We start from the raw sequence: 144,179 nt of genomic DNA, 5'->3' as shown, positions 1-144,179 counted from the left end.
TTTGCGACAATGGCACCAACCTCCTCTCCGCCCTCCGACAGGGACAACTGACCCATGTGCCCTGTGTAGCTCACGTCCTTAACCTGGTGGTGCAGCGGTTCTTGGGCAGGTAGCCCGGCTTACAGGATGTCCTGAAACAGGCCAGGAGAGTCTGTGTGCATTTCCGCCGATCATTTAATGCCTGTGCTCGGCTGGCTGAGCTCCAAAAGGAGTTGAACCTGCCCAAGAACCGCCTTATATGTGACATGCCCACCAGATGGAACTCAACATTGGCCATGCTGCAGCGGCTGCACACGCAGCAGAGGGCCATCAATGAGTACCTGTGCGACTACGGCACCAGGACAGGGTCAGGAGAGCTTGGTTTTTTCTCACCACGCCAGTGGGGCATGATCAGGGATGCATGCACTGTCCTGTCACCGTTTGAGGAGGCCACAAGGATGGTGAGCAGTGACAGTGCATGCATCAGTGACACTATACCTCTTGTCCACCTCTTGGAGCATACGCTGCGTGGAATAATGGACAGGGCACTTGAGGCAGAACAGAGGCAGGAAGAGGAGGACTTCCTTGCCTCTCGAGGCCCCCTTTATCCAGACAGTGTTCCTGCTGTGCCACCCATCACACAGGAAGAGGGTGAGGAGGAGGAAGAGGAGGAGGAGGATGATTGTGTCAGCATGGAGGTGGAGGCTGGCACTCAGCATCAGCAGCAGCAGTCTTATAGGGATGATTTACAGTCCCAAGAAACACGTGGACTTGTACGTGGCTGGGAGGAGGTAGCTGCGGATCATGTTGTCCTTAGTGACCCAGAGGACTCCGGACCGAATGCCTCAGCTAACCTACGCTGCATGGCCTCCCTGATCCTGCAAAGCCTGCGGAAGGATCCTCGTATTCTTCGGATCAAGGAGAGGGACCATTACTGGCTGGCCACTCTCCTTGATCCACGGTACAAGGGTAAGGTTGCCGACCTTATCTTGCCATCGCAGAGGGAGCAGAGGATGAGACATCTCCGGGAGGCCTTGCAGAAAGCTCTGTGCAACGCGTTCCCAGAGACTGGGAGGTCACAAACTCCTGGTCCTGGACAACGTGTTGCTGAGGCATCAGTCAGAAGGAGCGGTGGAGAAGGTGGCCGTCTGACTGATGCGTTCAGACAATTTTTTAGTCCGCAGCCCCAAGGTATGATTGGTTCCAGCACCCATCGCCAGCGTCTAATTTACATGGTGCAGGAATACCTAGGGGCAAGGTCAGACTTGGACACCTTTCCCACTGAAAATCCTCTGGCTTACTGGGTCTTGAGGATGGATCACTGGCCAGAGCTTGCACAGTATGCAATTGAGCTCCTGGCCTGTCCTGCATCCAGCGTTCTTTCGGAACGCACCTTCAGTGCTGCTGGTGGCTTCGTTACCGATCACAGGGTGCGCCTGTCCACCGAATCAGTTGATCGACTGACCTTCATCAAGATGAATCAGTCTTGGATCACCCACAGCTACCAAGCACCTGAAGCTGATGTAACCGAATAATTTTTTTTGAAATACCACATCCCTTCAAGACTGCCTATGCTGATGCTGAGTGACTGTCCTGTTATGTTGATTGTCTATCCTCTTCCTCCTCCGCTGATATGTTGGAAGAACATTTTTGGTTCTGGGTGATGCCAGCAGCCCAATTTTTCTGCCCCTGTTTAACAGGGGTGTTTAAGTACAATTTTTGATGCAATGCTTTGCAGCAGGGCTAATTCCTGCAAAAAAAACTAGAGTGTATGGCAGAGGTTGCAGTGTGATGGCACCAGTGCCTAAGGCCCAATTTTTCTGCCCCTGTTTAACAGGGGCGTTTAAGTACAATTTTTGATGCAATGCTTTGCAGCAGGGCTAATTCCTGCAATAAAACTAGAGTGTATGGCAGAGGTTGCAGTGTGATGGCACCAGTGCCTAAGGCCCAATTTTTCTGCCCCTGTTTAACAGGGACATGTAATTACAATTCTTGATATAATATTTCACAGGAGGGCCCCTTCCTGTGCCCACCCAGAGTAACTGTGAGGACTTATAGTGTTGTGGCACCAGCACCACAACCACCAAAGGTCAATTTTTCTACCACTGTTCAACAATGGCATGTAATTACAATTCTTGATATAATCGTTCACAGCAGGGCGCTCCAGCGGCCACCAAGAGTCACTTTGAGGGCTTACAATTTTGTTGCAAAACCAACACCTTGTTCCGCCATTTCTGCAGAGCATATAGGGCAGGCCCCTACTTTCAAACATCCAATTTACAAACATCTCCTACTTGCAAACGGAAGGAGACAACAGCAAGTGAGATGAAAAAAGATGGACGACAAAACAAATTATACAGGGGTGATAACCCTTCCCTATGTTTTCCAAAAAGCTTAAAGATATTTTTTTTGACTGGAGCTACACTTTAAAAATGTACCGCTTGAAAATGACAAACAGATTCAACTTAACACAACAAACCTACACAGTCCCTGTCTTGTTTGCACCGCCTGTATACTGCTGTTCTGAGTATATAGGGCCTGGGGGCCACACGCATTTCCTTTTTTTAATATGGGTACGGGGTTCCCCTTAATATGCGTACAAGACCCAAATAGGCTGGTAATGGGCAGGGAGGGCTACCCATGCCATTTTTCTGAATGATTTTCAACCATATTACAGGAACCAGATATAACATTAAAACCGCAAGCAGTTTTAAATGGTGTTATTTCCGTTTAATGTCATTTTGTGCAGGGACTGTTCTAAACACGGGAAACACGTGGCACTTCACAGGCATACTATAGACACCCCCCAGGCACCATATTTAAAGGAATATTTCACTTTTTTTTTTTCACTTTAATCGTCATTAAAATCAGTGCTCCCGCCAAAACGGTAGTTTTTAAAACTTTTTTTTGCAGTGACCCATGTCCCCTGAGGCAGGAGGCAGATCGCCAAACCCTTTTTAGCACACTATCTTGCATATTAGCCGTTAAAATTAGCACTTTCCAATTCGAACGTTCGAGTCCCATAGACTTCAATGGGGTTCTAACGTTCGTGCCGAACGCGGGGGTCGTTCGCAAGTTCTGGTGCGAACCAAACCGGGGGGTGTTCGGCTCATCCCTACTCAGAAGCCTGCATAGAGCTGGAAGCAAAATTTCAAGTATATCTAGCACCATCGTTAGATGTACAACAGGGAGCCTTTTTCTCAAGAAACAAAAACTTTTTTTTGGGGGTTTTGGATAGAGTGGGGAAGGGTTAGGCCTTCCTTCAAGTTTTTATTGCTGTCTGTGTCCCCTTTAGAGAGATTCACCCTGGTGACCATTGTTCTCAAGACAGAAAAAAAAAGAGGGGAAATCCAAAATATTAAGTCTGTCCCCAGAAAATAAGTTAAGAGCACATCTTCCCATTGGAAACGTGTTTCAAGGGCAACTTTCTAAGAGGGTAATTCTTCTCAGTTTAGGACATTTTATTTACCAACCTTCTACTGCTGTAGGTCTAAAAACAGTGAAGTGGTTGTATTCGGCGACCCATCACAGTTTGCTACGGAAGTGACGTTCCATCGCCACCATCTTGCTACACCCCAAACTCGACCACAGTAAGGATACACTAAGAAGGGGGAAAGCGGACGTGTTGTTACACCCACTGGAGTTTTGCTTTTTAGACGTATTTATAACAGTAAAGTGAGTTTCTATAGTGAAATACAGGACTTAGAACTCCGTCTGACTGCTTAGATGTTGAATTTTAAAATCAGCGAACTTCTGTCAGATTAGCAAACCTGTGAGATGAGCAGGGTTGCCTCTGCTTTTAAAATTCAACATCTAACTAGTCAAATGGAGTTGTAAGTACTGTATTTCACTATATAAACTGACTTTACTGTTATAAATACGTGTAAAAAGGAACGTGGGTGTAAGAACATATCTGCTTTCCCCCTTCTTAGTGTATCCTTACTGTGGACGAGTGTGGGGTGTAGCAAGATGGCGGCGAAGGAACGTCACTTCCGTAGAAAACTGTGACGGGTCGCCGAATATGTTGTTACACCGGCACATATTTCTGCAGCAATGTTTATAAATGGCAGAAGCGGCAGAGATAACCGCCAGGCAGCTGCCTCACCTGGTAATGACCGTGAACTGCACCATCCTCAGACACCGTTTACAGAGTGTATCCGAGTGGCTCTGTACTTCGAGATCGCTGTGATGATCAATCAGTGCAGTGAAGCTGGTAGCATCTTTGCAACCAGTGAAGCTGTGAAGCCCAGGGGAAAGAACGGCGCAGGCACTAAGGGTGAAGTCGCAAACAAACAAAAGATTTCCCAGCGCACTTAACTGGCCAGCCTGCAAAACAACCAAATTATCTGGTCTAACATTTCGCGTTAAAAAAGTGGCAGTGCCCACCCCAAGAGACCTCTGTATACACTGTTGTCTTAACTGTAAAAGAAGGGGCACATACTGTGTACCAATTAATAGGTTAAGGGCAGGTATGCCTGGCGGGAGCCCACCCCTCCTTAATGGCACAGGGACGGCATTCCTGCACCTAATTTGACCAATTGGGAAAAAAAAATAGCAATCACGCCAACCTATAATTAGCCTTTGCAGCAAGGGGTACACGGAAGGGCAATGAAGATCTGCCGTTCGTTCAAGATATTTGGAACAATCTACCTGCTGAGTTCCTTCAAAAACAAGTGCAAGTGTACCTAGAAGAACTGATGCCGTTTTGAAGGCAAAGGGTGGTCACACCAAATATTGGCTTGATTTGGATTTCTCTTCTGTTCATTTAGTTTCCATTTTGTTAATTTGATAAAAAAAAAAAAAGCGATTAGGCTCGTTTCACACTTGTGCAATGCGGGAACCCTGCAAATCCACTGCGGGTTCCCGCATCACACCCGACTCGCACATCAGTTCACAATGCCATATGTGAACTGCTAGGAATGGCAATACATTGTTAATGGAGACATTGTAGAAGTAAATGCCCCAGGGATTGTACGGGCAAAGGGGGAGTCAACCAGACTTTAAAGGAGTGTTTGAGATCAAATGGAGTGTGTGGTCACAAAAGGTCCCAACGTGTTTCGGAAAATGGGTGTAAATACTCAATTCCTTTCTCAGAGGTTGAATTTGAAGCAAGCTGTTTGTTCTATTAACAAAAAAATATAAGAAATACAAGAAATAATGAATAATAAACAGATAAATGTGTGTTTATGTGTTTATCTGTTTATTATTCATTATTTCTTGTATTTCTTATACATATTTTTTTGTTAATAGAACAAACAGCTTCAAATTCAACCCCTGAGGAAGGAATTTTGTATTTACATCCATATTCCGAAACATGTTGGGAACTTTTGTGACCACAAACTCCATTTGATCTTGATTGGAGATCATTCTTGTGCTCCAGAATGTAGGTTCTGTTTTTGTTTTTATTCAATAATTGTTTTTAGGTGTATATATTTATGTATCAACTTTTTGTCTACTAAGTTTTGTACTTTTGTGAACACCCATGCGATCCGATTCTGGTGCGGACCAAAAAAAAGGGTCCTGCGTGAGTTTGGTCCAAATGCGATGCAATATCACCCATACTCTCTGTATGGCTGAAATTGTATTGCAGGGACATCGCATGTCATTTGCACTGTAGAGCAGTGCGAGCCACATGCGATCTCGCAGAGCACGCTGGTGTGAACCGGCACTTAACAATTCTATTTCTGAAAGCATTCTTCATTTACAGCTTTTTTCACACCTGCCTAAAACTCCTGCACAGTACTGTATATACATTATATTGTCAAAAGTATTGGGACATCTGCCTTTATACACACACACACACACACACACACACACACGAAATTTAATGACATCCCAATCTTAGTTCGTAGGGTTCAATATTGAGTTGGCCCACCCTTTGCAGCTATAACGGCTTCAACTCTTCTGGGAAGGCTGTCCACAAGGTTTAGGAGTGTGTCTATGGGAATGTCTGACCGTTCTTCCAGAATCGCATTTGTGAGGTCAGGCACTGATGTTGGAGAGAAATCTCCGCTCTAATTCATCCCAAAGATGTTTTATCAGGACTCTGTGCAGGCCAGTCAAGTTCCTCCGCCCCAGACTTGCTCATCCATGTCTTTATGGACCTTGCTTTGTGCACTGGTGTGCGGTAATGTTGGAACAGGAATAGCCAAACTGTTGTAAGTTAGGAGCATGAAATTGTCCAAAATGTTCTGGTATGCTGACACCTTAAAGTGATTGTAAAGTCTCGTTTTTTTTCCTCTAAAAATAACAAACATGTTATACTCACCTGCTTTGTTGCAGTGGATTTGCACAGAGCAGCCCAAGACCTCCTCTTCTCGGGTCCCTCGCCGGAGCTCCTGGCTCCCCCCTCCTGTCGAGTGCCCCCACAGCAATCAGCATGCTATGGGGGCACCCGAGCTGAGTCACAGCTCCCTGTGTCCATTCAGACACGGACCCCTGGTTAGGCCCCGCCCCCTCCCTCTCCCGATTGGCTGGCTGACTTTGATTGACAGCAGCGGTAGCCGTAGGTGTCGCTGCTGTGTCTTAAGCTGAGGAACTCATGAACATCGCTGGAGAGAGATGGGGCTCAGGTAAGTATTAGGGGGTGCTGGGGCAGCTGCTGCACACAGAAAGCTTCTGACTTTGCAACCACTAAGAGTTCCCTTCACTGGTACTAAGGGGCCAAGGCCAACCCCTGAAAAAACCCCGCACCATAACCCCCCCCCCCCACAAATAATTTGGACCAGTGCACAAAGCAAGGTCCATAGACATGGACGAGAGAGTCTGGGGTGGAGGCAGGGCCGGATTAACATAGGGGCTTTTGGAGCTGCAGCTCCAGGCCCCCCATAATAATATAGGCCCAAACTCTCTAGATACATACAATCACTGTCAGCCGCTATATAACGTGACATCGTCAAGGCAGCTGCATTATTTAGGCCCACATATATGAGTCTGTCAGGTCCAATGTAATTGTGGCTATATATTATGCAGAGAGAGAGCAGATTCTGCAGTGCGGGCAGTACCAGTGCAGTGTGCCGCCAAGGCTGAGCATGCTCACTGTAGGCGGAGCTTGATGTCCTGGCCCACGTGACATCATCTGGAGGCCTTCCTTGGTGTCCCAGGAGGCTTGATTGGGAAAGCACTGAGTGCTGTGTGCGGTCGGTGCTGAGAGCCAGAAGGAGGATCTGCATTCAGCCTTCTGCATCGGCACAAAATAAGCCACGGGCTCTGGGCTGGCCCACTGGGGAAGTGAATGTGAGACTCAGGCAGATGAGTTCTATTTGTGAAATTGTGCAGCAGTGTGTAGGTGTACTAGTACTGTGTGTACTGGCTGAAGTGAAGTGGTTAACTTACTTTTTTTTCTTTTTTTCTTGGGGGGGGGGGGGGCTATATCAGTGCAACTCATCCCATCAGTGACCATTAAGTGCATCTTGTCAGTGCCACCTATCAGTGCCACCTATCAGTGCAGCTTATCAGTGCAGCTTATCAGTGCAGCTTATCAGTGCCATCCAATAAATGCCAGAGCCCCCTATGCCAGTGCCACCTATCAGTGCCCATTAGTGCAGCCCATCAGTGCCTCCTATCAGTGCTGCCTATCAGTGCCATCCAATCAATGCCAGTGCCACTTCTCAGTGCCAATTAGTGCAGCTCATCAGTGCCAGTGCCACCTATCAGTGATGCCTAACAGTGCAGCTCATCAGCGCCGCCTATCAGTGAAGGCCATCAGTGCCGCATAATAGTGCTGCCTTATCAGTGCCACCTTGTCAGTGCCCATAAGTGGTCCCTGTCAGTGCCACCTATCAGAGCCCATCAGTGCTGTCCATCAGTGCTGTCCATCAGTGCAGCTCATCAGTGCCACCTATCATTGATCATCAGTGCTGACTGTCAGTGCCGCCTATCAGAGCCCATGAGTGCTGCCCATCAGTGCCCATTAGTGCTGCCTATCAGTGCCACCTATCATTGACCATCAGTGCCACCTATTATTGCCCATCAGTGCTGCCTATCAGTGCAGCTCATCAGAGCCCATCAGGTCTGTCTATAAATTCTGCATATAAGTGCAAATCATCAGTGCTACCTTATCAATGCCCATCAGTGCTGCCTCATTGGTGCCCATCAGTGCACATCAGTGAAGAAGAATTAAGTATGGCAAACTATTATAACAAACTTTTTTAAATGTCTTAGCAAAAAATAAAAACCCCAGTGGTGTTTAAATACCACCAAAAAAAAAAAATTTGAAAAATTTCATTTGGGTACAGTGTTGCAAAACCGTGCAATTGTCATTCAAAGTGTGACAGCGCTAAAAGCTGAAAATTAGCCTGGGCAGGAAGGGGTTGAAAGTGCAAGGAGGAAAGTGGTTAAAGGATAAGTTCACCTTTGGGAACATGAAACATGTTCCAACTTCCCACTGCAGCATCTCCCCTATCCACTGGATCTAGTGACAAGAGGAGAATCTTCTCCCTCAACTCGCTGTCACGATTTAAAAAAAAAATACATTGCGGAAATAAATAGTGGAAATAATTGGATATAAGGGAATGTTAATCTATGATGCTGGGGGTTATTATGGCTGCTACCGACACCAATGATGTGGGTTGTTATTGTGTAAACTGCCACTGATTTCATGCTGGGGGGTTATTATTGCTGCTACTGATACGAATGGTTTAGGTTGTTATTCTGTAAATTGGTGCTGATGTTTTTGGTTATTATTATGGAAATTGCCATTTAGGATGGGGGTTATTATTTCCTTAACTGGCACTGATGCTGGGTGGATATAACTACAGAAACTGGTACTAATGTGGTGGGTTATTATTGTGTAGACTGGCACTGATGCTGATGGTCCATCATTAAAGGATCACTAAAGAATTTTTTTTTAAATAACAAACATGTTATACTTACCTCCACTGTGCAGCTCGTTTTGCACAGAGTGGCCCCGAACCTGCTCTTCTGGGGTCCCTCTGCGGCTGTCTCGGCTCCCCCCCCCCGCAAGAACTCCACACCTTCATGCAAGCTCCCTCAAATGGTGTGGAGTGCTTGCAGGTGCGCTCCCGTGATACAGCTGGTGGCCATAGTCGCTCACTGTATCACTCGGCCCAGCCCCCCGGCGCGCTGCGTCACTGGATGTGATTGACAGCAGCGTGAGCCAATGGCTGCGCTGCTTTCAATCCATCCACTCCAGCCAATCAACGGAAAGGCTGAGCGACAAAGAGGATGTTGAGGGCGAGCGGGGGACTTTCGAGGGGTCAGGTAAGTAAAACGGGGGTGGGGGCTGGTATTGTTAGAAGTTTTTTCACCTTAATGCATAGAATGCATTGAGGTGAAAAAAACGTTTACCTTTACAACCCCTTTAATTATAGGTGATGTGTCAAAAAATTTGATTATGGCAACCATATGAACTGTGCAGTGCTTATACAAAGGGTAACATAAGTATTTTTCGGTAAAAATCCATGTAATCCATAAATACAAAGAAACCAAAACAAATCGGTTCAGAAATGAAGTTCTGTGTAATAAAATGGAAGGACATGGGGAAAAAGTATTGATTCCGCTAACTGAAATGCATGTAATACTTGGTACAAAATCCTTTTTTGGTAATGAAAGCTTCAAGATGCGGGCTCCTGTATGGAGAAACTAGCCGCATTTGTGTTGCTCAGATCTTCAATTCTTGTCTTCAAACCTTGAAGGCTCTGTGGACCTCTTCTATGAACTCTGATCTTTAGTTCTTTCCATAGATTTTCTATTGAGTCAAGTCAGGTGATTGGCTTGGTCATTCTAACAGCTTTATTTTCTTTCTTTGAAACCAACTGAGTTTTTTTGGCTTTGTGTTTGGGATCATTGTCCTTCTGAAATGTCCACCCTCGTTTCATCTTCATCATCCTGGTAGATGGCAGCAGATTTTTATCAAGAATGTCTTGGTACATTTTTCCATTCATACTTCCTTCAATGATATGAAGTTTCCCAGTACCATATGCTGAAAAAAAGCCCCACACCATGATCTTCTCATCTCCAAACCTCACTGTTGGTATGGGGGTGTTTTTAGGGTGAAGTGACCCCAAACATGGTGTGTATTATGGCATCCAAAGAGCTCCATTTTGGGCTCCTCTGACCAGACCAGACTATATTCCCCCCAGTATTTCACAGGCTTGTCTAAATGTTGTGGAGCAAATGTTAACCGAGCTTCAACAAGTTATTTTTTATTCAGCAATGGAGCATGCATACAGGCCACGGCGAAGAGTGCATTACTTATTGTTTTCTTTGAAACAATTGATCCTGCTAATTTCAGGTACAATTTTTCATCTTCATTTTATTTATTTCCATAAAAAGGCCCACCGAAAACCTCAGCCCCAGGCCCATGATGCTCTTAATCTGGCCCTGGGTGGAGGAACTTGACTGGCCTGCACAGAATCCTGACCTCAACATGACAGAACACCTTTGGGATGAATTAGAGTGGAGACTGCGAGCCAGGCCTTCTCACCCAACATCAATGCCTGACTTTACAAATGCGCTTCTGGAAGAATGGTCAAACATTCCCATAGACACGCTCCGAAACCTTGTGGACAGCCTTCCCAGAAGAGTTGAAGCTGTTATAGTTGCAAAGGGTGGGCCAACTCAACATTGAGCCCTACAGACTAAGACTGGGATTCCAGTAAAGTTATTGTGTGTGTAAAGGCAGGTGTCCCAATACTTTTGACAATATAGTATATATACATAATATATTTACACACACACATATATATATATATATATATATATAAAAATGTTCTCTTTGTTGTATATTTTTATTGATTAAGGACAATTCATTTTTTGTAGTCTAACATTTTACAGTTAATTGGATACAGCCAGATAGGACCTTTACATGTAGATTCTACAGGTTTAGAATGATAGACAAACTGAAGATCTCCCTTGTGGCTATTTGCTACAATTAATGCGGAGGTCCATCCTAAAGTGGACCTTCCGCTCATCGGAACCCTCCCCCCCTCCGGCGCCACAATTGGCACCTTTCAGGGGGGAGGGGGGTGCAGATACCTGTACAGTACAGGTATCTGCACCCACTTCCGGGATAGCTCTCTGCGGAAAGGGGCGTATATTACGCCCCTTTCCGCAAGTGCCCGTCCCTTTCCGCAAGTGCCCTGCTGCCTGCTGGGAAAACACACAGATCCCAGAGGCAGCGGGGACCGTCCTTATTGCGCAGCGCGGCTCACGCATGCGCAGTAGGGAACCGGGAAATGAAGCCGAAAGGCTCCATTTCCTGATTCCCATTCCCAAGATGGCGGCGGCAGCACCCGAGAAACGATCTACAGATCGGCTTCGGGTGCCGACATCGCGGGTGCGCTGGACAGGTAAGTGTCACTATTTTAAAAGTCAGCAGCTGCAGTATTTGTAGCTGCTGGCTTTTAAAAAAATAAAAAATAAAACGCGGAGTCCCGGCGGACTCCCGCTTTAAGCACACATGTGCCCTCTAGTGGACATTGCCTTTACTTTTTCAAATTTAATCCAGGTTAGAGATTTTTAAAGTGGTATTAAACCCAAAACCCAAAATGAAATATATTGCAGTTTACCAATCCTTAGATGTGGAGGTTTCATTGGATTTCTTTTTTTAGGCTTTTTTTTACTAATTTTCACCAGGCGATCTGGCTAATAACACTTGTCTTAGGGTGATCGTTTTGATCAGATGCTTTTGCATCTAATGGGCACTGGTGAGGCTGAATCTGATGGGCATTGGCGAGGCTGCGTCTGATGGGCACTGGGGAGGCTGCATCTGATGCCTATCAACGCAGCCTCACCTATGCCCATCATTGCAACCTCACTAGTGCCCATCAATGCAGCTTCACCTGTGCCCATCAATGCAGCCTCACATGTGCCCATCAATGCAGCCTCACATGTGCCCATCAATGTAACATGACCTGTGCACATCAATGCAGCCTGACCTGTGCATATATATGCAGCCTGACCTGTGCATATATATGCAGCCTGACCTGTGCATATATATGCAGCCTGACCTGTGCATATATATGCAGCCTGACCTGTGCATATATATGCAGCCTGACTTGTGCCCCTATATGCAGCCTGACTTGTGCCCCTATATGCAGCCTGACTTGTGCCCCTATATGCAGCCTCACCTGTGCACATCATTGCAGAGTGACCTGTGCCCATCAGTGCAGTGTGACCAGTGCCCATCAGTGCAGTGTGACCAGTGCCCATCAGTGCAGTGTGACCAGTGCCCATCAGTGCAGTGTGACCAGTGCCCATCAGTGCAGCCTCACCAGTGCCCATCAGTGCAGCCTCACCAGTGCCCATCAGTGCAGCCTCACCAGTGCCCATCAGTGCAGCCTCACCAGTGCCCATCAGTGCAGCCTCACCAGTGCCCTTTAATGCACCCTGACCTGTGCCAATCAATGCAGCCTGACCAGTGCCAATCAATGCAGCCTGACCAGTGCCAATCAATGCAGCCTGACCAGTGCCAATCCATGCAGACTGACCAGTGCCAATCCATGCAGACTGACCAGTGCCAATCCATGCAGACTGACCAGTGCCAATCCATGCAGACTGACCAGTGCCAATCCATGCAGACTGACCAGTGCCAATCCATGCAGACTGACCAGTGCCAATCCATGCAGACTGACCAGTGCCAATCCATGCAGACTGACCAGTGCCAATCCATGCAGCGTGACCTGTGCCCATCAATGCAGCCTGACCTGTGCCCATCAATGCAGCCTGACCTGTGCCCATCAATGCAGCCTGACCTGTGCCCATCAATGCAGCCTGACCTGTGCCCATCAATGCAGCCTGACCTGTGCCCATCAATGCAGCCTGACCTGGGCTCATCAATGCAGCCTGACCTGTGCCCATCAATGTAGCCTGACCTGTACCCACCAGTGCAGCATGATCAGTGTCCACCAATGAAGCCTCACCTGTGCCCATCATTGCAGTGTAACCTGTGCCCACCAATGCAGCCTCGCCCATGCTCTTTATTTCAGCGTGACCAGTGCCCAATAATGCAGCCTCGCCTGTGCCCATCACTGCAGCCTCGCCTGTGCCCATCATCACGGCATTACCTGTGCCCATCACTGCAGCCTCACCAGTGCCCATCAATGCAGCCTCACCAGTGCCCATCAATGCAGCCTCACCAGTGCCCATCAATGCAGCCTCACCTGTGCCCATCATTGCAGCCTCTCCTGTGTCCATAAACATAGCCTCAGTGCCCATCAAGGCAGCCTCACCTGTGCCCATCAACGCAGCCTTACCTGTGGGTACAGAGAGTAAACTTTGCTATTGAAAAAGCCCTCCCTAAAAGCAGCAACTCTAATCGTAATACTCCAATAATATAAACTGTGTGTGGTGGTGAGCTGCGCTAAAAAACAAAACAAAAAGATATAAAGAAATAAAGTAACAATGTGCTAGAATAATACCTATGTGTGTAAAATTATGAAATAAAAAACCCAAATAGCCTAAGCTAGATGAGAAATAGGTAAATCCCCATCAATTCATACAGTGAGGGATCAATAACAAAAATTGGATGAATGTGGACATTGAAAAATATATATAATGAAATAAATAATATAATAAATATTATGAATAAATTATATCATTAACCACTTGCTTACTGGGCACTTAAACACCCTTCCTGCCCAGACCAATTTTTAGCTTTCGGTGCTCTCACATTTTGAATGACAATTACTCAGTCATGCAACACTGTACCCAAATGAATTTTTTGTCCTTTTTTCCCCACAAATGGAGCTTTCTTTTGGTGGTATTTGATTAACTCTGGGGTTTTTATTTTTTGCGCTATAAATGAAAAAAGACCAAAAATTTTGAAAAAAAACGTCCAGTGTGGTTCCTGTGACGGTTCATCCAGACTATTATTTATACACATGCCCTTTTGATCTCACAGAACACTGAGATATCAAGTTCTGGTAAGCGGCCCCCTTTTTTCACTGGTGGAGGTGGCTTTTTGGATTCCTGTTTACACAAAGTGATGTGGGTGTCAGTTTTCCATTCTCACTCTGGACGAATCATCACTACTTGCTGATTGACATTATTTCCTTGGGACTTTAATTGATTAAATCTTTTTCTTTTCTTTTCCTTGTTTATTTTCACATTTATTGTAATTCAATTTCGTTTGTATTTATAATGGATATACACATTTTTTGCCATTTACCTCTTTTCATTTGAGGATTTGTGATCGGTCCAATTAGGTTGGGTCTTTTTATGTGATTTGACACTGCTGTTTACTATTTGTGTTTTTGCTCTTTTCACGTATGTATTAATGATATAATTTATTCATAATATTTATTATATTATTTATTTCATTATATATATTTTTCAATGTCCACATTCATCTAATTTTTGTTATTGATCCCTCATCGTATGAATTAACTCAGATGGGGATTTACCTATTTCTCATCTAGCTTAGTCTATTTGGGTTTTTTATTTCATAATTTTACTCACATATGTATTATTCTAGCACATTTTTACTTTATTTCTTTAGATCTTTTTGTTTTGTTTTTTAGCGCAGCTCACCACCACACGCAGCCTTACCTGTGCCCATCACTGCAGCCTTACCCGTGTCCATCATCACAGCATGACCTGTGCCTATCACTGCAGCCTTGCCTGTGTCCATCATCGCAGTGTACCCTGTGCCCATCAACACAGCCTCACCTATGCCCATCATTACAACCTCACCAGTGCCCATCAACGCAGCCTCACCTGTGCCCATCATTGCAGGCTCACATGTGCCCATCATTGCAGCCTCACATGTGCCCATCATTGCAGCCTCACATGTGCCCATCATTGCAGCCTCACATGTGCCCATCATTGCAGCCTCACATGTGCCCAACAACGCAGCCTCACCTGTGCACATCATGCAGCATGACCTGTGCCCATATATGCAGCCTCACCTGTGCCCACCAATTCAGCCTCACCTGTGCTCATAAATGCAGCATGACCAGTGCCCATAAATGCATTATTAGTGCCCACCATTGTAGCCTCCTCTATGCCCAACAATGCAGACTGACCATTGCCCATCAATGCAGCATGACCAGTGCCCATCAATTCAGCCTGACCCACGCACACCAATGCAGCCTGACCTGTGCCCACCAATGCAGCGTGACCTGTGCCCACCAATACAGCGTGACCTGTGCCCACCAATACAGCGTGATCAGTGTCCACCAATGCAGCTTCACCTGTGCTCATCATTGCAGCATGACCTGTGCCCCCCATTGCAGCCTCACCAGTGCCCATCAATGCAGCCTGACCAGTGCCCACCAATGCAGCGTGAACAGTGTCCACCAATGCAACCTCACCTGCCCCCATCATTGCAGCATGACCTGTGCCCATAAATGCAGCCTGACCAGTGCCCACGAATGAAGCGTGATCAGTGTCCACCAACGCAGCCTCACCTATGCCCATCATTGCAGCGTGACCTGTGCTCATTGCAGCGTGATATGTGCCCATCATTGCAGCCTCGCCTGTGCCCATCACTGCAGCCTCGCCTGTGCCCATCACTGCAGCCTCGCCTGTGCCCATCACTGCAGCCTCGCCTGTGCCCATCATCGCAGCATGAGCAGTGCCTACCAATGCAGCCTCACCTGTGCCCATCATTGGCCTGAGTCCAGAATAAAGGCAGATTTGGCTTTGATCGAGTCTCAGATGTAAAAACCTGGAAGCGACATCACGCCAAAAGGTGCAGATTTTAAAGAAAAAAATTACAGTATTTAGAAACGCTGATCTTAGCCTTTTGAATACTTTTAAGTGTAGTGGAGGGGTTTTAGACCCTAGATCCCTCCACAAAGAGTACATGTCCATGCCTATTACTGTCACAAGGGATGTTTACATTCCTTGTAGCAGCAATAGAAGTGATCAGAATATTTTTTTTGTAAAGGGACAGTGTAAAAAATAAATAAAATAAAATAAATAAGAAAAAAAAATGGAAGGCGCCCCATCCCTCCATGCTCACTAGCAAAGAAAATCACACATGTAAAGTATCACCCTGATCGTTCGAGGGCAATAATTCTAGCACAAGACCTCCTCTGTAAATCTAAACAGGTAACTGTTAAACATTTTTAAAGCATCACCTATAGAGATTTTAAAGTACCATAGTTTGTCGCCATTCCGCAAGCGTGTGCAATTTTAAAGTGCTAGTTATCTATTTACTCGGTGTAACATCATCTTTCACATTATATTAAAAATTGGGCTAACTTCACTGTTTAGTCTTTTAATTAATTGAAATGTATTTTTTCCAAAGAAATTGCGTTTGAAAGACCGCTATGCAAATACAGTGCGACATAAAATATTGTAACGACTGCCATTTTATTCTCTAGAGTCTCTGCCAAAAAAATATATATAATGTTTGGGAGTTCTAAGTAGTTTTCTAGCAAAAAAATACTGATTTTAACTTGTGAACAACAAATGTTAGAAATAGGCCTGGTCTTGAAGTGGTTAAACATTGTAAAGCATGAGGGCAAAATTTGCACCAGCACCTTCTTTAGGCCTATGGAAAAGGAATGGGTATATTCCAGTTGGCATCATCCTAGATGGATTGGAAGCATTCCAAATCGACAGATGATCAGGATGAGAAGGAATTGTGATTATTATTATACTGGATTATGTGGAGCATAAAGAATTGCTAGCCAATAAACTTAAAAGGGTTGCAAACCCTCATGTTTTTTCACCTTAATGCATCCCATGCATTAAGATGAAAGAAAGACGTCAACGGCCCCCCAATTTTACTTAGCCCCGTAATTCCCACGCTAGAGTTGCACTGACCCTCTCTGCTCAGGGTCCTGGCTCTTGATTGGATAGATTTATAGCAACGCAGCCATTGGCTCCCGCTGCTGTCAATCAAATCCAATGACGGGGGTGCCGGGCAGAGTCTGGCATTCCTGTCTATCTATGCCAAATGCTGGACTCGGGAGTGAGCTCGCAAGTTAATCCCCCCCACCCCGGGAGAGCGCTTCTCCTAGGGGGTTATCTGAAGTGAGGAAACGCAAGAGCCGCCGGGGGCCGGGGCCACTCTGTGCAAAACGAGCTGCACATTGGAGGTATGAAATGTTTGTTATTTTAAAGTAAAAAAAAAAACACAAGCCTTTACAATCACTTTAAGGAAAAGGAGTGCAGAGTTGACTTACTGGAAAAGATCAGTCAAGATGTAGAGCAGGGGTGCCCAACCAGTGGCCCGGGGGCCACATATGGCCCGCGGAGCCCTCTGTTGTGGCTCGCAACCTCATGTTCTGGGATGGCGAGTTGGCAAGTCCAGATCGCAGGTTGTTGACCCACCATTCCAGAGCATCAGTGTCTTCTAAATGAAGTTGGCGGTAGAGTAAGCAAGTAGCTGCTGTTGTGAATTCATGAAGAAATACATTTAATATGCAGTGGCAGAGATGAGAGATTTCAGTAGGCCTCAAAAAGTGGATGAACTATAATTTTGATATTATTGAACTGTTACCCTTTAAAACAAAATACATGATCTCACACTTTTTGTTTTTCCAAATGTGCAGGGGATTAGTTATCTGTAACTTTTACAAACCCTGTGTTGAAACAAGAGACTGGAACAATGGTAGCTTTTGTCACCAAACAAAAAGATGTGTACTTATTTTGTTGGTTAGATTGAGAAGACCAAACTTGCATAGGAGATGATCACATGGAAATAGCCCTCAACATGAAAACCCCATTGTGCGCAAGTGAAGACTGTTTGGACAATATACAACCAAGAAGACCAGTGGGCGGCTAGTGAAGTTTTAGGATGGGGGGGGGGGCGCAAGACACCGCCCCTTCAGATTTGGCCCCTCTCACTTCTCACAAGCCACACCCCTTATCGAATCAACATCATATACCAGGCTGCACATTATACACTGGGCTCTGTACATCATATACCAGGCTGCACATTATACACCGTGCTCTGCACTTCATATACCAGGCTGCACATTATACACAGGGCTCTAGTAAAGCAACCTGTAAATCACACATATCTGCATTCTGCAACCCGTAAATCGCACATAACTGCATTCTGCAAACTGTAAATCGCACATAACTGCATTCAGCAACCTGTATTTGCACATATCTGCAACCTGTAAATCGCACATATCTGCAACCTGTAAATCGCACATATCTGCATTCTGCAATCTGTAAATTGAACATATCTGCATTCTGCAACCTGTAAATTGCACATATCTACATTCTGCAACCTGTAAATTGAACATATCTGCATTGTGTAAGTCACACATAACTGCATTCTGCAACATGTAAATTGCACATATCTGTAACCTATAAATCGCACATATCTGCATTCTGTAAATCGCACATATCTGTAACCTGTAAAACGCACATATCTGCATTCTGTAAATCGCACATATCTGTAACCTGTCAATCGCACATATCTGTAACCTGTAAATGGCACATCTCTGCATTCTGTAAATCGCACATATCTGTAACCTGTAAATTGCACATATCTGTAACTTGTAAATCGCACATATCTGCATTTTGCAACCTGTAAATTGCACATATCTACATATCTGGGTGCTTCATCACACTTGCCTGGGCTTACAGTACTGATCTGCAGAACAGCATTCACATGTCACTATATGAGCACTGTTCATCAAGAACCACCAACCACTGTCTAAGCAGAAGAGAATGACCAGCGACCCTTGTTACTGCTAGGTGAGAGTGCTAACCACTACACCACTGTGCTGCCCAATAAAAATAAAAATATTAACTAAAAGAGATCAAACACATGTGAGACACCTGGTGATTGAAGTTGCTATTACCTTAAAATCATTAGGCCCCTTTCACACTGACGATCCGTTCAGGCCCACCTGTCAGTTTTTCAGGCGGACCTGAACGGATGCTCCATAGAGCTCTATGAAGCTTCGGATGTCAGCAGTGACACTCCCATTTTGTGGGTGTTTCCATTAACTGTCAAGGTGTTCATGTGAAGCAATCGATATTTTAATTTCATGTACCGTATATACTCGAGTATAAGCCGAGATTTTCAGCCCCTTTTTTTAGGCTGAAAGTGCCCCCCTCGGCTTATACTCGAGTCACCGCCGTCTGTCTACCCGATCAGCGTGTCGTGCAGACAGACGGCGGCCATTCCACTATTCAAAAGCCACGCCTCCCTGTCTGTGATAGGCGGAACACTCAATTTCCCAGCAGTCAGTGGTCCGCCTATCACGGATATCCGCTTATCCTCATACTACGGACGAGGATGAGAGGATGTCCGTGATAGGCGGAACACAGACTGCAGGGAAATTGAGTGTTCCGCCTATCACAGACGGAGGCGCGGCTTTTGAACAGTGGAATGGCCGCTGTCTGTCACAGACGAGAAGAGGTGCGGCGATCCTGGCATGGCCGCCGTATGTGCAGAAGGACACAGGCTCAGGACAAAGGTAGGCTGGACACACAGGGCGGCTGGACACACAGGGATGGACGGACACACAGGGATGGACGGACACACAGGGATGGACAGGCATGTCTCACCCTCGGCTTATACACGAGTCAATAAGTTTTCCCATTTTTTTTGTGGTAAATTGGGGGCCTCGGCTTAAATTCGGATCGACCTATACTCGAGTATATACGGTAAATATTTGTCTTTTGTCAACCAATAAATGTAACTATTTTGTATGATCACTTGTCTCCGTGAATAAGTTTCACATGTATAGACTGTGTCATATAGATTGATTTTGTATCTTAAAAATATCTTCGTTAAAAATTACTTAATAAATATTGTGCGGGAAACTGTCCTTAAAAAGCACAACACTGCAGAGCAGAGCTGCATAATCGAAAGCTTCCTGTATAGCGCCGGCTCCTGTCACAGGTGGAGTGATGAATGATGGTGTGACCAAATGCATTCACCTGGGACAGCAACAGCCAGCAAAACCTAAATGAAAGACTGTTATTAAAGGCAAGTTTATTACTAAAATGACAATGTATTTATGGGCATATCTGTCTGCAGTGGTTATTACTGGGCTGCTTTCAAACTGATCCACAGGTGCAGCACAGTGCGCCTGCGGTAGACCTGCACCGAGCCATAGACTTCTGTTATTACCTGCAGGTTTGGTGCGCTTTCAGAAAGTGCACCATACCTGCAGGATATAAAGTGCAGCTAACCCACAGGAAAGTTACAGTTGCACTACGCTGCACCCGCGGTGCTGATAAACTGCAGCAAATCAATGTGAAAGCAGCCTTGATCGGTCCGACCCAATCGAACCCTCCATTCACCTCTATGGAGCGGCAGATGTAAATGAACTTGTATTCATTTACACTCGCCTACCTCCAATCCGATCCGCTAAAAAAAGAAAAACAGATGGGGACCTGTCCCCATCTGTCTATTCGGATCGGAGGGCTCAAAGAGTAGAGCAGACTGTGTCCATTCTGCATATGCAGAGTGAACATAGATCTGTCAAACGCCCGCTCCGCTCGTTGTGGCCAGCGACCAGTTACCATGTTGCTTAACCAGTTCCCGACCAGCACACGACGATGTACGTCGACAGAATGGCACGGGCAGGCATATTGGCGTACAGGTACGTCCAATCTTCAATGCCGCCCTGCCATCGGGAGTGCGCCGCCGGCGGCGTGCTCCCGCGCTGGTCGGGACCCCCGTCAGTCCAGTCGCGGGACCCGTGGACTCGATCGACGCGGGCATCCCTGCGATCGTCTCACGGGACGGCCGAATGGAGGAATTGCCGTGTAAACAGCATTTCTCCATTCTGCCTAGCAACTAGTGGCGCTGATCTCTGCTCCATGTGATTGGAGCAGAGATCAGTGTCACTAAATGAAAGCCCAACCCCCCCACAGTTAGTAACACACCCCTAGGAACACTTAACCCCTACACTGCCACCCACTGGTTAACCCCTTCACTGCCAGTGTCATTTACACAGGAATCACTGCATTTATATAGCAGTGATTACTGTATAAATGACAATGGTCCTAAAAATGTGTCAAAAATGTCCGATGGGTCCCCCACAATGTCGCAGTCACAATAAAAATTGCTGATCGCCGCCATTACTAGTAAAAAAAAAAAAAAAAATTATTCATAAAAATGCTGTAAAACTATCCCTATTTTGTAAACGCTATAACTTTTGCGCAAACCAATCAATAATTGCTTATTGCGATTTTTTTTACCAAAAATATGTAAGAAATAAGAATACGTAAGAATAAGAAGAAATAAGAATACGTATCGGCCTAAACTGAGGGAAATTTTTTTTTTTATATATATTTTTGGGGGATATTTATTATAACAAAAAGTAAAAAATAATGCGTTTTTTTCAAAATTGTCGCTCTATTTTTGTTTATAGCGCAAAAAATAAAAACTGCAGGGGTGATCAAATACCACCAAAATAAAGCTCTATTTGTGGGAAAAAAAGGACGTCAATTTTGTTTGGGAGCCACGTCGCACGACCGTGCAATTGTCAGTTAAAGCGATGCAGTGCCGAATCGCAAAAAGTGGTCTGGTCTTTGACCAGCAAAATGGTCCGGTCTGTAAGTGGTTAAGTGGCCCTCTCTCTTAAATCCCCCTAATATAGTGTTACATTGTTTAATGGGGTAAGGTATTTCCCCCAAAAAAATCGAATTTTATTTTAAAGCCCCACGCTACAGGAAGAGGGTATGATAAAAAAAAAAGGAAACGTATTCAATGCCACACAATACATGTGTCTACAGTATATTTGAAGAACTTCCCAAAAACTGCATGTTAGGGTCACTGAACATATTAAAATTATCAAAAAGGTCATAGGATACACAGTGTGTCTAAGCAATTCAAGGTGGTACATAATAGAGAGATCACAAAATGTACCCGTTTTGGGATTGATAGGCAAACCAGACAAAGGCAAGTTCTAATTTGAAATGATACATTTATAAAAACGAGACCAAGTGGATCCATTTCTTCACCGTTGTACACTACATTATAGTGATATAGAGATATAAACAGAATTGTTATATAGCAAAGTATTAATTATTATAAAATTTGTAACTTTTGCTGCAACATTTTAAAGAGAATTTTGGTCTTTATACTAGTTTCTATCTTTTACTTGATCCTTTTATAGTAATTCTTAGTCTGTTTTTTATATTAGCAGTGTTTTACATCTAGTGACATCTAGTGTTCAGAGTAGGGTACTGCATGTCAGGTAGGAATGTACTGTTGAGATGATCTAGAAGGAATTTTAACTACTACAATACATGGCACTTTCGCCCCCTTCCTTCCCAGCCTAATTTTCAGCTTTCATCGCTCTCGCACTTTCAAGGACGATTGCGCGGTCATGCTACACTGTACCCAAATGAAATTTTTATCATTTTGTTTGCACAAATAGAGCTTTATTTTGGTGGTATTTATTCACGACTATGTTTTTTTATTTTTTTCGAAATAAGCGCAAAAAAAAGAAGAGGAAATTTGGAAAAAAAAAACAATATTTTCTTTTTTCTATTTTAAAAGAAATCCAATAAAATCTAATTTGGTCAAAATTAAACCAAAATGTATTCTGCTACATGTTTTTGGTAAAAAAAATTCCGTTAAGTGTATAATAATTGGTTTGTGTGATCACGGACATATGTACGCAAATGATCATGTACATATGTGTGCAGATAATCATTGGAACATATGTGGGGGGGACATGTGTTTTTTTATTTGGGGACATGTGTGGTGACATGTGTATTGTGGTGACGTGTGTTTACACTGTAGGTTTACACTAGACTGGTGATCAGTTAGTAAAAAGCTGTAAAAACAGCTCATACTTACTGATCACCAGCCGGCTGCAGCGATCTGCAGTCATGTGATCAGGAGGGCCAATCACAGAGTCCTCCTGCCGATCCGAGATGCGCCGTGTCCGGGTGACAGGAGTGCATCGGGATCGCACCACTGCGCGGGCACGCGCGCGATCCCCCTCCCTCTGAAGGGCGTTCCTGAACGTCCAGTCAGAAGGAGGCGGCTCCCACCCAACCGTATTTGTACATTGGCCGGGTGGGAAGTGGTTAAAGTAGAACTGAAGGCAACATTTTTTTCATCTTGGATAGAGTATGGGAGGGTTATAACCACTGTCAGCTTCCCCCCCCCCCCATCCGTGCTCCATACGGGAGATACTCTTCACTTCTTGTCCCATAAGCCAAAACAGGAACCAAAGTGAGGGAATCTCTGGCTGTCACCAGAACTAGTGTCTCCATTGGAACATTTCCCTTCTATTTCTGTACTGACAACTCAAAATTTGGGATTTTCTTTCACTTTCTCTCTAAGTGAAAACAGTAAACAGTACAAATAGAGAAACTCCTTAACAGGACACAGACAGCAATAAAAACCTAACAGGGGCTATATTCATGCTTCACTTGATCAAAAAAAAAAGGAAAAGAAAAAAAGCTGTGCCTAGCTTTGGTGAGTGCATTTCTTTGAGGGGAATACCTTTTGCGGTGGTACACTGATTTGATATGGTTTTGCACAGAATAGCCCTGATCCTCCTCTTCTAGGGTCCCCTGCGGCGCACTTGGCTCCTCCTCTTACATAGTTACATATTACATAGTAGGTGAGGTCGAAAAAATACACAAGTCCAACCTATGTGTGTGATTATATGTTAGTATTACATTGTATATCCCTGTATGTTGTGGTTGTTCAGGTGCTTATCTAATAGTTTCTTGAAACGATCAATGCCCCCTGCTGAAACCACCACCTGTGGAAGGGAATTCCACATCCTTGTAGCTCTTACAGTAAAGAACCCTCTATGCAGTTTAAGGTTAAACCTCTTTTCTTCTAATTTTAATGAGTGGCCATGAGTTTTGTTAAACTCCCTCCTGTGAAAAAGTTTTATCCCTATTGTGGGGTCACCAGTACGGTATTTGTATATTGAAATCATATCCCCTTCTCAAGCGTCTCTTCTCCAGAGAGAATAAGTTCAGTGCTCGCAACCTTTCCTCATAACTAATATCTTCCAGACCCTTTATTAGCTTTGTTGCCCTTCTTTGTACTCGCTCCATTTCCAGTACATCCTTCCTGAGGTCTGGTGCCCAGAACTGGACAGCATACTCCAGGTGCGGCCGGACCAGAGTCTTGTAGAGCGGGAGGATTATCATTTTATCTCTGGAGTTAATCCCCTTTTTAATGCCAATATTCTGTTTGCTTTGTTAGCAGCAGCTTGGCATTGCATGTCATTGCTGAGTCTACTCATTGCTGAGTCATCTACTAGGACCCCCAGGTCCTTTTCCATCCTAGATTCCCCCAGAGGTTCTCCCCCCAGTGTATAAATTGCATTCATATTTTTGCCACCCAAATGCATTTTACAACATTGAACCTCATTTGCCATATAGTTGCCCATACCATTAATTTGTTCAGATCTTTTTGCAAGGTTTCCACATCCAGCGGAGAAGTTATTGCCCTGCTTAGCTTAGTAGAGATTGAACTGTTTACCCCATCCTCAATGTCGTTTATGAACAAATTAAACAGGATTGGTCCCAGCACAGAACCCTGGGGGGACCCCACTGCCCACCGCTGACCATTCCGAGTATTCCCCATTTATCACCACCCTCTGAACTCGCCCTTGTAGCCAGTTTTCAATCCATGTACTCACCTTTGGTCCATGCCAATGGACCTTATTTTGTACAGTAAACATTTATGGGGAACTGTGTCAAATGCTTTTGCAAAATCCAGATACACCATGTCTACAGGCCTTCCTTTATCTAGATGGCAACTCATCTACTCATAGAAGGTTAATAGATTGGTTTGGCAAGAATGATTCTTCATGAATCCATGCTGATTACTTCTAATGATACCATTCTCATTACTAAAATCTTGTATATAGTTCCTTATCTTCCCTTCCAAGAGTTTACATACTATTGATGTTAGGCTAACTGGTCTGTAATTCCCAGGGATGTATTTTGGGCCCTTTTTAAATATTGGTGCTACATTGGCTTTTCTCCAATCTGCTGGTATCATTCCAGTCAGTAGATTGTCAGTAAAACTTAGGAACAATGGTCTGGCAATTACTTGAGTTCCTTAATTATCCTAGTGTGCAAGCTATCTGGTCCCGGTGATTTATTAATGTTAAGTTTCCCAGGTCTAATTTTAATTCTGTCCTCTGTTAGCCAAGGGGGTGCTTCCTGTGATGTGTCATGAGGATACACACTGCAGTTTTGGTTACTGAAGCCCCCCGATTCCCTCGTGAAGACCAAGGAGAAGAATAAATGCAATACCTTCACCATCTCCCCATCCTTTGTAACCAAATGTCCTTCCTCATTCTTTATGGGGACATCGTTTGTATATCAAGTGAACATTTATTTAAACATTTTGCTTGTCTTGCAAAATGCTCTCAAACCAAGTTACTCTCAAACCAAGGTTTTACTCTAAAAGTTTAACACTCAATTCAACCTGAAAAATACTCACTGAGGCTGTGAGGCAAGATTTGCTTCTGACAGTCTCCACTTAGGGCGCTCAGGGTGACAGGTCACAGTCTAATGATCCAGCCAATCAGTGTGGAAGCAGAGCAGACAGGCAGAGATCAGTCTATATGCAAAGGCTCATATGTACAGAAATAATACACAGTCCTGGGAACACTGCTCAGCTGGAACTCGCCTCCTATAGATATTTACTCCAGCTTTCTGCCCTAGTGCCATCTCTCCAGGATATATCGTGTGGCTTATCCAGAGCCAGACTGCAAATATTTTCTTTGTGAATACTTAAAAGGGAACTCCAGATTAAAAGAAAGTATTCACTGAAAAGTGAAGAGCTGTTTACATAAGTCTTCTGTGTTTAAGCTAATATTCCATAGTGGGCCTGACCCAATCAACACCGATGGTCATGGCTCCTAGAGCACAGTAGCTATCAAACACAATACACAACAAATCCACACTCTGCTACTGCCATAGATATATCCACAGCTGCTTAAATGATTATATACACTACATTGTCAAAAGTATTAGGACACCAATACGTAGACACACTCCTAAACCTTGCGGACAGCCTTCCTAGAAGAGTTGAAGCTGTTATAGCTACAAAGGGTGGGCCAACTCAATATTGAACTCTACGGACTAAGACGGGGATGCCATTAAATTTCATGTGCGTGTAGCAGGGGTCTCAAGCTGGTGGCCCTCCAGCTGTTGCGAAACTACAAGTCCCATGATGCATTGCAAGGCTGACAGTTACAAGCATGACTCTCATAGGGGCATGATGGGACTTGTAGTTCTGCAGCAGCTAGAGGGCCACCAGTTTGAGACCATTGGTGTAAAGGCAGGCGCCCCAATACTTTTGATAATATAGTGTAGAAAAATTAAACTATAAAAAGCTGCAGTCCAAATCTATTACAATGTATATGTAAAAAAAAAACAGACTGTCAGACATTTTGCTTCCTGCGAGGGTTTCACGTGATTCTACATATGTGTAGACATGCCACGTGGCTCTGCCTGGTCCAGTAGATCCCATCTCCTGTCTGTGTGAGATCGCACTGCATAAGTCAATCTCACAGGAAGTTAAACTTAAAAAATGAAAGAAGAAACATTTTTTTTTCCCCCCAATTGTGTAAGTGGGAGGGGGAACAATCAGAGAAGTCATGTAATGATGAAGGTCTGCTTGAGATGAACTTATATAATAGCAGAACGAGCCGCAAACACTCTAAAAAAAAAGGATTTTAAAGGTGGGTGGTCTTTCAGAAAAGTCAACAATAAAGAACAATCTCATTGCTGTGTATGACTGAAAAAATTTGACTTTTCTATTCACTGTTCCATAGGAAATGCTGCTACGTAGCGGAGCTCAGGTGGATTGCCTGTGTTGTTTTTCGCTTGGTAAGAGCTTAGTCTATGAATAGGCTCTTAACGAATGAAAAGGGGTCACAGGTGGCACTGTGATGCGTTTCGCTGTAAAGCAAACCTTATATTGCAGCCTACCAATTCTTAGATGTGATGGCTGCATTATGCCGCGTACACACGTATCAGACTATCCGGCGGACTTAGTCTGGCGGACAAACCGCCGGACTTTCCGAATGAGCTACCTGCCCACACTTGGTACTTTTGCGGCGGACTAGGTCTGGCAGACTGGATTATCCGCCATACTTTTGAAATGAACGGACTCGCCCACGCACATGGAGGAAAGTCCGTTCATTTTGAGCACGGCTCCCGGTAGCCGGGACCAGCGAAGGAGGCGTCGCTGGTCCCGTCACCTGGTATGGAGTTAAAGGGGAAGCCCTACACCAAAAAAAAAACGGCGTGGGGGTCCCCCCAGGTCCATATCAGACCCTTATCCGAGCATGCTACAAGGCCGGTCAGAAAAGGGGGTGGGGACGAGCGAGCGCCCCCCCCCCCCCTCCTGAGCCGTACCAGGCTGCGTGCCCTCAACATGGGGGGGTGCTTTTGGGAAGGGGGTACGCACACGCCCCCCCCCCCACCCCAAAGCACCTTGTCCCCATGTTGATGAGGACAAGGGCCTCTTCCCGACAACCCTGGCCGTTGGTTGTCAGGGTCTGCGGGTGGGGGCATATCGGTATCCGGGTGCCCCTTTAATAAGGGGCCCCCAGATACCGGCCCCCCACCCTATGTGAATGAGTATGGGGTACAATGTACCCCTACCCATGCACCTGTGAAAAGAACGTAAAAAAAACCCCCCACAACACACAAGGTTTAAAAATAACTTATTGCACTGCTCCGGGCGTCTTCCGTCTTGGGGGAAGTCTTCTCGCCGGACTCCTCCGCTATCTTCTGCTAGCTCTTTTACTAGCGGAGGAGCCCGGCTTTCTTTTTCATCGCCGCCCGGAGGTCTTCTTCTGACTTCGGGGGTCTTGTCCCCCTCTTCGGTTCTTCTTGCCGGGCCTCCGCGCCTTCTTCTAGCTCTTTTACAAGCGGTGGCCCGGTCTTCTGTCGCTGTCTTCTCTTCTTGAGCCGCTGCCTCGTCGCTGTCTCTGGCCACAATGACAGGCACGCGGCGTGCAGCGACTTATATAGGGACATCGCCGGATGATGTCCCCGCCCATTATGATGTCACAGTCCCAGCATCCTCTGGGACTGTGACATCATAATGGACGGGGACATCATCCGGCGATGTCCCTATATGTCACCGCATGCCGCATGCCTGTCATTGTGGCCAGAGACAGCGACGAGGCAACAGCTCAAGAAGAGAAGAACAGAAGAGAAGAACAGAAGGCAGCGACAGAAAACGGACCACCGCTTGTAAAAAAGCTAGAAGAAGGCGCGGGGGCCTGGCAAGAAGGACTGAAGAGGGAGACAAGACCCCCGAAGAAGAGGGCGGCGGTGAAGAAGAAAGCTGAGCTCCTCCACTAGTAAAAGAGCTAGCAGAAGATAGCGGAGTCCGGCGAGAAGACCCCCGAAGACAGAAGAAGACCCCCGGAGCTATGCAATAAACTATTTTAACCCTTGTGTGTTGTGTTTTTTTTTGTACCCCATACTCATTCACATGGGCCGGGATCCGGGGGCCCCCTTATTAAAGGGGGCTCACGGATTCCGATAAGCCCCCCCACTCGCAGACCCAGACAACCAACAGCAAGTGGGGGGCCGCGTGGCCGCCCTTTCCCCAAAGCACCCCCCATGTTGAGGGCACACGGCCTGGTACGGCTCGGGGGGGGGGGGGGCGCTCGCTCGTCCCCACCCCCTTTCCTGACCGGCTGAGTAGCGTGCTTGGATAAGGGTCTGATATGGACCTAGAGGGGGACCCCCACGCCGTTTTTTCAGCGTAGGGCTTCCCCTTTAACTCCATACCAGGTGACGGGGCCAGCAACGCCTCCTTCGCTGGTCCCGGCTACCTGGAGCCGCGCTCAAAATGAGCGGACTTTTCTGATTGTGTGTTGTTTAATCTTTGTTTGATCGTGTGTACGCGGCTTAAGTTTATTTTTTTAGGCCTTCTTTTATTTTCATTTGGCGAACTGACCAGTAAGTTTGTTGTTTACGCTGTCCTGCAGATGTATCAGTAAAGGGTTATGACCAAGCATTTACCTCTGACAGGGATGCTTACAATGGCCAGCCTTTATTTATTAAAAATGTTTGCTGTAACTGCGTATAAAGTGATAGCTTGAGTTTGGCTTCAATTTTTTAGCGTATTTAAATCTGCTAGTCCATCTAATGCTCCCCCCTCCAACCCCCCCCCCCCCCCCAGATTAAAGTGGTAAAGGTATTCCTTTCCGAGTTACAGTGCTCCGACCGTCTGATTGGCTGAGCCACGACGACATTATGTCCCATGATAGAAAGGTTGCTGTGGATTTTCTGATTTTGTTTTGATGTGACCCACGTTGTTTCAATTAAAGATGGGATTTCAAATCTTTTTCCAGTGTGCGGCTATCCAGAGTTTTGTCCTGCTTGTTTTCTCAGACATTATGTCCCACACATTGTATGCGGGTGTCAGGGCAATGGCACAGAGCTTTGGGGAGCTTAGGGACAGAATGGGTATGCCGTCCCTTAAGAGAGCATGCACTGGTGACGTCAACGGCTGTATATCCTAACAGTGCAGGTTTAGGAGATATTCACAGTACCTACTGGTAAGCCTTATTATAGACTTACCTGTAGGTAAAAGTAAAACAAATCACTTTACTATACCACTTTAAGGATTTTTACCTTAATGCATTAAGGTAAAAAACCTTCTGTGCGGCAGGAACCCCCTCCCTTATTCTCACCCAAGCCAGGACCCGATCCAGCAATATGCATTCCGTTGTCTCCCCCCTCACTGGGCAGATTGATATCAGCGGGAGCCATTGGCTTCCCCTGCTGTCAATCAAATTCTGTGACGAGGGAGTAGGGCAGCTTAGGAGTGAGCATGAGGAGGAGTGAAGAGGAAGAGGAGCCAGGAGCACTGGCGGGGGACCCCAGAAGATCGGGGCTGCTCTGTGCAAAATCATTGCACAGAGCATGCAAGTATAATTTGTTTATTTCAATAAAAACAAACAAAAAAAAAAACCCCAAAAGGTTTAATATCACTTTAACCTCTCATGCCAGTGCGGCCGCTCAGTGCGCGGGTCTTGGCGCAGAGCAGACCCATATTTGCATGCAATAGTGCAAATACAGCTGTGTGCTCCTGGCACAGTTATCGGAGGCTAACGGAAAGCTCCCCACTGTTGATTAGGCGCTTTCCGATCATGTGACAGCTGTGAGAGCCAATCATGACAGTTTCATGATCATAAACACCACCCAATAGCATCCTAAACCCCTTAAAGGGTCGGGAGGCGCCGGCTCCAAGGGGTAACAGTTGCTGCTGTCCAAAGGTGTTTGTTGCTCCTTCATTCAGCATGGGGGCACTCTAAAGCCTCCTACACACAATCAGACTTTGTACAAACTTTCCCTTGGATTTTTGTACAAAGGGCGTTGTCCATAAGTTTGTATAGCATACACATGATCGGACTGTTTAGGCAACAAACAGGAACATAGTGACGTTTCAACATACTGAGGACACTTCAAAAGAGGACGTTCAATTACTCCAGCGCCACCTTTGGTCAACTTCTGTATTGTTGTCTGATCTTTTGCATTGGTTCTGAGCATGCGTATTTGTACTTTGTACAAAAGTCGATGGTTTTGTGTACACACGATCGGACTTTTCTCCATCAGACTGATGTTGTCAAAAAGTTTGTCCGTTCGCACAGCCAACAAAAGATCCGATGAAAACCGAAAAAAGTTTGTCCGATGGAGCGTACACACGGTCGGATGTTGCCTCAAAACAGCTAATTTGCATGTTTGTTGTCAAAACACAGGGGGTGGCCAAAACAAGAAAACAAATGCAGCCACCACATCTGATTGGTAAGCTGCAATATATTACATGTTTGGCTGCCTCCTGCCCAGCATCCATCACTCAATTGAAAAATCAAAGAAGCCAAGTGGAAATGTCAGATGAACAGAACCTGCATCCAATCAGGTGAAGCCGTTGTTCAGGTATTTTGACAGCTGGCAACACCTCCTGTCAAACTACAAAACCCATCTGCTCTGTGTAATGTGGATGTATTGCCATCCATATGTGTATAGCCAGCATTAGAGCAAAATGTTTCTGGCAGGATTATTATGGCAGAACAGACTCTGCATGGGGAATTTACAAAGCCTAAAGCAGACAGAATCTGGAGCAGTTGTGCATGGAAAACAGTTTTTAGGTTACATTTTGAAAGCCAAGCCAAGTTTAGAAGCTGATTGGTTGCCACACACAGCTGCTCTTCCAGTTTTATTAAATTCCCATCCCTTCTTCAATAGATGCTTCTTACCTGTGTGCTAGCAATGAATACTGGTCCATGCATGAGCAGCACAGTGTACATTATCAGCATGCCTTGATGCTGGGATGAATTCCTGTTTGCATGTGCAGGGGGGTTATATTATCCTGGGCCGGCCAATCAAAATGTGTTTACTTTGTTTTAAGTATAGGTTCACCTTTAGAAAAAATAATAATAAATGCAAATTTTTTGCAAATAAAAAAAGTGCATTTATTATTTTTTGTTAGGAGCTTGTTAAGCATTGCACCCGCAGTCTGCAGATTGTGGGTGTAGACTGTCTGCCTGTACATCCGATACGGGCAGTTACTGAATGATAAGAAGCTCAATGAACTACCTAGAGTGCTCATCAGCGCCATTGGTATTTCACTGAGAACTACAAGCTGTCAGCCGCAAAGGCTGATGTTAGTTCTAATTTATTGATTCACAGGGATTTATGAATCTATGATGCGGCCGTGTGGGTGGATCCCCTCACGGCCCCGTTCTCTTTGAATTGTGAGTAAGTATGGGGAGAAGATCCCCAGCTTGCTGCCACAAGAAGGTGGGGGATAGGGGTCAGATGCTGAACAAGTTACATCCTAAATATGGATGTGACATGTTCAGAAAGGTGAACTTAATGTTTAACTACTTTAATACAGGGCACTTACACCCCCTTCCTGTCCATGCCAATTTTCAGCACTATCACTGTTTAAATGACAATTGCGCAGTCATGCTACACTGTACCCAAACAGAATTTTTATCATTTTGTTCCCACAAATAGAGATTTCTTTTGGTGACATTTGATTCCCCCCTGCGGTTTTTAATTTTTCACTAAACAAATAAAATCAAATAAAAAAACGGATTAAAATTTTTAAAAATTTAAAAAAATATATTTTCTTTCTGTTATAAAATTTTGTAAATAAGTATGTTTTTCTCCTTCAATGATGGGCACTTATAAGGCAGCATCGTCGAGGTGGCACTGATATGCATCACTGGTGGGCACTCAAAGGCATCACTGATGGCACTGGCAGGCATTTCCTGATGATCTAGGGTGGCATCCCTGGGTGGGCATCCGAGGGGGGGGGGGGGGGGGGGTTGCGCTGATAAACATCGGCTCTCCTCTAATAGCATCTGTCAGATGCAAGTGAGGAAAAGCCGATCAACAGCTCTTTCTGTTTACACCGTGATTAGCCGTGGTCGGACACGGCTGATCACGTGGTAAAGAGCCTACGACAGAGGCTCTTTACCGAGATAGGTGTAGCGGCGTGTCAGACTGACACACCGCACCACGATGCGCGCGAGAGTGGTTGTTCTGGAGGTGCTGTCATAAAACGTCCACCCAGAACGAGCGCCGTGCCACCCAGCCCTCATTTGACAGCCAGTAAGTGGTTAAACGCAGAAGAAGCCCATCTGTAAAATAGAAACAAAAAGGTACAAATTTCTCCTCTGTTTAAATATACATACCATTTAAAATCATGAGATGCATCTATAAATGTATATAATGGCATGCCCACATGAATGAGACCATATATCTTTCAGAAGTCATATCACTGAAGGGGAGGGGAATGTAGTGGATGTTAGCAGTTAAGGACCCGGAACCAATGTTTTCTTCAATCCTTAAAGTGTTATTAAACCCACAACAGTAAAATCAGTCTGAATATACAGTAAAGCATGCTCTTTATACTCACTGTGGAGCCTAAGGGGTTAATCCTCCTCTGCATTGTGTAAACAGGCTGTTTGATCCTGTCTTCTCTGATCCTCCCCTTCTTCCACTGCCCCCAATCCACCTGCTGATAGAACAGAGCCTTGAGGGCACTCTGCACATGCTCAGTTTTGTGTGTATTGCTAGAATGGGTGGGTGCATGTGATCAGCACAGGGCCAATCAGGAGTGTCCAAACAGAAGGTCAGGAGTCCTGCAGCCTCTGTCTACAGAGTAGAATGAAAACTCCTCCTACAAGCTTTAACCAGATACTGATAGAAGACACAAAACTACTACGGTATATACTGCTGATGAGAAAAGGTATTTAGCAGTTTATAATTACTAAAATAACTGCATTTTGTGAGAGACTAGAGATAGTGAATGAAGGCTCCTGGGTTTAGTAGCACTTTAAATCTGTATAATAGTTTACCTGGAGAGGGTTCAATCACAGTACAAAGTCAATTTATTACTTATTTGTAAAGAAAAAAAAAATAAAGTAAACTTTACTTTTAACAGAAATAAACTTTTTAATAAAAAAAACTTTTGTAAACTTTACAATTTTCCATAAAACTCTTTTGAACTATACAAAAATATTTATTTTCAAACAAGGAGTAGAAAAAAAAAAAAAAAGGCATACATTTTTTTTTCCATTCACACAATAAAGTTAAATGCACATGGACGCAAATACAGGCATATGGCAATAAAGCATAAAATAGGTCTATTTACAGCGCCAAGGAGCCCCACTTGCAGCATATTTCTGTCCATATTATAAACTATACTGTGCGCTTGTAATCTCAAGCAATCGCTGGTGCTCGCATTTACAGGCGTACGCACATGGACATGTTTGTTCTGAACGCACATGTGTTGTGTTCATTAAAACACGTCCATGTGCTAAACCTGTAATTACGAGCCCCGATATTTAGATTACAGACGCACAGCGGATTTTGTAATACAGGACTACGGACAGAAATGCACTGCAGTTGGGGCTTCCAGGCGATGTGAACACAGGTTTATTTTATGCTGTACGGCCGGTATTTAGCCCCCCCCCCCCCCCGTACACGTGACCTAAAACATTCAGTGACCCTTTGGCGCCAACGTGTGACCCCTCCCATAAGTAGTATTGGATTCCTCAGAATAGTCGCACTTAATGCTTGACGACAAGAACAATACAATTCATTTAACGTTAATTTAGTTAAAACTTTGGACTTGTATATTATGAAATTAACAGGCTATAAACAAACTTATAGGAAATGTATGGGACACACGCAAAAAAATCAAAAGGAATAATCAATAATCAGTCAAACCAGAACATCAGCAGTTGGTGAACTACAATTCCCAGCATGCCATATTGCAACATGTAGCTTCCCAATAAGTAAAATCTACCACACCATTCATGTATAGAAGGAATGCAAAATAATCACAACTTTTTTTTACCTGGGAGAACAAGAGAGAGAAATGGATTTTAAACATGTGTATATATAAATATATACAGTGGAACCTTGATTTATGAGTAACGCAGTTAACAAGCGTTTTGAAAGACGAGCAACTTTTTTATATTCTGAGTGTTGGCTCCCAATACGAGCAGAATTCAAGCTAATGGGCGGTGCAGTAGCGCATTTGGCCAGAGGCGAAGGGGCGCCAGGGACACTTTGAACGGTTCGGAGCCATTCAGAAATACTCGGAAACACTGTTCCCAAGGCTTTCGGAGCTGTCCTCAAGTATTTCCGAGGCTCTCTGGCGCCCCCACCTCTGGCCACATGCGGTATTGCATTTAATAGAAGTCAATGCGAAAACAAAAAATCTTCATTTCCATTGACTTCTATGGGGAAACTCGCTTTGATATGCAAGTGATTTGGATTACAAACATCCTCCTGGAACGGATTATGCTCGTAATCCAAGGTTCCACTGTATTCACAGCCTTTTTAAAGAGACCCTATCCTCCTCGATTACTCAGGGCAAATTGATTTTTCTTATAGTCCGTTAATATTTCGGGGGGGGGGGGGGGACGTGACCTCCTGCCAGGAAGCAGTACTCAGGTCTACCAGGAACCTGTCACACGACCGAGGGCATGACATCACTATTACCCTCTACACCGAGACAACCTAAGCATTTTGAGGTGGCAACTTTAAAGAAAGGAGCAATGGGAAAGTGCTGGGAAGGCAAGTATAAGATGATCAGGGGATGGGCTTTAAACAGACTCTTCCTCCTTACCCTGAATAAGAAAAGGGCACAGGGTCTCATTAAAAAAAAAAAAAAGCTCAGTACTATGTACTACAATGTTCAGCCTGTAAAAAAGAAAACCTAGATAAAGGGAACTGTACAAAAATGTATTTTATGACCCGTAAAAAAAAAAAAAAAAAAAAAAATGTGCCCACACAATGTAGAGTATTGGAACAGTAAGAACCTTTCAGCAGTCAGAAGAGACAAAAAAAAAAAGCAATGATGCCCCAAATGGCAGTTAAATATTGATGTTGTACTATGAACTTTAACCATAGCCTGCCATAAAGCCCAACTCCGGAGAAATTTTTTTTTTTTTTTAAAGTTCAGCTTCAGAAAGTCCACTTGGGCACAGAAGTTTAAATTGATTTTTTATATTTTTAAGGGGGGGGGAAGGGTTGGCACCCCGCTGGAAGTTGTAAGGAAACATCTGAGGCTTGATAGAGCAGTGGGGGTTTGGATTCTGGCGAAGGTAGTCAGAGCTGTGGTTAGAATTAATCTGCTCAGATCTGGAATAAAAATGGTGACGCAGAAGACTGGCATGGTCATTGTACCCGTGTTTGTGGCCCGGATGCACAAAGGCAAGTGAAGATGGTTTGTTCAGCCAGAGCAAAAACCATAGCTCAGAGCTAGAAATTAAAATGAGTTTTCACAAAGACATAGGATAGCGAAGGGTGGATGGCAGAGCTGGCAAAGGTAGAACTTTTCACAACACATTGATGTCTCTGGGTATTGGTAGCACTTGCTGGAAGCCGTCAGGAGACATCTGAAGCTTGGTAGGGCGGTGAAGATTGGATTATGGTGAAGCTAGGCTGCCAGAACTGTTTATAGGAGTTATAACAGGAATTAAATTGGCTCAGGCCTTGAATAACAGGGGAGTAAGGGGACTGGCACAGTAATTTCGGCACGACAGGTGATGATGCCCAACTATCAGAGGACGTGCTATAGCGTATAAAGCTTGGGGTGGCACATAGCAATGTCAATGTTGGCACACAGAAGAGATCAGTTGAAGCTGGCACAGAGAGAAGATCTATGGATGAAGTTGTTGATGGCAATAAGCTGGCACAGTATGGAAATCAGAGGATGAAGATAGCACAGAGTGGAGATCGGTGGATGATGTTGGAACAGAATGGGGATCGGCAGATGAAGATGGCACTGAGATGATGAAGTTGGCACAGAGTGGAGATCAGTGGATGATGTTGGCACAGACTGGGGATCAGCAGATGAAGATGGCACTGAGACGATGACCTTGGCACAGAGTAAAGATCAGTGGATGAAGTTGGCACATGTGTTCATTCAGCCAGAAGGGCTCTGTAGCTGTAGCCTGGCATTTGAGGACAGACCTCCACCATGGCTGGCATCATGCCCCTGTAGTGCATCTCCTGCTCCCAGTAGGGTAATGGCGACATCTCCCCTTGGAACGACCCGGGGATCGGATAGGGGCTGTTGGAGGGCCCCGGGAAGAGGATCGGAGCCCCAGGCCCCCAGTGGTAGTAGCCGGGGGGCTGCAAGCAGCACTGTGGATGCTCCTGGTGGTATCGGAAGGCGGTCAGGGGGTCTCCGCTCCGGGGCTGCTGGGGACGTCTCAGCCGCCGCCTCCTCCGGTAGTTGCCCCGCTCGAACATGTCGTGGAAGGCGGGGTCCAGCGCCCACAGGCTGCCCTTGTGGCCGGGCTGTCGGGGCAGGCGGACGAAGCACTGGTTGAGGCTGAGGTTGTGGCGGATGCTGTTCTGCCAGCCCTTCCTCTCCAGCCGGGAATAATACGGGAACCGGCGCCCTATGGCTTCATAGATCCCGCTCAGCGACAGCCGCTTCTCCGGGCTTTCCTCCAGCACCATGGCGATCAGAGCCACGTAGGAGTACGGCGGCTTCTCCGCTGTCCCCTGCGGGGTCTCCTCCGCGGATTCAGCGGTGTCCTGCGGGGTATTCTCCGGGGATGCAGCGGTGTCCTGCGGGGTCTCTGACGCCTGCTCAGCCATCTTCCTGTCCGGTGATAAACAGCACTCAATGCACATGGTCCACAGCAACGCCCACTGCTACCTGTCACCACCTTCACTGCCACCAGCCACGCCTATCCCTATATCGCTCCACTAGCCCAGGACACGCCCAGTCAACGCCCACCGCCTTTCCGCTCTATGAAAGCCAAGCGCCCAGTGGCTCCCTAAACTCCGCCCCCAGGCTGTCAGTTAGAGCGTAAATGTAAACAAAAAGCATGCCGGGGACCTGCGGCCCCGCCCACTCGGTGTCAGGCAGAGGTCAGCTGTACTGCTATCTACTGGCCTGCCTCTGACCCTGCAACAATGTAACCAAGACTGACCGGCGGGGAAAGAGCAAAGCCATTGCCACAATATGGAACTAAAGTTCAACCATCTGCCAGCCAGGCCCATTCTGAAATATCTCTCCTACATGTAAAAATCATAATTTCTTTGCTAAAAAAAAAAAATTACAAACATTATATCAGTGTTTTTTTTTTGTTAAGCAAAGACCCTGGTATTTGCGCAGCAAATTTTCTAAGGTGTTTTTGTTGGGGGGAGACGGGGGACACAAACAAAAATAACCAGTAACATTAGCCCAAATTTTTTTTTTTCCAAAAGAAAGATGAAGTTACACCGAGTAAATAGATAACTAACATGTCATACTTCAAAATCGCACACGCTCAAGGCATGGCGCCAATCTTCAGTACTTAAAGTGGTTGTAACCCCGCTGACACTTTTTTTTTTAATACCCCTGTAAGGCAAAAGGCATAATGAGCTAGTATGCACCGTGTACTAGGTCATTATGAAACGCCTTAGAACAAGGCCCCGACCTCTCACCCAATCCAGAGGACATGTTCCCTCGGCGTGTCTTCCAATGTCGTCACTCCCACGCACAGGAGACTTCTTTCCGGCAAGGTCCAGTGTCTTGCAGCTGGGAATCCCCTGTGTGCATGTGTGGCTGCAGTCAGCGGCTCATTGCGAGGAGAATATCCCCCTAACCATACAGGTTTAGGAGATTTTTTTTTTTCCTTTTTCTTTACCTACAGGTAAGCCTTACTTATAGGTAAAAGTTCAAATTTTGACTATACAACCACTTCAAAAATCCCCCTATGGGACGCTTTCATTTTTTTTTCTTTACTGGTTACATGTTTAGAGTTACAGAGGCCGTCTAGGGTTATAATTATTGCGCTTGCTCTAACGCTCACGGCAATAACTCACATGTGTTGTTTAAACACGGCTTTCAGAGGTGGGCGGGACTTACATATGCATTTGAGCTCACAGGAACAGGGGCACTTTAAAAAATTTTTTTTTTATTAATTTTACTTTTTTTCTTAGTTTGACACTTTTTAATTAGGAATAAAAGTGATCAAAAAAAATATATCTTATTACAAGGTATGTAAACATCCCTTGTAATAGGAATATGGCATGACAGGTCCTCTTTACAATAAGACCCCACATCTCACCTCTAGGCTGGGAAGCGTGAAATAAAAAAAATAAAAATAAAACTAACTCGGCTTTCCAGCCGAGGCAGCGTCGTTTGTTTGAATCCAGAGGCCGGGCATGGAGTCATAACATCGCGCTCGCCCTCCGAACAATCAGAGACTCCGGCGACCATCTGGTCCGCCGGAAATCTTTATGGTCGCACCCGGGTCCCGTCTCCGACTCAGCGGTGAGTCAGTAGAAGCACAGGAGGGCGGTGGGGGCGTCCTCTTGGGACACCCGGAAGAACGATCAAGCGGCAGAACAGCCACTATGATCCTTCTTATGGTGTAGGGAATCGCCGTCTGAAAAAGCCGATATCTGAATGATGTCTGTAGCTGCACCCATCATTCAGATATAACCCCACAGACTCAAGGATGCCATATGACGGCCGGCGGTGGGTAAGTGGTTAAAGCGGTATTAAACCCAAAAGCAAACATTTACTATATTGCAGCTTACCCAATTCTTAGATGTGATGGCTGCATTAGTTTACTTTTCACCTGGCGATCCCTCCAATAAGTTTGTTTTTCAACAGAACAAGCTGTCCTGCCAAGGTAGCAGTTAGAGGAATGAGACGAATCATTTAGGTTACTTTTACACTGAGCCACAGCAAAACCGCATATGCAATTTTACCGCAATTGCAGTGTGTTTTTTTTAAACGGCCATGCGACTCAAAAATTGCACCAAAAAACACATTAAGCGTGCACTTTTGCTGCATTTCCCATTGCTTTCAATGGGAAGGTGCATTTTTTTCCCCTCATCTCCCAAAACATGCTCCAAATGGCATTTTTTTAACCGCAATGGAAGCGCACCACCCCAGTGTGAACACATTCAGTGATTTTAAAGCGAAGTATTGTTCTTCAGATGCTTTTTTTTTTTTTTTTAAACGCAAAAGCACTTGAAAAACTATTCAATGTGAAACATTTGCATTCTCTTTCCCCGACCACCGCCCCCCCCCCCCACTTCCTGACCTGGCCATTTTTTGCACAGTGGCACTGCGTTACTTTGACAATTGTGCGGTCATACAACATTGAAATGAAATGCATGTCCTTTTTTCCCCCACAAATAGAGATTTCTTTTGGTGGTATTTGATGACCTCTGGGTTTTATTTATTTTTTGAACTATGAAAAAAAAAAAAAAAAAAAAAAAAAAAAAAACCCTGACAAATTTGGAGGGGAAAAAAAAAAAAAAAACACACAATCGTTTTACTTTGATATATTCAATAGAAAAAAAAAAAAAAAAAATCTAAATTTCTTCCTAAATTTAGGCCAATATATTCTGCTACATATTTTTGGATGAAAAAACATCCCAATAAGCATTTGATTGGTTTGCACAAAAGTTATCGCATCAACAAACTATTGGATTTTTTAAAAATTTTCAAACTAGTAATGGCAGCAATCAGCAACGTGTAGCGATCAGCAATCAGCAACGTGTTGCGGCAGACAATCAGACACTAAGTGACACTTGACATTTTGTAGGAACCAGTGCTAAAAACATGCATAGGCACTGTGCTACTATTTAAAGTGGAGGTCCACCAACTTTCCCCCCACCCCAAACATTAACACAATCACAGATTGACAATGGCACACTCACCGTTTTGATGAATTATCTCCCCTGATGTCCGGTTTCATTGTAAAGAAGTTCTAAAAAATGTGGATGGCCGTTTTCATCTTGCTTGCGGGCATTCGAAGCCCACAAGCATTAACTTCCTGGTTCCTTGTTGCCGCACATGCTCAGTCGTAAACCTCCTGGTTGCCATCACAATGGGCAGCGTTGTAGGAAGTTCATCTTTCCAAATCCTGCGAGAACTCACGGCGGGCCTCCGCAATGACTCCTGGGAACAATGACAAGCTCCCAGGAGACAGTGCGGCACACAGGACATTACGTATATACCAGCAAAATACCCGCCCATAGCCACAGGGGTTATATACCACAAACTAAGGTGAAAAGCAGAAATACACAGGTAGACTTGATAAAAAAAAAGTTCAGTTTAAGAATGAATACATTTATGCAATTTGATTGACCAAAACGTATAAAATTGGATGTACCTCCGCTTTAAAGTTTTATTTATTTACATTTTCAACCACTTTCAGGATGTTATGTGTGTATGCATGCTCCACCCTAAGCAAGTAGCAGCATATCCCTGCATACAGCTGCTTACACCTATTTACTATGTCTACGAATGGCGATATGCAGCCCCAATAGCTCCCAGACACCGAAATAAGCTTGCATGATTACGCTATATGGAGGCATGTGCCTGTGTGCATCAGACCTTAAAGAAAAAGTTCACTTAAAAAAAAAATAATAATAATAATCAATACACATTTCTTTGCAGGTAAAAAAAAATGACAACTTACCAGCTTATAACTTCAGCTTGTTCAGTTAACCATTTCACATGGGCGATCCGATCAGGAACGCCTGTCAGTTTTTCAGGCAGACCGGATTGGACCCTCCAGTCTTCTATGGAGCAGTGGATGTCTGCTGACGACCGCCACCATCCGATCCTGTCCACCAGATGGATGGGGGAACTATTTACCATTTGTTTAGCGGATCGGATGAAATCGCATGGAAACAGACAGGCGGTCTGTTTCCATCCAATTGCCCCATAGAGGAGAGTGGGCTGTGTCTGCTCTGCATAGGGAAGCGTACATGGACCGGTGGGGGTAAGGTACCTGCTGCCCCCCCCCCCCCCCCCCCAAAAAAATCCAAAAGTAGTAGCGTAGGGAGAAGAGGAGTAAAAGCAGAACTTTCCTTTTTCGGTGTATTGCTTCATTAAATAAATGTATAGATCAGCCTTTTTCAACTAGAATGCTGTGACACATTGGGATGCCTTCAGGGATGCCTTGGCAAAATGCCTAAAAATTTCCCCAACTTGCCCAAATTGTCGGCAAGCTGGCACATGGATTAGTGCTGCGTTTTTTTTGTTACACAAAGCCACTTTTTTTTATTGTGCAGCAACCCGGGGTATAGTGTGGCCCACTGGCATGTAACCATTGATGCCATCTTCAGTAGATAAGGAGGATGTCAGGCACCTGCACAGTATTCTTGTTTGCCCCTCCCCCTCTTCTTTAGCACTGGGGTCACATTAGCTAAATGAGGGATAGAAGCAGACAAAAGAAACACTGGAATACTAGTCAGTACCAGTGTGCAAAGATGTATTTGCTTTTTTTAAGAATAAATCACCTCTAACGTTGGGTGTCCTACGTGTGTAAATGTTGCTTGGTTATGAAAAACTGTTTCAATTTTTACATGGGGTGCCTTGAGATTGTGTATAATATTAAAGGGTGCTTTGACTGAATAAAGGGTGAGAAATGCTTGTCTCGGTAACAAAGTCTATGTATTTTTATAAAGTTGGAAGTCCTGTATACTTCACATTCATGAAGATATCAAATCATCCTTTTTAACCATTTGCCAGCCAGGCATTTTCACCCCCTTCCTGCCCAGCTCAGCTTTCAGCGCTGTAGCATTTTGAATGACAATGCGCGGTCATGCAACACTGTACACATATGACATTTTTTATAATTTGTTTTGAGACAGAGCTTTCTTTTGGTGGTATTTAATTGCCACTGGGTTTATTTTTTTGCTAAACAAGTGAAAAAAAGACTGCAACATAAAAAAAAAAAGTTTTGGTTATAAAAATTTTGTAAACAATTTCTCCATCACCGATGTGCGCTGATGAGATGTCACTGATGGGCGGCACCGATGATTCTCATACTCTCATATGTGCCCCACTGCGCCTCTATTTCTGACAGGGACCTGCTCCACTTCCACTCAGATTGCCTAAGCAAACGGAGGGGAAGTTCGGCCCTTCCCCTACCTGCAACCTCCCAGGGCATGTCACAGATCCATTGAGAAAGCACACAAGCAGTGGGTAGCTGGCTGTGAAGCACCAGTAATTCACAATCGGTTTCCCACATCAAAGATGGCAGCACTGGGGACCTGAAGACTGGTAAAGAACTGGGCTGGATGAGGGCAGCGCAGGATTCCTGGACTAGTACGTGAATATTTATTAAAAGTCAATAGCTACAGTATTTCTCCCCCCCCCCCCCCCCCCCGAGTGAAGTTTCTCTTTAATAACTATTAAAGCGCACCAGTCACTTAAAACACATGCTTTCCACTGCAAATGTGACTAAATGAATGAACCTTATCACTTACAGCTGTGATTATTTTGAAGTTCATTAGAAATTGCTGGTAGCAAGTTGCCTTTATCTGATTATATTTTGTGAAGGTCACAAAACAGTGTGTCCTAATACTCCAGACCGGGTGAACGGGTCTGTAGGCACTTTTGCATTCTAAATTGAAACATGATGTTAACAAAAAGGAATGACGCCACAAAACACCATATGTAGAGCTTGTTTCTTCATTTTCTCTATTTAATACAGTCTTCAGCTGGATGTGTAAATCGCCACAGTTCACAATACAGAACAAAGTCCTATAATACAGAAATGATCGGGGGCAGGAGCCCGCGCAGCAGCCAGGGGGCAGCACCGGTGATGGTCAGGCAGTGTCAGGATATTCAGGAGCACCAAGTGACACATTGCTCAGAGGAAGGGGGGGGGGGGGGGGGGAGGTATTTACACGGAGTCAGTAGTGTAGACAGTTCTGTACAGGTACACGGAGGTGAAAAGTATGTTCCCAGCCAGACTTAACACCAAAAGCCAGCGAAGCGTCGTCCCTCCCCAACCTGCAGGGTGAAATTGAAGCGGGTCAGAGCACATTTAAACCTATAAAAAATGTTTTACATTGCTAAGTACATAGGGTTTAATCTGACCTTTTCCACTGCCTGGGACCCCTGTGTTGAAACCTCCCCAAATCTCCGAACACACCACAACAGATCTGGTGAACATTTATACATATAGCCAGAGCCCATTCCCTATTTAATCTAATGGAAAGCCCAATACTGGGGCAGTGACAACATGGTGGTACCAAAATGCATGTTTCACCTTTCCTAGTGGATTCTCCAAAGGGAAATGTCGAAGATATTCTTTGAAGATAAAAACTGGGAATTTCAGTTCAGAGCAGAGTCACCTCTGATATGACAGAAGTGGGAGATTTCCAACTGTGGTCAAAGACAACACTAAAGGCCTGGAAGCAAATCACACCCACACACCACCCAAAACTGTATAAAGAAAAAATAAATAAATTAAATAAAAAAGAAAAGAAAGGGGGGATTGAGAAATCAAGGCTGAAAAAAAAAAAAAAAAAAAAACAATCTCTATAGCTTTATTGACCCAACCTACCTGCAATGAAGAAGTATCCACATTTTGCATGCAGCTGGATCCTGCACTGGGGAAGTTATTAGCACCAGGTGTCCTGTGAAGCAGCAATGAACAAGCTCCTGATGGTGACCCCCACAGAACAGTTTCATAATGCACACTCCTAACCCAATCTTCGACTGCAGAAGAGTCTGAAGAATCATATGATTCTCTCCTCCCATGCACAGAATATATTACATGCAGTGTACACTATGAAACAGGTTTTTATAATGGAAGAGGAGGGAGGAGGGACAGATCCCCATCGGTAACTTGTTCACTGAGGCTTCACAGAAAGCTATATGATTCCTCAGCACTGGAAGATCAGGAGGATAGGGCACCCTGCACAGAAGATTTCTACAGAATACAGCTGCCTGCCCAACCTAGGACATACTGCATGACAAGTACATTAGGTCACTAAAGCTTAACTCTGTTCCAAACCAGGGATCAGAAGACTGGCCCTTTAAGTACCTAACGTGTATGTTACCCTCTCCACTAAATCATGCTGAATGAAGTTGAAGTCCACCCTAATACTAAAATCTCTAAATCTACAGGCATCCACCATCTAACACTAACCCATCTTGCCCCGTAAAGAAGAAATCACTATTCAAAATGTTTTTGAAGCCACTCTGGTCTGGTCTTCAGCAGCAGAAGCTCTGCAGAGGACACAGCCAACAACGGCTGGGAAATGAGTGGGAAGTGACGTCACCCATAGAGTTGCTATGGGGGAGTCTTGTCAGCTGCCTCCTCTGCATCCACTGTCAGCTCAGCATGGGACCTGCTTCAGAAAAAGGTATAACGATTTCTTCTTCACAGGGTGTTGAACTGTTCTCTTCTATAATATGTGTGGTATTGAATACAGATTCGCTTTGGATCGTGCATGCCTGTAGATAGAGATTTTAGTGTTAGGGTGGACTTCTACTTTAAAGCCAATAAAAAGAAAAACTCCCAGTGCAATATGGTAGCTGAGTGTTATTCTCTAGGTTTACTTGATTAGGTTCTTGCTTGGCACCATAGACTTTAAATTAAAATGTGATAAAAGTCAGCACTAAAAATAAATCAATGCTAAAAAAAAAAAAAAAGTTGCATGCAATAGGTACAGATATACAGTACACCTAAATGACAATTTCAAAAGTAATTTCTGCACTCAAACATATTACGTAACTCACACTTTAAGCTTGTAAAGAGCGCGCAAACACAGGAACAAAAAAGAAATAAAATAAAATCTTTTGTACCTAGCATCTGAAATCATAGGGATGCATGTAGAGGTTTAACTCACCTTTCCAGATAGATGGGGAGTCTAGGAAAGCCGTGGTCGTGTCCACCTGGCAGGCTGAAGAATGGGAAGAGCTGTCCTCTTTTTTCGGTGTTGTGTTACTGCAATCACTCCTGGTTTCAGATATCATCTTTGTATGATCTGCAGGAAAACATCAAACATCATTTGTACACAACTACATGTCTTCAGGTGCTCCCACTACAAATCAAACATGCTGTACCTTCATGTTAATAATCCTGTCAGTGTGTATTGTGAGATCAAGAATTACATTGAAGTACCTGTTACAATAATGAGAACCCACTAAAAATATACTCCAGTATATTAATGTACTTAAAGAGGAGGGCCGGTTTAAAAAAATTTTTTTTTTAAAGTCAGCAGCTGCAAACACTGTAGCTGCTGACTTTTAATAAGCACACTTACCTGTCCAGGGCGCCCGCGATGTCGGCCGCCCGAGGCTGACCCGTCCCTCGGCTCTCGGGCCCTGGCGCCACCATTTTGGCTAAGGGAAACAGGCAGTGGAGCCTTGCGGCTTCACTGCCCATTTCCTACTGCGCATGCGCGAGTCACGCAGCGCTTTGTGAAGGGGGCGCGCTGTGTTCTGGGACACACAGTTCCCAGAACACAGCGCGACCCATTACCCAGAAGACGCCGCACGGAGGAGAGAAGATAGAAGATCTCCGCGGAGGAGGAAGAGGCAGATTAGGATGCTGTGCCTAGCAACAGCCATTTCTGGTAAGTTAAAAAAAAAAATTCATTTTTTTTTCAGATTTTTTTCTAATTTTTAATGTATTTTTTTTCAGGGTGGCCCTCCACTTTAAAATGAGAAGTCCTTTTTAGGCTGGGCTTCTCCTCTATTTAGAGTGGAGAGTGGTCTGAAGTCCGCTTTCTGCTGACGTCACTACCATCAGACGAGGCAGCTCATCATCCCGACTTCCCAAGTCTGGATCCGCCAGCTGCCTTGATTGATGGCCGTCTCAGCGAGCTTCCGAGATGGCCTCTCCCTGCCCCCCCACAGCTCATCGCTCTAATGAGCGTGGAGTAGCAGACCAGGAGAGATGCCGAATGACAGTCAGTATCGCTCTGCTCGGAGAGGAGTGAGAACCGAGCCATCAGCGATGTTCGGTGGCTCAGTTCTCAGTGCAGAGACGCTGGGGGACGGCTGCAGCATAGGTCTAATGCTCCATCCACATCGGTAAGTATGAATCTACAAAAAAAACTAAAACCCATACTTCTCTTTTAAAGAGGAGGTCCAGCCTGGGTGAAAAAAAAAGTTTAATTTAGCAGCTACAAATACTGTAGCTGCTGACTTTTAATATTAGGGCACTTATCTGTACAGGGAGCCTGTGATGTTGGCATCCCAGCCAATCTTCGGATCGACTCCTGGGTGCTGCCACCACAATTTCTGGTAAGGGAACCCGGTAGTGAAGCCTTTTGACTTCACAGCGGGTTGCCTATTGTGCATGCGCAAAGCGCTCTGCACTTTACAATTGGCCCGGCGGCGGGAGGAGGAGGCGAACGTCCGGGAGATCGGCTGCAGCCTGTCTCGGGAAGGGGACCTGTCAAAAACAGGTCCCCTTCCCCCTCGAAAGGTGCAAAATGTGGCAACGGAAGGGAGGAATAAGCGAATAATTGAGAGTTTCACTTCTGGGTGGAACTCCACTTTGTGTTCTTTTAGAGATGAATGTACATAATCATTTTTGAGTTTCTTTTTTTTCAGCACTTTAAAAGCTTTCCTCCCCAATAATACCTGTACATGACGGTAACCATCATTACCCTAAACAGACACTGCTCACTGCTGTACCTTTCAGCAGTGGCACTCGGTCTATACACTTCAATGACCCCCTTCTCAATGCTCATCCTTCTGCTTACACTAATCACAATACAGTAATACTTCGGATTGCGAGTAACGTGGTTAATGAGTGTTTTGCAATACGAGCCATTTTTAAAAATCCTGACTCAGTTGTGCGAGTGTTGTAACACAAAACTAGCAGGATTCAAGCCTCTGCAGTGTGCAGTACCACTTTGGCCAGAGGTGCGGGCACGCCGGAAACACTCGGAAACATTCAGAAACACTGTTCCCGAGTGTTTCCGGAGTGCATCCGAGCTGTCTCTGAGTATTTACGAGTCTGTCTGGCACTCCGTCCACCTCTGGCCAAATGCGGTACTGCATACGATAGAAATCAACGTGGAACGAATTATCCTGTAACTGATCTTATTTCGCCAATCATAAATTATACTGACTGCCCATTGCAGACTACAGGAAACAGGAGGCGGTTACACATCTGCATATAAAATATAACAATGGGTAAACTAAAAAAGATGACCGCTATCCACAGACACCCACCATACATTCCTCAAAATGTAATCTTCATGGGTAATCATACTTGTGCCTGGAAAACAGAGGCTTGTCTCTTATCGCTGTAGGTTTATAACTGCATTCTAGATACCTGTGCGGGATATTTTACACTAAACCCTCCCCAACCTCTCTCACCCCTTCTTACTCCTTTATTCACTACCACACTAAACCTTTTCTTTTTTCTCTCTTTTCTTTGTTAAAGTGGAATTAAAGTCAGGAAAACTCTCAGATTCTTTAACAGAAAAATAATCTGTTAAAGAAGCAAAGCCCCTCACCGATGCCGGCATCTTCTCCTTGGGTGGCAGGCATCGATCATCTAGATGGGCTGGGGCGGGATGATGTCATTCCCACACATGCGCAGGAGTCATACATCCTGGCACACTGGCACTGTGCCGGAAATGTAGATGGAGCAGCACATGTGCAGCTGTGTGAACATGATTACCAACTGGCAGGTAAGTACTTTATTGCAAAAAGAGATATGCAATATCTCTTCTGCAATAAACAACCTGCCTGTTTGCAATTTTTTTCAGTCTTAATTCCACTTTAAGGCTACTTCTCACATTTCTGTCCATGTATTATTAACGTCTTTGTCCACATTTTTCTACATCAACAAGCCACACTGAGAAAAAGCAACGCATCAGAATGCCCCAAAAATAAAAATTTTGTACATAATGTGCTAGGTTGCATTGCATACTAGCACATTATGTTAAACTTGCCTTAAAGCAAAGCCTTCCAGCGCTGCTGCAGGCACGCCCATCTTCACCTGGTCTTCCTTTCGGGTTTGGCGACTCTGGCTGTGTGACACTTGACAGACACGATGACATCATCCCTGCACATGTGTGCAGGAGATGTTTATGGCACAGGACTGTGAAGGAATGGCCCAGGTGGCCATTCCTTTAGAGCGCATGCGCCGATGTCACCAGCTGCATGTTTAGGAGATATTTACAGTACCTATAGTTAAAGGGATTGTAAAGTAATTTTTTTCTTAAAATAACAAACATGTTATACTTACCTCCACTGTGCAGCTCGTTTTGCACAGAGTGGCCCCGAACCTGCTCTTCTGGGGTCCCTCGGCAGCTGTCTGCTTCTTCCCGCAGGTACTTCTCACGTTCATGTGAGCTCCCTCGCGTGGTGAGAAGCACCTGCGGGCGCGCTCCCGTGATACAGCCGGCGGCTATAGCCGCTCGCTGTATCACACAGCCCCGCCCCCCGGGGCGCCACGTCATTGGATAAGATTGACAGCAGCCATCAATCCATCCACTCCAGCCAATCAGCGGCCAGGCTGAGTGGTGAAGAGGAAGTCAGAGGCGGGCGCGGGACTTTCGAGGGGTGAGGTAAGTAAAAGAGGGGGGGGCTTGGGGCGCCGGGCACTGTGAGATGTTTTTTCACCTTAATACATAGAATGCATTAAGGTGAAAAAACATTTACCTTTACAACCCCTTTAAGCCTTATTATAGGCTTACTGATGATAGGTAAGTCAGATGGGAGTTTACAGCCACTTTAAGGGACATGGGATTGTAAAACAATCTATGACAAGTTGGTTATGATGCTGCCTTCAGGAACTTTGAACACTGGCAGCTCTCGGCATACAACCCAAGGCCACTGTGGCCTCATTATTTGTGCGGTGACTGGGCATTAAAGCCCAATTTTCATGGCACTAAAAATATGCATTATGTGGTCAGCAACAGGTTAATATATAAAGCTACAAACATATCACTATGTTCTTGTGTCCACTTCTAACCCAATAAAGATCAGCATGCAAAATCATGAAAGTCACTTAAAAAATAAAACTACAATATAAATAAAGTTATGTCCTTAGAGAGTACATTGAAACGTCCCTTTAAAAAGAAAAAAAAAAATTGCTGCAAAGTCAGATCAAATCCATGGATGCCTGCAGTAAACACAATACTGGTGTACTGTACACCATGTAAAACATTGGATTTACATGCACTGGAAGCATCTAGTAACTCACTTAGACTCTTTGTCATGAAATTGTTGAACTCCAATGGACTAAGGCTGCTGTCTGGGTAGGGGACGTCTTCAAAGTTGTGACGCGTTTTGTCAAACTGGGTAGAAGTAAAGCTCAGCTTCTGTCCCTTTAAGTTGAGGCGGGCCGGGCTAATCAGGGGACGTCTGTGAAACATTGATCCACAGCTAGATGTGGCTGAGCCGGCCACTGATGGGGTAGGTGATGGTAGAGGCGACGAGGCATAACTTCCTGACAGCAGGGAATAATAATCTGAAAAAAATATAAAAACCATTTTGGATTATAATATCATAACAAATTTTAAGAAAAAAAAAATAGACCACACTGGGCTGTCCTGAACCAACACACTATATTATATATAGAAAATAGCGTCACTAAAGAGATGTAGCTTAGCCAAAACATGCAGTACTAGTCACAAAACATGAAACAGTAAAGTCCATAATTCATAAGTCCATGGAATAAAAATGGCTGTAAGCAGCACCCTTAGAGAGAAGCAAGCAGCTCTGTAGGCGTAAGGGACAAGCTCAGAGGGAGGCCAGACTAAGTGCAGCATTAATGATACCAGTTTATTAAAAAAACAAAAAAAAAAAAAAATAAAATAAAATAAAAGGGCAACTCACATCTTGGTAGATCAAATGAGCATGGATAAAATTAATCTGGTTGGTCCTCAGGCTCTCCTGGATGGAAATGGTGGAATAGAGGCATCTGGCAGCGAAGCTGTGGTAGTGGAAGAAAGTAGGAAGCAGCCGATCGCTGCATTAATCAGTGTGGAACGCAAGATTGCACCTGACTAGGCATCACTACGGAACTTCGAAGCTTTCGCTTCTTCATCGAATCCGATTGGCTGACCAGTCAGTCTAATATAGGTGAACAAGTCCAAGGGGCGGATGGCCAATATGGTCAGATGAAGAAGCTGAACTTCGAAACGCCCCTCTAACATCAGCATGGCCTCTGTAAGGACACCCGGTCCAATGCAATCTTGCATTCCACGCTGGTTAATGTGGCAAATCGGCTGCTTCCTACTGTGTTCCACTACCACAGCTCCACTGCCTGATGCCGCTATTTCCCCAGGACCATCCAGGAGAGCCCGAGGACCAACCAGAATAATCTTATCCATGCCGCTATTCCACCAGGACCGTCCAGAATGATCTCATCCATACTCATTTGATCTACCAAGATGCGAGTTGCCCTTTGTCTTTTTAGTTTATTTTTATTTTTTTATATAAACTGAAGTATCATTAATGCGGCCCCTAGTCTGGCGCCCCTCTATGCTTCAACTGATATACAGTTAGGTCAATATATATTTGGACACGGGTACAATTTTCATACTTTTGGCTCTTTATACCACCAGAATAAAATTAAAACAAAGCTTTAAAGTGGTTGTAAACCCTTACAAACCACTTTGACCTACAGGTAAGCCTAGATTAAGGCTTACCTGTAGGTCCAAGCAATATCTCCTAAACCTATATGGTTTAGGAGATATTTGCCCGAAAACGGGCACCACTGTCTACGGCGCATGCGCCGTAGACATCGGCGCGCAGGCGCACTGAGCGTGGCATTTCCAAGAATGGAGCTGCCGTGCGTGTCGACTCCCGTGCGCATGCGCGGGAGTCACGTCATCGCGGCTTCGCCGAATGACAGCGGCAGAGCTGCGAGACGCCACCAGCAAGATGGATGCGGCAGACTACAGGGGACAGCGGCGACTTTGCTGGCTCCTGTGTCAGGTAAGTGACACATAATGGGTTACTATTCGATGCATAGTAGTCATTATGCTTTGCCTTTGCAGGGAATGAAAGAGGAAGTAAACCCATCAGGGTTTACTTCCTCTTTAATTCAAGGGGTTGAACATAAATATCAAGTACAAATTTTAGCAACTGCAACTTTTTTTATTTTTTATTTGCCTACATAAAATCTTCTCTTGATTATAGACTTTGACAATGATACACTCACCTCCCGGAGAGTGTCCTTCACTTGTCTGGATGTTGTGAATGGGTTTTTCTGTACCATAGAGAGGACCCTGCGATCATCCACCACCATTGCCTTCTGTGGACGTCCAGGCCTTTTTTATGTTGCTGAGCTCACCAGTGCGTTCATCTTTCCTCAGAATGTACCAACCTGTTAATTTGGCCACCCCTAATGTTGCTGCCGTCTCTCTGATGGATTTGTTTCGTTTTTGAAGCCTTAGGCCGCGTACACACGCGCGGACTGTTTGCCCAACCTTGTTCGTCAAACAGTCCGCTCAAAATTTGCATGAGCGGACTTGCCCACACACGAGCGGACTGTTTCAGCGAACTGTTTGCCAAACAGTTCGCTCAACTTTTGAAATGAACGGACTCGCCCACGTAAGGAGGAGGCAAATCCGCCCATTTCGAGCGCGTGTACAGGTAGGCGGGGCCCGCGAGGGAGACGTCGCGGGCTCCGCCGCCTGGAATGGGCTTAAAGGGGAACCCCAACGCCGAAAAAAATCGGCGTGGGGGTTCCCCCAAAGTCCACACCAGACCCTTGTCCGAGCACGATACCCGGCCGGCCAGGAAAGGGGGGCGAGCGAGCGCGCCCCCCCTCCTGAGCCGTACCAGGCCGCGTGCCCTCAACATGGGGGGGTGCCTTGGGGAAGGGGGGGCCGCGCGGCCCCCCCACCCCAAAGCACCTTGTCCCCATGTTGATGAGGACAAGGGCCTCTTCCCGACAACCCTGGCCGTTGGTTGTCGGGGTCTGCGGGCGGGGAGCTTATCGGAATCCGGGAGCCCCCTTTAAGAAGGGGGCCCCCGGATACCGGCCCCCACCCTATGTGAATGAGTATGGGGTACAATGTACCCCTACCCATTCACCTGTGAAATAAAGTACAAAAAAAAACACAACACAGGGAAAAAATATTTTATTGCACAGCTCCGGGGGTCTTCTCGCCGGACTCCTCCGCTATCTGTGTGTAGCTCTTTTACTAGCGGAGGAGTCCGGCTTTCTTCCTCCCCGCCGCCGGCTGTGCGGTCACTTATATAGTGACAATGGGGCGGTGTCACATGGTATATGTCACATGGGTTGGTCACATGGTGACCCCGCCCCCTTACAATGTCATAGTCCCCATAGGCTCGCTCGCCCCCCTTTCCTGGCCGGCCGGGTAGCGTGCTCGGACAAGGGTCTGGTGTGGACTTTGGGGGAACCCCCACGCCGATTTTTTTCGGCGTTGGGGTTCCCCTTTAAGCCCATTCCAGGCGGCGGAGCCCGCGACGTCTCCCTCGCGGGCCCCGCCTACCTGTACACGCGCTCGAAATGGGCGGACTTTCCGAGCGGGAACAGTTTGCTCATTTCGAAAGTAGCCTACACACGGGCGGACTGTTCGCTCAAACACAGTTTCAGCGGACAGTTTTTCGGAATTTCCGAAAGACTTTGTCCGTCCAACTGTCCGCTGAAACTGTCCGCTGAAAGCCCACACACGGGCGGACTGTTCAGCGGACAAGGTTGGGCGAACAGTCCGCCCGTGTGTACGCGGCCTTACAATGACCCGTTTCACTTGCATAGACACAGCTTCTTAGAACACGTGGTGTAGGTTCAAAGCAATAGATTCCAAAGGCAAATACCACACTTAGAAACAACTCCAGACCTTTTACCTGCTTAAGACCCCTTTCACAAGAAAGGTAGCGCCAGCGTTTTTCAGGCGCTACAGCGCTAAAAATAGCACCTGTATATCACCTAAAAAAAGCTTCTAAGTTCACTCCAGTGTCAAAGCCCGAAATCAATGAGGTAGCGCTGCTATACTGCCGGCAAAAAGCCGGCCGCTAGTGAGGAGTTAAAATTGCCCCACTAGCGGGCAAATAGCGCCGCTAAAATAATGCCACTTTACCGCTGATGGCCTAGGCAGCATGGTGTGAAAGGGCGCTAAATGATGAACAAATAAAGGAGTAGCCCACACCTGCCCATCAAACAGCTTTTGATTCAATTGTCCAATTCTTTTGGTCCCTTGAAAAAGGGGAGTTGGCTATTCTTAAGAGCTGCAATTCCTAAACCCTTCCTCAGATTTGGATTTACACACCCCCAAATTAAACCTGAGAGTGTGCACTTTCAGCCCATATCCATTACATAACCACAGCTTGAATATGTTTTGGTAAATATCTGAAAAAAAAAAAAAAAAAAAAAACTAAAATTGTGCCTGTGTCCAAATATATATGGAAGGAACTGTATATCCTTTTGTATTATGCAAACCCTTTTCTGGGTTGGAGAACGTAAACAGCTCAGTTTCAGCAAACTTTTCATTTTTACAATAAGATTGCTTCAGAGACCACCAACAGACGTACATGCACCTTCCAGAATCAGGATATAGTTCTACTCTGGTAGCGGACCCTTTTACATGCGTAAAAAAAAAATTTGCTAATAACTGCACAAATCTGACAGTCACAAAATGGGAAAGTTCCATGCCACATAAGCGCTGTTATTCAACTGAAGGTGTTCTATAAATGAGAACTTGTATGTCTGTCTTTCACACCTGGGCAATCAGGTCCATTTAAAACAGTGATCTTGTCTGGCGGAATAGTCAAAGTGTTACTAAAAACCAGGACCCTGCATTCACGATATCTGGTCTTCTACAGTACACAGAGCATGGAAATGCAATTGTTTTTAGTAAATATAAACTGCTAAATACCTTTTCTCATCAGCAGTATAGCAGTCTTGTGGCTTCTATCAGTTACTGGTAAAGCTTGAAGGAGGAGTTTTTATACTGCACTGAGCTGTCCTATCAGGATCCAGGAACCATGACCCTCTGTCTAGACAGTGGTGACTGGCCCTGTTCTGATCACATGCACTCTCCAAAGAAAAAAAAGAAAACAAAACAAACACACACACCTCTAACTGAGCATGTGCAACTTGACTCCAAGGCTCTTTACTATCCAGATATGTTCTGGAGTCAGTGGAAGAGGGTCTGCATACAGGATCAAACAGCCTTTTTACACAATAAATATGATTAACCCCTTAGGTTCCACAGTGAGTATAACAAGCATGCTTTACAGCTTATACAATCTGATTTTACCATTGTGGGTTTAGTAAAACTTTAAACTTCACCTTTAGGGCCCATGCACATCTTGCAATTTGGGATTGCACGAAGCTTGATGCCCAAAAACTGAGCAGGAGCTTCCTTTTTCGAGCGACAAATGCAAGTGAATGGGCTGCTTAATGTGACACGCAGAATCACATGAAAATCGCAATGTGAAAATGCCATAGCAGGAATGAGCGAATAATGCGAATGAGACCTTATAGAAAAAAAAAATGCACATAATTTTGCAGTTAAAATATATACATTTTTATTATTTTCCTGCAGATACTTGGAAAGCAATGCACCGGCAATCAGTGGATCATGGGTGCAAGGTCGGGCTTGTGCAGACAAGACCTACAGCTTTCAGCACGTACCTGCATACGGCTGTCTATTCAAAAGCTGCAGGGCTTGTGAATTAATTACATGGGCGATCATCAGCACCCTTGCAGTTCACAGAAAGCTACAAGTCATCTGACACAGTGGCAGACAGTACTAGCAGTTCATCCATTCAGAAATTTCTGTGAATGAATGACATGGCTGTGTGGGTTGAGCCCCACATTTTTTTCAATTGTGACAGATGGTGCAGGGAGAGGACCCCCCCCCCCCCCCACCCATTGTCACAATGAGTTATGGGGTGGGTGCGGGTATTTACACCCTAAGAGTCCATTCACACAGGGGCAACACGACTTGTAGGCGACTTGAGTCAGGCAACTTGGACACGACTTGAGTTAAGATCACAGCGCGACTTGGGACGACTTCAAAACGACTTGTGATGACTTCAAGCGCGACTTGGGACGACTTACAAGTCGCCCCAGGCCAGGCGACTTTTGCCGTGGCCAAGCAGAGAATGAGCTCAAGGGGAAACTCCACGCCAAATTTCTGAAAAAAATTTGGCGTGGGTTCCCCCTCCGAGAGCATACCAGGCCCTTAGGTCTGGTATGGATTCCAAGGGGAACCCCCTACGCCGAAAAAACGGCGTGGGGGTCCCCCCCAGATCCACACCAGACCCTTATCCGAGCACGCTACCCGGCCGGCCAGGAAAAGGGGTGGGGACGAGCGGGCGCTCACCCCCTCCTGAGCCGTACCAGGCCGCGTGCCCTCAACATGGGGGGGTGCCTTGGGGGAGGGAGGGCGTGTGCCCCCCCACCCCAAAGCACCTTGTCCCCATGTCGATGAGGACAAGGGCCTCTTCCCGACAACCCTGGCCGTTGGTTGTCGGGGTCTGCGGGCGGGGGGCTTATCGGAATCCGGGAGCCCCTTTTAATAAGGGGGCCCCCGGATACCGGCCCCCCACCCTATGTGAATGAATATGGGGTACAATGTACCCCTACCCATTCACCTGTGAAATAAAGTACAAAAAAAAACACAGGGAAAAAATATTTTATTGCACAGCTCCGGGGGTCTTCCGTCTTCGGGGGTCTTCTCGTCGGATTCCTCCGCTATCTTCTTGTAGCTCTTTTGCTAGCGGAGGAGTCCGGCTTTCTTCCTCCCCGCCGCCGGCCTCTTCTCCCGACTTCGGGGGTCTTGTCCCCCTCTTCGGTTCTTCTGCCGGGCCACCGCGCCTTCTTATAGCTCTTTTAGAGGCGGTGGCCCGGTCTTCTGTCGCCGCCGTCGCCTTCCGTTCTTCTTCTTCTTCTTCTCCTGGAGATGTTGACTCGACGAGCTCTCCGGCCACAATGTCAGGGACGCGCTCCGCTGCCACTTATATAGGGACAATGGGGCGGTGTCACATGGGTTGATGTCACATGGGTTGGTCACATGGGTTGATGTCACATGGTAAGGGGGCGGGGTCACCATGTGACATCAACCCATGTGACCAACCCACGTGACATCAACCCATGTGACACCGCCCCATTGTCCCTATACAAGTGGCAGCGGAGCGCGTCCCTGGCATTGTGGCCGGAGAGCTCGTCGAGTCAACATCTCCAGGAGAAGAACGGAAGGCGGCGGCGGCGACAGAAGACCGGGCCACCGCCTCTAAAAGAGCTATAAGAAGGAGCGGTGGCCCGGCAGAAGAACAGAAGAGGGGGACAAGACCCCCGAAGTCGGGAGAAGAGGCCGGCGGCGGGGAGGAAGAAAGCCGGACTCCTCCGCTAGCAAAAGAGCTACAAGAAGATAGCGGAGGAGTCCGACGAGAAGACCCCCGAAGACGGAAGACCCCCGGAGCTGTGCAATAAAATATTTTTTCCCTGTGTTTTTTTTTGTACTTTATTTCACAGGTGAATGGGTAGGGGTACATTGTACCCCATACTCATTCACATAGGGTGGGGGGCCGGTATCCGGGGGCCCCCTTATTAAAGGGGGCTCCCGGATTCCGATAAGCCCCCCGCCCGCAGACCCCGACAACCAACGGCCAGGGTTGTCGGGAAGAGGCCCTTGTCCTCATCGACATGGGGACAAGGTGCTTTGGGGTGGGGGGGCGCACCCCCTCCCTCCCCCAAGGCACCCCCCCATGTTGAGGGCACGCGGCCTGGTACAGCTCAGGAGGGGGGGGGGGCGCCCGCTCGTCCCCACCCCCTTTCCTGGCCGGCCGGGTAGCGTGCTCGGATAAGGGTCTGGTGTGGATCTGAGGGGGACCCCCACGCCGTTTTTTCGGCGTAGGGGGTTCCCCTTGGAATCCATACCAGACCTAAGGGCCTGGTATGCTCTCGGAGGGGGAACCCACGCCAAATTTTTTTCAGAAATTTGGCGTGGAGTGCCCTCTTGAGAGCTGATAATTCTGTCAGAGTCGCCTCCGTATAGACGGAGATCCGACTTGGAGGCGATCTCCATTGAAATCAATGGGTACCGGTCGCCTACAAGTCGGATAGAAGTAGTACAGGAACCTTTTCTGAAGTCGGAGCGACTTCAGTAGTGTGCATTAAGACGGCTCTCATTCACTTACATTGCTTTTTAAATGTTGTCCGACCTGAGGCGACTAGGGGCGACCTGAAGTCGGATCAGGAGTTGCCCCTGTGTGAATGGACTCCAAGAGCACTTTAAAAAAAAAGTGATAGCATGTGCAGGGAAAAGATGGGGAGGATCAAGTGCAGAGGGGGCAGAAGCTAGAACATATTACATGCTCCACCCTAGAGGTGGAACATGTTCCAAAGGTGAACTTGGCCTTTGAAGGGTCAATGAACTTTATGGCTCATAAATTCCTTTTACAAGTGAACATCATAAAGGAAAAGTTAAAACACTGCTAATAATTAACACAACTCATCTTACCTGACCCTGGAGAATCCTTGTATGTAGATGCCCGAGACGCTGGACGGCTGCCACTGAACAGGTACCCCGAATCTAAAAACATGTGAGAGGTAACTATGTAACTAGGTTCACGGTAAGTTATCAATCACACTTCTGGGCGACTGCAATTATTTTTTTTTGTTCAGAGTATAAGCTAAGGAAGAATAAAGTTTCACAGCATATACCGTTTATGTATTACTATACAGACTTTACCAGGAAAACATTGTAAAAGACTATTAGGAGGAAATATTGATTGTAACCGTTGAAAAGACTGTTGGTTTGGCTTTATTGTTGATCCTCTTGCCTAAATACTTTGCATCACTGTCCTGGAGCTTGGACTAGGCCAATGTGTCCAGTAGAAGTGGGGAAAAAAATAAATAAAAAAAAATAGGCTAGAACAGCAACTAGAGATGCACGGAAATGTCGGTGGCCGAAACATATCGGATAGAGCTGAACGATTCTGGCCAAAATGAGAATCGCAATTTTTTTTGCTTAGAATAAAGATCACAGATTCTCTCGGCGTAAGATCTTTCATATTATACATTTGTAATTTCTTTCATATTAATTCATTTGTGTATTTGTAAGACCGCTGCGCAAATACAGTGTGACATAAAATATTGCAACAACCACCATTTTACGGTCTGTGCAAAAAAAAAAAAAAAATTGTAAATACATAATATATGTGTGTGTGTGTGTGCGCACACACACACACACACACACACACACACACACACACACACATATATATATATATATATATATATATATATATATATATATATATATATATATATATATATATATATATATTAAGAATAATGATTTTAACTAGAAACCGAGTGCCAGAAAAAGGTTTAGTCTTTAAGTGGTTAAACTTCCCTCATTTAGAGACCGAAAGGTCATTCCTTTGATCTAATGAACAAAACGTTACAATGTTTAGACCCCTTTCACACTGGGGCCCGCTGCTGCTTAGTGTTAAAGCGAGGCTTCTTTTATCTGCGCTATGGCACTGTTTAAGTGGCGCTTTTTGGCCGCTGTCGGATCGCTTTTTAAACTCAAAGGAAGGGTTAAAAGCACCGGTGTTTGGGGAAGCGCTGCTCATTCATTTCAATGGGCAGGGCTTTTTGGGAGCGCTAAAAACTGCGCTCCCAAACCGCCCCAAAGATGCTGCTTGCAGGACTTTTCCTAAGATCCTGGAAGCGCCCCGCCCCAGTGTGAAAAGACACACTAATGAATGTGAGGCGGTTTTCAGGCGCTAGAGGCTATTTCTAGCGCAAAAATGCTTGAAAATTGCCTCAGTGTGAAAGAGGTCTTCCGCGGCTGAGGAATGTTGTGGAACTTGGCAGACTGCCTGGATTTTTCTTTTTTGACAGCTGTCGGCTTGAGCAGAGAACTGTCTGCATGAAATTGGGAAAATGCTTTAAGATCATTGGGGGCGGGGGGGGACGGGGATTGCAATGTCGGTTGTTAACAATTAATCGTGCAGCTCCAATATCGGGCGAAAATTCTGAATTTTGCCAATGGCTGACAAATGCATATCCATATCCACAAATTCACGATATTAATTAAAAAGTCAAATAGAATACAATTATATATATATAAAAACTTTTTTTTAAAACGATAATTTTCGTCAAAGTGCATCCTGAATATACAGGTTCGGCACCAAAATTTCCATTCAGTGCACCTCTAACCGTAACCAACATTTTCAAAAAGGAGAGGAGCACCATCTACCTACAAGTTGCTCACTTGACAGGTTTCCCTGACAGAAGTCTGTCAGATTAAAGCCTCGTACACACAATTGAATTTTCGGCAGGGAATTGTGGGATGACAGACTGTTGGCCTAAAATCCAACCGTTAGTACGTTCCATCAGACAATTGCTGTGCAATTTTCCACCAACAAATGTCGGATGGCAAGCTAGTAAATTTTCGGTGGACACCGGTCTGTTGTCAGATTTTCGTATAGTCTGTACGCAAGTACGTCACACAAAAGTTGAAAGTACAAACACTCATGCTCGGAATCAATGCTCAAACACGACATTAGCAGAAGGTGCCCAAAGTGTGGCGCTCAAGAGCTAAAATTCCACACAGTACGTCACTACATTCGTGTTTATTGACCAACCATTGTGTACCGTTTAGTATGCAAGACAAGTTCCTGGCACACGCCCTTTAGACAAAAGTCTGACGCTTTGTCTGCCGAAAATCTGATTGTGTGCACGAAGCCTTAAAGGAAAGAGTCATCCGGGTGAAAAAAAAATCTCTTCCTTGATATCATTTTCAGAACTGAAAAGCAAGTTTCTTTAACACTTTATTCTACTCTTCCACAATGTTTCTACTGGTTCTGGGATTAAACAGGTGGTGAGACAGAGCAAGCAAAATGATAGACGTTCCACCAATGTTCACATATTGCATGCTACAGAGTCAAAAGTACATAGTAAATGTTATAGCTACAAGAACTTGGCAATTAATGCAGTGCTGCACATCAGTCGCATTTCTCACAAGCCAAAAAGCATTAAGCCTCCATTTCACATTAGTGCGTCTCCAAAGTTGCACGATTTCCAGTGTGACTTTGGAGCTCGACTTTTAATCCAACTTTACATTCTATGGATTGAAGACACATCACAGTAGTGCAGGCACATTTTCAAAGCCGATTTGAACAGGTGCCAATAAAAAAAAAAAAAGAAGAAAATGGTGTGCGGCCCGCCACACGACTTTGATGTCCAAAGTCGCATGACAAATCGCACAGGTGTGAATGGAGTCTTAGAGTTGAACTCCAGAGGAAGTAAAAAGGCTGCTCGTTTATCTCTAGGGCAGCCTTTCCTAACAAGAATATCTCCAGAAGGTTGCTGGGGGTTCCTTGAGCAAGGAGCAGTTTTTGCCTCTTCGATAAGTTGCCACTGAAACCAATGATCTTTTTAGCTCTCTGTAAAAGGGAATTCTTCCCACGGACTCCAAAATGTAGGGGACTGTCTTCCCTTCGACAACCACACTAGTTTACAGTGAACTGAAGATGGTTCCTGAACCATTATTTCAAGGGTCCCTCCGAATTAAAGAGGATTGAGAAAAGCTGATCTAGGGGAACAAGAAAAAAATCGATTTTCCTTATCCGATTCTCCGCTCCCACTCCTCCTGTGCTATAAGGCCAGTCCCCACAGTATCGTCTCCTTTATTGCTCCAGCAGTTGCAGGTCCACCAACACCAAGATCAGAGGTTTCAAAGCCCTGCAGCGGACATGAGGATACCGAGCAGCAGCCCACTGGTGAAGCGTAGGGGAGCGGAGGATTGGGTAAAAAAAAAAAACAGCTTTTCCGGTCCCCTGGACCTAAACAAGCATTTAACCCTTGCAATACAGGCGCATCCCCACTGCATAGATGGATTTTTTAATTTTCCCTCAAGTTGGCTGTAGGAAGTGAACACTGCCCTTGTGTCACCTAAAGGCAAACATGGGAGCGTCAAAAGATATTTGGGAGGGGTATGGTAATTCCCAGGATATAGACAACAGTGGGGGACAAGGAAAAAAAAAAGAAAGAAAGTGAAAGAATTTGGTGAATATTTCTAAAAACTCTTTTGCATTGAGCCACTGTTAAGTCATGTTTGATGGCAAATACAAACTTCCGCACATGACCCATCATAACAGCACCGTATAGTACAAAGAGCGGAGTCGGCTCCTGTGCGCCTGTTCTAAGGCTGCAGACAGGAAACAATCAGGAATGTAGTTATCAGCCTGCCTTATAGCAGTCTCTCAATTTCCTGTACAAGAGGGATCAGAGTGCATAGACTGCATTCCACAGGAGTCAGCTGCATACCAGCCCTGGGAAAGGGCCTAACAATAGTGGAATTCACTAGTGAAGGCAAAAAAAAAAAAAAAACTGGAGTTAGTACTTACCGGTAACTCCTTTTCCGGTGGTCTTCCAGGACAGCCCTTGAGAGATGGAGCTCCTCCCATCGACACAGGAAACACATTGCCACAGTTCAAAAGGCGGTCCCTCAGGTCCCTGGTCAGTCATTCACCAAGAACCGAAGGATGGAACTGAAAAACATATAAACCATAACAGGTAATAACATTAGTACATCACTACAATCAAATAAAGGGTGGGATCGTGCTGTCCTGGAAGACCACCGGAAAAGGAGTTACCGGTAAGTACTAACTCCAGTTTTCCCAAGTGTTCTTCCAGGACAGCCCTTGAGAGGATCCCCAAGTACTTACCAGATTAGGGGGGGACCACGGCCTGGAGGACTTTCCTCCCAAAGGCCTGATCCTGACTAGACATTAAGTCCAGTCGGTAATGCCTTGTAAAGGTGGAAAAGCTTGACCATGTGGCTGCTTTACATACCTGCTCCGGGGTGGCACCAGCTCTTTCTGCCCAGGATGCAGACAACGCTCTTGTTGAGTGAGCTTTAACACCCTCAGGAGGATCTCTATTCAAGGCCTTATACCCCTCTGCTATAGCTAGCCTAATCCATCTAGCTATGGTTACTTTTGAAGCTTTCTGTCCCCTACGCTGTCCGGAAAAAAGGACAAAAAGGGAGTCTGAGATTCTGAATGGATTTGTTATTTTAAGATATTCTAGAATACACCTCCTCACATCCAATAAATGAAAACGTTCCTCTTTCTCATTTGCTGCATTTTGACAAAATGAAGGGAGGACAATATCTTGGGACCTATGGAAGCTAGATGCTACCTTTGGTAAGAACCCAGGGTCTGTCTTTAGAATGACTCTGTCTTCTAGGATCTGTAGGAATGGTTCCCTGATGGAAAGTGCTTGGATTTCACTGACCCTACGGGCTGAAGTGATTGCCACCAGGAGAACTGTCTTAAAGGTAATAAGCCTTAGGGAGGCCTCTGAGATAGGCTCAAAGGGTGACCCCAAGAAAGCTTTTAGCACAACTGCTAAATCCCAGGATGGGACTTTTGTGATTCTGACTGGCTTGCGTCTAGCGACTGCCTTACAGAATCTAGCGACAAAAGGATTTTCCTGTAAGCGTTCATCTAGGTATACACTTAAGGCAGCTATCTGTACTTTAATAGTACTTAGGGTTAAACCCTTGTTTACACCTTCCTGTAAAAACTGTAGAATATTAGCCGTATTTATGTCCCGGCCATTCAGCCAGCTATTGAATTTTTTCCAGACTTTTTTGTAAATAGCTCTCGTGACTGGTTTGCGACTCTGTAGTAAGGTCGCAATTACCTCGTCTGACAGGCCCTTACTCCTTAAGATTTCCTCCTCAGTAACCACGCTGACAGCTTCAGTGTGGCGACCTGCGGATGGTAAAGAGGTCCCTGCGACAGGAGGTCCTGTCTGTAGGGAAGTCTTAGAGGCGGACAGTCTGTCAATTGCAGCAACGTTGTGAACCACGGTCTCCTGGGCCAAAAAGGTGCTACTAGAATCAAACAGGTTTTTTCCTTGAGGAATCTTGCTAGGACCCTCGGAATGAGATGAAGAGGGGGAAATGCATACGCCAGACTGAAAGTCCATGGAGTTTGCAAGGCATCTACCGCCAGGGGTTGATCTCCTGGGTTTAGCGAGAAAAAATTGGGAACCTTTGCATTTTTCTTGCTCGCAAAAAGGTCTACCTCTGGTTCTCCCCAGTGAGCTGTTATGAGATTGAATGCCTCTGGGTGTAAGGACCATTCTTGGTTCGAAATCCTCTGTCGACTCAAGAAGTCCGCCTTGTTGTTCAGCTCCCCTTTCAGGTGAACTGCAGAAATGGATTCCAGATTGGCTTCTGCCCACTGGAGAATGCGTCTGGCTACCAACATCAAACGAGGACTTCTGGTTCCTCCTTGTTTGTTTATGTATGCTACAGCCGTCGTATTGTCTGAACGGACTTGTAGATGGTGACCCTGTATTGCGGGGTGGAAAGCTAGAACAGCTCTCAGGATTGCTGTTAGTTCTTTCCAATTGGAAGAGAAACATTTCTCCTCCGGGGTCCACTTGTCCTGGACCCAGCTTGAGCCTAGGTGGGCTCCCCAGCCCCAACTGCTCGCATCCGTTGTTAGTGTTGAAGTGATAGGAAGGACCCAATGAACCCCTTTGTTTAGGTTCTCCCTGTCCTTCCACCACCAGAGGGAGCGTTTTACCCTTGAGGGGATCGATACCTCCTCCTCCAGATCTCTGCCTTTTAATTGTTCTAACAGAAAACCCTGAAGTTCTCTTTGATGGAACCTGGCCCATTGTACGGCTGGAATGGCTGCCGTCATAAGACCTAAGACCGACATTACTTCCCTCACCGTACACTTGGGGCTGCATTGAAGAAAAGATATTCTCTGCCACAGATTCAAAATCTTTTCTTCCGGCAGTATAATTTTCTGATCTACAGACTTGATCCAGTACCCCAGATACAGGATCTCCTGTGTTGGGGTTGTCTTGGATTTCTCCTGACTGACAATCCACCCTAATCGACTCAGACTGAGTTGAGTCAATTCTAGGTCCTGAGAAAGACGACTCTCTGAGTGGGCTGTTAGGAGCAGATCGTCTAGGTAGGGGATAATTGAGACTGATTGAAGCCTCAGAGGAACTAAAGCCTCTCCGAGAACCTTGGTAAAGATTCTCGGAGAGGATGATAGACCGAAGGGAAGTGCTCTGCACTGAAAGTGGTAAACCTTTGTGTCTATCTGCACTGCCATCCGAAGGAATTTCTGGCATTCCTCCCTTATTGGAATGTGCAGATAAGCATCCCTTAGGTCCAGGGTTGCCATAAATGTCTCTTTCTGCAGGAGATTCTTTATGGAATAAATGGACTCCATCCGAAATCTCTTGTAACGGATGGAGCGATTCAGTGGACGGAGGTTCATAATTAGTCTGAATCTCCCTGACGGTTTTCTTACCACAAAGATGTGCGAGTAAAAACCGTCCCCTTGTTCCTGAATAGGGACTGGTGTCAATACTTCTTGATCTACCATTTCCCCTATTAGTAAAGGTAAGGCCCTGGCCTTTTCTGAGTGACTTGGAAGCTTTGTCACCAGAAACTTGGAAGGAGGGTTGCTGTGAAATTCCAGCGCATGACCCCTTTTTATTATGTTTAAGACAAACTCGTTCGAGGTTGTCTCTTCCCATTGAGGAAGAAATTTGCTTAATCTTCCTCCCACAGGAACCCTGACGTCACTGGGGTTTGGGATCCTGATTGGGGCGGCTAAACAGTATGCCCCCTTTTCCTTTCCCTTTATGTCCCGACCAATGTTTTTTGGGGGTTGAACTCTTCTCTGATTTAGAGGGTTCCTTAAAGGGACGAAAAATTTTTCTTTGAAAATTTTTCTTTTTTGCAGGAAAGGTTTTCTTTTTGTCCGCCGTCCTTTCTAAGGCGGAGTCTAATTCAGGCCCGAAGACTAAGTCTCCTGTAAAAGGGACGCTGCACAGGCGGGTTTTAGACGCCGTGTCTCCCCCCCAGGTTTTCATCCATACTGACCTCCTTGCTGCCACTGAAAGTGCTGCAGATTTAGCCGTAAATTTAACGGAGTCCGTGGAGGCGTCAGAGATGAAACTGGTGGCCTTAAAAAGCATAGGGAAAGATTTCAAAAGCTCCCCCCTAGGAGTGCCTGCCTTTAAGTGTTCTTGTAGTTGCGATAACCAGAACTCCAGGTTTCTAGCTACACAGGAAGTGGCTAGAGCTGGTTTTAAGCCTGCCATAGAGGCATCCCAGGCCCTCTTTAAGACAATGTCTGTTCTCCTGTCCATGGGATCTTTCAGGTGGCCCATATCCTCAAAGGCCAGATCAGCCTGCTTTGAGATTTTGGACAGAGGGGCGTCTAGTTTTGGATTTTTATTCCAGACCGCCTCTGGGCTCTCATCAAAAGGGAACCTTCTCTTAAGGGATTTAGGAAAGAAAACCTTCTTGTCTGGTTCAGACCACTCCTTAAGGACAAGGTCAGAAAGCACCTTATGTATAGGAAAAACCCTTGCTTTCTTTTTCCCCAGAGCCTCATACATTTGATCATGTCTGGATAACTGAGTTTCTTCCTCCTCAATTTCCAGCGTATCATAGATAGCCCCCATTAGCTCATCTACTTCCTCGAGAGATAATCTATATTTTGAGGCTTTAGATGCTGCTTGATCCTCTTCCTGACCCGAGTCAGTGTCAGAGGATTCGGGGCTAATCAACGTGGGGCTAGGCTCCCTGACCATACGGGGCTCCCCTGAGCTGGGTGTTGTAAGGCATGGTGAGGATGAGATTATAGTTGTTTTACTCGTGGAGGCAGCTGCAGCTGATCCCACGTCAGTGATTAACTCCCGGAGGGACTTAAAGGTCGACGCCATTTCCTCTTTAAAGGAGCCCAAAAACTTTGCTAAAGGGGAATCTGCCTCAGATTTAAGCAAGCTTGCAATGCATTGCTTGCATAGGGCTTTGTTAGAGCCAGAGGACAACCTATTCCCACAATTAGGACACTTTTTGCGGCCTGTCTCGTCTTCCCTTGGCATCTCTTTAGCCTGAAAATAAGAAGACAAAGGATTTCTTAGCGTCAGAACCATGTCCCTCTTAGAATCACCACTAACAAACAACCTCACTGTGAGTAAACCGCCACCGTGGGGTACTACAGGGCCCAGCCTACAAACACCACCACTCCACCAGAGTAATAGCATGCCCAGCAGCCTACCTGGGTTTGGCTGGTGCCTGTCTCCGCCGGAGTATCCTGGGGAATAGCCTCCATGGTCCCCCTCTGACGCTCCGAATCCCGCCGCTAATCCGGTATAGCTGGACGCTGGTCGGGCTTTACAGGCACAGCGCTGGCTCTCCCTCTCCTCCTTGTACCCTTAGAGACCCGGAACCGGAAGTCTCGGCACGCAGTGATGACGCGGTTCCGCCGGAAGTGAACGCTCGGCGTCTCCGACCCCCTGCAACGAGGAGGGAAGATGGAAGGTTCCACTCACCACTCCTGGGGGAAACCGGCGTCATTCTGCCCCTGGCCACCTCGGCACTGGAAGGAGGAGGGTAACGGGTCTGCTCCGGTTCAGCTGGACGGTACCCGAGCCAAAGAAAAAAAGGTATGGACCCAAACTGCAGCCATAAACCAGGACCCGGTCCCTTAGGCTTGCAGGTTCTCAGGCAGCCCCTGAGAGGGGCCTCCAGGTTCCTGGCAACATGTTCCTCCGACGGAGGAAACACAAATGACTGACCAGGGACCTGAGGGACCGCCTTTTGAACTGTGGCAATGTGTTTCCTGTGTCGATGGGAGGAGCTCCATCTCTCAAGGGCTGTCCTGGAAGAACACTTGGGAAAAAACATTCTTGAAAAAGCGGAGCAAGCCTCTCTGGGCGACGCTAAAATATAAAAAAAAAGTAGATGTTCTTCCTTCCTTCCTGCCGAGAGCACCTTTCTTCTGATCCTAGCGAGAAAGCAGCTAGGATACAAGTCCAGCTATCAACACCTTCAGAAACAGCTTGGTCTTTGCCACCAACATACACATTGCTCCTCTTGAATACTAGAACTCCTGAAGGGGCACAATATGAGAGAGGTGGTGCATTACATGAGCGCTCATCACTTTCTTACCTTGATCAGACTTCTTTAGAAGCTGTAGGACGACAGAACACTGAAGCTAAAATGCAAACTGAAAAGCACATGTAACGAAGCGAGATGTAGACGGTAACATCCAAGACTTTGAAGGCTCACTATTGTACCCAAGAACCAGTAAATGGTATGAACATTCTATATTACCAAAAGTATTGGGACACCTGCCTTTACACGCACAAACTTTAATGGCATCCCAGTCTTGGCAGGTAGGGTTCAATATTGAGTTGGCCCACCCTTTGCAGCTATAACAGCTTCAACTCTTCTGGGAAGGCTGTCCACAAGGTTTAGGAGTGTGTCCATGGGAAAGTTTGACCGTTCTTCCAGAAGCCCATTTGTGAGGTCAGGCACGGATGTTGGATGAGAAGGCCTGGCTCGCAGTCTCTGTTCTAATTCATCCCAAGGGTGCTCTATAGGGTTGAGGTGCAGGCCAGTCAAGTTCCTCCTCCCCAAACTCGCTCATCTAGGTCTTTATGGGCTTTGCTTTGTGCACTGGTGCGCAGTCATGTTGGAACACAAAGGGGCCATCCCCCAAACTGTTCCCACAAAGTTGAGAGCATGAAATTGTCCAAAATGTCTTGGTATGCTGATGCCTTAAGAGTTCCCTTCGCTGGAACTAAGGGGCCAAGCCCAAACCCTGAAAAACAACCCCACAGCATAATCCTCCCTCCACCAAATGATTTGAACCAGTGCACAATGCAAGGTCTATAAAGACATGGATGATTGACTTTGGGGTGGAGAAACTTGACTGGCCTGCACAGAGTCCTGACCTTAACCTGATAGAACACCTTTGGGATGAATTCGAGTGGAGACTGCAAGCCAGGCCTTCTCGCCCAACATCAGTGCCTGACCTCACAAATGCGCTTCTGGAAGAATGGTCAAACATTCCTATAGACACACTCCTAAACCTTGTGGACGGCCTTCCCAGAGGAGTTTAAGCTGTTATAGCTGCAAATGGTGGGCCAACTCAATATTGATGCCTAAAATCTCACAAAAAAAAGTGCAGTTTTGATCAAAACGTGTTATAAGTAAAAAGTGCTAAATGTCCTTTTTACAAGTGCATTATTGAATTAAAAATCCAAAATCCTTTATATCAACGTTCTTGTGCAAAACGATGTGCATCCTAAATCACAGCATCAGTCTTCAGTGAATCACTCCTGAAGACTGATACTGTGAACTAGGATGCACATTTTGATTCTTTGATCACAACTGCACTTTGTATTTATTGTGATATAAGCGCTGTGTATTGGATCAATTAATGACTGGAACACATATTGCATTGTATACAGCAGCTGACAGAAGTGGTTTCACTAAGCGCGGGTGTCAAAAGGTTTAGTTTAAGATCAAAAAATGTGTAGTATATTTGTTTCATCAGCAGAAGCACCATTTTCTCCAGGCCAATGAATGATTTTATCCCATTACTCCATTCATTCCACAGGACACCAAGACTTCCCAGTTATAAAAAACATTTGTTGCACAAATGTCCAAAAGCATTCGGACAAGTTGAACGAGAGTATTATTATTATATATATATATATATATATATTTTTTTTTAAAGCTTGTTGTTCTCGTGCGCGCCCCCAAAGGTGTGCAGATCGGAGACAAGGCGTGTCCCTCGGACACAGCCTACCCCCAATCAGGGAAAAGAGCCAATGAAATTGGCTCTTTACCACGTGACCGGCTGTGTCCAAGCACAGCCAGTCACAAGTGTAAACATACCAGGACTGTTACCGGGTTCCCCTCCTCACACACCAATCCAGTGAGAAAGCATAACAGCGAGTTACTGTGTGCTATTACTACTGTGCCCGGATTGCTGCCCCCCCCCCCCCAGAATAAAGAGTACCCGTCTGAGTACTTATGTGAGCCCAGCAGTGCCTGACAGACGGACAATTTCTACCCAACATGCAGCCCATTCGTCCCCGCTGTGCAGCCCATCTGTGTCACCTGTCATACAGCCACCATGAAAGTATCTACTCCAGAAGAGGCATACCAAATGCCAAGCCTGACCGATGAGAGCAGTGGGGAGATCTCACCGCCCCAGTACAGTTCCGATTCTGGTTTGCAATACGAGCCCCCTGGGTGCAGTACATCTGAATCGGAGGAGGAAGTAGTCCGTCCGAAAAGACGACGTTCTAAACACAAGGCAGCTACCAGCAGCGCCAGACACCCCAATGGCGCTAGACCCCAGGAGGAGAGGCCCAGTACAGGCGCTGCTAGACCCCCAGCACAAGCGCTGGAATGTCATGCAAAAGAAGTAGGGCCCAAACCCATCTTCCAGATGCCTTGGAAAACCCATTGTGGCTGACTTCTAGCATAGGGTCAGCCACAATTTCACAGCACAGCCAGGTGTGCAGGCCAACATAGAAGGTTTCTCTGAAATAGATTTTTTAAATGTATTTTTCCCTGATGAGTTACTTCAAAGCATCGTGGACCAAACAATTATTTTTGCCCATCAGTACATAGAAAATAACCCCAACTCATGCTATGCCCACCCTTGAATGGAGACCCCCCTAACAGTGGAGGAGCTTACACTATTTTAAGGCATTATGCTCAACATGGGCCTTAAAAAAAAAAAAAAAAACTGCATGCATATTGGTCTACCAGCCCCCTTCACCACATGCCAATTTTTTCAACTCTGATGTCCAGGTTCGCTATGACATAATCATGTGGTTCCTGCAATTCAGTGATAACTCGCAGTGTAGTGGAGTGGAGGGATAGGAAAGAGGTTTACATCATGTCCACCATCCATGATGACCCCCCTCGGTGGAATGTTGCAGAAGACGCAGTCCCGTTCAAAAGGCTTGCTGTATCAATGAATGGGGGTGGATGGATTTAAAGGATCAAATGCTGCAGTCCTATCTTTCAACGCGAAAGTCCCTCCAGGTGGAGGCAGGCCATGACCAGGTGCTGTGGAGTCTACACCCACCCACAGAAAGACGCTCGCCACAGACCTACGGTAAACTATAAGAGTTAAATAAACACACACGGATTAATTTGCATTGTCCCTTCTATTTCTGTATATGGGTGATGGCACTATTTAAAAAAATAAAAAAACCATAAAACATCTAAAGTACCTTTTTCCTAATGGATACACAGCTGTCACATGACCCCGCTCTCTCCCAGCCTGTCTGCAGGGAAACCTAAGCAGGAGGAGCCTCTAGTCCTCTGCTGCTGGTCACATGTTCAAAATCAAACAGCTTTTGGGATACAAAATAAAAATAAATATCAATAAACTGTTTTAAATAATCAAACAAATATATATATTTGAAAATCAAATCTTTATCAATTTTTGGCAACAAATAGTGTGGGTGGATATCTGCCAGTCACAGGCTCGCCCCTCCAGCCTGTGTCTTCGTCCTTGTACACACGGTCGGAGAATCCGTCGGAATGTGTCCTATCGGACCGTGTCGTCAGATAATCCGACTGTGTGCGGTATGCATCGGACTGATTCCGTCTGAATATCCGTCGGACCCAATTTTCCAACTTGTTGGAAATATTTCCTGACCAACTGGGCTGGTCGGACATACTCCGATCAAGTGTAGAGAATTTTGATCGGACCAAGTGCCACGCACGCTCAGATCAAATTCCTACATCAAAGCTATTGGCTACTAGCCTGAATGTAGTCCCATCGTAACGAAATAACGTCATCACGTTCTGAAAGATCGGATTTTTCGCCAACGTGTGTATGCAACAGTTTCGGACAAGATCCGACGGACAAAATCCGATGGGAAAAATCCGACGGATTTGGTTGTGGAAATCTCCAACCGTGTGTACAGGGGCTTAGAATAACCACCTGTCGACCACCCTATAGCAGTTTTAATACTACAGGGCGGCCGCACTGCGCAGGATCATGTATATACACACATACACACGTGATCCTGCACTTCCCGGTATCAGGTGCAAGTGCGCGTTGCCTGTGGTTCACTCCTGTTGTGATTCTATACAGAAGGAGCTGATCAGCGGGTCCCACGGACCTGATCTCTGCCATCACCAGCCGATCTTTTACGACACAGGTAGAATAGTGATCTGCCTATGTAAACAAGGCAGATCGCCATTCCGTCCTTAAGGCAAAGCAGAAACTATGGATCTATGCCTTCCCCTAGTAAAAGCACCTCCTACACTACAGTAGAACACCAGCTAGGCACACATTTAACCCTTTGATTGCCCCTGTTAACCCCTTCCCAGCCAGTGGCATTAGTACAGTGACAGTGCATATTTTTAGCACTGATCACCATATTCGTGTTACTGGTCCCCAAAATGTGTCGGTGTCCAGTTTGTCGGCCACAATATCCCAGTCCTACTACAAGTTGCTGATCCCAGCTATTACTAGTAAAAAAAAAAAAAAAAAAATGAATTCCATAAATATATCCCATATTTTGTTGATGCTATAACTTTTGTGCAAAATCAATATACGCTTATTGTGATTTTATTTTTATTTTTTCTTACCAAAAATATGTAGCAGAATACACATTGGCCTAAATTGATTAAGGAATTCGATTTTTTTAAATTTTTTTATTGGATATGTTTTATAGCAGAAAGTAAAAAAAATTGTTTTTCCATAATTGACAGCTTTTTATTTATAGTGACAAAAAAAAAAACTTAAAAAAACAAAAACACAAAAAAAAAAAAAACGAAAAAAAAGAAAAAAGAAAAAGAAAAACAACGCAGAGGGGATCAAATACCACCAAAAGAAAGCTCTGTTGGGGGGGCATCATTTTCAGTTAAAGTAACGCAGTGCCATATAGGAAAAAATGGCCTGGTCTGGGGGGGGGGTAAATCTTCTGGAGCTGAAGTCTCCATTAATGTAATATCCCACCCCATTATGTTAAGCTGGTTAGTGGGCATGAAAGAGGAGGGAGGGAGCTGTCATTTACCACTGTGTATATGTCCACGTTTGTGACTCTAAAGTCACATGGGATGCTCAGTGATCGGGAGGAAATGCTCAGCATAGAAACGCACTGAAAACTGAGCATGTGCAGAGCTGCTACCACAACTGTGAAGTCCCTAGCTGAGTTTGGGACAGAAGGCGGAGATAGAGAACCGCAGGATCAACCAGTTTTTTTTTTTTTTTTTTGCAGAATACAGAAAGCCAATCTCATAGTGACCGATTATGAACAGCCTGTATTCTCTGCATAATGACTGAAGTACCCAAAAAGTCGCATCTTGCTTTTTGTATTTGAAATCCTAAGGATGCGGCAAACAGCGGAGTCTAATCCCCTATACTTATGTAGTATTTTGTCATAGGGCAAGAAAGCAAGAAAACTCCTTTGTAAATTATATTTTTCACCTGGCTGGAGTCCAGGATTAATGTTTGAGTAAATGTTGACCAATTTTACATCGCAGTTTGATCAGTGGCTGTTACAAACAAAATATGTGTCAGGCACATTGTAAATGCAAGCTCTGTACTTGCAAAGTATGCTCGTCGACAGTACAATAAGATTGGGGGGGGGGGGGGGGGGAGCTTGAGGACACCTGAAAGATCAGATTGTGCACAGCAATAAAGTTTTACCTGTCCGTGTGAGGGATGGGATGGTTCCAAGGGAAAGGGCTCTGTTCAGACGTCCAGGCAAGGAAGACGATGAGGCTTTGCGCTGTGAACGATTGGCTTGCTGGTTCAGCAACTGCAGAAGACCTGGTGGTGTAGAGAACAATGCAGACGACAAGTCCGGAAGAACAACCCCATTATCCAAGCTTCCAAACTGGTAGGCCGGGTCACCAGAAAAATACCTGTAGAGGGAATCTGAACAGTCACATGACAAGCACACAAAACACTACAGTGGAGAACAATTTCACTTTTGGGAGAGAGTAAGGTTTAGAATCTGTCAGTTGGGGGAAGATTACAGAAGTTTAAAAAAATAAAATAAAATGAGTGCCCAGTGCCAACTCATTGGTGCCACCTCATCAGTGCCCATTAGTGAAGGAGAGAAAACGTACTTATTTACACAATTTTATAACAGAAAAAAAAAAAAAAAAAAAAATTTTGGCCTTTGTTTAGCAAAGAATAAAAACCCCAGAGGTGATGATAAAAATTTGGTTTGGGTACAGTGTTGCATGACCACGCAATTGTCATTCAAAGTGTGACAGCGCTGAAAGCTGAAAATTGGCTTCGGCAGGAAGGGGGGAAAGTGCCCGGTATTGGATTGGTTAAAGAACTGTATTGAAAGGAAAAATAAAAATTATTATATATATCCAAACTATGGTAATTAAACTCCAGACAGTGCTTTAAATTTTTTTTTACAGGTTGCTAGTTTGGCGTTTGAGGTGGTCTAGTGCTCGAATTATTGCTTTCGCTATAACAGTTATGGCCATACCTCACATGTGGTGCGAACAGAGTTTACATATTTCTGCATGTGATTTTCTGCTTTCATTTTTGTTTTCTTTTATTGTACACTGGCTCCTTTTTTTTTAATCACTTTTATTCCTATCACAAGAAATGTAAACATCCCTTGTGATGAAAGGAATGACAGGTGCTCTTTAAAGACATCTGGGGTCCAGATCCCTCCTCTACCCTGGAAAGCACGAGATCAAATAAAAAAAAAAAAAAAAAAAAACAAATTATATATATAATATATATATATATATATATATTATATTATATTATATTATATTATATTATATTATATTATATTATATTATATTATATTATATTATATTATATTATATTATATTATATTATATTATATTATATTATATTATATTATATTATATATATTATATATATATATATATATATATATATATATATATATATGTGTGTGTTACCTTCGCTCTGCAGAAAAACTAAAAAAAATAAATAGCAGTGATTCTGCCAGAGCCAGAAGCGACATCAGGACGTCGCTTCCGGCCTCCCAGGACAATAGTAATGGCCGGGGACCATCCGTTCTGTCGAGAAGCCCCCCCCCCCCAAATCGGGTAGTGCCCGGGATGAAGGATATATGTGCCGTACGCTGATTTTAACACCAGCTTGTGAGGGTGAGCTGGCTGGTGTTCGGTCAGTGTGCCCCACGCTCCCGTGGGGAGTTCACGTCCATGATGGGTGGATTGTGGGCAGAATTAGCTGGCCAGTGCTGCAGAAAAACAAAAAAAAATTTATATATTTATTTATAATTATATATATATATATATATATATATATATATATATATATATATATATATATATATATATATATATATATATATATATATATATATATAATTTTGCGATGGGCAGATTTTTACATTTCTCCACCCATCAGTTATTTTTTTTGCAGCACTGGCAATCTAATTTCGGAGGCATTATGGCCTCCCAAATGACACAGAAGAGCCCCGGTATAACCACTTCAAGCTAAAGATGTCCATGGACATACAACGGTGGGGGAAGTGGTTAAATTGCTACCTACTAGTCAGACTACAGGAGTCTCAATCTTTTATGCTCGAGGAACCCTTGCGTTTTCAGGTCTTGGGTAACCCCTGAAATAGCTGGAGTGATATTAGTGTAATCAACTAGTTGTAGATATAACTAAAAGCATAAGTACATTTTTATATAAACACTGTGTGGGGCTCAGGGGACACTTACATTGCATTTCTGCTCAGCAGAAAAGGCCAACAGAGCATTGGTGTTTAGTGGAAAACTTGATTTTAACACCACTGTTATAGAACCCTGGTTAAGAAACCCTGCTTTAATAAACCACTTGACCTCCGGAAGATTTACTCCCCTTCATGACCAGGCCATTTTTTGCTATAAAGGGACTGCATTCATTTTAATGACAATTGCATGTGACACTGTACCTAAATAAAATGTCATTTGTTTCCCCATAAATTGAGCTTTCTTTTGGTGGCGTTAGATCACCTCTGCAGTGTATTTTGCAGAGGCGATACACTCTAATGTATTTTTTGTGCTATAAAACAAAAAAAATACCAACATTTTGAAAAAGAAAGAAAATAAATCAGATTTCTTCATAAAATTTAGGCCAATATGTATTCTGCTACATATTTTTTTTTTTTTAACAGAAGACAAACCCAATAAGCATATATTGATTGGTTTACGCGAACATTAGAGCGTCTACAAACTATGGGATACATTTATGGAATTTTTATACTAGTAATGACGGCTATCAGCGGCTATAGCGAGACTGCAAGATATTGCAGACAGACACCTGACACTTTGCAGGAATCAGTGACACCAATAAAGTGATCAGTTCTAAAAATATGCACTGCCCCTGTACTGACACTGGCTGAGCAGAGGTTACCAGGGGCAATCAAAGGGTTAATTGTGTGCCTAGCCAGTCTTTTTGTGTAAATGGTGTGCTGCTGTCATTAGGGGAAGAGATAGATTCTCTCCCCCCCCCCCCCCCCCCTCCCCGTCAGAACTCAGATATGCCTTGTTTACATCTCAGTTCTGTATTTTACGGACGATTGGCGTAATGCCGGAGGACATTGAGTGCCAGGGACCCGCAGATCGGCTTTTCCTCCGAATTATACAAGCGGCACACCGGCGAATTGCATACCCCGTGCAGGCGTAAATGCAGAATCACACACACACACAATTATATATATATATATATATATATATATATATATATATATATATATATATATATATATATATACACACACATATATATATATATATATATACACACATATACACACACACACATACATACATACATACACACACAATACATATATTTATTTTACACACATGATCCTGTGCACAGCTGCCATCCTGTAGCAGTAAAAGCGCTACAAGGTAGTCAGCAAGTGGTTAAAGTCCAGTGTCAGCACAGCTCTATCATGCATGGATATGGAGGCTCTGAGGGCAGAGACTGCCAACTACAGTACACTGCTTTAACCAGTATTTAGGAGAGTGATAGGCAGTGGGATATTGCACAGTCCTGTGCTATGCCAATATCGAAAACCTAGAAGAAATACCTTTGCTTTTGTCAGCGGATGCCGCTTGTCCTTCGCTGCTGCTGACAATACTCACTACTCAGCTAATGCAATTCAAGGCTCCATTCTATACCTTGGAGGTAAATAGGAAACTACTGACATGTTTCAAAAGACACGAAAAGCATAGATAAAACACGCTTGTGTACAAATATACAACTACAAAAAATGTAGTTGAAAAAAAAAAATCTGAATATACAGATTCTTAAAGGGTTTGTTAACCCACGATTTAATTTATACAATCCGCTCCTAAGGATATGTCCCCCCCTGTGTGTGTTTTATAAAAAATATCTATATATACACCTTATTTGTGAGCGCTGATTGGTGGTCACGTGACCCTACGGCTCTCTCCTCTGTCTGACAGATGCAGCGGGAGGGGCCGAGTTTCCCACGCTGATGTCAGTCTGAAGGGGAGGAGAGAGCCAGCGGGTCACTTGACCGTCGATCAGCGCTCACAAATAAGGTATATGCAGCTTGGGGGGGGGGGGGGGGTGATAGGACAGAGGAGAGACATCAGGGTTGTGTATGACGGTGGCACGTAAGCAGACCACTGTGTCAGGGCTCAGCAGCCATGATACACCATGATCAGTTTACATAGAGGGTAGAACAGGCAGGATCAGCCAGGTTTGTTTTTTTGTTTTGTTTTGTTTTTTTAAGTGTTACAGGGGGGCAAAATGACACAGCACAAGCGCTGTGCTGTATAAAATTATACAATTCTTTGAATGGAGCAGGATCCATTTTTTTTGGGGGGGGGGGGGGTAACAAACACTAATAAATATACGTCAACACTGTCCTTGTTCTCAAAGATTAAACACTGATCCTACCCATATGTTCCTCCAGCACCTGTCTTCAGCAGCTGAGGAGAGATCTGCACAAACATCTGAAGGCACTTAGGACGGCGCGTCTGCCCAACTTGTTCAACACTAAAAGCCTTGATAAAAAGCAGACGCTTGCCGCAGCTGTCCTGAAGCTCAATGCACCCTTAGCAAGCAAGGCCATACAATCAAGAATCTGTCCTAACAGCAGCTGAGAGAGATGGGGTAGAACCGGAACAAGCCTGGCTGAAAAACAGCACATCACTAAGCTAGTCTGCACATAATGAATCCGCAAATGCATTATTTTGTCTAATAGTAATAATGACGAGGCTTGTTCCATCTTCTAATCCCAAAGTCGATTTGTGATGCCCTTGAAAGCATGCATCTTAAAGTTTTGCAAGTTTACTTCTGCATGTCCTAGGTGCCTGTGAACCCAGCCATTGCCTGTAAATCTCTGCTAAGTGAAAGTCCATTGGTGTGGCATAGTCTCCTCAATTCAAAGTTCACAATTTATGGGAGACATTGAACCGAGATAAAAAGAGGAGGCAACACGATAACGAAGCTTCCCTACCGTAGAATTCATTGTGTGTATAGTAAGGTTTAAAAAAAAAAAAAAAAAAAAAAAAAAAAAAAAAAAAAAAAAGGGAAAGGAAAAAGAAAGATGCCCATTACAACCCAACTTGATTTAGGGTTGGCAAACTCAAAAAAGCTATGAAATGTACTGCTGAATTAGAGTCCAACACCACCTAAGCAAATATTAAACAAGCTTGAGAAATATATATATATATATATATATATATATATATATATATATATATATATATATATATATATATATATATATATATATATATATATATATATATATATATATATATATATATGTCACCAAGCGGACCACGGTCCAGATCAGGGCCTACTCAATGTCTCATCCGGACCCCTGAGGTTCCACCCTTTAGGAGTCGTTCTGCCCACAGCCATCACCACTGCTATTCTTAGAGAGCTGACAGCCGGAGGCAGAACAGCTCTGGACAGAGAGCAGGGGGCTGCCCGAGTTAACAAGCTGGTGATTGGATGCGAGGATGCAAGGCAATCATCACACAAACAAATGCGATTCATATCTCTGCTGGAAGAATATTTTACCGACTGGACCTCCGAGAAAATTTAATTCAATACCCCTGGCATAAATCTTTGTGTTTACAGCCAGTCATACATGGATCGAAATTTGGCTGATTCAGTAGGGACTAGCCAAATTTTTATTCATGTATGGGCAGGTTGATTGTAGATTGTGCCAACCAGCCTGTCCGATTTCTTTTACATGAGGTTACTGCCAGCAGCTATAGCTGCTAGCATTGCGTTCTGACAGCCTGGAAGGCTCCCCCCCCCCCACCAGAACACCACAGGAAACATCCCCCAACCAACACTGTCCGCAGAAGGCTTTTTAAAAAAAGTCTCTCTCAGAACAGGAGTCCAACAGCCACTGAAACAGAATACAAAAACGGCACAAACCAGACACTTGAAAATGTTGAAAGCTCACAGTAAGTGAAGGATGCCTTCCAAGACCAATGACAGACCTTGCAAAAAGACTTAACTTTTGGCCTCACAGAAATCACAGATTGGAGGTAGCTAGCAACCAAGAAACACAAGGGCAAACGAGTCCCAAGGACAGAAGATCTTAATGATCTGTCACAGGGGTCATAATAGATGGGCATGCCACATCTGCCTGGGGCCACTGGCATGCCCTCCATCTTGATCTTTCAAAGCAGACGAGGAAGAAGTTTCATTTTAGAGAAAAGAAAAGATAAGAATGTAATGATACCACAGATACTGGGCAGTCACTGCTTTAGCTGGTACTATGCAGACATACTTCCCCAGTTTGTTGATCCTGGAGGCTAGAAGTACACATCTGGTGACCCCTACCTTCAACGCAGGTCCTTGAACACTCAGTGGTCAAGGACCTGCTTGCAGGAGTAAATTGTCTGACTGCAATTGTACTGGGCTTAACCAGGAAGGGTTAACCCGGGCTGGCCAACAGTTTGGGTTATTCTGTCACCTACAGGAGGATTGGTCACTGGCAAACACAAAGTCCCTCAATGGATGAGGGGAGAAAAAAAAAAGGACATTTTGTACCCTGAGAACTACACGTCTCCCTATACAAAACTAGGGTTAGAAAGAAAGAAGTGCTGCTTGAAGTCAAGGTGGTCAACTGCTATGATCTCCGATGTGCCCCAAAACAAACTGATGTGAAACGCACACTGCATTTGCTATGATCATCAGCCAGTGTAACAGTGTCTGCCTTTGGAATATAAAAAATAAAATAAAAGTAGGGAAGGAGGGGTGCACTACGGCAAGATAACTGAGCTCTAAAATAAGGATCACAGCTAAAACTGATGTAAAACCAATTTTTCAAAAATTCTGGTTCAGCTAGTCTTGCAGCAAACCCTTATTACACAAGGATAGTTAAAAGCAATCTTTTGGTGTCAAAATGTTATTTTTTTTTTTTTTTTTAAGCCAATAAAAAGGGGAGAAAAGCCTAACAATTTCCAAATCGAATATTCATCATTGTTTTGCGGTGATCCTTACGTTTAGTCTTTATTGACATTACCCCCAATTTTTGGACTTTTTTTTGTCCACCCAGTGCTTAAAGTAATACTAAGGCATGCAGTATGAAAGCACGGCTACTGGAGTCAAGTCAGTTTGGAACAAGCTTAGAGGGCTTTTATTTGAATAAAATGAAAAGCAGCTGCCAATACAAGCAGTATGTACAGGGTGTTCATACATTATAGGAACATAAATGAGTACAGTATGATAGAAGCAGGAGCATGACATGAACAAAATGGAAGCCAGACAGGTACACTGCAGGGAAGACAAAAAGCAGCAAGAAAAACAGTCACAACAAGACTTCTCTCCAAGAATCTGAACATTCAGTCTCACGTAAGAAGGTTTATATATGTCCCCTTGTTCATCTATGTATTTTTGGAGTCAGATCCTCGTGTCCAGGGCTAAGAGGTAATCGGGTCTCAATATTGTACCTCAGCAATTTCAGGGACTTGGTGCCCATACACACTTAGATTAGATTTTCTGCAGATTTTGTGTCTACAGATTTACCAAAACCATATAATGAGGTCAAACCTTAAAGTGGTGTTCCACACACACCAAAAAAAAATTCCTAAAAAAAAAAAAAAATAAAATAAAAAAAGTTTAACTCACCTCTAAATGCCTGTTGCTAGGGGGTCCCTCGTAGTCTGCCTCTTTCAGCGCCTGGGCTCCTGAAGTCACTTCCTCTCGGCGCAGGAAGGGCTCAGTTCCGCCTCCCCTCCTGTCAGTCATCTGGGACACGTGACAGGTCCCAGATGACTGCGCGGCCAATCACTGCGCTGCGTGCGTATGCACAGTTGCAATGCCGTCACCGCCAAGAGGAGGGGAGGTGGGGACGACGACAACAAGTGGGGCTTAGTTTCCCTGCATCGCTGGACCCTAGGACAGGCAAGGGTCCGATTAATAAAAGTCAGCAGCTGCAGTATTTGTAGCTGCTGACTTAATTTTTTTATTTTATTTTTTTAAGGGAAACTCCTCTAAGCGTTTCAAATTGTACACAATCAGGCAGGCCCTTGCACTACATGGTTTTGGTAAATCTGAAGAAAATCTGTGTGTATGGTGCCCTTACGCATGCCTAAAGAGACACCCAAATCAGAGCAAAGGCATATTGTCTGCAGATATTTCCCCACAGCCCATGTGACAGTGACCTTGTAATTCACCGCTTAGGCATGAGCACCATCACACTTGGACCATACCTGCTCTGTTAACAGCACAATATAGGAGCTTGGCTCGACCTATATAATAAATATGTATAAATGCCCGGGAGGCATGCCGGCTTATCCACAGACAGTCACCTTCCTGAACGAGCATAGTGACAGTCTTTCTGAAAGCTGGAAATCCATTAACGAGGCTGGGAAGTTAACAGAGCAGCAGCTAACAAAGGTTCCGATGGTAGGCAAGTGAAGTGTAAACTCTTTCATGGACAAACCTACAGAGTTAAAGACTGAATATTCAAATTCTCAAAATAAGTCCTAGAAACATCTACCATGTTCCGCATGGAACTTGTAACACTGGTGTTGATTTACTAAAACTGGACTGTGCAAAATCGGATACAGCTTAGCAAAGAAACCAATCCACTTACAGTTTTTTTTAAACTGAGTTTATTTTGCACAAGCTGAAGTTAGAAGCCAACTGGCTACCATGCAGAACTGCACCAAATTTTGCACTCTCCGGTTTTGGTAAATCACCCCAAGGTTCGGAGCCTCAGTGATGCCACTAGAGGGAAAAAAAAAATTTGTCTGAAACCTTGTGACTATTACCCAAGCAAAAAAGCAAAAAGCTTTTTTATGTATATCTGTAGACATCATGCACAGTAAAACAGTCAAACATTCTCTGATGCAGAAACAGAGTTGCTGTGGACAGAATGATGCAGATTGCATGTGAAAACCACAATTACAGAGTCTTATAATCTCAAAACCTATATAAAAGAAGCATTCATAAAACAAACATTGAAGCAACAAAGCCATCAAGATGTTCTACATCCAAGCAGCACGATCAAAACACTTGTAGTAATTTCATATTGGATGCCAATCAGGACATTGGGGTTAAAGTAAAACTATAGGCAAAACTTTTTATTTTTTATTCTGGAGAGAGCAAGGAGGGTTTTAACCCAGATTTTTTTTCTTCGCCGTGTCCCATTGTGAAGATTTCCCTTCACCGGGACACAGGCGGCAATAAAAACTGACATTCTAAACCATCTCCACGCTATACAAAATTAAAAAGAGGTTTTGCCTTAATTTACCAACATTTGAGTGCAAAATTTGGTGCCGCTCTGCATAGAAACCAATCACCTTCCAGTGTTTTTATGTCAAAGCCTAAATAAACAAGTTGAAGATAAAAAGAAGGAAGAATTAGACTGGCTACCATGCACAGCTGCACCAGATTTTGAACGCTCCAGTTTTAGTAAAATTGACCCCCTTTGGGTTGTACATAGAGATTTCAAAGACATATGCCTGCCTCTATGTAGCAGAGGAACACACAGACCCTTCTTCTGCAACTCACACAGTGGAAAGAGGTTGCAATGCAAACCCACAAATGACTGCAGCCTTGTGGAACATGCAAAAATTGGGGCTTTCGGTTTGAGAAGTGACCATTATAGCCCTAGAAGGGCTGAAAATGGCAATAAATAAATAAATAAATAAAATAAAAGCATTTACTGCTGCAATAAATCTGGCCTTTGGAAAAAAGTAAAACAGGGAGCAAAGAACGGACAAGCTTTTTAACTTAAAAGGCACGATCACACAAGTATTTTCATTCAAAATGTAAAATGCAGGAACTGAATAAAAATCGATCCTATATTTACAGCAACTTATCCTTTAGTCACAAATTTTAATAATGCTCTTGTCATTCTTTAGGCCTCATTCATACTGGCACACCTGCATATAGCTTTTCTAAAAACAGAGGAAGTTATCAGAAAAGTATAAAACTTATGCTTTCCAAGTCACTTCTTCTTGTATCAGTGGTCTCCAAACTGTGGCCCACGAGCCAGATGAAGCTCTTTGTTTGCCTTCAAGGCACGGTTTCTTTCATTGACGTGGGGCACAATGCCTCCCACCGACACCAAAACAAATGGGTCGCCATGCCTCCCACCGACACCAAAACAATGGGTCGCCATGCCTCCCACCGACACCAAAACAAATGGGTCGCCATGCCTCCCACCGACACCAAAACAATGGGTCGCCATGCCTCCCACCGACACCAAAACAATGGGTCGCCATGCCTCCCACCGACACCAAAACAAATGGGTCGCCATGCCTCCCACCGACACCAAAACAAATGGGTCGCCATGCCTCCCACCGACACCAAAACAAATGGGTCGCCATGCTTCCCACCGACACCAAAACAAATGGGTCGCCATGCCTCCCACCGACACCAAAACAAATGGGTCGCCATGCCTCCCACCGACACCAAAACAAATGGGTCGCCATGCCTCCCACCGACACCAAAACAAATGGGTCGCCATGCCTCCCACCGACACCAAAACAAATGGGTCGCCATGCCTCCCACCGACACCAAAACAAATGGGTCGCCATGCCTCCCACCGACACCAAAACAAATGGGTCGCCATGCCTCCCACCGACACCAAAACAAATGGGTCGCCATGCCTCCCACCGACACCAAAACAAATGGGTCGCCATGCCTCCCACAACACCAAAACAATGGGTCGCCATGCCTCCCGACACAAAAACAATGGGTCGCCATGCCTCCCACCGACACCAAAAAAAATGGGTCACTATTCCTCCTCCTACTGACCACCTGCACTGTAAAAAATGTTTTACTTCCGCTGACCAAGCCAGAGACATTTTCTACTCCCACTGGCCACAGCCTGACCCCTCCCCCCTGCCAAATTTTGACAGACAGTAAACTGGCCCTTTCTTTAAAAAGTTTGGAGACCCCCGAATTAGAGCTTTTTGCTTTGGGGCATGTTTACATGCATTTAGAGTGTCTCACCAGAACCTGGATGCATAGAAGTCTATTTTCTCTAAATGCTGCATATAATTTTAGGTGTAACATTGCCAGTGTGAATAAAGCCTTTGACCTCATTCACACTGGCATTCCTACGTTCAGCGTTTCTAAAATGCAGGAGATGTTATCTGAGAAGTATAAACTTTTTTGCCTCCAGATCACATTTAAAGTAAAGCAGGTTTAGCCAGGTTTATTGAGTAATCAGAGTTTGGATGCAGGAGAATTCTATTCTCTAAAATGCAGCTGACTATACAACTAAATAGGAGGTAAATTGGCAGTGTGAATGGCACGTTTGGGAAAAAAAATGACATGCATTTAATAGATGCAGGTTTTGTCAGTTCCAGTGTAAACAATGCTGCCAAACAACCCATCATCTGAATGGGGGAACCCTACAATGCACGCAGTTGCAGTAAGCTGGTGTGGCGCTTAAGACCCCTTTCACACTGGAGCCGTCCATGCATTAGCGGTAAAGCATTGCTCGTTTAAGCGACACTTTACTGCTATTTAAGAGGTGCGTTTAACCCAAAGGGGTTAAAAACGCCCATGTTGCGGCGAGTCCGAAGCGCTGCCCATTCATTGCAATGGGCAGTGGCATTTTGGGAGCGCTGTATACAGCCTCAGTGTGAAAGGGGTCTAAAGCAGTTGTATACTGCTGGCCTTCCCCCCCCCCCCCCTGCAAGGTAAAGTCATTATGTGCTAGTATGCATCGCATACTAGCACATTATGTGAAATATGCCTTAAAATGAAGCTGTTCCAGCGCCGTGATGTCAGCATTACGGCTGCTTCCAGCGTCACCCGTCTTGCTTCCTGGGTTTGCGAGCTCTGGCTCTGACTGGCCGTAGCCACAATGACGTCACTCCCATTCAGGAGCCGCCATTTGTGGCACAGGGCTCAGAAGGAACGGCACGGATGGCCGTTCCTTCTGAGCGCATACGCCAGTGAGGTCACTGGCTGCATGTAATCTCCTAAACCGTGTACATTTAGGAGACCATTACACTACCTATTAAGACTTGCCAGTGGCAAGGAGGTGATAGAATGCCTCCTCCCCACCTGTCAAATTCACTCCGAAGAGCAAGCTGAACGCAAAATGCTCTTCTGAGGGAAAAACAAGTGTAAATAAAAGGCACAGTGTGACCATGTATAGACCTCATTTTAGTTGTAAGCAGGTTGTTGCTGAGGGCATCCAATGTTTCTATACACTCAGCCTTAAAAATTTAGGTTCAGGGTAAGGTTTAAATTAGTGTTCAGGGTTCTGGAGCCCTCTATAGGAACCTGGGAAAAGATTTTACATACATAAAAAGTCATCCCAGGTAAGCTTTTTAAAGGGAACCTGTGCCGACAGAACTATGAAGGCTACTACTTCTGCACATGCTCATAACATGGCTGCCTCTTTAATACTCTGAGTCACTCACGCAGAACAAGCATGCACCACAGAAGTCAGAACTTCTGCTTTTTCAAACATGTTCCAAGTCAGTGGCTTATCAAGTATTGAAGCCATTGCATCAGCATGAAAGGCAGCATTTTAAAAAGTGTTTGTCGATGGAAACCCACTTATTTCTATCAGCTCGACTCTTAAAATTTGAACATGCATGCAGTTTGAGATCAATCATGTAGAAAAAAAAAAACATCCCACAAGTAACACTTCTGGGCATGCATGAGTGGCAGCATAGTCTCTAAACAAGGAAAATACATTCCACCGATGAAATGGAAGGAAGTCTTTGTTGTTTGGATGTATAAGGGGAGGATTATTGCTGGTTTACATTTTGCCTTTTTGTTTTGTAATTAAAAGGAAATTCAAAATAGTAATGTTTTATAATAAAGTGTATAGGTTCAAAAGGTTTTCCCTTGTTGCTCCTTGCCATGGACTCTTCCTGATTTATTAGATGTGATTAGAGATCGTTTTTTTGATAAATCCTAGAGATATTTAGGATATTACGAGGTTTGATTTGTGTGCATCTTATGGATTACAATTAGGTAAATGTGTTTGTTTATATTGTGCATTTATAAAAAAAATATTTTTATTTTTTTTTAAACTCCACAAGTAACACTTCGGAGCATGCCTGAGTGGCAGTGTAATCTCTGAACAAGGAAAATCCAGTCCACAGAAGAAAAAATAAAAATAAAAAGAAGGACGGAAGGAAATCCTTAAGCCACGATTAATGGAATGCTTTAAAAATGTGAGGCATTAAAGGGCTTGCATTCCAACAGGACTGAAAATCTAAGCAAAATATTTTATCCTTAGAAAAGCGATTGAAGGAATGATGGTTTTGATATAAAAATGCATTTCTATAGGGAATTTACAGTTTGGGTTTTTTTTTTTTTTTTTTTTTTTTGAAGAGTGGGGTTTGGTGTTAAGTGGGTGTAAATGTATACAGTGTATGTAACAAAACTTGATCAATAAAAAGGATTTGAAGGTAAATCTCAAGTGTTAAACAGATTTGTCACTCCAGTTTTTCAGCTCCATTTTTAACTTGCACATGATCGGATGATAGAAATCAGATTCCCTTCATATCTAGAGCAACTGCACAGTATATTTGCCTTTAGTAAATCAACTTCATTGTTCCATTATTTCATCTTATTTTTTTTAAACAACTAGAATTTGGTTCTGGAAAGGGAAGCAAACCCTCAAACTTTGAATACAAATTTCAAATTGATTACCCCAAAAACAATGTATAAGTTTCTTGGAAGATGAGGAGATTTCCAACGTGTCTTTATATGTCCTGGGGACATCGTGCCAAAACCCCCATGGCCAAGCTCCTTACCAGGTCCATTGATAGTAAGGAGGATGCAGGCATGTCAGCAGAAAAAGACTCCTAGGTAGGCAACAGAGCTGGGGATCCCTATTGACTGGGACCAGCAAGTAAAAGGACTCCACCCATCAGGAGAATATTAGTTGAAATGATTCTCTCGATAGTGTTTCCCCATTTCCTCAACCACATTTCCATATAAGCAGATTGTCGGAGGACTCAAATCAAAAACAAAGAGTTGAAGGTAGGTTGGAGAAAGCAAGCTTTCACTTTCTACCTTGTAGTATTATGGTCCATGTAGTGGTGTTACACTTGCTTGCTGGGTGCAATCTCATTTATGTGTGATAATAATTCTTAATTTTTGTAGGATATCATGCAGTACTCTCTCCAACCAATAGCAGGCACATTCTTGAAATTGAACTGCTGTTCAGAAAATAGGCTTCCCATCCAAAAATACCCAGAAAACAAAAAAAGATGTATGCAAACAAAATGCAAAAATTAAGATACATTATTATGCTTTAATCTACCAAGTGCACCAAGGATAAATACAATGATTAAATAATTATGTATAACACCAATATTATAAGAATCACATATATTATACTCTACATCTACTTTAATACTAGATTTTGTGCCATTTGTAGTCATGATAAAAAAAATTGTGCTCATTGCAAACAAAAATTAATACATAGGAATACAAATTTGACTACAGCCACGTGTTGCAGCTTGCAGAACCCTATTCAGTGATTAAGGGCTGTGCGCCACAATTCCCTACCCATCGTATTATTGCAAACTACAGATCTCAGCATAGTTCAGGTGAAGCACAAACATCAATATGAACGGCAGACATTTCCTATCTGTGGATGCTTCCGTTAATGCACTGTTCTGCAAAAATTAAAGGATAAGTTCACCTTTGGGAACATGTTCCCACTGCTGCAGCATCTCCTGGAGCCACCGCCTCTACAGATAGTGGGCTGGGGATCTTCTCCCTGAACTCGGTCACAATTTATTTTTATGAATTTATTTTTTTAAATGTGGCCGTGTGGGGCTCCGCCCACATCATTCACAGGGTTCTGTGAATGGGAGAACTACAAGTACCTACAGCCTTTGCAGCTGTTGGCTTGTAATACTTAATGAACTATCAGGACACAGTTGAGCGTTCTAGGTAGTTCATGGTTACTTCCTGTTGTGGTGTGCCTGCCTGGCCGTACGAGTAGATGGCCTAACCTGACAGGCCGTAGGAGTCCTGAATTGTACCTGCGATCTGCTGTTCGCAGGTGCGATGCATTGGAGGCTCCTAGTAAGCAAAAAAAATTAAATATATACTAAAAATTTGCTTTTAACCTGCAAAAAGATGTGCTTTTATTTAATTTTTTTAACAAAGGCGAACTTATCCAAAAGAAAAAAAAAAAAGAAAAAAGCCAGCAATGCACAGCTATAAAAAAGGAGCTACTATTTATTGGTGCAGATAAAAAAAAAAAAAAAAGTATTACAACCTACCTCCAAGATGTGCTAAATATTTTTATTTATTTTCTAACAGATATTTCACTAGAATTTTTTATAAAGGCAACAAGCTCACATTTAACCGGGATTATTATAGCACCTATAAGACCACTACATTATGGTTATTTGAATTTGTACCTAGCCAATATTAAACTGTATGAAGGTCATAATGAAATGACCTTTTGATCAGTGCTTCTACAAATCTGAAAAGAAGGCATCTCTAGTTAAAGCGGTCATACAGGAGCCAACCAGCAGACAGATTTGGCTGTTTCAGCCCCGAGTGCAAATGTACATGGCTAAATATTTCTCTGACCAAACCAGAAAATCCAGTCTGATGTGTGCTTCACATGCACACATCAAAAGGTTTCTTTAATCTTCAAAAGATTAATAAGGGTTGTTTAGAGTTTTAAGTCGCTAAAGCTTAGTGTTCTTTTCAGGGACTCTGAATAGGTGGGATCTTAGCACACAAGGCCAGAACCCCCCACTCCCTTGTTATATTTACATAGTGGAAGACACAGCAAGAGGAGAGGGTGGCAGCAGAAAGTCTTAAATCTGGAGTCTCAGAGATGCAAAGAACCCATGGATAAAATGCCCATCAGTATCCACACACAACCAAAATGTCAGTTTTGGACAGACATGGATTTTAAAGTCGGCCATAGCGGTTTCGAATTTTGGCCAGTTCAGCAGGTACCGGCTGAGATTTGATCCATATATGGGCTGTCTATCTGAACCCAAGTCAATCCATCAATCGACTTGGGTACAAATCAGCACGTTTCTCCCAACACTGCCTGCGTTGATAGGGGAATCAAGCGATTTTCTTTTCTGAAACCTGAGGTTGCAGGAAAGAAAATCGCTCCATCTATGGCCTGTCCAAGACTGGTTTGTCGAACTTTTAAGGCCAATTTTATATTGCTTGGATTATATGCAGCAAAATGTCAGGTCAAAAATGTATTTGAGGAAAAAAATAAAAAAAATAAATTAGTGTGAAGTGGATTTGTAGGAAACCATAACAGCACTTCTTGGTGATCCGAACACTTAGTGTTAAAATGGCACACATGGATGAACGTTTGAAATTAAACTACCTAGTTCACCCCTATTATAGGCTACAAAGTGAGGTTTTAGTCCTCAGCTAAATACAAAGAAAAAAAACCTTGCTTAAAAAAAGCATTACACACAAATCACATAAAAAAAGAGGAGATCCCAAGTTAAAAAAAAAAAAAAAAAACCCACACACACCATGATTCTCAATTGATTAAAATATAGCCGCCTATGGATTTAAGTAGCTGGGGTGAAATTGATGAAAACTATGCCTAAAGGGGTTGTCTCATCCCTGGAGGGCTTTAAAGTGTACATGTAGTTACCACAAGCTGCTTTTTTTAGCTACAACAGCAGGTGCAAATACAAACTTCGGTTTTTCTCTCCACCCGTCCCACAAACCCCCAAGCAAATGGCAACCAGTGCTTGAACTCTACCCCACTCACATCTATTGGCCAATCAGGCTACCCATAATACTAGGGCCAAAAAGCAAGATGGGAAGATTAAAAAACGACATTTTTACAGCATTGCTGGGTTGCTTAACTGCATGGCCTGGGTGTCGGAGCTCCCATGACTCCTTGAAGAGAAAACAGAACTAATGGAAAGGCAACTGTAGGTATAGGATAGTGGAGTACTGGGGGGTGGTTTGTAAACTTTAAGGCTGGGTTCACACCTCCGACAAATGCGGCTGGCAGCCGGGGTCCGGTGCGTCCCCGTTCTTCATTTCAGGGGCGAACCAGGGAGGAATTTTCGCTTGAATTCAGCCCTGAACACGGAACCAAAGACACACAGCACTCCTGAGCCAGCCGCTCCAGAGCTACAACAGAAATATGTGAACCGGCCCCATAGAGAGAGGCGGTCACAATCTCCTGTCATGCAAATTGGATGCAGGGGAAACCCGCATAGGTGTAAACCCAGCCTAAAGTAGAGGCCTGAGGAAATTCTTTGTATTAGTTTTGGATTGCAAGTGGAAGAGTTAGAAATAGTCGAGAGATTCACTGCTTGCCCATGTCCATATTCTGAAGATTTCCCTCCTACTTCCTGTTCCAATGGCTGTCGCCACCTGGTCCAAGAAGTGAGAGAAAATCTTCCCAATATAGGTTACAGACAGAAGACCTTCAACTACAGGTACACTTTATTCAACAAGATTGTAGTTACGCTCTACTTTTGTTTTTTTAACTTCTATTTGTGCTCCTTAACTATGTCCTCCTATTTCCTGGAAGAGGTGTCCATTATGTTCTGCAGTCCTTGAATCCTAGGCATAGAGGATACCAGAGCAGAGTTATTTATCAGGGCACTGGTTCTAAATCACTAACTAGGCAGGGAAATTTAAGCCTTAGGGTCCTTTCACACGGGGCGGATCAGTTCTGATCCGCCCCGTGGATATCCGTTTGCTCAGCGGGGATCACTCAGTCGATCCCCGCTGAGCAGGGAGATGACAGGTCCGTCTCTGCACACTGCGCAGGGACAGACCTGTCACAGCGCCGCTCTCCCCTATGGGAGATCGGATGACGACGGACCACAGTGCCCGTCACCCGATCCGATCACGGATGGAAAAATAGCTTTTTCCTCCGTTACACTTTTTCGGATCGGAGCGGGTCGGATGTCAGCGGACATGTCACCACTGACATCCGACGCTCCATAGAGCTCTATGGAGAACCCGTTCAGGTCCGCCTGAAAAACTGACAGGCGGGCATGAACGGAACGTCAGTGTGAAAGGGGCCTAAGAAAAAAAAAAAAAGAATAAAAATAAAATAAATAAAAAAAGTCAACCTAGTCAGCAAGATCAACCCATAAAAAAAAGTAATCTAAAAAGGTGGACAAACCCTTTAAAGGCGAATGACATTTCCTGAGAGGCGTCTCCTGTTAAGGGCAGTTCTATTTCTAGCTAAAGCCATTCAGACAACCAATAAGAAGAGACCAGGAAGTGCAGGGAACCAGCCTAACATAAAACCAATAAAATGACACTGAAGATTTTGGCTGATTCTAATACTGAACCGAACAGACATAACTGGGAGGACAGTGATGGACGGGAGAGAGTAGAGGAGGAGTGGACAGATGTACAATGAACAGTTGACAGTGGGAAGTGTGATTTTTCTGGTCCCAGGGTTCACTGTTCTTGATCTGACCTTCGTGGCCGCTGTCTCCGTTGACTTGTTGCTTTCCGCGTGGCCACCGCAGAGGCAAAACCGACCAGGCAACACAAGGATGTTGTGCCAAGCTTGGCAGTGTCGAGCCAGATTGGGGATTCACTCAGAAGGTAGGTTTCTCCAAGATAGATGCCTGTCACCAGTGTCCACAGGAAGGACGCACAAGCGTCAACCCGCCGCATCCTAAAACAAAAATAAATAGAATTTTTTAGATCTTGTATATCTGCAAGAAAAAAAAACTGTAAAGTAGCCAAAATAATGAGCTTGAAAATAAATTCAATTCAAACATGTAGCACGTATAAAGTTTACTTAAAAAAGTTCTCTCCCTCTCTGGCTACCTATTCTGTGCCTATCTCTATCAACACCTATTTTAAGTCTACCCTGGTCCAGTCACATGATCCCACAGCTCCAGCTCCCAGATGTCCATGAACAGCTGCTGCAGGGGAGAGGCGGGAGCACAGATAATTGCTGGGATATGGGAGTCTGCGAGATGTTACGGCTCCTGGAATCCCCAGCCGTCGAGTACTGCCTGAAAGAGGGTAGCCGGAGGTGCGGGTTCATGTGACTAGAGAGGACTGAAAAAGGTCAAATATAAAGCTTATTTTATAAACATGTTATGCAGGACAGGCTACAGGAGGGGGGTGGGGAGCATTTTTGGGCATAGTTAGCGTTCAAATGAAATTTCACTTTAGGTTTCAAATACAGGGGAGAAGGGTTAGAACCTCAGTTTACAGCTGTCTGTTCCCACTAAGATATTCTTCCCTCACTTCCTGCCTTAGTGACACTGTCAGGCAGCGAAAGGTCATCACCAGAACAGGGATTTCCTCATCCAAAACAAGCAATGGAAAGCTTTTACCGTTGCAGGTCCCTTTGAAAATTCAAAAAGTTACAAAGCACATGGGAAGTGCCTCCATTCTAGGAAGAATACAAGCCTCATGTTGCGCACCACCTGAAAATTAGGCCCGACCTCCCACCATTTACCAGGCCAATGTGACAGCCTTAACCAGCCACTGGGAAGCTGGCATTGGATTGTTAGACGTAAGAGGGCAGGGATGAGTTAAGAGCCAGAGGTCAAAGTCTAGATATAGCTGGAATCAAGGGGGTCCATAGTCTCAATGGAAATTATGTGGAGACAACGTTACTTACAGGCACCACAAGTTGCCTCATTTAATAGAGTAATAGCAGGATATCAGAGACTTTAGTTGCCATGTTGACCAAAATGTCTGGTTATGTCTTGTACATACCTGAAATTTTGTTACGAAAAAGAAAAATTAAGACTGACCTGATTCGACCGGCTAAAACCATGGCGAAGACACAAGCCAAGAGACCCAAGACCACCAAGCCCTCTTGATGGTTTCGCCCAAAGTGCCATGCTTCGTTAATTCTCTCCAGCGTATGCTCTGGGAGGAGATCGAGGACCTCCTCCCAGAAAGTGGGCTGCCTCACATCTGGCTCAGAGGTGTTCCCGATGTGCGCTTCAAAGTGGGAAGTTTTTGTCAAGGAAGGAGGGAACAGATCCCTGGAACCCAACCAGGCCACAGAAACTAGGAACATGCAGCTGAGGAATGCCAGAAAGCGCAGGACAATGACTGGCACAGGAACCCGCATCCACGAGGAAGTGGAAAAACTCTGAAAGACAAAAAAAAACACCACATTAAATTAACAAGCATTGTGACAAGTATCAAAGAGGTTCCCCACCAACATCTAATATTGATATGAGGAAAGAGCACCTTTTTCTTAACAATGCAAGTCTTAAACCTTAAACCTTTTAAACTTTTGTGGGGCACTATACTAGGTGAAGGCAAAGTGTATTGTGATGTTGGGATGATGGTCACGCAATCACACTCTGCCACACAGTATTTGCTTTAGCTGCAGTTGTCTATGCCATTCAGGGGCAGGCCAGAACCCCCGATAACCAGTCCAACACATACCACTGTTTCAAGCGCTAAACGGGTTGTTTTCCTGCTGGTCAAAACTTTTTGTGGTGGGTTTTCCAAAATGTTTACATTACATCATTTATAAGCAAGGTCTAGTCTACCTACCTGTACATAAACTTTGTCCGCCTCCCTTCGTTTCAGTTGGTGGTTTAGCATGATTGCCCTCAGCTGCCGATTTTGGTGCTTGATATAAAATTCAACAGCAGTCTGGCATGGCCGGCAGAGTTTGTACATCTGTTCCAAGTGATGTTTGTACACCTCAATCTCCTCATCATATCGATCCTGTGAAAAAGAGAAATCTGCTTAGCCTCCAAAATCTAAAATCATGGCTGATCTCATTGAAAACACCACATTTCAGGGGGAAAAAAATAAATAAATAATTTTGATCAACAGAAAACACTCTTTACCCAAGTGGAAGCGTATTTGGATTAAGCATATTTTTAATACAAGAAAATCAAATTATTGCCAAGGCCAGTAAATCCTTTAACTTATGTTTTCAGAAAGTCAAAAGCAGGATTGAGAGAATCTCCATCAATAAACGAATGGCCTTTATACCCGACAAGTACAACCAATTGTTATCCATGCCATGGTTAAATTACACATGTTCACGGTATCCCATCAAGTTTTAGGCGAACACCCTACTAATAGACAGCAGTAACTACATATACAGGTTAATGGACAATCAACCTCTGACACATTCCATAATGATTCCAAAAACCTTTTAACTAAGGGTTCCTTTGCTAACCTAGCATCAAAGAAAACAAAGCGAGGCCACTTATACCCAGAGTGTTCACTGCCATTCACTGCCACACCCTTCTCTACCACATCCATAATAAATTCTAGGATTATGGGGATTGAAGTAGAAACAACCTGTTTTTGTTTATACCAGATACAAAAGGTTTTCCCACATTTTAAAGTGCATCTTTCTGGTTACCGATTTCCTGCTCAAGAGGAGTATCTATCACTCTGAGCTGCCTTTACCTCTGAGGATCTGGCGCTCACTAACCAAGCCATCAGATGGAAAAACTACAGTCTGGGGTGCAACACTAGACCCTGAGTGAGTAAGTCTGGAAGGACTGTAAGCTTCCAGAGAAGCGCTACTGACAGCACTTTCAAGATTGCAAACCACGCCCTCCTTGGCCACCATTGAGCAACCAGGAGGAAGTGGTCAGAGGACCAGTTGAGTTTCAGAAGGACTCAAGGAATCAGTGCCAGCGGAGGGAAAGCGCAAGCCAATTGGAACTTCCATTCCTGGGCTAGGGCATCCAGGCCCTCCGGCTCACTTTACTGCGAGGGGGGAGAACAACTTCTTTGCCTTCCTGTTCTTGAAACTGGCAAAGAGGTCCATTGCTGGACAGCCAAATCTTTGGAGTAAGGTCTAGAATACCTTGGGGTTCAGCTCCCAAGCTCCCTGTCTGACAGGTTGGTTACTGAGGAAGTCTGCTTCCTGAATATCCATCCCCTTTATGTAGGCTGCTGACAGCGAGTACCCCGTGCTCAGCCCAGCTCAAAATCTCCTTTGCCAAGTCCAAGTTTGGATCTGGTTCCCCCCTGGTGGTTTAGGTAGGCTACTGCCGTGGCGTTATCCGAGCAAATCTGGATTTTTTTGGCCTAAGACTCTGCCTTTGAAGGCCCTTAAGGCCACGCCACTGCTCTGAGCTCCCTGAAGTTGGAAGAGGATCTTGTGCCCGGTGCCTTGGCTTTTTCTAGGTGGGTTCCCCAAACTCAAGCACTCGCATCCGTGGTGAGGATTTACCTGGAGGAGTCATGGCTAAACTTGTCTAGGGATTCGTTCCTTTTGTCCCAAGAGGAAAGATGGAAGGGGGAAGGTTTCTGGAATGCAGTTTCGCCCAAGTGACTGCTGGCCGACTTGAGTCCCAGGACCCTGAGAATATCTCTCATGGAACACATGGGGGCATCCATCAGCCTTCTGACAGCTGCGACTAGTTTCTCCACCTCCTCCCTTGGGAGAAAGAGCTTTTGGACCCGTGAATCTACCTGATCACCTAGGTAGGTTTGGATCTGAGCCAGTACCAGGGATGATTTTTCCACACTCAGCCAGCCTAACTTCTGCAGGACTGAAATTGCCCTTTGGGAACCTGTCTCTACCTGAGCGGCTGACTGACCAGAAATGAGCAGGTCCTCCAGGTAAGGTACTAACGCTATTTCCTGGAGGTGCAGATAGACCAGTGCTTCCGCAAGGATCTTCATGAATATCCTTGGACTGGCTGCTAACCCGAAGGGGAGGGCTCTGAATTGCCAATGGCGAGTCCCTTCCTGGGTTACCACCACGTATCTCAGGAATCCATGGTGTTCCAGGTGGATCAGGACATGCATCCCTGAGATCCAGAGTGGTCATAAAGATGTCTTTTAGCAGGTTTTTTCATCCCGAGTAAATTCTCTCCATGGAAAACCTCTTATATTCTAGGAATTTGTTTAAGTTACTGAGGTTTATGATCTGGCAATACTTCCCTGATGGCTTGGGTACCACGAAAATATGGGAGGAAAAGCCTTGGTATTGCTGGCTTTTTGGTACTGGTACTACCTGCTGTTCCACCAATCCCTAAAACCCTTCTAGTAGGGCTTTGTTTTTTTTATGCATCCTTTGGAGGATGAGTTGCCGTAATTGTAAGCAGGGGCTTTGCTGAGAATTCTAGGCGGTAGCCTTCCTTGATCAGCTGAAAGATGTACGGACTGTCCGAAATTTCCTCCCACTGAGGAACAAAAATTAAGACAGTCGCTCCACCAGCTTGATTCTGGCATCACTTGGAATCTTTGGTGTTTTGGGCTGTAGCAGGAAAGAGCAAAATTGCCTTTTTGCCTACCTCTACAGTACAGCCACTTCCTGCTGGAATTTCTGTACCTTTCCCTTTTGGGTTTGAAAGGAAACTTCTTGCCTGTCGGAGGACCTGGACAAAACATTATCAAGAACCGGCCCAAACAGTAAGGATCCCTCGAAGGGGAGCCAACAAAGTTTAGCCTTTGAAGGTCGCCTTCCCAGGCTTTAACCCAAATTCCTCTCCTGGCCGCATTAATAAGGGCGCCTGTCTTGGCTGATGCTTTTACTGTATCCGCGGCTGCAGCTGCCAGGAAGGCTACAGCCTTCCCTTTCCTTTAGAGGGAATCCAGAACTTCTTGAGACTTGTTACCCTGTGAGAGGTGCTTAATAAGCCTCCCTATCCAAAAGTCCACATTCCTGGAATGCAGGTTTCTGCTAATGCTGGGGTCATAGTGAAGGAAATTGCCTCCCAGGTCTTTTTGAACATGGATTCCAATTTGCTATCCATAGCATCCCGGATATTCCCCATGTCCTCAAAGGAGAGACCTTTTTGTCACCTGGGAGAGAGTGGCGTCCAATTTTGGGACCTTTAGGAATTTTTCTGCTTCCTTCTCTCTGAAGGGAAATCTTCTCTTCCAAGTTTTAGGTTTGACCAGGCTCCTCTCAGGAGACTGCCATTCCTGAAGCACTAAATCCTTGAGGGACTGGTGTATGGGAAACAGCCTTGACTGGTTTTTAACCAAGCCCCTATACATGTTATCTTGTGCCGAGGTTTCCTTAGATGGTTCAGGGATCTCTTCAGTCGCATAAAATCGACTGAAGTCCAAGTCCTCTAGACCAAAGAGATGGCCGTTTAGTTTGATGCTTTCCACGTCACTATCCGGACCCATATCAATCTCCTCCTTTGAACTGGGCTTAGATTTTGCCTGGCTTTCTGCTTCTTTCATCTCATCCTCTTCCCTAGCCTGAGCTGAGGGAAGGCCCTAAGAGTTTGACAAAAAAAGCACTTGGCCCTGGTCTGGAGAGAACGCTCTGCTGAGAGGAGGGACCCTCTTTAGAGTGAATCTACTCTGCATCTGCCACATGGGGAGCGGCTGCAGAGGTGCGAAAAGACTGTATAGTGGCCAGCATCTCCATTTTGATCTCAGAAAATCTTTCATTAAACCTGAGCCCTCTTTACCAGCCAGTTTGTTAATACAATGGTAACAACATGGCTAGGTGTGAGATTTAGATAAATTCTCTCTGCAGTTACTGCAAAGTGGATGTAGAAGGCTGGTGTCACTACATAATAGGCAAAACACACTTACTGGGCCCCAACTTGCTCTTGCCTGCAGCCACCTGTGCTGCCTTGCCATCCTCTTTTTTCCATGAGGTGGGTAGCAGCAGACTTTCCACTCCCTGCAGCTCGCTGTGTCCTGAGAGAAGACAGGGAAACTCCAGCCTCTGTAGCCACACGGGTCCGGCATCTCCTCCATGCTTTATTTCCCCTTCCAGGGTTGTGCTGGGCATACTCCGCTCCCTTCCTGTCCTGACCAGAAGTCCCAGTTTTAGAGCGAGGCTTGGAGTGCACAAGTGTCACCCCCCTGGTGTCTTCCTTCCTCTGGGCTCCAGTAAAATAGCGCCTGCTGCACACAGGGGAGGATGGGAGGAGACCCGAGCTGCTGAGGGGCGTGCAACGGTGGGGGAATCTTAGAAACACCCAGACCATCTGCACCACACCCTGGGGTGAACTGTGAGAAGCTTGAAGCGGCAGGTTAGTGCAGCCCTCACCAGCATTCCTCAACCTGGCTCACAGGGGTACCAGCCGACTTAGTCTTCTGGCTACAGAAAATAATAAAAGTTTTTCTGTAGGAGAAGCACAATCAATACTGAGGGACAAGGGGAAGGTGGGGCCTTTTAACAGCTGTGAACCGATTGCGTTTCCTGTAGGGAGGAGCCCATTATCTCATGTGTTGCCATCCTAGAAGGCAAGGTAAGAAAGGGAATTTATTCCAAAAGATAAAACTTTAATCCTGCCACTTTATAAAAAGTCTGGTTCAGCTACAGCTGGAGTATTCTGTCCAGCTCTGGGCACCAATCCACAGAAAGGATGTTGTGGAGCAAGTCCAGAGAAGGGCAACTAAATTAATAAGTGGACTGGAGGACTTCAAATTACGAGGAATGGCTACAAATACTAAATCTGCATGAGAAGGGAGATATGATAGCAAAATACCTCAATAGTAGTTTATCCCCAAACACACACAAATATATATTATACACACACACTTTTTTTGTAGAGACCCTAAAGAATAAAATGGTGGTTGGTTGCAATATTTTATGTCACACTGTATTTGCGCAGCGGTCTTTCAAATGCAATTTTTTGAGGGAAAAAAAGACTAATGAATTAAAACAAAAACACTAACCAGTAAAGTTAGCCAAATTTTTTTTATATAAAAAGGTGAAAGATTTTATTTTACGTTCCGAAAATCATGATTTTTATTCTAAGAAAAAAATAAAACAACAAAAAAAAAAAAAAAAAAAAATCGAATTTTGGCCAGAATCGTGCAGCTCTAGGTACCAGTCCCTACATCGGTGAGGTCCCCTCGGAATTTTGGCCCCCTGCTCCTTCCTCAGCTGGGCCAGTTAGAAAGCAGAGCACATTTCGTACATGCACAGTAGGGAACTGGCCATGAAGCCGGAAAGCTTCACAGACTGTTTCCCTTACCACAAATGGCGGCAGCACCCGAGAGCCAATCAGAAAATCGGCTGGGGCAACCGACATCGCCAGATCCCTTGACAGGCAAGTTTCCTAGTATTAAAAGTCAGCTGCTACAGTATTTTTAGCTGTTGACTTTTCATTTTTGGAGGGGGAGCTGCAGCTCCGCTTTAAGCATTGATCCTATGTAATCCATACTCCCTAGATCCCCGCCCCCCCCCCCCCCCCCAACCTCTTCTCTTAAACCCCAACCCAAAAATATATTGAATCTCTATACGTCTCACACTACGCTGCCATCCCTGAGACATCCCCAACAGACTACCTCACTCCCACACTTACAGCTTATTTGGAGGTTGCCCAGATTTTGATAAAAAACACCCCACCTTCCTATATAGAGAAAATAAACTCAGTATGTGAGGGGGGGGGGGGGGCGCATTTCCATGCTTTATCAGATATTCAGAAATCCTGTACTTTGCATCTTTGACTGAGTGAACATTTTTTTTAAACTTTGTTTTTGGTGCAGTGTACCTTTAAAGATGAACTGCAGTCTGTTCAGATCATTTGTAATAGAAACATTTTTGCCATTCTGAAGCTTCCCTCCAACCACTTTGAATATTATTTTAAGTATACTGCAATTCTGTACTTGCCAAATATGCTGCAGAAATCTCCCTCCACCAAGTCTGGCTGCAGCCATTTTACCCGTGGACAGCTGAAGCTGCTGCCTGTTCACTTCCTAGATTTATACAGAGGCACACCTCCAGCTCTGCAGCTTTCATTGGCCCTCCTATGACTCACCCCCACCTCCCTTTCTGGCAAACTCTCAGGAGAGAGCTGTGCATGATGTCATAAGCCTAGGCTTTTTACCAGACAAGAAACAGGAAGTGGTCTGTACAAGGTATTTATTGGCAGAGAAAAAAAAAATGTTTTACTACCCAAAGTTAAAACAAAGGCACATGACCTAATAGATGGAAAGTTGAACAAAATGACCGGAGGTCCATTTTAGGTCTGCATTTACCCACCTCTTCCCTGGGAATGAAGGATGCCAGCTGTTTTATCTTGGTGTTCTGATTATTGAAGCATTTCTTACACAGCAGAAGCTGACAGTTAACCCACTGTTGCGGTTTTGTGATATCACCGATCGTCTTACCACTGGACACTGCGTGGTTGAGGTGTTCGCTGTGTTGTGCGGGGATAGGTTTGTTGTAATCACCATTCTATAAAAAGGAACAAAAAAAATTATAATATTTTTATATATATATTTAAGCCAACCCAGGAGGTTAAGTTTTTTTTATCTTAAGCTTCACAGTCATGCGATCCGATTATACAGATTACGCTGCATTTTGCACACTGATTGTGGGGTGTCGTTCACTTCCACATGAACAATTTAATTGGCCGCATAAATATCTTCAAGATGATTTTCCTACCAAAATGTTTACAATATTTTCATGCTGCACAGTTTTTCATCCCCCAATTATTTTTTTGCAAAAGTGGACTCCCCCATTTCTTCCTTTTTCTGCAATGGTTGCCAGCCACGTATAGCCAAGTCCTCATTGCAGGTGGCCAAGGCTGTGGGAGGCCGGCCTGGCTTGCCCAAAACTAAGGAATTATTTATTGCTTCCCAACTCACCTACATACATGCTTGGTTAGACTCCCATCTCCAGACTCCCTCCACAGTGCTTTTGTTGGCCTTCTTTGGGGGGGGGGGGGGTTCTGACACAGGCCTTTCTGGGTATGTCACCACAGACCACTTTGTGGAAGAATCCCAATCTCCCTGAGCTCTTAGGTCACCCAGACTCGCCCTGGTGGGGTCGAATTGGAGTTGCTCATCTTTTTCATATAGTTGAGGGCAATACCTTGGCACCTTTTAGACACTTAGACATAAATATGGTCTTGAAAATAAGTTCTTTAAATATCTTTTACTACGACATGGCATTTGGGTATAGCTTGGGTCATTGACCATTGAGCTCACGGAATCTTCTATAGAGGTCCTCTTATTGTTTCCAGAGATCTCCAAGTTGGTGACGACCTTTTGTGGTCGCCTCCAGTTGATGGGGGGCTGATCCTTTCCAGAACTCTCATTGTAAATGGCTGTTGTCAATGCCCAAGCTTTCTGGAGAGGACTGGGAAGAGGTAACGGAGATATGCTTTCAGGACATAATCAACTGCTGACCAGATGATCCAATTTAAGTTCATACATCACTTACACACCAGCCAGGTTCGGATAGGACTGGGTCAAGATATTGCTTGTTCTAGATGTGATTTGATTGCTGCAAAAAAAATTTTCATATGCTTTGGAGCAGTCCTGGACTCTCGCCCTTTTTGCTTTTTTTTTTACCACAAGCTTCTCACAGTATGATTCAATAACTCATACTCCGGAGGTTGGACTTTTAGGAGTTCTTAATGATTATGTTCCTCATACACATGCTAGGACTTTGTTACGTAAACTGTTATTTTATGCATTTAAAACCCTCTTACTGCATTAGAAGGATGTAGGCCCTCATACGGCCAACACCTTCTTTGGTAGCGTTCATGGGGTTCTCCCCCAAATTTAAATCGATATATAAAAAGTAGGGAATGCCCTAAGAAATTCACCAAAATATGGCAACCATGGCTGGGTGTCGCTGAGGATTTCTGGGGGGGGGGGTGTCCTATCATCGCAGCTTACTCAGTAAGTTCCTATCCACTAATGTAGCTTTGGCACGGTGACCTGATGGATGGCTACACATTGGCCAGGGATTGTTTTTTGCAGAACGCTCTGCTACAAAAGGGGGGTATTGAAAATCTGTTGTCGATACGGGGTCGTATTTGGTGTGGGCTTCAATGTGTGCGTGTGTTTGGTATCGGGTTTTCTTTGTTTTTCTCGACGGACTGCCTGTTATTTGTCCATTAATGGATACCGGATTTGGTATATCCATAAGTGCTCAATACGCCTGTACTGCGAGTCTGTTTTTTGTATCTTTTGTTGTAAAAAGGAAAACACCTTTCAAAAAAAGGCTCAGTTCACTATAGAAGGTGGAAATCTGCTGTCAATTTGCACCGCATCTAAATTGAAAACCTGTTCATGTGTACTGATTGCAGAGTGTTAAGTGAACGACACCCCACAATCAGTTTGCAAAACTTTGCACGATTTGCAGAATCAGATTACTTGGGCGATCACCCATGCGATCCAATTCTAGTGCGGACCAAAAAAAAAAAAAAAAAAAAAAGAGAGGGTCCTGCACGAGTTTGGTCCAAATGCGATGTAAATTCAGCAATAGAGTTTGTATGGCTGAATTTGCATCACAAAAACATCGCATGAGATCAATGTCTGGCATTGCACTATTGTGAACCGAACCTTACTGCAACTTATATTTAGGCAAATCAAGCAAGTTTGAAAATACAACCCATCACTCCCCACCCCCCCCCCCTTTTCTATTGCTGTTAATTGGGGGCACTTCCACCTCAACAATGACCCTGCCAGTCTGAATTTGTCAGAAAGCCAATAGCAACTGGTTGGCCTCTGGGGCTTCTTTGTCCCTTCTATAGTAATGGAAGGCTTGTCACAGCAATCAGGCAATGCATGCAACCTTACAATACGATTTTAGGGTCTGAATCAAGACACTGTGTTTGTGCTGCCTGAAGCAACCTGTCATTTGTCCTAAAAAAACAAAAACACACATTTCTGAAGATGACCCGTCACTAGTTCTCTTACCTCCTGAAATCCATTGTACTGTTCACAGTTTGGGCAGTCCCAGCAGTTACGATTGCCATAGGGCACCACTGAATTCTGGTTGCAAAACCAGCAGTTGACTCTCACATGCGTTGGGCGTTTCCTATAAAACAGAACGCAGCACAAGTCACACAGGAGTTTCTAAGATACCAAGAGGAAAACTAAATCCTTTACTTTAACTCTTGAAAAAGCAACACTTTTTTTTTTTTTTTAAAAGGCAACTAAATATAAGTTACGACTAAACATGACAGAGAAAATCTACAGCCACACATGCAAAAGTGCCCACAATGACTGTCCAATCTTGATGTAATATTTTTGCCACTTCGCAGTTCTACATAAACTACACAAAAAATAAAAATAAATAAAAAAGCTAGAAAAAGATTGGATAGGTTTTCCCTGTCCTAGTTGCTGGACAGAGAGCTGGTAATATTTTATCCCCAGAGGTTTGACACAGACATTTTTACACAAAATTGATAATGCACTGAATGTTGACGAAAATGAATATTAAAAGTGGTTCTAAAGTTGGAAAATAGTTTTTTTTTTTTAATGCATTCCCTGCATTAAAGAATATGTAAACCCAACATTCCATATTCCTGATAAGTGCTTGCTGTACCATGTACTTGTATGAGAAAGCCTCCTGTTGACTTTGTAATGCTTCCTTTGTGTGAAATCCCTGGTGTTCTTGCCAGTCCTGTTGCTTCCCCCCCCCCCCCCCCATTTCAAACTGACCACACCAGGCAGGAAAGCACAGTGTGCTTAGTTTGCTGGCCATGCAGGGAACTCAGCCTGCTCTCTTTAAATGATCGTATTGCACTGAACCCCCCCCCCCCCCCCACAGCCTTTCAGCCTCCCTGGGATAGGGAAAGTCGAGCCAAACCATGTGCGATTTGTGGCACCATCTCCCCTCCCCCCCCACAGACACCAACGATGGGGCACGATTCCGTCTACCAAACATTTGGCATGGTTTACTTCCACTGACACCAGGACATATACTCCCACTGGCCACAGTCCGGTCACCCTAAAGTCTGAAGGGCAGTAAATCAGCCCTTTGTTTGGAAAGTTTGGAGACCCCTGACCTAGAACATTGGCACAAGAACTTCAATTTTAGCTGGTAACATACTTTAAACCAATGCTGGAGACACATGCAAAGTTTTTTTTGTTCAACCCAGCGGGCTGCACAAAAAACACTGGTCATCTTACTAACTAGCAATTTTAGTGCGATGATCTCCCCCGCTGACTTATTGCTTTTTGGGTATAGCTTGGGTCATTTTATGCTTATTTTTACCAAAAATATAAAAATGTCGCACAACCGCGCAATTGTCAATTAAAGCGACGCAGTGCCGTATCGCAAAAAAAATGGCCTAGTCATTAAGGGGGTAAAACCTTCTGGGGCTGACGTGGTTAAAAGCCTAACTTAAAGGGAATTGACCTCTTAGCAACCAAACCATTAATGAGTCCTTAGAAAGAAAATAAAGCAGACCTTCCAAAACTCATGTTTTCCCAGCCCAGAGCAAGCATGACATTTGAATAAACTTGCAGCAATAAAATTATTAAATTGGATCAACATTACAGTGCAAGTTACATGCTCAAGCCTGCCACAATGCGCAGCAAGAAATTTAACTGCTTCAACATTTAGCTTGCATGCAGGCTATTGTGAAACAAAAAATAATAAAAATCGCCAAAAGCAGGTTATACTCATCTGCTCTGATCCTGACAAACTGTCCTTTTAAAACTGCTAGAAACAGACACTTTAGGAAGAGTCAATCTCTCGGGTCCCCAGCAGTGGTTATTGGTTTTGCCACCTGGCCTCCACATCATTACTTTGTCCTGCAGTGATATGGAAGTCAGGAGGGGGGAACTAGTAAGAACTGCGGGGGGCGCTCAAGAGATGGATACTTCCCGAAAGGTAAATACCTTCTTTTTTTTATGATGGGGTTACTTAACCACTTCAATACCGGGCACTTAAACACCTTCCTGCCCAGACCAATTTTGAGCTTTCAGCGCTGTCGCACTTTGAATGACAATTGCGCGGTCATGCTACACTGTACCCAAATGAAATTTGTATCATTTTTTTCCCACAAATAGAGCTTTCTTTTGGTGGTATTTGGTCCCCTCTACGGTTTTTATTTTTTGCTAAACAAATAAAAAAATACCGAAAATTTTGAGGAAAAAAATTTTTTTTTTTGTTTCAGTTTCAAAACTTTGCAAATAAGTAAGTTTTCTCCTTCACTGATGGGCACTGATGGGGTTACACTGATGGGCACCAATGAAGTGGCACTGATGAGGTGGCATTGATGGATACCGATATGTGGCACTGACAGGCGGCACTGATGGGTGGCACTGATGGGCGACACGGATGGGCACTGATAGGTGGCACAAATTGGCATGGATGAGCATGGATAAGTGGCACAGGTGGGCATGGGTAGGCGGCACAGGTGGGCATGGGTAGGCACTGATAGGCGGCACAGATGGGAACTGATAGACGACATTGTATTATAATATATTGCACTAATGGATGCCAATCAGTGCCAATCAAAGCATGCCAATCAGTGATGCCCATTGTGGGCACTGATTGGCATCCATTATGGGCACTGATTGGTATCCATTGTGGCACTGACTAGAATCCCTGGTGGTCTAGGGTGGCATACCTTGTCCTTGGCATCCCTGGTGGCGTCCCTGGTGGTCCAGTGTGGGCATCCTCGGGGGGGCTGTGCTGATAATCGATCAGCACAGACCCCCCCTGTCAGAGGAGCAGTCGATCGGCTCTCCTCTACTCGCGTCTGACAGACGCGAGTGAGGAAAAGCCGATCACCGACTTTTCCTATTTACACTGTGATCAGCCGTGATTGGACACGGCTGATCACGTGGTAAAGAGTCTCCAACGGAGACTCTTTACCGAGATCGTAGTTGCCGGATGTCAGACTGACACCCCGCAACAACGATCGCCGCGATGCGCGCCCCCGGGGGCGCGCAGCGGCTCATAATCCTGATCACGTCATATGACGTCCGGTCAGGATTATGAAACCACTTTGCCGCCGTCCAGGGCGGGCGGCAAGTGGTTAACACTTTGAGGGATAAAGGAACAGGTTTAAATTAAGCCAATGTAGAGGAACACATTGTTGTCAGCTCTCTAGCTGTGCTGCCTGGGAAGATCAATGTGCTGCTGTTTATTTTTTTTCTCCCCTAGCTCTTATGCAGCTGACAAAGAGGGAATGTGATCTCTAAAAATTATTAAATATAAAGATATAATGTTTCACAATTTTTTTTTTTTTTTTTTTTTTTTAATGCAAAGAATTCTCTCTGATCTTCTGAAGCCACAGCCCTCAAAAGAAAGGAAGAGAAAAACTGGGTAGTCTGCCAAGAACCAAAACCTTTATCAATTGAACTTAAGTATAAACATTGTAACAATCTGTCAATGGAATAGACTGTGTGCAAGTGAAAAAAAGTTTAAACACTAAATCTTTGACATTTGTTAGTTTCAAGTTAAACATTTTTTTTTTGCTAGAAAATTACTTGGAACCCCCAAACATTATATAGATATATATTTAGTAGACACCCTAGAGAATAAAATGGTGGTTGATGCAATATTTTATGTCACACTGTATTTGCGCAGCGGTCTTTTAGATTAAACTTTTTTTTTTTTAAATTACTAAGGAAAATAAAAAAGTTAAATTAGCCCATTTTTGGATAATGTGAAAGATTTTATGTCACGAGAATCATGATATTTTTATTCTAAGGAAAAAAAAAAAATGATTTTAATTTTGGCCAGAATCGTGCAGCTCTAATTATATACACATTAGAGATATAGAGGTCGACCGATATGGGTTTTTCTCTGGCTGATATTTAGCAATCATGGCGGCCGATATATGACGCCGATTTTTTTTTTTTGGGCCGATATGTTAGGCTGATTTTTTTTATTTTATTTTCCTTTTTTTTATCTCCCTTCATCTCATAAAATCTAACAGACAACTTTGCCACTGGGGCGTTTTTCAGGCACTTTTGGGCTAAAAATAGCACCTGTAAAAGTGTCTGCAAAACAGCTCCCGTGCAGTCTGTGTGAAAGACAGATTGCTTTCACACTCAGGCGATGCGCTGGCAGGATGTAAAAAAAAAAAATAAATAAAAAAAAAAAAGTCCTGCAAGCAGCATGTTTGTGTATACCGCTCCTCCACCACTCCTGCCCATTTATATTAATGGGCACCACTGCTGAAGCGCATGCAATGCGATTTGGCTGCAGTGCTTCACGGGCGCATTTAACCTTTTTCTCGGCCGCTAGCTGGGTTAGAGGTGCCCCGCTAGCAGCCGAATAGCACCGCTATAATCATACACCTGCCCCTCCAGTGTGAAAGCAGCCTTCATAAGTGATACAGAAAATGTATTACATTTAAACATTTATTAAACAAAACAAACCTCCAATCAGTTTACTTGTATGTATGATTTAGATTAAAGAAGAAAAAAAAAAAAAAAAAAAGATAGATAGATAGAGATAGATATTTTTGGGGGTCTAAGTGATTTTCTGGCAGAAAATACAGGATTTTTACTTGTAAGCATCAAGTGTCAGAAAAGATTTAGTCTTTAAATGGTTAAACTGAGAACTCTACACACTGAGTTGCCTTCATTCAAGTGTAAACATTGTATCCCTTTACTCTTTTCTTTGCAGGCTTCCCAGAGAGGAGGAAAGTCACTTCTATGAAGACTCAGGCAACTTGCATTGACTTCTATTACAGAAGTCATTTGCAAGTCCCGCTCTAGTTCTAAATCGGCCTTTTAACAGCACAATTGGCCTATGCCGATTAATTAAAAGACGGAACGTTTCGGCCGACCTCTAATAAAAAATTATATACACACATACACACAAAATGTTTTGCTTTCATTACTAATGGTTGTTTTGTAACATTATTTACAAAAAGAGTAAACAGTGTGATGTGTCATTACAATGTAGCCACCAGTGTGTACAAGCCCTTAAAAGACAAAGTCAGATTCCTCTGCTTACATTTACCTATAGGTAGGTAAACTCTCCTAAATGTGCACGGTTTAGGAGATATTTAGTACACATGCAGCCAGTAACATCACTGGAGCATGTGCTCTGAAGGAACAGCCACAGGTCCTGTGCCGTTAATGTCGGCTCCTGTGTGCTTGCGCGGAAGTGACGTCATCGTGGCTCTGGCCAATCACTTTGCTGGAGCCCACGAACACAGAATAAACTCTGGGGAAACCGCTAGCCGTCCCAGCAGTGTGCATACGTCGCTGAGAGAGCTTCGTTCTAAAGGAAAGGATAGTATGCGATGCACACAAGCTCATTATGCCTTTAACGTGCAGGGTTTATTTTTGTTTTTTTGAAAAGGGTTTACAACCTCTTTAGAAGCAGAGCCAAACTATGCAATACTTGCGTCCCTTCAAACGGTCCGACGTCCCTCGCCGGGATCTTCTACTGGGCTTTTTCTGGGTGCCAGGCTGCAGGCGTTCTCAATGGCCAGATGACATAAAGACGCTGTGCTGTAATGTAAATTGAGCTGGCACTTGCACTGCTCAGTGTACATTCCAAAGAAGACGGCAAGCGGGCAGGTAGGTTAATTTTTATAAAAGAAAGATTGCATGTCTGCAAGAGCCTGTCTGTCTGCAGTTTTCAAAGACACAACTTCAGTTTAACTTTAACCATAAAAAGGATAAGTTCACCTTTTGACATTAAATGCACATTTTTTGCAGGAAAAAAATAAAAATTCTGAATGTAGGATTTGTTTCTGGAGCCTTTAAACCTTTGCAAGAACGATCACCAGACCAGAACGATCACCAGGTCTCTGCTTGGTCGTAGGAAGCTGATCCATGCTGTCCGGAAGAATGAATGAACTACCACAGCTCATAGCGCCGTGGTAGTTCAATAAAAGCTGCAAGCCGACAGCCGCAAAGACCACTGGACCCTGTAGTTTTCCCATTCACAGGGCACCGTGAAGGATTTTTTTTATTTTTTTGACAGCTAGTTTGGGGGGGCAGGGGTGCTAGCTGTCAAAGGTGAAGTGGGAGGTGCAAGGGCATTCATGACATGTTACAACCTGAACATGGGGGTGACCTAAGAAAGGTGAACTTATTCTTTAAAGTGCTGGGTGATGGTTCAAAGGCAACTCAAGTAATTCGTAGGATGCCATGGTTGACTTCCCTTTCTAAACAAGGGATTTCCTGCTTTGATATTTCCATAAAATGTATGACAAAATCCTCTAATCACAATGCAAAGACACGGCTGGAAAATGCAAACATGCAGAAATTGTCAGCAGCCACTTAAAGTGTCAGCACCAGGAAGGAAACCTTGGACTTTCATAGCACACTTGTTTTGGTGCAAGCCCTGTTATCCTTAGAGATCGGAATTCACTCTGCATAATATCACCGTGGGTCATTATCCTAAAAAATTGGAGGCAGAAAGCCAGACAACTAGCATGATTAGGAAGGGACAGTAACAGTAGGCTATTATTTCTCCCAGGGCAGTTTATCATTAAACATGCACCTAGCAAACGTGAAGCTTTTTAAAATTTAAGGTTAACATTTGTAGGACTTTACAGAAATAAAGGACTCTAGCTGAGCCCTCCAAGCAAAATATAGCATATCTTCCTGGACAGATACACAGTAGCAACTGTTATGGCTGGAAAGGCCCCCGACAGATGTAAGACACAAGAGGCTTTGTTACACTGTCCCTGAATGCTATCCAGGTCACTTGGCATCGGTGTCAGGAAGATCTAGAGGCGATATTTTAGCGACAGACAGCAGTTTAAAAAAAAAAAAAAATGTAACAAAACAAAAACACCCCTTTACAAAATCTAAACAGCTCCAAAAAAATATGAGGAAACCAACAACCATGCAGCTTTTATCTGCAACATCTCCTCCACAAACTAATCTAAACACGGCCATATACAGTGGGGAAAATTATTTGGTCCCCTGTAGATTTTGTAGGTTTGCCCACTTACAAAGAAATGAAGGGTCTATAATTTTTATCATAGGTTTATTTTAAATGATAGAGGCAGGATATCAACCAAAAATACCCCCCCCCCCCAAAAAAAAAAAAAAAAAAAAAAAAAAAAAAAAACAAACACAACACACCCACCCAAACACAATACAAATGTTATAAAATGAATTGCAATTCAGTGAGTAAAATAAGTATTTCATCCCCAAGCAAAACATGACTTAGTACTTGGAGAAACTCTTGTTGGTAAGCACAGATGTAAGACGTTTCTTGTAGTTGGTGACCAGGTTTGCCCACATCTCAGGAGAGATTTTGGTCCACTCTTAAGGCAATTTTTTTTTTTCCCTTCAAATAATCAAAAAGCACTTCTAAATGCAAACGTGGCTAAAAATGCGACATCGCTAGTCGGTTACCATCTGTCGAGTTAAATCATTCAGGAGAGGTTGCAAAATGTCCCGTGTACAACAGATATTCTCTAAATCCTTATGTTTTTTTGGCTGTCGATTGGCAACTCGAACTTTCAGCTTCCTCCATAAATTTTCTATAGTATTAAGGTCTGGAGACTGGCTAGGCCACTCCATAACCTAAATGTGCTTCTTCTTGAGCCTTGGCTGTATGTTTTGGGTCATTGTCATGCGGAAATACCCATCCACGTCCCATCTTCAGTGTTCTGGCTTAGGAAAGAAGGTTACCATCCAAGATTTTACAACACATGGTTCCGTCCATTGGACCCTCAATGCGGCAGAGTCAACCTGTACCTTTAGCACAGAAACAGCCCCAAAGCATCATGTTTCCACCTCCGTGCTTTACTTGTAAGGACGATATTTTTAGGGTCATAGTCAGCATTTTTCTTCCTCCAAATACGGAGAGTCGAGTTTATGCTAAAGAGCTCAATTTTTATCTCATCTGACCACAGCACTTTCTCCCAATCCTTCATTGAATCATTTAGATGTTCATTGGAAAACTTCAGATGGGCCTGTACATGTGCCTTCTTGAGGAGGGGGACCTTGTGGGCACTGCAGGATTTCAATCAATGGCGGTGTATTGTGTTGCCAATGGTTCGTTTGGTGACTGTGGACCCACCTGCCTTGAGATCATTCACAAGTTCCTTCCGTGTAGTTCTGGGCTGATCCCTCACTTTTCTCATGATCATCCTTACCCCATGAGGCATAATCTAGCTTGGAGCTCCAGACTGAGGATAATTGATGGTTATTTTGCATTTCTTCCATTTGCGAATAATCGCTCCAACAGTGATCTCCTAACCAAGCTTCTTGCTGATAGTCTGGCAGCGCATTCCAGCCTTGTGCAGGTCTACAATCTTGTCCCGGACATTATTTGACAGCTCTTTGGTCTTGCCCATGATGGCGAGGTTTGAATGGAAGAAAGATTCTGTGGACGGTTGTCTTTTATACACATAGCGAGTTGTCGTTAGGAGCATCTTCTTACATTGACAGGACTAATCTGTGTACCACACGAGCACATACCGTAGCACAGCCATTCTCAACCAGGGTTCCGTGGAACCCTGGGGTTCCTCCAGGAGGTTGCTAGGGGTCCCTTGAGCTGTGGCTGATGAACTACCTTTTGATGGTGCCTACAGAGTTCAAGGTTCAGCATCACTTAGCAAAGCAAGCAGCAAGCATGACACAATATATTTTTAGCTGTCTTTAAGAGTGGCATTCTGAACACCCCATTGACCACCTGTATAAGGGGCATTGTTCTCTTGACCCCTGATGTATTGGTTTTAGTAAGCGTTCCTTGAGACTTTTATTTTTGGGGTTCCTCAAGGGTTAAAAGGTTGAGAAAGCCTGCTGTAGCCAGTCTGTGGGAGTCAGAATTATTGTTGGTTGGTAGGGGATCAAATACTTTTTCTACTCACTGAACTGCAACTCAATTTATAACATTTGTAACGTGTTTTTTTTTTTCTGGATTTTTGGTTGATAGGTGTATTTTTAATGAGAGACAATAACATAAAAATGATAGACCCTTAATTTCTTTGTAAGTGAGCAAACTTACAAAATCTGACGGGATCAACGAATTATTTCCCCCACTGTAGATATTTCCAATTCTCCATTCAAGCCAACAGTACCAGGCTACTGTATTCTGACAGCCTGCCTAGAACAACGCCTGCGTCTAATTTTGAGCCAAGTGTTTTTCACCAGGCACCTTCAAGCAAAATCAATTTAACAATAGACTTTTGCTGAATGGAGTGGTCCCAGTAGGACCCCCCATTGCTTAAAATTTCAGATGTGCTAGGAGTCAGACAAAACTCAAGCAGTGAATGGTCAGCTTCAGGGCTGCAGTAATGTGCATTGGTGAACTGGGTGCCATTCATTTTAAAGAGATGCAAGTCCACAACACAAATTGAGGAGGGGGGGGGGGGGGCAGTATTCAAATAAAACCAGCCTTACTGATGTACACAAACCCTCCAACTATCCCAATAAAAGACAAAATACAAATAAAGATCTAGCGATCTCTTCCTCCTTTAGATAAAATATCCAAAGGTGATCGTTAGTCACACTGATACAGCCTAGTCCTCCTCTCAATGGGATGAACTTTCACACAAACAATATAAAAAAAATTGGATCCAAGTGTATTGCATATTGTTCCTGGCTGATTGATGCATTGGGGGTAATTTACAAAAGGCAAATCCACTTTGCACTACAAGTGCACTTGAAATTGCACTGAAAGTGCAGTCGCTGTAAATCTGATTGGTAGATCTGAAATGAGGGGATGCTCTGCTGATTTTATCATCCAATCATGTGCAAGCTAAAATGCCATTTTCCTTGCATGTCCCCCTCAGATCTACAGCAAATGCACTTCCAAGTGCAGCTTGCACTTGCAGTGCAAAGTGGATTTTCCTTTCATAAATAACCCCCATTGTTGCAGAACTGTGAAGATTTTACTTACTTGTGTGGAGATCTGTATGCAGTTTCTAAATTGCAATTAAGTGATGGTAATCTCCACCTCTAATGACTGCTATATGCGCTGTGCTCATACACACACATTCCATATGCAGTAAAAAAAAAAAAAAAAAACAGTTGGGCAGGGGAATGCAAACAAAGTTCAATACTCTGAACTGAAAGTGCTTTTATGCTTTCTGACCAGTGACAATAGGGCATCATGCACACAGGGCATTTGCTTTTCTCCTAAGAACACCAGAGCTTGTGGCAGGAGAAAGGCAGTTTAATACTCCTGAATACTGATTTTTTTTTTCTGCCTGGAAAATGTGTGCATGAACACATAGGGGTCCGATTTACTAAAGCTGGGCAGTGCAAAATCAGGTGCAACTCTGCAGAGAAACCAATCGGCTTCCAGGTTTTATTGCCAAAGCTTAATTGAACGAGCTGCAGTTAGAAGCCGATTGGCTACCATGCATAACTGCACCAGGTTCTGAGTGCTCCAGCTTTAGTAAACCTCCCCCATAGGTTAACATGGAGGTGATATTACAGACTGCATTCCCTTTGAGGCTGGGTTCACACTGCTGCGATGCGGGAATGCTGCAAATCCAATGCGGTTTCCTGCATCGCATGTCTCCCGGCAGCAGTTCACACTGCCCTATGCGAACTGCTGGGAGTGTCAGTTAAAAGTTAATGACACCTCCAAATCAGTTCGCATATCGCAGTGCGATGTGCAAACTCAGACAGGAATCGGATCGCATGGTGTGAACACCCATGCGATCTGATTCTGCTGCGGACCAAAAAAGGGTCCTGTATGAGTTTGGTCCGGATGTGATGCAAATTCAGCCATACTATCTGTATGGCTGAAATCGCATCGCACAGAGATTGCATGTGATTTGCAGTGCGAATCACATCCGATCTCAGACATCGCAGCAGTGTGAACCTAACATAAGCGTTTGTATGGTCAAAATTTGAACTTTTACCTACAGGTAAGCCTAGAATAAGGCTTACCTGTTTGTAAAAAAATATTCCCCTCGCAATGAGCCAGTGACTGCAGCGGCGCATGCACACAGGGGATTTTCAGCTAAAAGCATGGCAGACGCCGGACTTTGCCGGAAAGAAATCTCCGGCGTGCATGCGCGGGAGTGACGACATCGCGGCTCCGGCCACTCAGCGCCGGAGCCGTGATGACCAGAAGACACGCCGAGAGAAACAGGTCAGCTCCCTTTGCGTGTTTCGGGTCAGATGTCAGGGCCTCGTTCTAAGTATTTCATAACGAGCTAGTATGCGGTGCATACTAGCTCATTATGCCTTTTGCCTTACAGGTGTGTAAAAAAAAAAAAAAAAAAAAAACAAACAAACAACGTCAGCAGGTATACAACCGCTTTAAAAGAGAAGTATTTTTTTTTTATCCATACTTACCTAGGTGGATGCTGCATCTGTCCCCTGGCGCCTCTACACTGAGAAGCGAGCGATCGGACACTGCTGATCGCTCAGTCCTCACAGCTTCCGAACAGAGAGCTAGTGACTGTCTGCTTTGCCCCCTCCTCGCTAACTGGAGTGTTGGGCTGCGGAGGGGGTGGGAGCAGCTGGCTCAGGCCTTCAGCGGCACCCTAAGAGGCTGAGCCGGATGTCGGTCCAGGGATTTAGGCGGATCTCGACTCCAAAGTTGTGATGGCGCTGTGCCTGGACCGACTGACATCAGCAGAGAGTGGATTTCAGTCTGCTCTCTGCTGAAAACAAATCACAGAAGTGTAGAAAGAACAGCACTCCTGTGATCCACAGGTGAAGTGCTGCCAAACAAGCTTCGGCTGTACTTATTTAAGCCCAGTGTGGATGATGCCTAAAACCAGTTGCACACAGATTTCAGCTGGTATAAGAGCAGTGCTAACAAAAAACTTGACAAAGCATCTGCAGAGCTTTCAGCGAGCTTTGGTGAAGCTTTTAAAGTACCATTCAGCTCCAGTTTGTAAATATTGAATACAAATCCTAGTGGGAGTGCTAATAGCCAATTTTAAAGTGGTTCTAAGGGCAGGAGAATTTTTACCTTAATACATTCTATGCATTAAAGTAAAAAACCTGCTTGGAGCAGCTTCCCCCATCCTCCATAATACTTACCTGAACACAATCTTGATCCAGCCATGTGCATTATAACAGCAGCTCTTCTGGGTCACTCTCTACTCGTTGGCTCACACAGCAGCAGATGTCACTGGCTCCTGCGGCGGTCAATCACTGCCAATGAGGGGGGGGGCAATGTACATTCACAGGAGAGCGGCTCTGGGGGAAAGCCTGTTCGTGTGCCCCTATAGCAAGAAGCTTGCTATTGGGGGCAACTGGCCGGGGGGGGGGGGGGGGGGAGACAGGACTACCCAAGAAGAAGAGGCTAGGGGCTACAAGTATAAAAATTTAATTTTTTTTATCTTAAAGAATCACTTTAAAGCAAGCTGTTAGCAGACTTTCAGCAAGCTTTAAAAAAAAGTTCTGAAGCTTGCTAGCAGCTAGTTAAAAGTGACAATCATCATTTGTATTCAACATTTACAAAACAATGATCAGCCAGTCCCACGAGGGGAAACAGTTTGTAATATACTTTAAAGAGGAAGTAAACCCTAATGGGTTTACTTCCTCTTTCATTCCCTGCAAAGGCAAAGCATAATGGACTACTATGAATCGCATAGTAGCCCATTATGTGTCACTTACCTGACACAGGAGCCAGCGATGTCACCGCTGTCCCCTGTAGTCCGGCGCATCCATCTTTTTGGTGGGGTCTTGCAGCTCCGCTGCTGTCATTCGGCGGAGCTGCGATGACGTCACTCCCGCGCATGCGCACGGGAGCCGACACGCGCGGCAGCTCCATTGTTGGAAATGCCGCGCTCAGTGCGCCTGCGCGCCACTGTCTACGGCGCATGCGCCATAGGCAGCGGTGCCTGTCTTCGGGCAAAGATCTCCTAAACCGTATAGGTTTAGGAGATATTTCTTAGACCTACAGGTAAGCCTTAATCTAGGCTTACCTGTAGGTCAAAGTGGTTTGTAAGGGTTTACAACCACTTTAAGGTTTATACATTTTTATGTTGTCATTTGAATGTGACAGTGCATCTCACAGAGAGAAGGACTAGTAGCAAAAATGGGGTTGATGTACTAAAACAAGTGCAAACTTTGGTGCAGCTGTGCATGGTAGCCAATCAACTTCCAGGTTTTTGTTTTGTTTGTCAAAGCTTAATTGAACAAGCTGAAGTTAGAACCAGATTTTGCACTCTCCTGTTTCAGTACATCAAGCCCAGTGTGACTAAGAATCAAACACCTTTGATATTTATTTTATAGGAGAAAGCAAGCACCGGCTGATCGATTTGTGTTCTGTCGTTCATTTTAGTGTATGGTGCTGCCTTAAAAACGGGGTTCCCCAAACTACAGTCCTCCTGCTGTTGCGGAACTACATTTCCCAAGAGGCATATGTAGTTCTGGAGGGAGACCCCTGTCCTAAAAACAAATAGGTGTAGTTTTTGTCACCATTATGCACATTGGCAGCCCATTGAAAATGAATGCTCTGCCCTAAAGTGGACCTTCCCTCCTTATATAAGACCACCACCGTTAATAAAATGTGAATTGAAAAATAAATATAAATCATTACTACTCCTCAACTCCTCTCCTGGACTATACACATATCCCAATCCCCCCTTCCATGGAAATTCACACTGTATTTTATAGGTAGATGTCATTGGGAGGCCAGCTTCTTAAAGTGGGCCTAAAGCTAATGAAAATAAAAAAACTTTGCAAACAGTCAGGCTCTTTATTGCAGAAGAGGCATACAATTCCCTGCCTGTGTTCCAGGATGACTGCACTCCTGTGCATGTGTGACATCATCCTACACCAGCCAATCAGGTCAGCCGAAAAATGGCACCGGGAAGAAGATGCCGAAGCAGTACCTCAAAGGGTGTTGGAGAATTACATTAAAATGTGGGTTATGAATCTTTTTTTTGAATGGAATGGGTATGTAGACATGCATGCGCCTGTGAATTTTTTTTTAGGGGTCCACCTTTAAGGTTAACATGCATGTTTTACTGCACAAACATGAACCCGGTCTCACGGTTCACTTTCTTTAGAAATCAGCTACAGCCTGCAAAAAAAAAAAACTAACTGGGTGCAATCCCTGCACAGTGCAATGCTACAGTTTGCAAAATCAGCCTTCAAATCTTGATATATCACTTAATCACACGGCAATATTTTCTAAAGCCTCTGCAACAAAACCAGCTGCCTAGCTTTACTTAGTAAACCCCTCGAATGCTGTTAAACAGTATGAAAGCCGGACATATACAATACAAATCTCCACCAAGCAAACTGCTGAAGCTGCAAAAAAAAAAAAAGTGTGTATTCAGAGTCAATATAGAGCTGCAAAACAGACACTTGTGCATTATTTATTCCAGGACTTGTGGAAGCCCACGTTGTGCTGCAACTACAGCTACAGCTCCCAGTGCCCTGAGAAAACAAGAAGTACTACGAGGGAAATCCAGCAACTGTCAGGAATGGCCAGATTGTGCAGAAGGCGACATGATCACCAGAGATGGAAAGAAGATTTTAAACGTTTACACCCCCCCCCCCCCCCCCGCACTGACCACAATACACCTACTGCCATGATCACCTGCTGATCCGGACAGGTCTGGCCAATTCTGCAACATTCCTCATTACAGTCTCCAAAAATACACACAGAGACACAACCTATAAAAAAAAAAACCCTACCCTATAGTAACCCCCACTACCCCCATATAGCCCCCCCTCCATTACACCAGGACCCCCATATATCCCCACTCCATTACCTCAAGACCCCCATATATCCCTCCCCCATTACCTCAGGACCCCCATATATCCTCTCCTCCATTACCTCAGGACCCCCATATACCCCCCTTCCATTACCTCAGGACCTCCATATATCCCCCCTGCGTCACCTCAGGACCCCCATATATCCTCCCCTGCGTCACCTCAGGACCCCCATATATCCTCTCCTCCATTACCTCAGGACCCCCATATATCCTCTCCTCCATTACCTCAGGACCCCCATATATCCTCTCCTCCATTACCTCAGGACCCCCATATATCCTCTCCTCCATTACCTCAGGACCCCCATATATCCTCTCCTCCATTACCTCAGGACCCCCATATATCCTCTCCTCCATTACCTCAGGACCCCATATATCCTCTCCTCCATTACCTCAGGACCCCCATATATCCTCTCCTCCATTACCTCAGGACCCCCATATATCCTCTCCTCCATTACCTCAGGACCCCCATATATCCTCTCCATTACCTCAGGACCCCCATATATCCTCTCCTCCATTACCTCAGGACCCCCATATATCCTCTCCTCCATTACCTCAGGACCCCCATATATCCTCTCCTCCATTACCTCAGGACCCCCATATATCCTCTCCTCCATTACCTCAGGACCCCCATATATCCTCTCCTCCATTACCTCAGGACCCCCATATATCCTCTCCTCCATTACCTCAGGACCCCCATATATCCTCTCCTCCATTACCTCAGGACCCCATATATCCTCTCCTCCATTACCTCAGGACCCCATATATCCCCCCTTCCATTACCTCAGGACCTCCATATATCCCCCCTGCGTCACCTCAGGACCCCCATATACCCCCCTGCGTCACCTCAGGACCCCCATATACCCCCCTTCCATTACCTCCAGACCACCATATACCCTCCCATTACCACAGGACCCCCATATATCCCCCTTCCATACCCTCAGGACCCCCATATATCCTCTCCTCCATTACCTCAGGACCCCCCTATACCCCCCTTCCATTATCACAGGACCCCCATATATCCTCTCCTCCATTACCTCAGGACCCCATATATCCCCCTTCCATTACCTCCAGACCCCCATATACCCTCCCATTACCACAGGACCCCCCATATATCCCCCTTCCATACCCTCAGGAGCCCCCATATATCCCCCATTACCTCAGGACCGCCATATATCCCCCATTACCTCAGGACCAACATATATACCCCATTACCTCAGGACCCCCATATATCCCCCTTCCATTCCTTCAGGACCCCATATATCCCCCCACCATCCCCTCAGGACCCCCATATATCCCCCCCTCTCGGCCTGGACGGTGACAGCGGCTCTGCCGCGATCACTCCCCTTCTCCAGTAATAACAAAAGGCTCTCCCATTCCCCTCCCCCCAACACTGACCTCCGGAGCAGACGGTAGAGGAGCAGTCCGGTGAGCCCGGTGGCTCCAGTGGCGGCGGCCCAACCGGCCAGCGGCACTCGGCTGATTTCTTCCATGCGCGGATCGGATCGGGGCGGCGGACAACGCTGGATGTCCTGGCCGGCGCGAGCACACGGCTTACTGTACGGAGCGCGCCAGCCAATCCGAGCGCGGCATCTCCGAGCCCGGGCTGGAGGCCCCGCCCCACTCCCCAATCAGCGCGTCCAGGGGAATGCCTCGATGGGCGGGGCGGGGCCAGGCGCTCTGTGGCGCGCACGTGGGCGGCTCTGTAGTCCGGGGGCGTCAGGTAGTCGTGAAAGGCCGAGATCGTGCGGTGGAGGACCCCGGGAGGGGGAGCGGGGATGACTCACCGGGGGCCTCGGAAACTCTTCCAGCAGCACGGGCGGCCATGTGCGCGGATTAAGCTGTCATCTGATAATCAGCACCATTCATACCGAGCAGCCTGGATCTTTCTTGTATTGGATGGAGTAATGAGGCGGGTTACAACCGTGTCTAGGAGATGCATATATGTTTTGTATTAATAATAATGATTTATATATTTTTTATTTATTTTACATTTACTTATACATTAGCTATACATACATATGTATGTATGTATGTGTATCTATATATATATAATTATTTTTTTTTTGTATATAGATATATTATAGTGGATGACATTTGGTATCAAATGTCACACACATTGTACATTTAGTTTTTGCCTTAGGACCTTGCAGTACTGAGGGTTAATTGTGTAGGTAAGACTGAACACCAGTCTGGCCAGGCCATGATTGATGTTCTGCCTGGTCATGTGAGCGGTGAGGTGCAGATGACAGGCTAGAACCAGGCCTGGTTGGATGTTTGGGTATCGGCCCTCTTGGAGCCAATCAGTGGGCGTGTCGGGCCCACTGAGGAGTCTGGGAGGGGCTACGTAAACAGGTGTGGGTCACGTGTTCGGGGTTCTGGAGTTGTTCGAGAGACCCCTGTGGTCTGTTCTGGTTCCAGGTCCGGGCTAGCCCCGTGAGGGGTCCCGGTCATGGGATGTTTTGACATCCTGCAGCATGTTCCTGTCAGTGGCCTGGTCTGGGGTAGGGATCCATCTGTTCCTGAGTCTCTGAACCGGCTGGTCCGAGGCACTGTAACTGAGGGGGGATTCACAGTGTCTGGGTGTGCTCTCGGCTTGGAGGGGCATCACAGCTCGTAGAAGTGACCGGGGAAGGACTCTTCAGAGGAGGGCCGACAAGTGGCATCCTGAGAAGTGTCTGGTTAGTGAGTTGGGAAGGACATTGACGAGTCCACACTTTTCCCGTAACTCAAGGTAAGCGGGGGAATGTTCCAGGTGCGGTTGTAAAAAGGTTCCTTTTATCTTCAGTTGATCAAGTTTTGAATCAACGCGCTGACTGCCACTATCTCTGGCTAGAGGTCTGTTCAGCCTTGAAGTACCCAGCTGCGAATGGCAACTCTCTGGATGGAAGTAGAGACTTTGTTAAACCTGCAGTTCAAGGTACCTGAGTTCTTCACTTGTGCCCTCTGTTCCCTAAAGAGACTGTTTTGTGAAAGTTATACTGCAAAATAAAACCACCTTAAAGGACTTTGTGTCAGTGTATGAGTCGTTGGGTATCAACCCTGGGAACCGCGGAGGAGCAGGCCAGGAGAAGGTAACCGATAAGTAGGGATGCACCGAAATTTCGGCCGCCGAAACATATCGGCCCGAAAATGGTGTTTAAGGCAAATTGCCGAAAGGAAAATCTTGCCGATAATGGGGGCGGGGCCTGGGTGGGCCTCCGCCCCCCTGTTGCCGCCCATTGCAGGGATGTTTTCCTGGCTCGTCCTCCCTCCTCCTGCCCGACAGTGCGGTGATCTCCGTGTGTCACAGAGCTGTGCATTGAATTGCCTGGGCGGCTGCAGTAACAATGTCCCACCTCCTGTAATCATGTCAGGCTGATTCAATGTCCCGCCATTGGATCAGTGTACCGTCTGTCACAGGAGGCGGGACATTGAATCAGCCTGACATGATTACAGGAGGCGGGACATTGTTACTGCAGCCGCCCGGGCAATTCAATGCACAGCTCCGTGACACACGGAGATCACCGCTCTGATCCGGGCATGGGTAAGGCTGCATTCAGACACTGGCAAGCTGCATGAGGGGGAAAGAGTATGCAAAGGATCCCAAAAATGTCCGCTGTGTCCGCCACAATGTCGCAGTCACAATAAAAATCACTGATCGCCGCCATTACTAGTAAAAAAAAAATTATTAATAAAAATGCCATAAAACTATCCCTATTTTGTAAGCGCTATAACTTTTGCGCAAAGCAATCAATAATTGCTTATTGCGATTTTTTTTTTTTTTTTTTTTTTTTTTTTTTTTTACCAAAAATATGTAGAAGAATACGTATCGGCCTAAACTGAGGGGATATATTTTTGGGGGATATTTATTATAACAAAAAGTAAAAAATAATGCGTTTTTTTTCAAAATTGTCGCTCTATTTTTGTTTATAGCGCAAAAAATAAAAACCGCAGAGGTGATCAAATACCACCAAAAGAAAGCTCTATTTGTGGGGAAAAAAAGAACGTCAATTTTGTTTGGGAGCCACGTCGCACGACCGTGCAATTGTCAGTTAAATCGATGCAGTGCCGAATCGCAAAAAGTGGTCTGGTCTTTGACCAGCAAAATGGTTTGTAAGTGGTTAATGCTGCTTTAAAAAAAGTTTTGCCTAGAGATACAATTTAACCCTTTCGCTGCCAGGACCATTTTTAACACATTTAAAGGACTTTAATCCTTTAGGACTGAAGATTAATTGAAACCCCCCAAACAGTCAATATTTTTTTTAAAGCAGAGACCCTTGAGAATAAAATGATAGTAGTTCCAATTTTTTTTCCGTGTCATTTCACTATATTAGCGTAAAATTTCTGTGAAAAAAAAAAATACAAAAGTTAACTAAAGTTAATTTTAGACAAACAAATGCACACAAGTTTACTCAAATGTCAGGCCCTATTGCTCCTCTGAAAAGTGATCTTCAATGGATCCCTTTTCAGACTGCGGCAGAGCAATGGTTTCCAGGTATTCTTAGACCCCTTTCACACCAGGGCGTTTTGCAGGCGCTATAGCGTTAGAAATAGCGCCTGCAATCCGCCCTAAAAAAGCTGCACCATTGTTTGTAGTGTGAAAGCCCGAGGGCTTTCTCACTACAGCGGTGCGCTGGCAGGACGTCAGGGAAAAGTCCTGCCAGCAGCTTCTTTGGAGCGGTGAGGGAGCGGTGTGTTTACCACTCCTCCACCGCTGCTCCCCATTGAAATCAATGGGGTAGCGCTGTAATACCGCCGGCAAAACGCCACTATTGCAGCATATTGCCGGCAGTTTTAACCCTTTCTTGGCCGCTAGCAATGCGCCACAAATCCGGCAGTAAAAAAAGTTTTACCGCCCACGCTATGGGCGGTGTGGTGTGAAAGGGGTTCCAAGGTGATGCTGCTGCCTTCTGAATGTTCCCTGTTTTTCAGCCATGCAACCAGGAAGCGATTAACCAAAATATTTTGTTACCACCCCCCAGCCCACCCTTGTAAATGAGGCCTAAATTCAAGGGATCAGACCCACTAGATCTACATTCAGTCCATGACATCCTGGTGCAATACATTTATGTGATCTTATTTTTTCACGCGTTAACATGTGCTCTGTTAAAGCGGATCTACACTGTAACTGAGCATCACAAAAGAACAACACTATTTAATTCATTTTTAGTAGAGATACACCGAAATTTCAGCCACCAAAATGGAAAATGGTGTTATCGCCAAAAAACGCATTCAATTTTTGCCACCATATTACTGCGCTTATGGTGTGTTTTTCATAGGTTAAGTGACTCAAAAATCGCATGGGTGCATTATTAATGCATTCTTCCTGCCTTTTCGATGCATTTCAACTTGGAGGTGTGTTTTTGGTGTGTTTAACTGTGTTTTTAACTGACCAAAAATGCAGCAAGCAGGATTTTTAACACCACGGAAACACAACGGATCGGTGTGAAGACATACATAGAATTTAAAGGGATGCATTTTTCTCGAGCTTTTCTTGTGCTAAATGTGCCAATAATGGCGGACTTTACATTCATATTCATTTAAATTCATGATTTTAAATAATAAGTTGAATATAATACAATCATATATTAAAAAAATATATATATATTTTTAAAACTGTCATTTTCAGTTTTTAGTTTTTGGCCAAGTGCATCCTGCATTTATTTTCGGTTTCAGCACCAACGTTTTCATTCAGTGCACCTCTAATTTTTAGTATTCAAAGAAAACTTCCCCATCCATCTATGTCTCCATACTTTATTTTGCTGAGAAATCGCTTTGAAAAAGTCCCACTAGTATTTCTGGCCGTGACCATCTTGAGTAAGGGCAGATGATTCATGTAGCATTTACTTCCTGGAATCTAACTGCCCTTAGCTCAGGCATACAGGCAGGTTGGTGTGCTTAGCTGAGAAAGCCTCTAATAAAGACTTCTGGGATGCATGACATTATTTGCCAAGGTCTGGAAACCAGGAAGTAACTGAAAAACTGTAAAAAAAAAAAAAAAAAAAAACTTTACAAAAATGAAAATATAATTTACCTTCTAATCTACTTACTAATGCTAGCAGCATAAGAATTACAAATAGTCAATGTTGTTTGAGAGAGTGAAGTTCTACCCAGTTCCACTGGAGGGACGGTGCCGCTCTCATTCTGGGTGGAAGTCATATGACGCTGCACCAGAATGTGCCCTTTCACAGCCAGTCACATGTAAATACGAAAGTGCAGTGAATCAGCTTTCCATCTCCTCGCAGGGGAGACCTGGGCAAGGTAATCAGGGCACTTATCATCAGTGCCCTGATTACAGGAAAGCCCCAGAAGTGCCTATCTGTGCCACCAATCAGTGCAGCCTTTTAGTGCCTGCTCATCAGTGCCCATCAGTACTGCCCATAAGTTCCCATCAGCGCCACCCATCAGTGCTGTCTATCCTTGCCACCTACCAGTGCCGCATATCAGTGCCCATCAGTACGGCATATCAGTGCCCATAAGTGCCACCTCATCAGTGCAGCCTATCAGTGCCCATAAGTGCCGCCTCATCAGTGCACATCAGTGAAGGAGAAAAATGACTTAGGCCTCTTTCACACGGGGCGGATCAGTAATGATCCGCCCCGTGATGATCCGCTCGCTCAGCGGAGATCGCTCTGTTGTCCCCGCTGAGCCGGCTGCAGACAGGGCGGTCTCCGCACACTGTGCAGGGACCGCCCTGTCAGCTCTCCGCTCTCCTCTATGGGGATCGGATGAGCACGGACCCTGTGTCCGTGTTCATCTGATCCGCTCTGCAGACGGATAGAAAAATAGGATTTTCCTCCGTCTGCAGAATCGGACTGTTGCGGAGGAAATCGGGTGTCTGCGGATGTTCATCCGCAGACACCCGCTATCCCATAGGGATGAATGTATGCCCGTATTTCATCCGCAAACGGATGGATGAAATACGGACATATCATCCGCATGTGTGAAAGGGGTCTTATTTACAAAATGTACTGACAGAAAAACTTTTTTTTTTTTTCCAAATTTTCGGTCTTTTTTTTTTTTTTTTTTTGTAAAAAATAAAAATCCCAGCAGTGATTAAATACCACCAAAAGAAAGCTATATTTGTGTGAAGAAAATGATTAAAAATTAATTTGAGTACATGTTGCATGACCACACAATTGTCATTCGAAGTGGAACAGCGCTGAAAGCTGAAAAATAGCCTGGGCAGGAAGGGGGTGAAAGTGCCCGGCATTGAGGTGGTTAAGGAAGCCCATTCAAATGAATAAGCTGGTAACGCACCAAAAATTTCCCCCAAAAAAACCCATACTTTTTGGCAACGCCGTGCACCACAACACATGCTATTGTGTTACCACGTGTTATGGTGCACTGCAGGGTGTGTGCATTGGCGCTGGTGTGCCATTCAAAATGAGCATCCCTACAATGTGCTGACGTGGGTAATGTGCGTTGTGGTAATACACTGCACTGGAAAAGGTGTGAATGGGCCAGAAAAAAGAATAAGAACCCATAGTTGCCAACATTGTAAAAAAATAATCTGGACACTTTTTTGGCAGTAGGTGGAGTCGTGGTATAATTAGGGGGCGGGCATGCGTTTATAGGTGTGGCACAGGAAAAGGTAAAAATGTGGCGTGCCGCGACGAAAATGGGCGTGGTTTACGTAAAATAGTGGGCGTGGCTTACATGGGGCATGGCTCAAAGGGGTGTGGTTAGAGTCTGAGATGCATGCGGGATGGAGAGGGAAAGGAGGGGGATGGAGAGAGGGAAAGGAGGGGGGGGGGAGAGGGAAAGGAGGGACAGCAGCTCCCCCGATCCTACACCACAATAGCAATATGTGTTTTCCAGAGTTTGACAATCAGCAGATAAAGATACTCCAAATACCTGGTGTTGGCGCTTCAATCTTCCCGGCGCCATGATTGTTATGGTGTCAGGATGATTGAAGCGCATTATTTCTATTATTACATTGTAATATAAAATGAAATCATTCAACTCACCATAATGCCGAATCAGTGGGAGCCATGAGCGCGTCACTAGCCACGTTGCCTGCCACCAGATGCCATCAAGTGTCCCAAGCGGAGTCTGTCCTTACATCAGGTGCCCCATCAGAGGTACCTTCCTCACATCTGTGTCCATCAGAGAAGCCCCTCCTTACATCTGGTTCCCCTCTGACATCCACAGACCGTCCACATCCACAGACCGCCCCCCCCGCATACTCCATGGACCGGCCCCCACATCTCCAGACTGTCCCCCGACATACCACTGTCCCCCGACATACCACTGTCCCCCGACATACCACTGGCCCCCGACATACCACTGGCCCCCGACATTCACAGACTGGCCCCCGACATTCACAGACTGGCCCCCGACATTCACAGACTGGCCCCCGACATTCACAGACTGGCCCCCGACATTCACAGACTGGCCCCCGACATCCACAGACTGGCCCCGACATCCACAGACTGGCCCCCGACATCCACAGACTGGCCCCCGACATCCACAGACTGGCCCCCGACATTCAGACTGGCCCCCGACATCCACAGACTGGCCCCCGACATCCACAGACTGGCCCCCGACATCCACAGACTGGCCCCCGACATCCACAGACTGGCCCCCGACATCCACAGACTGGACCCCGACATCCACAGACTGGCCCCCGACATCCACAGACTGGCCCCCACATCCACAGACTGGCCCCCACATCCATAGACTGGCCCCCGACATACCACTGGCCCCCGACATCCACAGACTGGCCCCCGACATACCACTGGCCCCCACATACATTCACAGACTGGCCCCCGACATCCACATACCATGACTGTCCCTGGCCCCCGACATCCGACTGGCTCCTGCCCCGACATCCACATTGACAGACTGGCCCCCCGACATGCCACCATTGCCATTTAACTGTGGCGCTGCCCACCGCACTTTACACTGACACAAACACACACTGGCAGCGGGGGTGGGCGGCGCCACAGGTGTAGACCAACTTCTGGTCTTCTTAAAAATGGCGGCCGACGGAGACATTGTCTCCGCCGGCCGCCGACCTCTAGCGGCCGGCGACAAAAAACCGGGAAATTCAATTTCCCGGGACAAAATTAATTCGGGACAAATGTCCTAATCCTGGGAATGTCCCGGGAAATTCGGGACAGTTGCCAACTATGAGAACCCTGTGAGCCACCAACTGCCTCTGCCAATTACAGGAAACACATGACAACATTGCGGCGCATGGAATAGTTGTCCGGTGGCAATCAAAACACATTTTCCCTTTCATTTCCCTGTAGGCCTCAATCCATGCATGGTACAATACACAGGGTTGCCATGGCAACAACAGCAGAATCAATATCAACAGATAATAATAGGCCAAGGAGCTCTGTGGTGATGACGTATGTCTTTATTTAATGGTTAAAAGAGAAGTGTTTTTATTTTAACTCATACTTGCATAGGTGGATGCAGCTCTCCAGTCAGTCTGCCCCCCCACCCCCTGCCCCACTCATTGGAGCGCTGGGCTGTGGAGGGGGACAGGAGTGGCTGGCTCAGCCTCTCGGTGGCCAGCTCAGAGTCTGATCCAGGTACAGATCTAGGCTTTCCCCAGCTTGGACAAGCTCTGTGACGTCAGCCGACAGCGGGCTTCAGCAGACACGCACAGTGCTGGATCAAATGAGGGCTCAGGTAAGTAAAAGGGGTGGTGAGGGGGGATGCTGACGCCTAGACATTTTTTACTTTAATGCAAGGAATGCATTGAGGTAAAAAATGTTTAGCTTTACAGCCACTTTAACCACTTAAAGATAACCCTTTGAGAAAGTCACGAGGGAGTGACGCAACGCGTCAGGGAAGGAGCTGTGGTGTTACACGTGTTACTTCCGGTCGCGGCCGAGACCGGAAGTTCGAATGTTTCGACGCTATTTGCTGTTCTTATCCTTTATGTAAGTGATTACTTATTTAATTAAATCTTTTTTGTGAATTACTACACATGAGAGCCCCCCCTGTCCTTTATTTCATACTCTCCATACCGCACACTGTCCTGGGAGATAACGGAAGAGTCTGGGAAAGGAATGTGCAGCTATTTATTATCTGCTGGATGGAAGAGAAAGGAATAGCCTTTGGGCTGTATTCAGAGTCTGCTTACTAAGCTTTTGAGGTGAGAGGCTGGGGGAAACGTTTTGGTGCACCTGTTTGGCACTGAAGTTGTTTGCTGGAGTATCACGGGCTTGGAAATCACGTCACTTGCATGGACTTGATTATATATTCACGAAGTAATTCTATGGACTTTTAATTAAGTCGGCACGTTACATTGTTTATTGTATTTATGTGCACTGTTTATTTTTATTTTTAGTCACGTTCTAATATTTTTTGATCATTCATTTATTTATTTATTTGGTCATGATGTTTTTATACACGCACTAGTTCTAGTGTTTTCTAGTATATTGCTCTTATTGCACATTGGATCACTCAGTGAGGTGGATTCACTTTTTTTCACTGGTTATTTATTTAGTGTCTTTGTAATATTATATTATAGTTTGCTGGCAGCGCCGCATTAATTATTAACACTTACTTTTTATGTAGTACTGAGATTACTATTCACTGCTTGGCTGCTTCCACTTTTTTAGTATATTCGGTATTTTTTATACATATACTAACATTAGTTTTTTTAGTATATTTAGATTTTTATACACCCCTTTATTTGACATTTTTTTGTGAGTGAGGTGAAGCGCATTAGCACTTTTCACTTTACACTTTAACCACTTGCCTACCGGGCACTTACCCCCTTCCTGCCCAGGCCATTTTTCAGCTTTCAGCGCTGTCGCACTTTGAATGACAATTGCGCAGTTGTTCTACACTGTACCCAAACTAATTTTTTATCATTTTCTTCACACAAATAGTTTTTTTTTTTTTTTTTTGGTGGTATTTAATCACTGCTGCTTTTTTTTTATTTTTTTACAAAAAAAGACCAAAAAGTTTGAAAAAAAGTTTTTTACTTTTTTTCTGTCAGTAAATTTTGTAACTAAGTAATTTTTCACCTTCACTGATGTGCGCTGATGAGGCCGCACTGATAGGTTGAACTGGTGGGCGTTGATGTGGGGTAACTTATGGGCACTGAGGAGGTGGAAATTATGGGCACTGATTAGGTGGCACTGATGAGGAGGCACTAATATGCCGCACTTGTGGGCACTGATATGTGGCACTGATGAGCATTGATAGGCGGCACTGATGGGCATTGATGGGTGGCATTGATGGCCGACACTGAGGGGCATTACTGATGGGCATTGATTGACAGAAGTGATGGGCAGCACTGATAGGCGGCACTGACTGTCATCGCTAATGGGCACTGATTGGTGGCACTTGTGGGCAGTGGTAGGCACTGATTGCTGCCACTGGTTGGCACTGATTTGTGACACTATATTGCAATATTGTAATCAGGGCACTGATGATCAGTGCCCTGATTCCATTCCTAGATGTCTCCCTGCATGGAGATTCCGCTGATTGGCTCTCCTTGCCACACACTCTGTCAGTGTGAGGCAAGGAGAGCCGCTTCCTTGTTTAAATGTGACCTGCTGTGTCCAATCACGGACACAGCTCTTTACAGAGATCGGGTTGCGCCGTGTCCTAGCAACACGGCTCGGCCGCGATCGGCGCACTGCACGCGGGGCGCGTGAGAGTGGCCGTTCTGGGATGCCGTCATATGACGGCGTCCCATAGCGAGAGCCACACCGCCCCGCCGTCATTTGACGGCGGGTGGCAAGCAGTTAATAGCCAGTTTTTTTGTAAAGGTAAACTAACCCTTTACAGATGAATTCCAGGTATGGATATTTTATACTTACATTGGTCCAGCTATATCCAGCCAATGCCCCTGAAAGCCAGAAATTACTGAAATAGGCACCCCTGTAATCACCAGATCCTGTGCCAAGTGGCTGCCCTTCTCCATTCTGAACACAGGAGGTCAGCTTCTCAGCACAGGTGCCATTCAGAGAATGCTTTGCATTTTATGAATGAATGTGAAGTGTTCTCTGATTGGAAGAGGTGGAGAAGTGCAGTGGTGATGTCATGCTCTCCACCTCTCCCAATCAGAGAACACTTTTTATTCCTTCAGGAAGGGTCATAAAGGAAAAATAAAGGCGCTTCTAAGTGCAGTGGTTAAAAGATTTATAACATGCACAATTAGGGTTGCCACCTTTTCTTCAAGCTAAACCCGAACACTTTAACAGCGCACAGCAAACTTTTACCTCTCCTTGGAGACCCCCCATTAGAACAGAGTGCCCTTATATCAGTGCCCTATTAGATTAAAGACCCCCATTATATGAGAGTCCCTTTATATCAGTGCCCCCTAAAGACTTCCATCAGTTCAGTAATCCCCCTTTCTCATTAAAGTCCCCTTTAGATCAGGAGTCCCCCTTCATCAGGTTTCGGGAGTCTGGAGTCCCCCTTTACACCAGGAGTCACCCTTTACATTAGGAGCACTGTACTGAGCATCAATGGTCCCCCTATGAGATCAGAGTCCCCCCCCTTCACATCAGAGTCCTCCCTCACAACAGCAGGGGCCCGTTATATCAGTAACTCCACATATCAAGGGCCCCTTTACATTAGGAGCCCTCCTTAAATCAAGAGACCCTCTTTCAAATCTCAATTTACATCTTTACATTAGTACCCCGTGTGAAAGTAGGGGGCAGAGTGATAGGAGGGTAGCAGTGTGTGACGGGGGGCACATAGTGACAGGAGGGGGTTGCAGAGTGTGACAGGAGGGGGTTGCAGAGTGTGACAGGAGGGGGTTGCAGAGTGTGACAGGAGGGGGTTGCAGAGTGTGACAGGAGGGGGTTGCAGAGTGTGACAGGAGGGGGTTGCAGAGTGTGACAGGAGGGGGATGCAGAGTGTGACAGGAGGGGGATGCAGAGTGTGACAGGAGGGGGATGCAGAGTGTGACAGGAGGGGGATGCAGAGTGTGACAGGAGGGGGATGCAGAGTGTGACAGGAGGGGGATGCAGAGTGTGACAGGAGGGGGATGCAGAGTGTGACAGGAGGGGGGTGCAGAGTGTGACAGGAGGGGGGTGCGGCGTGACAGGAGGGGCCCGTGCAATTACAGAGGAGGGGGGGACAATTACAGAGGAGGGGGGGACAATTACAGAGGAGGGAGGGACAATTACAGAGGAAGGGGGTGCAAATACAGGGGAGGGGGGGGGGCAAATACAGGGGAGGGGGGGGCAAACACAGAAGGGTCAAAACATAAGGGAGAGAGAGGCGACAAGCAGCTGCTGGTGCAGACGTTTTTAATAAAATTAAAAGCAATCCACTCACTCTCCATGTCAGAGCTGTATATGTCAGTCTGTGAAGTTGGCTGTCCCATTCTCCCCTCCGATCCACGCTGCTCTTATAACTGCTCTTATCACTGAATCGGGAAACTCATGTGAACTGTCAGCCTCTGATGATGGAGGCGTGGTTAAGCCTCTGGAATAGTCTGATTGGTCACAGCATCCCAGGCTGACAGCTCACTGCAGTCTCCCCGCAGCTCTGTATCCTTGGCTTCCTCCAGCGATTCAGTGATAAGAGCAGCGTGGATCGGAGGGGAGAATGGGACATCCAACTTCACAGACTGACATATACAGCTCTGACATGGAGAGTGAGTGGATTGCTTTTAAGCATTTATTTTATTAAAACCTTCCGCACCAGCAGCTGTCTGTCGCCCGCTCTCTTCCATATGTTTTGATTGCTCTGTAATTGCCCCCCCCCCCCCCCGCCGCCGCTCCGATGCCCCTGCTGTCCAGGTCCCCCTGTGTGCTGGGGCTCGTAAAAGGAGGCCCCATGGTACCCCTGTCAGCTGGAAATGGTGTCCGGTGTGAGGCAGAGGGAAACCCGGGCACAACCTCCTAAAACCGTACTGTCCGGGTCAAAATCGGACAGTTGGCAACCCTATGCACAATGGAATTAAAAACACTTACAAGATAGTAAGAGGTCATAATGATTAGTCTTCCTGCGGATCGCTGTAATCCACCTCTGTCTGGGGGAGAGAGAGAGAGCCGTCCTGCAGCTGTCAAGAGTCCCTGGTGAGGACGTGAAGATGCGATGAGGTGACCCGGGTTCTGGAACCAAGCTGGAACGGCTGCTGTAACATCAGGTGAAGGTGGTGGGCAGTAACGCGTTTCAGAGCATGAACGGCTCCTTCGTCAGAGGTCTGACGAAGGAGCCGTGCATGCTCCAAAATGCATTGTTAAAAATCACGAGGCCCTGTACAGCCTACCTGTACAGTCAACACAATATTTACACTAAAATCATTATTAGCGGACACAAGCATAACATCTAACCTGTGTAAATTAAGTGTTTTCTACATTTTTAAAAATGATTTATTACAATGTTTAAAAATCATTTTCTTTACAATTTGTTCTTCTTCTTTTTTTTACAGGACATGGAAGCCGGCAGTGTCATGGGAGAGGAGGGGGAGGGCGGCAGACTAACAGGGGGGCACGGGGGGGGGCAGAAGCAGGTAGAACAGGGAGGGGATCTGTGTGGGGGAAGCTATTCTCTCTCTGCAGCAGCTAAAAGCCAAAGGGAGGGAGAGAGCCGCACAGGGCATCCTTCTGTATATGCCCAACCGCACTGATCACCCCTGCTGTCCGGGCCCCCTACAGGAGGCCTGGTGGCCCCCCCTATCAGCGGCTCTACCTCTATCCCAACTTCTACTTGCTGTGGGACAATATAAATAGCAGTTCCATGCTGCATATATACCGACCAGGAAGACAGCCCAGCTGTCGGGTCTTCAACCCGTTGTGGGGTGTCCTGGCTCTCTGTGTCACGAACTGTAACGAGCGACGTGCAATCCTCCCCTGTACTTTCAATACGCCATCCTGCCAATGTCAATTTTGAGAACTCAGCCCACCTGTATAATTGAAGGTAAGCCGCAAAATCATAATGTTCAGGTCATCTCGGGCCGATTATTTTTATTTTTTTTTATGCATCTAACGTCACCCCTATAATGAAAGGTGGAATCAGGTTGTTATGGTAACAAGAACAGCTCATGTATGACTATAGAAGTGCTAGGCCTTAGTTCCCTTTTAGGTGGGGTGTAGCGTGGTGTGGCAAGAATGCCACACTCAGTCCCAGTGTAATGAAAGAAATTGTATTCAAATAATGCAGAGACAGATCACAAATAAACCGGTGGGAAGACAGCCCAACTGCGAACACTCACATTTCCAAGAGCGTGTCAGGAGTAGGATTCAGCTGTACTGACAGCAGACGGGTTGCAAACCCTAAGCTTACCCGCCTTGTCAGACACCATTCCGTCATCACTAGGACTATCTCTACCAGGCTGGGTACCAAGCCCTTCCCTACCAACTCACAAATACATGCCAAACCAGGGAGCCAGGGCCTTCAATAGACTCTGACGGCCCTCAAGATGGCTGCCAGAGTACATGAGACAGTAGAATCCAATTGGATGCTTCCCCAGTGACCTAGGAAACCATAGAGGAACTATATTCCTCTTGACTTCCTCTCCAACTGCAATGCCACTGCAGGAGATTGCCAGCTGCAGTGGAGAAAGTAGACTACACCTACATCCCTTTCACATGGGCACCATTCGGGCAACAAAATCTGGCCAATGAGTCACGATTTTAGCTTGCCTCAGCAAAAATCACAGACAATTACATTCTACTGAGTACTCGAGCGGGAATTGGAACTCTTAGCATCAGACATTCAGCACTGACTGCACTGGACAGGGGTGAGTCATTGTCAGTGTTGTGCAGCCTAGACACATAGGACACACTTCATAGGGCTAGGTTCACCCTGGTAGCAGTCTCTGTCTACCATCTTTCTCTGCATTGTTCCATGTATGCCATAGTATTAGCTGTGCATTGTTCCATGTCTGCCATAGTATTAGCTCTGTATTGCCCACATATACCATTGTATTGGCTGTGCATTGTTCTACATATACCATACTATTGGCTGTGCATTGTTCCACGTATACCATAGTATTGTCTGAGCATTGTCCCATGGATACCATAGTATGGGCTCTGCATTGCCCAAGTATACCATATTATTGGTTCTGCATTGTTCCACGTATACCATAGCATTGGCTGTGCATTGTTCCATGTCTACCTTAGAATTGGCAGTACATTGTTCCATGTATACCATAATATTGGCTCTGCATTGCCCAAGTATACAATAGTATTGGCCCTACATTGTTCCATGTATACCATGGTATTGGCCATGTAGTGTTCCACGAATACCATAGTAGTGGTTGTGACATATACCATAGTATTGGCTCTGCATTGCTCTACTTATCTTAGTATTGGCTCTGCATTGCTCCACGTACACCATAGTGTTAGCTCTGCATTGCTCTACGTATACCTTAGTATTGGCTGTACATTGTTCCATGTACTCCATAGAATTGGTTTACATTATTCCACATACTGTATGCCATAGCTCTGCATTGTTCCAAGTATACCATAGCAATGGCTCTGCACTGTTCTGCATATACCATGACATTGGCTCTGCATTATTCCACATACAGTATACCATAGTATTGGCTTTGTATTGTTCCATGTGTGTTGGAACAGCAACTGCTTATTCACTATACTTAGTGGAAATAAGGTAAAATGAGAGAAATCGGGGGGGGGGGGGGGTTTATGTACGGGCCAACTCTTTATGTCCTGGATTTTATGGCAATGTTGGGGCACCATGGTAAATTTATATCAAGGCTGCCTTTAAATGCCTTAGCACATTGCAATCCCATTAATTTTGAGCGGTACCCCAATCAGTGGTGTATTTTGGTTTTGTGCTGCCCTAGGCAAGACTAGGCAAAAATCTGGAAAACTCTATCTAAATTTGTCAATCCCCTTCCTGTTTAACCACTTGCTTACTGGGCACTTAAACCCCCCTCAGTCCCAGACCAATTTTCAGCTTTCAGCGCTGATGCACTTTGAATGACAATTGCGCGGGCATACAACACTGTACCCAAATGAAATTTTTATCATTTTTTTCCCACAAATAGAGCTTTCTTTTGGTGGTATTTAGTTACAGCTGGGAGTTTTATTTTTTGCTAAACAAACAAAAAAAGATGCAAAAAAAAAAAAAAAATCATGTTTTAATAGTTTGTTATAAAATTTTGCAAACGGGTCATTTTTCTCCTTCATTGAAGTGCGCTGATAAGGCGGCACTGATAGGCTGCATTGGTGGGCACTGATGGGCTGCATTGGTGGGCACTGATGGGCTGCATTGGTGGGCACTGATGGGCTGCATTGGTGGGCACTGATAGGCTGCACTGGTGGGCACTGATAGGCATAGTTAAGGCGGCACTAATAGGCACAGATAAGGCGGCACCGATGGGCACAGATAAGGCGGCACTGATGGGCAAAGATGGGCACAGATAAGATGGCACGGATGGGTGGCACGGATAAGTGGCACGGATGGGTGGCACGGATGGGCACTGATAGGTACCACAGATAGATGGGACTGATGGGCACTGATAGGTGGCACTGATAGGTGGCACTGATGGGCGGCACTGCTGGGCACTGATGGGCGGCACTGGGGTGCAGCACCTTTGAGGCAGATTGGGTGGCACTGTGGGTGGCACTGTGGGCATTATGGGCACAGACGGGGGGCACTTACTTTTACTTTGTTAAACTTCAGGATGGCACTGCGGGAGGCAGGTGGGCACTGGCAGGTGGCATGTGGTGACTTTCATTGCTGGCCGTGATCGGGACTGATGTCCCGATCACGGCCGCCGGTGATCGGCTTTTTTTCAGCGCGAGGAGGAATAATAGCCGATTACCGGCTCCGTTCTATCACATGATCAGCTGTCATTGGCTGACAGCTGATCACGTGATAAGGGGTCGGGATCGACCCCTTACACGGATCGGTGATCAGGCGAGTCTCACGGACTCGCCGATCACAGAGCGCGCCCCTCAGGGGGCGCGCAGGCCGCTCGTAACCGGGACGACGTCAATAGACGTAGTCCCGGAAATCTAGGTCCGCGCTAATGCCGTCATTCGGCAATAGCGCGGTACCCCAGTGGTTAAGATCTACCCTATAATCTGTAAATTCCACCCCTTCCTCTTTAGGCCCCTCCTCTTTCTATTTGAGCTCCACCTCAGGAGTAGGGATAAGCCGAACACCCCCGGTTCGGTTCACACCAGAACCTGCGAACGGACTGAAAGTGCACAAACGTTAGAACCCTATTAATTACAATGGATGTGAACGTTCGAAATCTAAAGTGCTAATTATATCGGCCAATATGCATGTTATTGTCCTAAAAAGGGTTTTGGGGACCCGGGTCCTGCCCCAGGGGACATGTATCAATGCAAAAAGAAGTTTTAAAAACTGACATTTTTTTCTGGAGCAGTCATTTTAATGATGCATAAAGTGAAAAAAAAGTGAAATATTCCTTTAAATATCGTACCTGGGGGTGTCTAAAGTATGCCTGTGAAGTGGCATGTGTTTCCCATGTTTAGAACAGTCCCTGCACAAAATGACATTTGTAAAGGGGGAAAAAAAGCCATTTAAAACTGCTTGCGGCTTTAATGTAATGTCTTGTTTGTCCTTGCAATATGGATGAAAATATTTGAGAAAAATGGCATCCCATCAGCCCCCCTACCCCAGCCATTACCAGCCCCCTTGGGTCTTGTATCTATATGAAGGGGAACCCCGCACCCAAAATATGTTATGTTAATGTTAGGCAGATGCCTGTGTTGCACAAATGAACTACACAACATCAGCAACGAGGGGGTAGATTCAGGTGCATGCTGTGCAGGAGGCACACTACACTGACTGAATATTAGGCAGATGCCTGTGTTGCACAAATCAACTACACAACACCAGCAATGGGGGGGTAGATTCAGGTGTATGCTGTGCAGGAGGCACACTACACCCACTGTAACAGCGCTAGGTTAGAAAGCAAAGCTGACACTGTCCCTGCCTATCCTGCTCTCTCCCTGAACACTATACTCACTGTAACAGAGCTATCTAAAGAAGTAAAGCACAGATGACACTGTCCCTGCCTATCCTTCTCTCTATGAAGGCCACAACACACTACACAAGGCCGCCGCGCTGGCGGCCTTGTATAGTGTGGGGCGTGTACTAAACCCCCTGAGCTATAATTGGCCACAGGCATCCAACCTGTGCCCAATTATGGCTCTCCTTGCTGCCGGCGCTGTGATTGTTCAAGCATGCAGGGTCACAGTGCATGCTTGGCCAATCATCAGCCAGCAATGCACTGCGACTGGTGCAGTGCATTGTGGGCCGTTCATATCACACGAATTTGATGCGAATGGCCCACAAAGTTCTGGTTTGGACGAACAGCCAATGTTCGATTCAAACATGGGTTTGAATCGAACACTGGGCTCATCCCTACTCAGGAGTTGGTTAGAGACTGCGGACATGATACAGGAGATGGTCAGAGACTGCGGACAGGATAGGGGAGATGGTCAGAGACTGCGGACAGGATAGGGGAGATGGTCAGAGACTGCGGACAGGATAGGGGAGATGGTCAGAGACTGCGGACAGGATAGGGGAGATGGTCAGAGACTGCGGACAGGATAGGGGAGATGGTCAGAGACTGCAGACAGGATGCAGGAGATGGTCAGAGACTGCGGAGAAGCCTGTAATGCTGCGCAGTGCTCTGGACGGTGGTCTGAGGAGGCCTGTAATCCTACACAGTGCTCTGGGCGGTGGTCTGAGGAGGCCTGTAATTAGGGATGAGCTTCGGGTTCGAGTCGAACTCATGATCGACTCGAACATTGCCTGTTCGGACGAACAGTGAACAATTTGGGATGTTCACGGCAAATTCGAAAAGCCGCAGAACACCCTGTACAAGTCAATGGGAGAAAACTAAAGTGCTAATTTTAAAGGCTAATATGCAAGTTACTGTCCTAAAAAGTGTTTGGGGACCTGGGTACTGCCCCAGGGGACATGTATCAATGCAAATTTTTTTTTTAAAAACAGCCATTTTTTCGGGAGCAGTGATTTTAATAATGATTAAAGTGAAACAATAAGTGTAATATTCCTTTAAATTTCGTACCTGGGGGGTGTCTATAGTATGCCTGTGAAGGGGGCGCATGTTTCCCGTGCTTACAACTGTCCCTGCACAAAGTGTCATTTCTGCAGAAAAAAAAGTAATTTAAAATCACTTGCGGCTATAATGAATTGTTGGCTCCTGTAATACAGAGAACACTCATTGAAAGTCATTGATAAAAAAAAAAGCATGGGGTTTCAATTACCAGGCCCTTCAGGTCTGGTATGGATATTAAGGGGAACCCCGCGTCAAATGTTTTTAAAAAAATTGCAGTGGGGGTCCCCCTAAAAATACATACCAGACCCTTTATCCGAGCATGCAACCTGGCAGGCCACAGGAAAAGAGGGGGGGACAATAGAGCGCCCCCCCTCCTGAACCGTACCAGGCCACATGCCATCAACATTGGGAGGATGCTTTGGGGTCCCCCCAAAGCACCATGTCCCCATGTTGATGGGAACAAGGGCCTCATCCCCACAACCCTGGCCGGTGGTTGTGGGGGTCTGCGGGCGGGGGGCTTATCAGAATCTGGAAGCCCCCTTTAACAAGGGGACCCCCAGATCCCAGCCCCCCCCTGTTTGAAATGGTAAGGGGGTACAAAAGTACCCCTACATTTCACAAAGTCTAAAAATAGTTAAATAAGACAAACACACTTTTGAAAAATTCCTTTATTAATAATAAAAAAAAGATTCCAGCGGTGGTAATCCACTCTTGCTATCCAGCGATGGATGATCATCTCTCCGGGGTCCAGCAATAGCTGATCTGATCCAGCGACGGGTGATTTCTCAGTCCAGCGCAGTCCATCCATGCATCCACTGTCAGAGACACTGCGGGGAGCCCGGCGGCCTGATGTTTCTCATATGAGGAGGGTGGGGCCACCCGTCACCTGCCCCGCTCCCCTCTGATGCTAGTGAGGGAAGTCACCCATACGTCATTGGGGAAGCCCGGCTTCCCTCACTAGCGTCAGAAGGGGGCGGGGTCAGGTGACGGTTGGCCCCGCCCTCCTCGTATAAGAAACGTCAGGCCACCGGGCTCCCTGCAGTGTCTCTGACAGTGGAGACAGAGGATGCATGGATGGACTGCGCTGGACTGAGAAATCACCCATCGCTGGATCAGATCAGCCATCGCTGGACCCCGGAGAGATGATCATCCGTCGCTGGATAGCAAGAGTGGATTACCACCGCTGGAATATTTTTTTTATTTTTAATAAAGGAATTTTTCAAAAGTGTGTCTGTCTTATTTAACTATTTTTACACTTTCTTTGTGAAATGGTAGGGGTACTTTTGTACCCCCTTACCATTTCAAACGGGGGGGGCAGGGATCTGGGGGTCCCCTTGTTAAAGGGGGCTTCCATATTCTGATAAGCCCCCAGCCCACAGACCCTCACAACCACCGGCCAGGGTTGTGGGGATGAGGCCCTTGTCCCCATCAACATGGAGACAAGGTGCTTTGGGGGGGACCCCAAAGCATCCTCCCAATGTTGATGGCATGTGGCCTGGTACGGTTCAGGAGGGGGGGCGCTCTCTCATCCCCCCTCTTTTCCTGCGGCCTGCCAGGTTGCGTGCTCGGATAAAGGGTCTGGATTTTTATGGGGACCCCCATGTCAATTATTTTTAATTTGACGCGGAGTTCCCCTTAATATCCATACCAGACCTGAAGGGTCTGGTAATTGAATTTGGGGGAACCCCACGCTTTTTTTTTTTCAATTTTTAATTTTATTTTTATCAATGAGTGTTCTCTGTATTACGGGAGCCGACAATTCATTATAGCCGCGAGTGATTTTAAATGACTTAATTTTCTGCAGAAATGACACTTTGTGCAGGGACAGTTCTAAGCACGGGAAACATGCGCCCCTTCACAGGCATACTATAGGCACCCCCCAGGTACGAAATTTAAAGGAATATTACACTTTTATTGTTTCACTTTAATCATTATTAAAATCACTTTCAAAGTGTGACAGCGCTGAAAGCTGAAAATTGGTCCGGACAGGAGGGGGGGTTTAACAGCCCAATAAGCAAGTGGTTAAACGGTACTGCTGCGTCGAGTTGGGTTTTTTTGATCTTTATGCACCCATCTCTCAATCTGCAAATGAAGCTTGTGTGCATCTGGCATCTGATTATTATTCTTCAGTACAGGCACTTATGCAGCCATGGTAAAAAAAAAAAAAAAAATGCATTCTAAAAGCACAAATAATTATGCAAGTTTACTGGTGATTTCTTATTCCACAGGAGTTCTATTTCAAGTATAAATGACGCAGCTCTTTGTACTCCGGTCTGCGAGTACGATAGCGGTATGCGTGTGTGACTTTGCAGATCCCCCCGCCGTCTCCTCGACTACGTGGGAGAATGTATGAATGTAGAATACTAATAGACGCATCGTGATGTAGTCTCAGGATTCTCTGCAGGTTTCTGTAACAAGAGCCCACGCAGCAAATCTTACATGAATGGATTGGACGCTATTAGCAGACGCGCGCTTCTGTTACTCAGACAGATGTGTAGAGGACACCTCACCTGTGACATGCCATTATTATGTATAAAAAATTGAATACTCCATAGAGGGAATGCTAACAACGTGATGACCTACAATTTCATGACATCAGCGCAGGGCACGCTGGTGTACAGCAACCCAAAGCATTCAATCAGAAGCCAGCTTTCCCCAGTCTGCACCTTCTAGGCACCTGAGAACAGATGCAATTAGTTTTTGGGGATTATAGCGCACTACTGTCCTGTGCACTTTTATTTCTCCTATTGTTAGCAGCATCTTTCTGTAATTTAGTTAAGGCCGGTCCACACTGAAAAGCGCGCATTCCCATGCGCTCCTGCGCAGAGCTGTTTTGACGGCCTATGTACTTGAATGGGCTGCAAAATGCACTGGAATGCAGAAAAAGTAATGCAAGCACTGCTTTTGTGGAATGCTCCACACCAAACTGTTGGCTGCAAACAAGCTGCATTTGTGGGACACATTTGGGGTGCCATCAACAATTCAATGGCACCAGCGCATTCAACTGCGGTGTGGGAAACCCACATGGAATGAGCCATTTCCACACCGTGTTTTGGTGTGAATGGGCTCATAGGAAAATCTGTTTTAGTAGTTCTTTTATGCTGCGCACATACGATTGGAAATTCGGCCAGCAAAAGACTGATGAGAGCTTTAGGTCAGAAAATGCGATCGGGTGTATGCCCCATCTGACTTTTGCTGCCCGAATTTTGGCCAGCAAAAGATTGAGAGCATGTTCTCAATTTTTCGGTTCGGAAAAAGTTCTTATTCGAAAATGCGTTCGTGTGTATGCAATTCCGACGTGCAAAAACTCACGCATTCTCAGATTCAACTACGAGATGGAAGCTATTGGCTACTGGGTATGGAACTTCCTTTTTCTAGTCCCGTTGTACATCGCCGCATTCTTGACGGTCGGAATTTGGTGTGACCGTGTGTATGCCAGACAGCTTCAGCGAAATCCTGTCGTAATTCTGTCGGGAAAACCATCAGAGCTTTATGCATTATGTGTGCATTTCCCGCAATGTGATTAAAACGCACTACCTTTGCGATTTGTTGCGGGTGCAGCACGTTTTTAATAAGCAGTACATGCACTACTTTTTGTGTGTTCTTGAGGTGGAGGGGGGCTTATAAATGCATAGGCTGCCAAATCGCGCTGCAGGGGAATGCGCAGGAACGAGAACCACGTTCCTGTGCAACTCTGGTATGAACCAGCCTTTCAAGGCGTATTTCAACATAAAAAAAAAATTAAAAAAAAAGGAACCCATATTGAAGAAAAATAAAATTGCATTTATGTATTTTTTGCATCTCTGGCAGACTATTCCTCCAGCCTCAGGTCCATACCAGGGTCACCGCACTTTTTCTCTATTGAGACCCACGAGTGTTTCTTTTCACTGTGTGGGCCAAGCAATTAAACAGAAACCAGCGGGGAGAAGAATTTAGCAACTCAGGTAAGTGGGGGGGGGGGGGGGCAATGTTACGCCCTAAGGCTACGCTCAGGTGTTTTTGTCGCGACAGCCCAAAGACTCAAATGGGCTGCCTGTCACACAACAAAAGAGGCAAAGAAGTACCAACTTTTGGCACTGAGGCAAGCGCGTTTGGCAAATCGCATTATTTGCTCATAAAACGCATAACTGTTTGGAGTGCCATGGCAAGCCTACACTATCTGCATGAAACTTGCATGTAACTTGCACATGGAGTGATACCTGCGGCTAGGAACGGATGTTCACCCCTGGACGGGAACTGTCCCTAATGCCAGGAAATCACTTGATTTGAAATTACTTGCAGACAGTGTCAGCCTGTCATTCATTTGTACTGCCTTCAAGTCAACTGCTGATTGGAAACATCTTTGCAGTGTATGAGCCTTATTTCATAGTGCCTATAACTGCAGAGATCAGTGAGGGCTGTGGAAGGGGCATGAATGAAAAAGATCTGCCGCTCAGCATCCAATCAGTGCTTTTAGGCAAAGGCTGAGAGCACTGACCGGTATGTCTTATCGTGGGGGGGGGGGGGGGGGGTGTTGGCTCAATGTGGAGATTTCAGTACTAACATCAGATAGTTAGTGCAGCAAGCTCCTCAGTTTGTTTTTTTTCGTTTAGCCCACTGGGTCGAATAACATGGTGCCTAACTGTAAACACCAGCACAGTATATAACAGTAAACCTTGTATATTGAGGTCTAATAATGATTACAATACGAATCTAGCGGTATCTCCGACTTCCAAGGGCCTGATGGTGACCCCCAAAGCCAGAGAGAACTGATATTCCTAATCAGGGTGCAGCTTACTAGGCATAGTGGGTGTGGTGCAAGGTGGAAAGATTGGGCGCCAGTCACTTTTTGTAAAAATGAACAAAGAGATTTTATTTCTCTTAACAGCAACCGTTGGAGAGAGGGTTAGGGCACAGGACACCCTTAGACAAATGCAATAGCAATTAAAGAGGAAGTAAACCCATCCATAAAACCATTTCATTTACGGGATGTGCTTGGAAATGTGACACTCCCATTGGTTGTGCTCGCATCCAAACTGTCAAACCATCCAATGGATGGTGTCATAACTGATCACATGTGCAGCATCATGGCAGTTGTAGATTAAAAGGTGGCAGCTTCCTTGGCTGAAAACGATAAGGAGGTTTACTTACACTTTAAGGCAAACTAGGCAGACAGCAATACAGATAGAGGGCCTTTAAGCTGAATGCAGCAATCTGTATCTTGTAGCAACTGCTGTCTCCTATAGCAACAACTTCTCTCACAGTATCCCTCTGTAGATCTTCAGGCTCAGCTTGCCATCTCTCACTAGACTTCTTGGACTCTCAGCTACCTGCTGCATCCCTTGAGCTTCACCCAAAGCTTCAAGCTTTACTCACAGCTTCCTGCTGTCTTACTGGATGAGTCTCCACTGAAGCTTTCCACTTACGTCAGTGTAGTGAAACGTCTGCTCTGGTACTCCTTTAGAACTTCACCCCTTCTAAACTTGCCTCCGGTAACAGGAGTGGTTGTCCCTCCGGCAACTGCTTCTCCTTTAACAAACAAACAGGGTCCCCTCAGGCTGAGCCTCTAACACACTTGGTTCTGCCTCAGACTTCGGGCTTAAAGGGTAACTCCACTTTCGTGGGGAAAAAATAGCAAATAAAGAAAAAATAATATAGCATATACAATTGCGATGCAAATCATATTGTAATTTAATGTTATTAAAAAAAAAAACTTTTAATACTGCAGACGCTGTCATTTTATGCAAATGCATTGCAATATGGCTACCTAGAGATAGTCTGTAATGGGTTACTGTCAGTCAGTGGCGTCACTAGGGGGTGGCTTTTGGGGCTATATACCAAATCTGGGGCCCATAGCCCAGAGTCTCCGCAGGGATCCCCAAGGGGAGGGGAGGCTCTCTGGGGACCCTGATGCAAGGGGGATGCTCTCTGGGGACCCTGATTTAAGGGGAAGGCTCTCTGGGGACCCTACTGCCAAGGGGGGCTCTCTGGGAACCCTGATGTAAGTGGGGGGCTCTCTGGGAACCCTGATGTAAGTGGGGGGCTCTGTGGGGACCCTGATGCAAGTGGAGGGCTTTCTGGGGACCTTGATGCAAGGGGGAGGCTCTCTGGGGACTCTGATGTAAGGGGGGGCTCTCTGGGTGTATACACACACACGTATATTACTGTATATACATGTGTATGCCCACCCAAGCGTATGAATTTCTTTATTATGCTGCTATGGGCTCTAGCCCCAGATCTTTTATAGACCTAGCAATGCCCCTACTGTGAGTTATGTGTATAAATCTCTACTGACTGTTGAAAGTTCAGTTGCCATAGGAGACAGCGGTTCTACAAATACAGTTTCTGCATCCAGCTTAAAGGCCCTCCACCTGTATAGCTGTCTGCCTATTATTTTTGCCTCGGAGTCTGCCTGTTTGCATATTGCATTTGCCTAAGGGTGTCCTGGCCCTAACCCTCTCTCTCCACCAGTTCTGTTTAAGAGACAATAAATATTTTTCTTGCATTCAAAAAGTGACTGCCGCCCATGTTTCCAACTTGCATTACACCCACCATCCCTAATAACCCACACTTCGAGGAAGGATGTCAGCAATCCCTGACACTGGAGGTCACCATTAGGCCTTTAGGGGTTGGGGACATCACTACATAATGTTTGGGGGTTCTAAGTAATTTTCTATCAAAAAAATGATGATCTCTACATGTAGGAGAGGAATGCCAGAATTGGCCTGGGCTAGGAGTAGTTAGATGATATCTGTATTGTTACAGTCTGCTCTACAACATTGTGAGCATGCTCTTCATGTGAGAGATTGGCTGTCAGGAAAGCTCTAGCTCGGCTTTGGTGGTGCTGGGACATTCCTGTGGAATATTGCTGTCACACATAAAGATATATATAACTGCAGAGCTATAGAATTGTACAGGTCAAGGCAGAGGTCATCGTTATTTTGGAGCACCAATCCCAAACTGGGTGATTATACTTCGTACCTTATTCATGCATTGTCCTCGTGGGTTATGAACTGCCATCCCTGACCCAAATCAATAACTGCAAGGTGCATGACTGTCATGTAGGTCCAGTGGCTTTAAAACATTTTGGTGATAGGCTCGCAGTGAAAGCAACTTCAATCCAGGAGAGGAGCCGGTACAACTGTGCAGGGCTGGAGGTCAGATTTAAAGTGTAACTCCCCATTTAATGCTGGATTCTCTTTCACTTTCTTTCCCGTTGACACCTGATATGAAAGAATATTCTTTTTGCAAAAGACGTCTTTAATACTTACCCAGCATGCTGCCTACACTGCTGTTATTCTTTGCATTTCTGTGAGTAAAGTCACAGTATAGACATGTGCGATTAGTTTCACACGAATCGAAAAGTCGTACGAATTCCCAGAAATTTGCACATTCGTACAAATCCAAAATACAAATTTTTATGCATACGAATTTTGTACAAAATACGAAATTGCATTTACGAATTTCGGATCCATATTCATAACGAAAATACGTAATTTTTTACGAAAAGTTAACAAACCTAAAAGTTAAAACCCCAGGAAGTCAGCACAGCACAGGGATGGTGGGAACCCCTCACAATGGACACACAGCAGGTGTACAGACCTGGGAACTCAGCAAATGGATGGTGGGAGCCCTATGGGAATCTCTATGCTTTTGAATTTTATACGAAATA

The 144,179-nt window shown here is 45.1% G+C and overlaps 2 protein-coding genes across 3 annotated transcripts; both read right to left on the bottom strand.

Moving 5' to 3' along the window:
• Nucleotides 1-33,829: 33,829 nt before the first annotated feature.
• On the bottom strand, nucleotides 33,830-37,448 carry LOC143934430 (forkhead box protein S1-like). Its single transcript, XM_077458042.1, has one exon. It carries the CDS (start codon nucleotides 37,006-37,008, stop codon nucleotides 36,286-36,288), a length of 723 nt encoding a protein of 240 aa, XP_077314168.1. The 5' UTR covers nucleotides 37,009-37,448; the 3' UTR covers nucleotides 33,830-36,285.
• Nucleotides 37,449-42,794: 5,346 nt separating this feature from the next.
• Nucleotides 42,795-118,188, bottom strand: TMEM201 (transmembrane protein 201). 2 transcript variants are annotated; one of them, XM_077458040.1, is made up of 11 exons: nucleotides 117,982-118,183; nucleotides 101,912-102,032; nucleotides 99,240-99,434; nucleotides 92,852-93,028; nucleotides 92,092-92,438; nucleotides 90,789-90,992; nucleotides 72,575-72,792; nucleotides 57,547-57,618; nucleotides 49,305-49,571; nucleotides 44,980-45,117; nucleotides 42,795-43,132 (listed from the first exon to the last, which is right to left on the bottom strand). In XM_077458040.1, the coding sequence occupies exons 1-11, from the start codon at nucleotides 118,074-118,076 to the stop codon at nucleotides 43,023-43,025; spliced, it is 1,944 nt and encodes a 647-aa protein (XP_077314166.1). In that variant the 5' UTR covers nucleotides 118,077-118,183; the 3' UTR covers nucleotides 42,795-43,022. The 2 variants fall into 2 exon arrangements, with proteins under 2 accessions (XP_077314166.1, XP_077314167.1); XM_077458041.1 differs by lacking the exons at nucleotides 42,795-43,132; nucleotides 44,980-45,117; nucleotides 49,305-49,571; nucleotides 57,547-57,618 and adding an exon at nucleotides 70,139-70,262 and having other exon boundaries at nucleotides 117,982-118,188.
• Nucleotides 118,189-144,179: the final 25,991 nt, after the last annotated feature.

The sequence above is a fragment of the Lithobates pipiens genome, unplaced genomic scaffold (genome assembly GCF_037356315.1).
Source record: "Lithobates pipiens isolate NorthernLeopardFrog02 unplaced genomic scaffold, aLitPip1_a1.2 Scaffold_27, whole genome shotgun sequence".
Taxonomy (NCBI): domain Eukaryota; kingdom Metazoa; phylum Chordata; class Amphibia; order Anura; family Ranidae; genus Lithobates; species Lithobates pipiens.
This window is presented reverse-complemented; position numbering and strand designations above follow the sequence as displayed.

What these genes read in the sequence shown, in the direction of transcription:
- LOC143934430 (XM_077458042.1), bottom strand. Translation starts at nt 37,008, where the DNA reads ATGTGCATTGAGTGCTGTTTATCACCGGACAGGAAGATGGCTGAGCAG.
- TMEM201 (XM_077458040.1), bottom strand. Translation starts at nt 118,076, where the DNA reads ATGGAAGAAATCAGCCGAGTGCCGCTGGCCGGTTGGGCCGCCGCCACT. An exon ending in CGGAGACAGCGGCCACGAAG is followed by an intron (nt 72,793 to 90,788) that starts GTCAGATCAAGA and finishes TTCCCTCTACAG; the next exon opens with GTATTTTTCTGGTGACCCGG. An exon ending in CTCCCCATCTATCTGGAAAG is followed by an intron (nt 43,133 to 44,979) that starts GTGAGTTAAACC and finishes TTCACCCTGCAG; the next exon opens with GTTGGGGAGGGACGACGCTT.